The following is a 144179-nucleotide window of genomic DNA, read 5'->3' on the forward strand; positions in this document are numbered from 1 at the left end:
TGGAGAGCAGACACAACTGTTGGGTAGGGGAAAGGGAGAAGATAAACCCAGCACCCTTCTCTTTTGTTCTTCCCAGAGGAGCTCACAGTCCCTAGAAAATGAGCTTCTAGGGTCCTTCTAGGGTCTAATTATGATCCTCACCTATCTCTTGACTCAGCTAGCTGCATTCTAATTGATGAGCTTATCTCCATGCTGTATCCTCCAATATATCTGCACATATCTACAAAAGAACATTTTTTTAAACAAAAGTAACCTCTTTATACTTATGCTTAGGGACTCTTATGGCTCACTTTGGCTAAAAGCTGAGTTTCTAAAATTTGCTTTATATTAACAATCATATGAGGCCTTCTTTGGTGGTCCAGTGGCTAAGACTCTGAACTCCCAATACAGTGGCCCTGTGTTTGATCCCTGGTAGGAGAACTAGATCCTACATGCCACAACTAAAAAAAGATCCTGTGTGCCACAGCAAAGACTTAGCACAGCCAAATAAATAAATGTTTTTTTTTTAATCCATTAAAAAAAGAATCACTTGAGCCTCTTAATTTGACTGATATTTTATGAATTAAATTAACATACAGTATAATTAAAAACTTTCCTACTGGTTTGTAAATATATGAATTTTATGTAGCTCAATGCCTACATGTTGTGGTAGGCAGAATAGTAGACCCCCATACTTACAGACTGCATGAACCCTTATCTTTCCACAGGAGAATTTCAAGCTCTAGTTTCAGCCTCTCCCAATAACCTCAACTCTAGGCACACTTCCTCATATTTTCCATCCCATATAAGTGAGGTTGATGGATCTTGTACAGTAGAATCACATGGGATTAAGATTCATTGGAAAAGACTCTCATGCTGGGAAAGATGGAAGGCAAAAGGAGAAGAGTGTGGCAACAGATGAGATGGTTCAATAGCATCATTGATTCAATGGACATGAATTTGAGCAAACTCCAGGAGATAGTGAAGGACAGGGAAGTCTGGTGTGCTACAGTCCATGGGATCTCAAAGAGTCAGACACAACTTAGTAACTGAACAACAAGAATCCCAGTCTTACTGAATCTGAAACTCAGGAATCTTTATTTAAAATCAAGGTCCCAAGGACTCCAGTGTTAAAGAACTCAGTTGTGTAGGTGGTTGTCCTACTGGAGAGTAGAGCAAAGTACTGAGTGGTGGTGGTGTTTGTATGAGTTGTGCTAGAATTATCTTTGAAATTTTATCAGCACAAGCAAGTCTTCTGCTTTTTTTCTGTGCGTCAGTGGGAGTTGGGGGATGGGGGTGCATGGCTTAGGAAAGTTTCCCAGAAGATTCTGACATTCCCAGATTTTCTCTTTCTTCTCACTTGCCAGTCCCTGTTATCATGAAATTTTCCACCAAATTTATAAGCTTGGGCTGTATATCATTTCATCTATAAAGATGTCTCCATATCCACATTCAAGCAAGATTAACTGCTCTCATAACTGTACTCAGATACTTATTAGATAGTCATATACAAAATTTCCCACACTGAATTATAGTCAGTGATCTGTGTCTTTCTTGCTTGCAAGACTGAATTCCTCAAGAGAGGAAGCTTCTTTCTTTTTGTCATTTTCAGGGCTTATTCAATAAATATATGTTGAAGTAATTAAGAATTCTTGTTTTATGGACACAACAAACCAAATATCTCAGGTAAGAGTAGTAAGGAAGTCAGTGAGACCAGTTCTAGTATGGCAATTTTGACCCTCTCATCTCTAGAAAACTCTGTGTGGCCAGATGCAAAGCAGTTCTATTCCATGACTCCCTAAAATTTTTACTAAGAATATCAGTGTAGCAACCATCACATTATTTAAAGATGTCATTTTCCCATTGGGAAATTTTATGATGAATTCCAATGGTATTTTCCTTGAAATTCAAAACGAATATTAAGAGCCAAAGAAAGTTTGTTTACTCATATTAAATGCCCTCCCTCCCCTAGCAGAAATGTTGTACATTCTTACTCCTTGGAACTTCAAACTTAGGGAAGTGACATTCTTTGGCTGAGTATGAACAGAAATGATAGTGTAACTTCATAGCAGAAGCTCCAAGAGCCATGTTCTTCTTCCCTATAAGAACCATCAATGTTCTGCCTTAAGACTGCACCATCAAAGCACCATCAAAAAAAGTCTGGGATGAGACTGCAGCTGAACAGAAAAATAGACTTTGTTTTTATAAGTCACTCAACACAAGCTAATTTATCTTGACTGATGCAAGATTCCTGTGACACTAGACTCTTGAATTCTCCAAGCAAGTATGACAAAACCCCTAAATATGGAAAACTTAGTTACTGAGATTTCTATGGTGAGTGTGTTTTAAAACTATTTTTTAAACTTTCTGGGGAAGAGAGTGATGTTAAGGGCAGATAGAAATTGTGTGTATGTGTATGTAAGGGTTTGACTGCTATTGTTACTAGAGGACATCCTGGCATGTAATGTCTGGGACCTGCAGATGCCATACATTTTACAAAGCACAAGAATCTTGTTCAAGAATTGTCTGGCCCAAATGCCACCTGTTCTGCTAGCAAAACACTGGACCACACACACCACTGAGAAACATGCAGGTTAACCATACAAAAAAAAAAAGGAATGAAGGAAGGAAGGGGCATGTAGATCCAACAGTTATGGTCATAATGGATATATAAAGTACTGGGATTTGAATTTCTATTCAAATAAATTATTGAATATATCAGTTTGTCAAGAAGATTCTTAAGTTCTTGGCAAACCTTTGTTCAGAAAGCCATTGCATTTCTCTACAGCAATCAAAACAGCATGGTATTGGCACAAAAACAGACATGGATCAATGGAACAGAATACAGAACTCAGAAACAAATGCACACACTTACCATCAATTAATCTTAGACAAAGAAGACAAGAATACACAATAGAGAAAAGACAGTCTCTTCAGTAGGTGGTGTTGGGGAAAGTTAGACAGCCACATGTAAATCAGTGAACTTAGAACACACCATACACAAAAATTAACCCCAAATGACTTAGATATGACACCATAAAACTCTTCCAAGACCACAGAAGTGAAACATACTCTGACACATATCGTACCACTGTTTTCTTAGATCAGTCTCCCAAGGCAAGAGAAATAAAAATTAAAATAAACAAATGAGACCTAATCAAACTTATAAGTTTTTGCACAGCAAAGGAGATCATAAGCAAAATGAAAAGACAGCCTACAGAATGGGAAAAAATATTTGCAAATGTTGTGACCAACAAGAGCTTAATTTCCAAAATACACAAACAGTTCATACAGCTCAAGAACAACAAAAACAAACAACCCAATGGAAAAATAGGCAGATCTAAATAGGCATTTCTTCAAAGAAGAAAGACAAAATGCTCAACGTCACTAATTATTAGAGAAATGCAAATCAAAACTACAGTGAGGTACCACCTCACACAAGGCTGAATGGTCATCATTAAAACCTCTACAAATAACAAATGCTGGCGAGGATGTGGAGAAAAGGGAACTCTTTTATACTGTTGGTGAGAATGTAAGTTGATGCAGTCACTACAGAAAACAGAACAGAACAAACCAAACGCAGAATTTCAGATGATCGAGAAATCCCACTCCTGGGCGTATATACAAAGCTCTAATCCAAAAATATACATGCACTTCTACATTCATAGCAGCACTATTCACAATAGCCAAGACATGGAAACAACCTAAATACCCATCAACAGAGGAATACTTAGAGAAGAGGTGCTGTGATACACATACACAATGGAATATTACTCAGCCATAAAAAAGACATAATGCCATTTGCAGCAACATGGATGCAACTAGAGATGATCATACTAAGTGAAGTCAGAAAGGGACAAATACCATGTGATATCACTTACATGTGGACCCTAAAATACGACACAAACGAACCTGTCTGTGAAACAGAATCAAGTATATAAAGAACAGACTTGTGACTGCCAAAGGGGAGGGGGCTAGGGGATGGATGGAGTAGGAAGGTGGTGTTAGCAGATGTAAACTATTATGTGTGGAATGGCTGAAAAACAAGGTCCTGCCACATAGCACAGAGAACTATGTTCAGTATCCTATGATAAACCATAATGAAAAAGAATAAGAAAAAAAACAATGTATATACATTTATTATATAGGTATTGCTGAATCAGTTTGCTATACAGCAGAAATTAACAACACTGTAAATCAACTATACTTCAAATTGAAAAATCATTAACAGAAAAGAAAGCCATTGAATTTTGGTACATTCTCAAGTCAATTATTTAATCAAAGGGTAAAAATCTGAAGACTTTCTCAGACACATAGTATCTCCCTTTCTCAGAATTTTATTTTTTATTAATGTGGCTATATACTCACTAATTCTAAGTTTTTTCAGTTGAATGTTCTTCTTTCTCTTTAGAAAACACTCTTTTGCTACATCTGTTATACATATATAATTCCTCTCCCTTTCAATAATGCTATATATATATTTTTTTCTTTCATTGTGAGGCCATCCTCCACTTCATAATCAGTTTTTTGTTGCTGTGTTCTGACTTCTCTCTGTACCTTTTTTTTACTCTGGAAAGGATGTTTCCAAAGGGAATAAACTCAGTCTTCCAGAAGGGACTTGAGCATTGTCTTAGAAACTGATGGATCTTTTATAAGCTCATCTAGTAGATCAAACATCCTGTTACGTCTCTTGGGTGGTATCCGATATTGTAAACTCACATGCAAGTTGCTGTTTCCTGTTGCCTCCTGGCATCCTCTGGCTCACTGCTGAATGTCTTTCTCCTTTCCAGGTGACTCTTGCACTTTGCATGTGACATATACATTTCTCAGTTGTGCCAGGGCACCAGTCATGATTTTACTGGTCTTACTGCTTTTTAGCAGCACCTCCCGATTTAGTATCAACTGTGGATTTTATTGGAATGTTTCTGTGTGTGCTAAGTCACTCAGTCGTGTCCGACTCTTTGCAACCCTGTGGACTGCAGCCTGTCAGGCTCCTTTGTCCATGGGATATTTCAGGAAAGAATACTGGAGTGAGTTGCATTTCCTTCTCCAGGGGATATTCCTGACCCAGGGATCCAACATGCGTCTCTTCTGTCTCCTGCATTGGCAGGTTGGTTCTTTACTGCTAGGCCCCATGTTACTCACTTGGATGAGTTGGATTCTTTGCAACCCCATGGGCAGTAGCCTCCAGGGTCACCTGTCCCTGGAATTCTCCAGGCAAGAATACTGGAGTGGGTTGCCCTGCCCTCTGCCAAGGGATCTTCCCAACCCAGGGACCAAACCTAGGTCTCTTGCATTGCAGGCAGATTCTTCACTGTCTGAGCCACCAGGGAAGCCCCAAAGAAAAGGGCTCATCTGGGACCTGAACCTGGGACCTCTCGTTGCCTCAGGCAAGAATCGTACCCTGTAGACCAACCAGCCAGCTTCCCACAGGAAGAGGGAATGCTTCTACTACTTTCTATTTGTTTAATAGGTATCCTTTGAGCTTGCACCTTAAGGGCAGTATCTACCAAGAAGTCCAGACAGAGTGGTGGGATTCAAGTCACTTGAACACTAAAAAGTTGGGCAACTGAGAGCTTGTGTTGTCTTCAGTGATCTTTAGTATAAGGCCAGGCAGACTTACAGTAAATTATAGTATGATTTACCCGATATAAGAAGATGGATGACATAAAAAATGGGCTAGTCTTGAGACACAGAAAAAAGATCAAAGAACAGCATCATGACAAAATCTCAGAGCACTAAGTGAATTCAATGATCCAGTGACATATTTTTAAAGCCATCAAAAACATGTGAGTTGTAGTCTCTCTTCTCCTTCCCCTAAATCTGCATTGACTTTATATACAGCCTGAAACCACAAGGTGCATTCTGAATTCTTCATTCCATTTCTTTTCATCAAGCCTGAGAAAGCTGTGTGAATGTTAATATGGCCTGAATAAATCCTGTGATCACTGTAGCACCTTATGATGATGTGTTCCCAGGCTGCTATTTCATGGTTGATTATTACTTCTTTTTCTTTGCAATCCTTCATTAATTTCCATTCCTTATCATGGTGTTAATATTCCTGACTCTTTAAATTCATTTTAGAGTTCATGAGATACTCTATCAAATGTTTTTCTAAAACCCAAATGTATTACATCTCCCACATTGCATTCATCCACTAATCTTGTAATTCAATAAAAAAAGCAATCAGGTTTGTTTGGCATGATTTGTTCTTTGTAAACCCAGGCTGCTTATTGCTCAATGGTGCTTAAATGATAAGTAGTGCTCAATGCAAATTTCCTCATCTAACTTCTCATTTTAGCTCAGAAAAGCCTATAGTGTTTTTGTTCATGGATTTTTCTCCTAGCACAGAGGAAGTTCATAGGTCCTAAAAGACAGAGACCAGAAACAGTGTACTGATATTATTAGGGTTGCCACATTTTCTTTTTGTTTTTATATGATTTCTTTTTCCCATTTATTATCCCTACAATCCCTGATTAGATTTTCATTATATTATGTGAGTAACCCCTTCATTTCTATTTCCCTCTAACATCTTTTTAGGAAAAGTGTTCACTGGTAGAAGGAAGAGGACTATGAGAATAAAATTTATTTTAAACATTATCGTTAAGAATAAAGGGCAATGCCTCAGTTATATTTATGCAATATCTTTGTCTACATTAGTCATGTAATATAAGACACATACAGTTGTAATTTCTCTCAAGCTTAAATCTCACACATAATGGATAATAATCATTTCATTTTAACGGATTCTTTCCTTTGAGCCTAACTTAAGTACCTGCTATGGGTTTAACTGTGTCTTCCCCGAAAAAGATACCTGAAGTCCTAACTGCAACAGCTCAGAAAGTGACCTTATTTGGATGAGGTTGCTGCTGACCCAGGCTTGCCTTTCCTGTCAAGTCAAAGCAGGGGAGACGCCCAGGTTTGCAGGTAAGAGAGGACTTACGTGCAAGGCAGCCCAGTGAGGAGGCAGGAGAAAAGTATCAAAGCCACCTTCCCCAACACAAGGGGTCCTGGGTACTGAGAGGATAACAAATAAGAAAGCAGGATGGTTTGAGGCCCTACAGGGAAGCAAGAAGAGGTGATTGGAGGAAAGGTGTGTGGTTCTGCACAGGTGTAACTAAGCTAAGGCGTCTGCTGCTAGCGCATGCCTAGTTGTAGGGTCAGGGTCAGGCTTTAACAGAAGCAGTTTGATCTAGGGAGAGCTGACTCCAAGTTCCTAGGTAACAACTCGGGAACACATCTTATTGTTTAGGCCACATGCAGCTTGGAGAACATGCAAATTTAAAAATGAACCTTGATTGGTGAAGGAAGGTAGAATGGATTTAATCATGGTTTCAGGGTCTTTACAGAGGTAAGTAATAAGGTCGTCGGGGTTAGCCCTAACTCAATGTGATCAGTATCCTTCTGAAAAAGGAGAAAGCGAACACAGAGGTAGATTCAAAGGAAAGATTAAGAAAAATGGGAAAAAGAAGAACAGCTACAAGCCAAGGAAAGGGACCTGGAATAGACTGAGCCCTAGGTACCAATCCTGCAAAAACCCTTGATTTGGGACGTCTAGCCTCAGAACTTGAGACAATAGGTTTCTGCACTTTAAACCACCCTGTTGGTAATAAATACTTTGTTCAGGTGGCTCCAGTAAACTAGTACCCATCCTAAACTCATACTGTTTTGCTCTCATCATTATTCCTCTTAGAGTATACTCTTATAGAAGTTGGTAAAGACATCCAGTAACTGTTACTCATTGTTTTTATGCACATTACCATGTCAGCAGGCTTTAAAGACCCATTAGTTCAGTTCAGTTCAGTCGCTCAGCCATGTCCAACTATTTGCGACCCCATGAATCCCAGTACGCCAGTCCTCCCTGTCCATCACCAACTCCCGGAGTTCACTCAAACTCACGTCCATTGAGTCGGTGATGCCAACCAGCCATCTCATCCTCTGTCATCCCCTTCTCCTCCTGCCCCCAATCCCTCCCAGCATCAGTCTTTTCCAATGAGTCAACTCTTCACATGAGGTGGCCAAAGTACAAGACACATAGGAATCAAAATACTCTTGAAGGAAATGGAAGAACAAAAAGGACAATCTATATTCAGCAGTTTTCTCATTCTGAAGATGGATGATAATATTATTTTGGGGGACTTTGAGAAAGACGACACCAGTAGGCAATTTCACTCCTTAAGTTGCCAGTTACTTGAGGGTCTTACTTCTCATCCAGCATTCAGGGGCTTGATGGAACTGTATGATCTATGCCCATTTATAGGCAAGGAGTGAGGACGCAATCCAAGGGCAAACCCTTGCACTCTCCTGGACTCTGAATCTTGGGTAAAGTAATGCAGGAATGGAAAGACAGTTGGTAATCATGGATTTTAGCACTGGTGACCTGAATAGATTGATGATTATTTCTTGCTACTAGGAATGTACACATAAAACAGCAAGTGGGCATTTGATAATAAGGGCTGTTAATCAAGATGTTCAGCGTCAAGGAAGCCCAGAAGTTAATGAAATCAGTTGTCTGGTCTGCCTTGGTTTTCGTTAAATGTTCAGTATTCTTCTCCATGATGGGCCACACAGACTGCATGCAAGTCTATGAGTAATTGCATGCTTCATTTTATAGTAACAGGCGCTATTGACCTGAAACACTCATTATATTTTGGGCTTCCCCAGTGGCTCAGTGGTAAAGAATCTGCTTGCAGTGCAGGAGCTACAGGAGACACGGGTTTGATTCCTGGGTCGGGAAGAGCCTCCGGAGGAGGGTATAGCAACTCGCTCCAGTGTTCTCGCCTGGAGATTCCTGTGGACAGAGAACCTTGGTGGGGTTACAGTCCACAGAGTCGCAGAGTCGGATACCACTGAAGCGACTTAGCATGCATGCTTGCACACATTATATTTGAATAAAAGTAAACCTGCTGCTACTGTCACTAGAATTCTTAAGTTCACTTTTTTTTTATCATACTCCTTTTCCATAGAGTGTAGGCATTAAATAGGGGTTTATTTAAGCTTAATTGATACACCGTATTCAGTTCTCTAAGGATGCGTTGGATTCACATGGGTTAGTCTTATTTAGTTTGAGGTAAAGGATCACTTTTATAAACCTACTATATCTTCTATAGAGTCTTCCTGTGGGGAGGTATACCTAAATTGCATGTGGTAGAAAATGAGATGGTTGGATGGCACCACTGACACAATGGACATGAGTCTGAGCAAACTCCAGGAAACAGTGAAGGACAGGGAAGCCTGGTGTGCTTCAGTCCATGCAGTCACAAAGAGTCGGACAAGACTTAACCACTGAATAACCATAACGACAAAGGAGGAAACCAGCTGATTTTATGTGTGCATGTCTGTTCAGTTGAGTCTGACTCTTTGTGACCCCATGGGCTGTAGCCATGGGATTCTCCCAGCAAGAATACTGGAGCGGGGTGCCATTTCCTCCTCCAGGGATTGAACCTGTGTCTTCTGCGCTGGCAGGTGGATTCTTTAACACTGAGCCACCGGGGAAGCCCGACTGATTTGATAGCAATGTTTAATATCAATTTGTAGAAGATTCATAGTTGGTAATTTTGAGGGATTAAATCAATATATTTCCCAACAAAGAACAAATTGAAATGAATAACTCAAAATCTGTTCTAATGAATGAATATTCACTCAATGAATAAATCAGCAAGGCAAGCTCTTCAGGAAACAAAAATCAACAAACAAATTTGGAATGTTATCACATTTGGGCCTGATATTATATATCTGAGAAAAAATGAATAATAGAATCTTATCTCTTCAGATGCTGTCCTTTCAATAATAAACCAAAATTTACTCCATAAGTGAATGATTCTAAACAAGTCATCTTGTGATTAAGTACCATATTTCAGAGGATAAGATAAGAAAGGAATCTATGAGATTTGAAAAGTCACAGAAAAATATTCAATTTCCATTTTAATTTAGCAAGTTCTTAGTGTTTATACTAAAAATATTATGAAGGATGGTGGCATGGTGCCCAATGTATTGTTTTAGTCTGATTTTACATTAATAAAATACATTTTTATTAAATCTATCATGTTTCTGTTTGGGATTTTTTTCCTTAAAAATTGTTATCTGTAACTATTACTGTATTAAAGAGTTTAAGTGTAACTTTTGTATCTTTGTGTTTTTATGATGTTAATCAGATCTGTCCATTCAAACTAAAGAAACTTGAGCCCAACCTGTCAGTTCTGTTTGATGTGGTTTGTTTTAAAATGCTGGGCTGTTTTACTTGTTAATATAGAGATAAATTATTGAGTTATTTTCAAACACTTAGTAAACTCAGTATCTAAGTGAACTTTTTTTCCCTGAAATCATAGAGAATTTGTAGACATAGTATTTTTTATTGGAATATATTTATTTACAATGTTGTATTAGTTTCTGCTCTACAGCAAAGTGAATCAGCTAGGTGTATACATTTATCCCCTCTTCATTCCATCTTCTTTATCAATTCCTCTGTTGATGGACATTTAGGTTGCTTCCATGTCCTGGCTACTAGAAATAGTCTTTATACATACATTTTTTTAAATAATTAAACCACAGTATGAAATCAAGGCCAACATATTAATAAAAGAACTATAACATGTAAATTATTAGAAAGCATAAGATTGCATTTTTACATTTTTAACAAAGTATTTCCTATAGTTTTTAAAAATGTTTTAGGAATAAAATAACCTAAATGGATTGGAAATACTAGCGGTGATGATTGCACAACACTGTGAATGCAATTAATATCACTGAAGTGGATACTCAAAATGGTCAATTTTATGTTACATATATTTTACTATAACTTTTTTAAATGGGAAAAGTTAAAAGAATTTTTAAATTTTAAAATATTTTCTAAGTATTTCTTGAGAATTAGATAGCATTTTTCAGTTTAAACTGTAATACCACAGGTACTACCTTATTTTCTCCACATTTTTTTGATGCCATATTTTTCTTCTTTCAATTAAATTCACATAACATTTTCTACAGGACAAACAGTTTCATGGGCTGGTCATAAAATTTAAACACACATAAGATGTCATAGGCCCCTCTGAAACAATATGATAGTTTTTAAAAATTCAGATTTCTTTGAAAAAACGGTTGCTGTGATTTCAGTTCTACTTTATATATAATTTTTTTAATTGTGTTGTATTGATTTACTTTATTTTGTTTTTATTGGAGTCTAAGGCTTCTGTGGTGCCTCAGATGGTAAAGAATCAGCCTGCAATGCAGGAGACCCGAGTTTGATCCCTGGGTTGGAAAGATCCCCTGGAGAAGGGAATGGCTACTCACTCCAGTATTCATGCCTGAAGAATTCCATGGACAGAGGAACTTGGCAGGGGTGTCCATGGGGTCACAAAGAGTCAGACAGGACTAAGCGATTAACACTTTCATTTCTCATAGTTGCTTTACAGTGTTATGCTAGTTTCTATTGTACAGCAAAGCAAGCCAGCCATACCTATACAGATATCCCCTGCTTCTTGGCTTTCCTTTCTGTTTAGTCCACTGTTGAGCAATGAGTAGAGTTCCCTGTGCTATACAGTAGGTTCTCATTAGTTATCTATTTTATGCATAGTATTGTGTATGTTACAGTCTCAAGCTCCCAATTCATTCCACTCATTTGTTGCTTCTTCTGAATCACATGACTCCAAATCACATGACTTTTACCACGCTTTAAAAGTTTTCTGGGAGATTTATTACTTTCAGAAGTTATGTCTAACAGCATTAGTCATGGGGGCAGTGTTTACAACATTATGAAGAAGTTGACCTGTCTCTTTTGGAATCATTAAGCTGTATCCTTCTCCAGTGGAAAAACCAAAGTGATACTTCAATCATTTTGATTTCTAAATGCTTAAAGACTCAAAAAAAATTCATGTTTCGATATTGCTATTGTTTAAGTAGTACTTGACTTCTTTTTCAGATTTTCTATGAAGACTAATGAAAAATATTTTATGAAATACATTTTAAATAAACCTGTTTCAGCAAAATGTGAATCATTGTTACATATGTTTTTGTTATTTAAAGTTTAAATCAAGAAAGTAGCTAGGTTAAAAGATTACAGAAGAAAGAAGGGTTTATAAACTTGCCTGTGATCACCTGCCTTGTCTTAACACAAAGACTCTGGTTTTGTCGTTAGCCTCAGCTTCTCAGACAAAGCCAATGTCATGAAAGCTGTAACATGTGTCATGCATGTATGCTGGTTGGCACATGAGAGTCACTGAAATAATTTAGATAGCTCCTTTTTAGGAATTTCTTCCTGATATAGTTGAACAGATTTAGAGAAAAAAAATGCATTTAAAGAGATAGAACACAGTACCAGAAAAAGATTTATCAGGTGTCCTAGGACCTAAGGGCTTCCCTGGTCTCCACCTGCAATGCAAGAGATGCAGGAGAATCTGCTTCAACCCCTGGGTGGGGAAGATCCCCTGCAGGAGGAAATAACAACCCACTCCAGTATTCTTGCCTGGGAAACTCCACTGACTGAGGAGCCTGACAGGCTATAGTCCATGGGGTTGCAAAGAGTTGGACAGAACTGAAGCTACAGAATTCCAGTGTCGTGGCCATAAATTAAATGATTAAAATGATTCAAAAGCAAGTCAAACATGTAGATGATATTTATCAGTTTTACATATGCCACCTTCCAGAGTGATCACGATAGTGCAATATTTTCAGTTTCTGGGCTTTTATTTTAGACTTAAAATTTGAGCACATTTATTTGCTATAATCACATAAATTTCATAGAATGTTTTCTCAAGCTGTACGTGTAATTTTAATACACCCAAGTGAATTAAAATTTTCTTCTCCATAGAAACATGATTTTAGAATAGAACTAAATAAGAATATTGGAGTCTATATGCAAAAACAGAAAACAATCCTATTTTACATGGGTTTATAAACCATAGCTATTTTATATGTACTTTTAATAGAACATTCTAAAATCATCAATTTTTTTTTTTTTTTTTGCTATACAGGCATCCACTACCCTGTTCAAATTCTCCTTTTCTTAAACTATATTTTTCTATAAACTGGGTTTTTAAAATAAATACATTTTTCTAAAGTAATCTCACATTAAAGAAAAAAAAAAAAAACAGCTAAGTCCTACAAGTACTAGTTAAGTTCTGAATAAATTGAACCAAATTCCTCAGTATCATGTCCAACACTGGTGTCTTAGGAAAACTTAGTTTTTATGCAATTCTTATCACAATTGCTTAATATGTTCATTCGCCTTTTTTAACTTCCTTTTATTATTTTTAACCTTTTCTTTTTTCTTACAATTCTGTTTTTCCCCTTCCTCATATCAAACTGCAACTTATTTTCAAATTCAAGTTTTTCTCTTTTAAGATACCAAGAAACATTCAAGTGGTCTTCCTTTCTGTAATGTTTTGTCATTATAAGCTCTGAAAATGCTGCCTGATAAGGACATGCACTTTAGAAACATCTATGATCTGGCCAAAGGCTATACACCAGGTAAATAGATTTTCTTCCTTGTCAAATAAACATTAGTTGACTCATATTTTAGAATTGGCCTTTTGAGTAATAGATATATTCTACATATTATTCTTTCTTAAACAGTAATTACTTGTAAATGTTAAGATTGTACAGTAATAACTCATAATCTCACCAAAAGAAGTTTATATTAAAAAATATGATCTGGCTTGGGCAATCTAATTCATTCTGCTATGACTCTGTAATTATCACTTTTTAATTTTTCTTTCTCATTACATGTTTACACAAGAGGGGATTAAATAATCTAAAAGCTCTATGTGATTACCAGACACTTTAGTAGAGTAGGTGAACTTTAACCTAAGATGTCCTCATTATCTTTTATGAAGAGTATAGTGAGACTATCTCAATGGTAAAAAAAAAAAAACAATGATCTTTAGTAATTTCTAATCCTAGATCCATCAATAAAACATTTTTGTCCATATGTTGTCAATCAGTATTTTTAATACACCATGTCTTCTTCTGTGTAGTAAAGTGAATAACAGCCACCTTTTCCCCTCATATCCCTTATCTGCCCCTTGATCCCTGTGAATAACTTACCTGGCAAAAGGGATTTGAAAAAATGTGATTCAGTTAAAGATCTTGAGATAGGGAGATAACCCTGGGTTGTCTGGGTGGACCTTAAATGTAATCACAGGTGTCCTTACAAGAGATAGGCTGAGGGAGATTTGACTACAGCAGAGGAGAAAGAAGTGTCACCACAAAAGCAGAAACTGGAGTGACAAAGCCAGAAGACAGAAATGACAACAGGGTGGGGTTGTCCCCTGAATCTTTCTATAGCCCCATTAGACTCACTGTGGACTTCTGATCTCTAGAACGATAAGAGGATAAATCTGGGTTGCTTTGAGTAATTAAATTTGTGGCAATTTGTTATGACATCAACATGAAACTGATAAAATCTGTAAAAAAGGAGCTTCAAGTATATGACCTCCAAGATCTTTTTATAATTTGAGGAAACTGCTCTGCACTGTCAGCTGTGTGAATTTTTATTTTTATGCATTTTTATACACATAACTTAAGGGAAGTCACTTTTCATTACTTATTGGAGAGGTACCATTCTTTATTGTAATTAGCCCCTTGAGTATTGGCATCGAGAGGCAGCAAACATGAAGGAAGATATTTCTTTAGTTTCTTTTACCAAGAGGAAGGAAAATGTTACATTATTGATTTCTATGTTTGAACAGCCAATTCAATTAGAAATTCAAAACACAAGAATCTTGCAGAAATCAGCTGCCAGATTTATTAATCTATCTGAAAATAAAAATACAGCCAAATAAAAAGTAGAATAAGAACAGAACTTAAAAAAAAAACCCTTTAGATACATTTCCCAAAAGAGTTTATAATGCAATGTTTTGAACCCTTCTGTGTTGGAAATATACTTAATGTTGGCCAATTACTTATTCAGTGAGTTACTACCATAAACAGCAAAATATATAATTTGTCCTTAAATACTATATAATCAATACCAATTCTTCTTTGATTCTTTAAAATAGCTCATAGTCCGATTCTTTTTCACTATCAAACTAGAATTTTTAAAAGAATAAAAGAAAATGAGAGAAAAAAGAAAAAGTATCCTCAATATAATTTTCACTTGGATCATATTTTAAAGACCCACTTTCAATTTCTCCAAATGTGTCAATTCTCTTTCCAATAAAATTTTAGCTGAATATTTCAAGATCCATTTTTATTCTAAGTACTGTAAATGGCCACATGAGGATAGTGGGTGGGGGGGAATTCTGATTTTTAAGGCATATTTGTTAACCCAAAATGGGCCTAATGATATATAATGTAAATGTAGAACAACCATTGAAATCACGGGTTACATAGATATGTTGAAATTAGAATTTTTTTGGTAGGAATAAATGTGAGTAGTATAGGTTATGTTATGTGGGTTTCCCAATAACTGTTGAGTTTAGAGACATGAACTATGATCAATGTCACGTTGGAAAATGGGCAGCCAGCAGATCATCTTTCAACAATTTTTCCTGTGTTCATCATGAAAATCTTTTGTAAGTTGATTTTGGCTTTGTGTTTAGGACTTTTTTAAAAAAAAATTTTGGTATTGACTCTCTAAAATTTTTTTTCCTCTGAGATAGTGAACAAAATTTATGTTTTTTGCTTGAATCATTTTAGCAACCTAATCAGAGGTACTATAACACCACTTACTTATGGTTTTGTCAAGGTAAACAGAACATACCCTGCTTTCTCTGTTTCCTCCAAATGCAAAACGAAACCAAAACAAAAACCTTTGAAACTTTAAATCTTTAAGTCTTCTTTCAAACAATCCAATCACATTTACACAAGTGTCCAAAACAAGACGATGGATAATATCAGTGCCAGCACTCTGTCATACAGCAACTTCATCATATTCTTTAACAGTTTGTAAATAATTTTCCATTTCACCAAAAGTTTCCACAATTTCCCTTAGCAAGCTGAAGCTTACTCTTCATTTTGTCAATGTGCATAAAAGCTGCTTATAGCATAGCATGGCAGAAGCTATTTTTTAAGCAATAAATGGTTTGAGTCATCTATTTTGTCCTGAAATGCTATCTGTAGTTAACTGCATTGCTTATAAATGGTCATAGTAAATTCAGCATGAAAGAGAATATTACAGAAAAGACAGCAGCAGAAGCATTAGCATTATCTAATATTTATATATGTTATCAACATAACACAGCAGTAAAAGGTTTAAATGCATATCAATGGGTACCATGTCTAAAAATTACTATAGTACCTATTTAGTGTATTGGATATTTTTTTTAAGAAGTGCTTGCTGTATCTAGAACAGCATATTATGTGATTTAGTACAGTTAATTCTTATTGATTAAATAATGTTTTTATGTACTGAAGGAAGTGAATGGAGACAGATATTTTTTGCTTCATTGCGATCCCAGATTTAACATTTAAATGAAGATCTCAAAAGACCATGAAAAATATCATGTAACTGAAATGGGTTTCAAAATATTTAAAGGACAGTATTATTCGTATCTAAATAGCAAGGTGGCACCAAATACTTATACTGCTACTGGCCTGTGACTCAGTTTGGAGCCAGAGTCCAAAATTGTGCCCCTCATTTACAGTCATGGTGATACTCAGCTTCAGAGAGAATACCCATTGTATGGTTTTCCTCTGTGAGTCATACATAAAGCAAAACAAAACAAAAAAACAGTAAATGCAATCTCTAAATAACTTTTTACAAGAGGTGCAAAAACAGTCATTTCTAACAATTAAACTGCCTTTTACAGTAGTTTCTTTCTTTCTTTTTTTTTTTTTTTGTACACCTTGCAGAGACGCAGAAATGATAGGGAAAAATGCCCAAGGCAGATAGTCTCCAAGTGGATATTTACACAATGTGAATTAACTGTACCATAGATACCCAGAGGAAATGAACATTTTCTAGGTTGTTATGAAATCAAATCAACATGATATAGCTTCATCTTACTTAAAACTTGTAGGACCCCATCCCAAGCCTAAGTAAAAAGTAATACCCCAATCCCCCCTCCCATTCACCCATTATCTTCCTGTTACACAGAATAAATGTTTAGATTACCCCCACCCACCCTCAAATAAAGTGCGCAGTCCATTGCAGACCATCGAATAATGCAACAGGAAAGCCCCTTGTTGTGTATTATTATTTAAAAATAAAATACAAATGACAAAAATCAAATATTGAAGAGAATTCAGAAATTCTCTTCATCTTGCAAAAGAGCAGAAGCGTGAGGAGGCCCTTGACTGTCACTGTGTTAATACACGTAGCCTTCATTATAGGGGTGGGGGTTGCAGCAGCCCCCTTCCGGCATGTAGGCCATGCTCTCGTCAAAGTGGGACAGGGGCACCGTGTCCTCTTCATTGATGTGACGTTCCATGTCTGTCTTCAGCAGTGGGCGCTGATTATCCGGAAAGGCCATGGAGAAGAGGGCTTCTGGATCACACACAAATTTGTAGACATATCTCTCTCCAGCCACCTGAGGGAAACATGGAAGAAAAAGCCCATCCTTATGTGGGATGTCGGGATGGTACCTAAACTTAGAGCACTGAGCGTTTTGCAAGAGATACAAATATCCAATCATTATATTTTACACTGGAAGCTAACACAAGGTTGTTACGTCAATTACACCTCAATTAAAACACACACACAAAAAACACCACCTCATCTTCACCATTCCCAAATGGGGAATGCAGGGAGAGAAATGAACAAAACATGGTTTAATGCTCCAGAAAGGATGGATAACAAAAGAAAAGGCAATCGAGTATTAACAGATACATATAGGAAAAAAAAAAATTCCTCACTTTGTGGGATAAATTACAGTTCAAGCTAGGGAAATGCAAAATGCTGACCTTGAGTGATAATTACATTCATTTTAGATAAAACTAGAAACAAAGCAGTTTGTTGTTTTAATATAAATGTAAACTTACATTATTATTTGGGGAAAAAAAATCAATGATTTCATCCAGGCATCTCACATTAAATTATTTTCCCCTCTGTTTGAAAAGGTAATAGCTTTTGTACTTATAAAATAACAAGACCTTTAAAATGTAGTGTTTCCCTCTTAACATTATATTTCTGAAATTGTAGAAAAGCTAAACTTTCAAACCTTAAAAGAAAAAAAAATGCATTGTGTTTCTAATAAGACTAGACTGACTAGTGCTTCACTGATTCGCGGGGTGAACTATTCTTTTTCTTTCCTTTAATTTTTTTCTTTTGCACCGTATATTCTCATCTGAAAAAAGAAAGATGCATAGCCTTATTTAAATGAAGGATGGATCAACAGGGCAGTATTATCCTGGGTACATCACTTTTAAAAATGAAAGCAAGATGCCTTAGACAGACGTTAAGGAGGTGTATATAGTGTCAAATTGAATTAAGAGGTGTAAAAAAAGTGGAAGGAATTTAAAATATACAATACATAGGGAGGAAATGAGAAAAAGAAATGTGACAGCTGCCTGAAATAAAGGAGAAGTAGCCTAATTTGTAGGAAATGACACGTCCCAAACTTAAATTTTTAAGAGTAATGCTTCTCTAGGAAATTATAAACAATTGAGCAGAAAAAAATACAGCCCTCCCCCGCTGCCATTAATAGACAATGCTGAGCTTCTCAAAACCCCAGAGGGTTGGGGGTAGGGGGTGGGAGTGGATGAATACAGTTCTTTGTATTAAGTTTGATGCTAACTTTTTGTGTGTATGTTGAGTTCGGTAATTTTAGAAAGGTGAAAATTACTCAACACCTCTACTAGTTGCTTTGTACCATGCGGGAATAGTGAATTCATGGTTTATAAACTATCTGTGCATGTTTGTGGGAAAAAAACTACCAAAGAGCAAGCACTGTTGTTCTAGACTCAGATTTAGAATGTTTTTTGCCCTGGATTTTTTTTTTTTTTACCCTCTAAATGAAACCAATTTAGAGAATTCAAGAGAATTCAAATACTGTGAATATCCTTAGGCTTGAAAACAGCCAACACTTAGGTTTCGGACAAGTTTCTTAAACCGCTCTCAGTTCCCCCCCCCTTTTTCTTTTTTGATGAAATGGAAGCAGGGATGGCTTCTTGGAAAGCCTGTTGCAAGACTGAGATGAAGTTTCTAGCACAGGGCATGCAAACAGAGGAGTCTGGAATAAGTTTATTCACTTTAGCCCTTTATAAAAAGGAAATTAAGTTCATAAAGGTGAAATGGTGAAACTGCCATAAAAGTAAAAATAGGCCCTATCAAAAACAAAGCTCAACAATACTAAATCCCAGTTTTCACGTTCCTTTGTTCAAAGTATTTTGAGAAAAAAATGAAGTAATTGGCCAGCATATCTCAGAGCATTTAATAACTGGCTTTGTTTTGTTTGTGGCCACTGAGAAGGAGGCATTTGCTTTGCTTTAGACTACTGGAATGTATAACCTGTTGCTATTGGTTATAATTATAAATTATTTAATAAATCATTGTGGGGAATTAAAATGTATGATATGCAATCAGCATTATAAAATCTCTTAAGCACCCTGCCTTGATACACTGTTTTACTTTTTCTTTCAGTAAACATATTTAGAGCTACTACTCTATTTATTGGATTATGTTAAATGCCACAGAGTTTAGAACAAGGACTGATAAACAACCAAGGAAGATAATGAATCCTCTTATTAGTAATACAATTACAATATGGATGTTATACATTGAGTATATATAAATAGTAATGCTTAGGTAAAACATTAATTTTGCAAGAGAGATGAATCAGAATTAAACAAGGAGGTTATCTTTTGAACTGTGCTTTGAAAGGCTAGCTATTTAAATTATGTGTTAACTCTTAAAACTTCAAAAATAGTACAGTAATATTGGAGGAAAACTTGAAATTACAGATTAAGCCAAAAGAAATAATAATTTGATTATATCATTCAGAAATAACCAATACTTATATGTCTATAAATACTTTTATTTAGGCACTTCTAAATTTTGAAGTAAAAGCATATACATGTATCATCTATAATGTATAATAATCATTACTTCACCATTTCTTCCTTCATCGCTACTGAAATAATCAGGGTTTCTTTCATGTTTTGATATACTTTGGTTGTATTTTTTAATTTTTTCACTTAATATTCTTTGACATACACTACATATACAGAGTTTTAAGTTCATATACAAGCATCATCAGATAAACATTTTCCCCTACACATTAAAATATCTAATTCTACCTCATATGTTTTTTAAAGGACTGCACAGTTTTCCTCTGAATGATTACATTAGGACTTACTTATCCATTATGTTATCAGGGAGAAAATGAAGCAATGAGAAAGCCACAGGTGTATCAGAGGGTAGCAAGCAGACTGGCTCAACACGTGTAATGAGGAGTAAATATGTTATGTTTGCAAAAACTGTCAAAAGTCTTAATTGTCGTGCTAGTTATAAGTACACTTCAACTTGTGCATTTTCACCTTTAAACGACCTATTCTTCCTTATATCATATGTGATACCCCAAAAGGCCTGTTAAGTACACATTTTGCTATCCTTTATTGGCTGATAAATAGTTGCTAACAGTTTATCTTGGCAATTACAGCCTAATAGGGAAAATTTGAGGAGCCACAACATTTTTCTCTGTATTCCAACATCTATGCTATCATTTGATCATTTGAAAGCATCTTGCCTTATTATTTTCTTAATATAAGAGGTGTACAAATGGGATGTGTGATAACTGGATAAATAAATGGGAATATGGTAGTAATGATATCAGTAATAAGCATAAGTTTGAATACCTTTGAGAATATCTAAGACCAGACATAACATCCTGCAGATACCCTTTTAAACACTGTGTAAAAGTTGAGGTATGATTAGATATTTTGAGATACTTTTTAGCTTTCTGTGACTGCTCCCTTTAGTAAGGGGCTTACTAGTCAAGATATACAAGCTATATATGTCTTGGCTTCAAGGTGCAAGATTTATTCACAGATACCATCTGCTGAAGACTTTCACTGCACCAGGTACAAGGCAAGTGTCTCAAGTATATTATTTCATTTAACGCTCACAGCAGCTTCATGAGGAAAGAATATTGCTTCTTACTAGCAGAAGAATCTGTTCAAAAACAGTAATGTAACACGATGCTAACCTGCAAACCAAAGTCATGACTGCCTTTGTTACTGCTGTGTAACACTGCTCAGGGGGCCTGCAGAGGACCTACTGCACCAGTTTACTTGCTATGCCTGACTACGAAGACAGTGATGAAAACTGAAAGAATGGTATGTATCTGAAAAGGCTGGCTGTAAACGGGAGTGGTTGGTGAATGAAAGGAAAGAATTAAAAAAAGACTCCAGGACTGAGGTGGAGAAGACAGAGCAGATAGTAACTTTACAATTCGAGGGTGAGATTCAGGGAAACAGGAAGCAATTAAGAATCCAATTCAGCCTTATCTTTTAAGGTTCTTTGAAGTCCTAACTTACTGGCTGGCTAACCAGACAGCAGATTGCCTTTGGTCTAGAAAGCCCAAATGAAGCTATTTCCCCCTCTTCTTTTACCATTGTCATGGACCAACTGGTATAGTTTTTCTTGGCATAACATAAAACTATGCTATAGTCTGTAATATGTAACTATGTTCATGTCTCCACAAATGAACAAAGGACACATAATGAAACTATAATGTAACACTCACAATGTATAAAGGCTAAAACTCCGTTCACTGTCAAGACTAATAGATTGAATACACATGCAAGGCTGAAGGATGTTAATAATAACAAATACCCAAATGTTTTATCTTTATTTATTCATTACCTTCTTCAAAAATATTAGATTTTGTCCCAAGTGCAATTCATTTGTTTTATCTCACACTTTTTAAACAAGCTACCTTGAAATATTAAGACACACTCATTTGAAATAAAGCATATTTAATATCATTACGCCAACAAGATAAGATTAAATACTCATTTCAAATCAACTGTTTAAGATGTTAAACTGTCAAGTAATGAAATCAGCCAAGAAAAGATGTTTTTCAGAATGAGAACAAGAAATGCTCTGAATGTTTTAAGAATCAGAAAAAGAGGGGACAAGGAAACATTCAGCTAATATTCAAAATTGTATAATTGTGGAGAATGAGCAAAATGTCAACAACTTTTGGGGACATATATTGCCATATTAGTACCAAAGCAGGATTTTTTTTTACGAAACACAGCAAAGTGGGGACTTCGAGAAGATCTCCAATGTTGTATTACACATTTGCCTATAATGTTCATAAATTTATAAACAGAGGTCTTGTAATAGGAAAACCAACAGCTAAGCATACGTTAAAGTGAGCAAAAACCTTGCTTCAGCAATGTAATGATATGTGGCTTTCAAGTATGACATGCGAATGAATACAAAACATTTCAATAAATTTTAATGCTGTGTTAGCTGCTCACCTTTTGCATGATTCCTTTCTCATAATAATATCGGAGTGAACGGCTAAGTTTATCATAGTTCATAGCTGGCCTGTTTTTCTGAATGCCCCAACGCCTGGCCACCTGCCATTGAGACAGAATCACATTGTTGTGTTAAGTATTATCTTTATATTTCATAAAAATTAAGTTAATTCATTAATTACTTCCAAACCATCTAAAACATATCCAAATTGATGGCATACATACAGGAGGCAAAAGCTATCATGATCTGTATTTCCTGGGTCTTGGTTTGCTTTTTCAACCAGGCACTAAGTGATCATTCTGAAACATCACAATAGAATTCATTGTCACTATTGTTTTGGATACAAAATTAAATGGAAATAAGGGAATGTGTTTACAACAGGAATGAAAAGGCTGCAATTCACCAAAATGAGGCATATTTCCCATTTTGAGGTCCCCTTTCTGCTTTTTCCTTATTTCTTTTTCAGATTTTAAAAACTAAAGATCAAGAGCAACTTTATCTATAAATAAAGATCTCTTGGTAAAGGTGTTTTTGAGGTTATGATAAATCAAAGGAAAAAAGACACCCTGCTTGACACTGGCTAAAACACACTGGCTAGAAGACAAGTGGCATAGTGTGCACAAATTAGTAAGCTGAACTGTACATAATTTTTATTGCCTGAAGCAGCATCAGAAAATAAAAAAAGTACAGTCGATACTAAACTGGTGGAATTAAGCATTCATTTAAAGAACAGTGATTGGATGCTAAAAATAAGAAGGAAGCAAAAAAGGTCACCATGTATATGAGTCCACAAACAAAAATCTCTAAAGCAGAATATCCACTTGGTGGTTTCGTGAACAATCTCTGAGCTTTTTATAATACAGCTTTGGAAGCGCAACTTTTCTGGCAAAGACAAAGTTCTTCAACAGAGCTTTAGTAAAACTTCCTTCCTCAACGAATCGGTATCCCCTCCCTCCCCACTACCCTGCGCTAGCTGTAGAGGATCCAGGGCAGGGTGGCCTGCTTTTGTGACCCCAGTCAAAGTCACATCCTCATTGATTTCCACTTTTGCTTCATCTGAGCAAAAATTGCAGCTCCCGTGTATACCTTGGCAACCTGGAGAGAGCATTGTCTAATAGGGTTAGCATTCTCCTTCAAGTTCACAGGATTCCAAGTTGTTGTTGTGTGTCATATACCAAGATCTTACAGAATGCTTTGCAGAAATACTCTATTTTGTTAGCAATAACCTTTCTCTGTTTTTTTTTCTTTAAAAAACAATGATCTTTTCTATTTTCTCTCTCACTAATTTCTATTTCCTGAATGAAGATACAATGTAATTTAGTCACATACATCAGTTAAAAGCAAAATATGTGATGTCAAATCCCTATGACTATGTATCCCCAAATAGAAAGTCACAGTGATAGGCACACATTAATATTCCATTAATTAATGGATTAACTAACTAATGGATTCCATTAATATTAATCAATCCATTAATTTCATTAACTAAGATAAACTTAATTTTAATGTAAATGTTGGGAGCAATAGTGTGATGGGCAAGTGGCAATAATAAGTGAAAGAAATACTTTCTAAATAAAACATCTTTTAAACAGCTAACAATGGACATCAGTGAATCTTTAACAGACAGGACAACTGAAGAGCCCGCGAACCTGAAGGGGATGTGAAAATAAATTATCAGTATCTCCTTAAACTGAACAACAATTTCTGAATACTTTGGCATTTGTTAATAATTTTTTTCTAGACGCTCACCAGGATGTACCTAGAAAGCAGAATAACCTGCGACAAACTTAACAACAACAAACTTAACAATAACTTTCTCTCTCCCCAAAGGAAGTCTTTAGGGAGAAAAAGATGTCTTTTTTTAAATATCATAAGCAGAGTTTGACTTTTATGATGCCAGCTAATTCACAGCACTGTGGGTATCAGTAGACATATTAAAACAATCAAATTTATTTTTAGAGCTATTTCGATATCACATTTATCATAAAGTTGAAGAAAATGAGACATACCCATATGCCTAGGAGATGCAGACACGTTATGGGAGATAAAGAAATAAGATCTAGAAATCTGCTTTAACACTGTGCCTCTAGTTTACAATATTGGACCAAGCACTTAAAAACTGGATAAGAAGATACATCCCGTGTTGTGTTCCTATCATAATAAAATTGTTTTAAAAGACTGAAACTTAAAATGAACAGATAACATAAAAACTTCCAGGACAGATTAGACCATCCAACAACTAAGAAAGTCCATCCAGCCCTCACGAATGACCCATCACAATCACCACTACATCCAGCCAAAGGACCATTTTCAACATGGAGCGTGTACAATGATGACAATACTTTTAGTAACTTCTTTATAACATTCTTTCAAATGAAAACATTGGCTATCAATGAGGAGAGTGGAAAGACCTCTGTAGCACTATAGCAGTTACCCTTATTGTCAAATGAATTAAATAGGACAATGTTATTGTTCAATTATTAATATTATTCAATTTATTTTTAAAAATCATGCTTGAATATGCAACAGTAAACCTAGAAACCACAACCTGGGCCTGGCTATCAGACTTCTCGATAAGTCTTCCAGCTCAACAATCTTGAATATTACCAAGACTTCTACTTAGGTGGCATTAGTAGTAAAAAACCACCTGTGAATAAAGGAGATGTAAGAGACATGGGTTTGATCTCTGGGTCAGGAAGGTCCCCCAGAGGAGGAAATGGCAACCCACTCCAGTATTCTTGCCTGCAGAATCCCCATGGACAAGGTAGCCTGGTAGGCTATAGTTCATGGGGTTGCAAAGAGTCAGACACTCATGATTAATTCGAAAATAAGGTCCCATAATTTCAAATATCTCAAAGAGAGAGAAGGTAAAATTTATACGCTTGGTGAAGTTATCCTAAACACATGGAGCAGATGATCAGTGCAAGACTGAAGTCTCACTCGGTATCATTTTAAACTGCAAGATGGAATACACAGAAGTGGAACTTAAAGTAATTCCAACAAGGATGGTTTCACAGCCACCTTTCATGAGCTGCGCTGTCACAGACCCTCAAAGAACTGCTATGTGATTGAAAGAAGAGGGTGACCGGGGGCCACGGAGACTAAAGGAATTTCACAAACACTTCCCAAAGAAGAAATTTAAACATAAACAGCAGAGTCATTGCCTGATGGAAGCAATTGCAGCAGCAAGCAATGCAGCAATCAGAAATGGAATGTTTCATTTTGAACAAAAGGCCTTCGGAGACGTTCAGTGCTTACTTAGCTATTACCAGGGAGTTAGTTACTATTTGGAAATGGTCTGCCGACACTGAATTCCTCAGCTCTTTTTTTACTTTCAGAGTCTGCTTAGAAAAGGTATCTAAATGTTAGTTTGTCATAAGAACAGATATAATTGTATTCCTTCTAGGCTAAAAAAATTAAAAAGTCACAGAGATTATTCACAAGCTGATGTAACATAATGGTCCCCTCGTCAAGTCTCCTATGCTAGTTGTTCCGACACAATCAGCTTAAAAATCTACACATAATTTAATCACTTGCCTAAGAATTTTTACACTTCTAAGTGGATCAGTATGATGTAATTCAGTCATACCCCTATCCTAACAAATGAAAGTGGAAGTGAAGGCCATCCGACTCTTTGCAACCTCATGGACAATACAGTCCATGGAATTCTCCAGGCCAGAATATTGGAGTGAGTAGCCTTTCCCTTCTCCAGGGGATCTTCCTGACCCAGGAATCGAACTGTGGTCTCCTGCATTTAAGGCAGATTCTTTACCAACTGAGCTATCAGGGAAGCCCATGGTAACAATAAAAAAATTCTGTTTCTGCTCACTTTAATCACAGATGGACAGAAGTAACTGATATAAATCCCTGCTGGATATCCTTAAGGTCTAGTATGAACCAACTCTTGCAGTGATTATTAACATCTTTCATGAGACGAAGAGCTCATATTCTCATCATTACTTAACGGGCTTTCAAATTACTTTACGTTAAGTGATTCTAGCCTCAATCTTTACTGCTTCACATTTTTGTGGTTCTTTCACCTACATTATTTAAGTACATCTACATAAAAATGAATTTCCTTTGACAGCCAAATTAAGTTTTAGACACAATACAAAATTCAACTACCCAAACATTTAGCCCATCCTTGATAATGGATACTTACGGTTTTGAACCTGAGCCCTCTGTATGTGGGTAGGTATGTATGCATGTATCTGTGTATACTTGGTGTGGGGCTAAAGAAAATGCAAACATAACCTCTCATTGATAAAACCTGGAGTAGACTTAATTGTGCTCATCAGTTCTTCTCATTTCATACTTTGTTCAATCCATATTCAAATCAGATAATCCCTTAAATCTTTACAAGTATATCATCTTATCTTCTGGATATCAAATTAGGACATATTATCTGATTATAACTGAATACACAGACACACAGATAATGTAAGATGTATATAGGTCCATTAGCCTAGGTTGTAGATGTCAAATCTACATGAAACGAACTAATTTTTTTAAAAAAATAGATATCTCTGAATTTTGTTTTACTTTTCTGGGGTGTTTAGATACAACAGCCAATATGCGTCATAGCCATGTTAGCTTAAAGTCTCCCAATGCTTTCTCAGCTAATGTAAAGAGAGAAAGCATCTTTGCCCTTCAAACTTCCCTGCTGGCATAGTGGTTGAGAGTCTGCCTGCCAATGTGGGGCACCTGGGTTCGATTCCTGGTCCGGGAAGATTCTACCTGCTGAGGGACAGCTAAAGCCAGCGTGTCACAAACAACCACTGATCCTGTGCTTTAGAGACCCTGCTCCACAACAAGACAAGCTACCACATGAGAAGACTTGCACTGCTACCAAGACCCAGCACAGACAAAATTCTTTTAAAAGTGTATGGCAAAATCAACACAGTGTTATAAAGTAAAATAAAGTAAAATTAAAAAAAAAAAAGAGAGAGAAAGAAAAAAAACGTGTAAATAAATATAAAATGTCACCTTTCTCTTGAGGTCCAAATGCTATTTGGTAGGTTACATTGTAACAATAATAGTAGGCTTAAATTTAAAGCTACTCCCAGGAAGAATAAACATTGAACTGAGAAGTTTTATAGGAAAATACTCCATTTGTATGTACACAAGGGCAGGTTAGAAGGGGGTAAGACAACTGAACAGAGTGAAAGAAATTCCATTTACCCATAGTATATCCAGAGTCCTCTCATTTTGGCAATTTCTTAGGTATCATGGTGACATTTTAAACTTTATTCTTACCTTCCAATGGAGTGTACACTGCCCAGCTGATCTGAAACAGGTATCACCATTAATCAAAGGGAAACAATATTCCTATAGGTCTGTGTCTCCTAAGAGACACCTAAGGAGTGAGAATTTCCCACTGTGACCTTTGAGTGCCTTTATTCCCACAGCTGTGTCTCCCCTACAGCCCTCTTACACATGACTTAGTTCTCTAAATGTTTCTCTCCGACCCTCCTACCAAAAATCAAGATTGTCGAATTAATAACTTCTAAATCTCAAGAACAGTTCCTTTCTCCCTAAAACGAGTTGAACTTGATGCACATTCTTCTCTTTCTCAAAGACCATCCAACATGCCCAACTCAGATGCACCTTTAGAGAAGGCCCAGGCCCTGCCCTACAGAGTCAGATACAAATGAAGTGACTTAGCACGCCTGCACAGTAGAGTTCTTGTTGATTTTCTTCAACATCAATTCTATATGATGGTATTCAACTGGAACAAGCCTGGAACATGTTCATGTCTTATTTTACATGTATACCTGCTTTTTTTTTTTTTTTCCTTTGGACTACCTTTTCATTCAAAATGTTCCCTTAAAGTTTTAAAATTAAAAAATGAATTTTTGGTATATTAATCAAGTATATGTCTTTCTATTCTGACATAGCTGATTTCCCTAAATAGAACCTATGAAACTCACCTCTTCAGGCTCAATCAGTTTAAATTCCATGCCTCTCCCAGTCCAGGCAATAAAATGGGAATTTGAAGGGTCGTCTAGAAGAGCTACCAAAAACTGCCAGAGCTGAAGTGATCCCCGCCGCTGGTATGTGGGTCCTTCCCGATACATCCCTGGCTCTTGTTTTATGTCTCCTAAATTAAAAACATTTTAAGTTCCTATGATTAGCATTATTATGACATTAATATAAAATTTATATTAAAATAATCACTAAACATGATTAAACCACAACTAAAAGAGTTTCTATGAAATACCAAATAGGAAAAGGAGTACATCAAGGCTGTATATTGTCACCCTGCTTATTTAATTTATATGCAGAGTACATCATGAGAAACGCTGGGCTGGAAGAAGCACAAGCTAGAATCAAGATTGCTGGGAGAAATATCAATAACATCAGATATGCAGATGACACCACCCTTATGGCAGAAAGTGAAGAAGAACTAAAGAGCCTCTTGATGACAGTGAAAGAGGAGAGTGAAAAAGTTGGCTTAAAGCTCAACATTCCGAAAATGAAGATCATGGCATCTGGTCCCATCACTTCATGGGAAATAGATGGGGAAACAGCGTCAGACTTTATTTTGGGGGGCTCCAAAATCACTGCAGATGGTGACTGCAGCCATGAAAGTAAAAGACGCTTATTCCTTGGAAGGAAAGTTATGACCAACCTAGATAGCATATTGAAAAGCAGACACATTACTTTGCCGACTAAGGTCTGTCTAGTCAAGGCTATGGTTTTTCCAGTGGTTATGTATGGGTGTGAGAGTTGGACTGTGAAGAAAGCTGAGTGCCGAAGAATTGATGCTTTTGAACTGTGGTGTTGGAGAAGACTCTTAAGAGTCCCTTGGACTGCAAGGAGATCCAACCAGTCCATTCTGAAGGAGATCAACCCTGGGATTTCTTTGGAAGGAATGATGCTAAAGCTGAAACTCCAGTACTTTGGCCACCTCATGTGAAGAGTTGACTCACTGGAAAAGTCTCTGATGCTGGGAGGGATTGGGGGAAGGAGGAGAGGGGACAACAGACGATGAGATGGCTGGATGGCATCACTGACTCATGGACGTGAATTTGAGTGAACTCCGGGAGTTGGTGATGGACAGGGAGGCCTGGCATGCTGCAATTTACGGGGTCACAAAGAGTCGGACACGGCTGAGCGACTGAACTGAACTGAAATAGGGATTTAACAGTTAAATGGTTGAAAATAAACCAGGAATCTGCAAACTTACAGTTAACTACACATAGGTCAATATAAATGCACACAGGGCAAAATAAATGCACAGATGTCACTGACTTATAAAAAGGCTGTATCTTTTTTTTCTTCAGATACATTTTAAAAACGATAGTACCTAAACCTACTTCTTTACTTCACTGCTAATGCCATCTCTTACTACTCTAAGCAGGGCTTCCCTGGTGGCTCAGATGGTAAAGAATCTGCCTGCAATGTGGGAGATCCAGGTTCAGTTCCTGAGACAGGAAGATCCCCTGGAGAAGGGAATGGCTACCCACTCCAGTATTCTTGCCTAGTAAAGTCCATGGACAGAGAAGCCTGGCAGGCTATACAGTCCATGAAGTCGCAGAATCGGACATGACTGAGCAACTAACACACACACACACACACACACACACACACACACACACACACACACTACTCTAAGCAACAGTGGAGAGGGAGTAATCAATTTTAAGCTCCAGGCACTTTATTTATACAAATTAAAATTTGCAAACTACAATTTATAAATACCTAATTGATTTGCATGTGACAAACTATTGAAAATTTAAATGCAAATGTTTCAAAGCAAATTTAATAGCAGCTTAAACTCTGTGAGCTAAGTAAAACTCAGGAAAATATCATGGGTAATGCAAGGCATACTGGATTACCATCATGCCGTCTTTCTACACCTTCATATTGCCACCATGCTTTTCTCAGCTGGCAGCAAATGAAAATTCTCTCATTTTTCCTTATCTCTTGTTTACATTGCACTTATTGGAGTTTAGCTTGTTATTCTTTTTCTGAAACTCCAATTCAAAAATGCATATACACATAAAAACGAACACACCAGAGTTTTCTGTAAATCTGTATTTTTAAACAAGAAAGGATTGTTTGTGCTACATACAAACTGTTAAAGTCTATTAAATAGATTACAGCAATAAAGGTGTCAGTTTCCAATTCTTTGGTATAAATCTGGTCAGATATTTTGGTTTTACCAAAAGCAAACAAACGAACAAAAGAAAACACAAACACAACTCAGTTTCATGACTACTTATTATACACTTCCAGCTCCAGCAAACTGTCTCAAAAATATGTGGAACCAGTCACATTGGGAATTGAATGTCTAAGGCCCTATAAGCATATCACTATTAATGCATGAATTTCTCTCCTTCATGCAGAGGGAAATTGCTTAGAAACAATTTAGACAGAATATATTTAAGGTGGTATACTAACCCGAAGAGTGAATTATAGAACAGCCCAAATCACAAGCTTTTTAAAACTTTCCTTTGGTCAGAAGACAGAAATACACCTCTTGAAATTATGATAGAAAAAAAATACTTTAAAAAAATCAAAGTAAAATTTTTCACTCAATAGCTGCTAAAAATCATTATGCTATTTTGGTCTAAGCTATAGAATATGGAAGTGTCTCTTCATATTGTTCAGTGATAGTTTTATTTATCTTAGTTTTTCCTTCTGAGATTTAGAAATTTTCATGGGGGCGAATCAATAATTTTGCAGATGGAATGAAACACTGTCAAATGTTCTAACCTTTAGATTGCTTCTACCTATAAAACTGACTGATCATATTCGCCCTGCACAAGGAAAAAAAATAATTTGATTTTCTTTCTTCTCGTTCTCTGTTCCTTATAAAATGTAAGCCCAATACACTATTATGCCCAAAATATTTTCTTAGTATAAAGCTGAGAAGTATTTAAAAATCAAAGGGGAAAAATAATCAAGACAATTAGCTTTCCCAAACACAAGTGTGACTCTGTCTTTGTCCTGTTAGATTATACCCTGATCTTGTCTATATTTTGAACTGTTTTTCTTCCTTACATGCCCATACTAATTATCGTCATTTCTTAAAAAGTTAACTATGAAAGGAACTGATGAAGGTCATTCCAAAAAATAGACTTTCTGCTTTATTTCAAGAGGAAAAAACTAGATTTTAAGCATTCTGATACTCTGCTAATGGTGCTAAATACAATAACCCACATCAAACCTCTGAAACTCAAAGGTTAAAACTAACATTTATTATAGAATAAGACTGAAAAGGTGATCCATTTAACCCATGACCTTGGCATGAATTTAGCAGTTTAAAGGGAGGCTAAGAAAACAGATATTCCCAAGACTGGTCATTCTGTCTAATAAGTCTAAAAGTAGCAAAAGCATCAAGAACAAAGTAGCCTTCAAGCAACTAATTAGAGATAGAGGAGCAATCTGTGCATACCCTTTGCTGTTTAAATAATGACAATTAAAACTCCCAAGAGCTACCAAGTCATTACAGCCATGATCCTGAAAGTTTGTGCAATCAGCTAATCAGAAGGCCCCTGCTCATTTCCTGTTAAACAATCAAAGCAGGAAATATGGGACCACTCCGAAGAACCACTAAGTCAATCAACTGTTCGCTTTTTACCCAAGCCTCCTTCTAGATGCTGACTGTTGCGCTTTGTCAAGAGAAGAAGAGTCTCTCTAACTTGACACCCCATACCCCTTTCTAACATGTGGGGGTGATGTTTTCATTTTCATTGCCACAGCAAGTGATATTAAAAAGGTAGTGCTTTCCTAAATCCATTTGGAGCAATTACAAACTAATGTCGCATTAGTAATGAACATCTTCCAAAGGAAAAAAAAAAAAGAGGATGCACAATCACTAACTAAATGGGCAGCTATGTTGCTCCTGTGTTCCATAATGCATCTTTTCATGAACAATAAAAGGCAAGAGGCTACATTAGTCATCTGTGCGTCCACAGTAGCAAGCTTTCTGCTCCGCTTTGTTAATTACAGGATCAGCTTTCAATACATCTCAAACAACAAGCTGCATGTACTCAGTCGGGCAATGGAAAGGGCCCTCTCTTATTCTACATAAAGCTCAGCAAGAACGATACTCTGTCTTTAAAAATGGGATCTCTCATAGGACAAAAGAGAAAAGCTTCTTAATGGGAAAAGGAAAGGGAATTTATAAGAGGTAAAGTTTAGCGAGACTTGAGTGCACTGTAAGTGATGAGCATGAAAATCTTTAAGTAGCGATGTTGCCTGCTTTCAGGAGAGGCGAGGGTGATCTCTCCACAGCCTCTTACAGAAATCAAAACTTGATACACGACGAAAAACCCACCATCGAATTTCTCTGGGACGACACAGGTATCATCATAAAACTGCCTGGGGCCCTTTTCAAACATGCAGCCTGTGGAGGGGAAATGGGATACATTTATTCATAACAGAAATAAAACTCACAAACAATTCAAAATATAACCACAAATGCAAAAATGGAGGCAGAAAAGGACTTCTCCGCTTTTCCACTCTGTGACCTTGGACAGATTATTTAACCTCTGTGCCTCAGTTTCCTCATCTATAAAATGGGAATGATAATAAACCACCTATCTTATAGGGCTGTTGTAAGGATTGAATGGTTCAATATATGCAACTTTAGAACAGTGACTGGCACATGGTAATACATGAAAGTTAGCTATATATATTATTACTAACCCAATAATGCTCATGTAAACACTGGCAAACCTGCTATGTAAAACAGATTATCTTCTTTTTTGTTTTCTTTCAAGTTTCCTTATTCAAACAGATGAGAATTACTGACATTTATATTGCATTATGACCCTGATGAACTGAAACAAATACAGTTTACCCCCTCACTCCTTTACAGAAATATTTAGTTGCATTAACCTTCTCATGATTTCATCTTCAATAGACAAGTCAGATTTAAAAAAAAAAAAAAAGAATTTTCCTTTATTGCTAAATCCTTAGGAAAAATGCAAAATAAATTGATGGCTTTCTACAATCATTTTCTCCCCCAAATATCCTTGACTGTGGGACTTTCATTTAATTGCTATTATCTTTAATTACTAGGAAGAAATTTCACATAATTTAGTCACAGTTTTATTTCTCATAAGTATTGGTCTCTGTGGTAGGTACATAATATTCACAACAACAACAATTAAATTGCATTTGTGAAAAAGTTTGGTCTCATATATTCTGGATTTTCCATCTCATTTTACTATCCTTTAAACACAGCGGTTAACTTCTATTGATATCACTTATGCTAAACAAACAATGTTAGACTCAACCTAGAAGATGGATCCAAGTCATTTCACTGAAAACACAGACTGTTGACATCAAGGACTGTGCACATAATTCAGGAAATACTTTAAAGGTTAGTCTATCCCGATAAAAGAACTTTCATACATGATCTTGCAAATATCAGGCCCATTAGAACAACACTATCCCACCGCAGTTAGTATAACACATCCATGAGAAAAACACCTTTTCTAAGCCTCTTATGTGAGGCTTAACAATTACTTGTCCCAAAATGTAAAATCCAGGACATTTAAATGTGAATGTATTTAAATCAACGGCATTTTATCTCAACACAATGACTTAGCTCTCTCAAGCAAAACTGAAAATTCCTTGAAGATACATTTCGGCAGACAGCAGTAAGGTGGGTGATCTATAAAGCACATGTTCTATTTTAAAAGGATATGGTTGTTGGCAAAAAAGAACAGAGAAATTCATTTATCAGCTGTTTATATGCACATGACTCATGTTAACAAAATATAAGAGATCATGACCCGAAAAATCCTCCTTTTACTTCAAAAATTTTACAACAATGGTTTAGTGGGCCTAAGTGATTTTTCCCGTATGCCATGATAATGTGACAGCGTCCTGAGGATGGCTGATTATGTTGACAAGTATTTACAAGAATTTCAATAATGAAAAACTTAACTTCTGTTCTGCTGGGATGAGTCAGGAAGCCTTCTTGCCTCATATAAATGGAGTGGCAGCTAGGCACTTCTGAAAGAGGAAACAACATCGGTCAAAGAGAAGTCTGGAGCTGAAAACATGTTGTTATCAGTGGACAGAGTGCAGATAGGAAAGTAACAGAAACAGACACGAGTCTCCTGAGGGGAACTTGTCAACACATAGTTAACATTGCAGGTGGGGCCTGCATAAGAGACATAAAGGTTGAGAACCATGGTGAACAGTGATTCTCCTGAACAGGTGTGTGAATTCGAAGTTTTACCCACACCAGCCTGACTAAACTAAAGGTTGGCTATGCAACAGCACGTAAATGTGATGGAGTCCTCAAAACAAATAGCATCATGAGTTAAAAGACATTTCAGGATATGTATGGGATAAATTTGCTCACCCATTGGCAACCAAAGCAAAGATCAATAAAAGACTCGTTCCTAGTGTATTTCATGAACATTGGCTAGAAATCACGATGAAAAGACAAAATTGTTATGTCTCTTATAATTACTTCAGCCTAGTAAGATGACTGCTATTTTTTTTTCTTCAGACAAAAACAAGATTGACTTTTCATTTTGTTAAGCCCACAGGCCATATTCAAAGCCAGTGAGGCTATAAAAGAGAAATCCAACAGCAACAAATTCAACAGCAACAAATCCAACAGCAGAAATCCAACAGCAAACACCATTGCTATCTTAAGAGCGAGGCCTTACTTGTATGACCAACTTAATTCATTCCTGAGAAAATAAAATTTGGTTAATGGTTAAACTTGAGTCATAGTGATGGCTGTGTATCTAATGTGTTTTGCAGCTTAGATATGCAGAAAAGGAAAGAAATACAGATTTAAGAGACAAAAGATAAAAATTCAGGTCCTTCATTCACTACTAATAAAGCTATATGACTTTAGATGAGCCATTTTCTAAGTTTATATAAAACAGAGGACTGGGTCACATGTTATCTGAGTCTGCTCTTCTTTGACTCTGAATTTGGAAGCTCACTCACATAAACAGAGGTCAGTTCAGGGTGAAGACTGAAGGTTCAACCTCAAGACCCTCCACTTGCAAAAGTGCTGCTGAGACCTTAAACCTAATTTTGTATATGCCATTTCATTTACTTTTTCTTTCAGGTTCCACATTTTATAAGTTTTTAGGTAGCTAAAACCTGGGTCCAAATCTGAATATAACATATACAGTTTCCATAGAAATGCATAAACATGATTACGTTGATTCTATCTTCTGTATGAATTACTAAAGATTTTAAAGCAACATCTACAAAAATAAACATATACAAAAAAGGGGGGGCTTCCCTCGTGGCTCTGCCTGCAATGTGGGAGACCCAAGTTCTATCCCTGGGTTGGGAAGACCCCCTGGAGGAGGGCATGGCAACCCACTCCAGGATTCTTACTTGGAGAATCCCCATGGACAGAAGAGCCTGGCGGGCTACAGTCCATGGGGTCACAAATAGTCAGACATGACAGAGCAACTAAGCACATACAAAATTAGATGTTTAAAATATATGACAGGTTGCTATTTAATATAAGAATACAACTGTCCACCCCTTGTAGTAATTCTGAACAAGTAATAGCATTTAAGTGAATTGGAATATAAAGGCTCTTATCAGTCTATAAACTTTCATGCTATAATAGATAATGACTATTATTTAGCCCACATGTCATTCTTTTTAGGTCTGGAATGTTCCATTTGTAAAATCTATCTGATTTTCTAAAAATTTGCCTGGTGATAAATGTCAACCAAAATATGAGATATCATTTCACAGAAAAAAAGCATACATTATAAGATCTTAGTCAAAAACATCTTAATGGCGATCCCTAATAGCAATAACATTGAAAAGCATCTAGCAATCAATAGTTTACAAGCTGAAAATAGTGTCAAACTCATTTTCAAACATTTTATTGTGCTGTGCCTTCTTTAAAGTATTATGTAGTTTATAGTTCCAACCCTATAAAAGGCAAGGTTAAACCTTGTTTTCTGATATCAGTGCTTATAATAGAGTTGCAATGGAGCTGATCTTCTGGGTCACCAAATAATTAGCAATCCATTTTATCCCAACTTCTTAACCAATGGTACTTCAAATTAATGTTTAATGTTATTTTGATTTATTGCCAAGGCATAAGGTCCCTCATGCAGCTGGGCCTGGAAGGGACTGTGTTAATGACTCTGCCATCAGTTCAGCAGCTGCTTAGAGGCAAGCATTTTGTTGAACTGATGTTGACACCCTGCCACAAAATACTTTTACTGACTGCTGCACAGCTGGAGTGTGGCTGCAAAACAGCTGGCTGGCTCTGGAGGCAGCTAGAAAACATACAGGTTAAACTCTATTATATATAAGAGGGATTAAATGTAGCCCTTCCTCCCCAGAGGGGGAGAAAAGAAGTTCAAGCATTTCTGAGAAAGTTGAAAGGCCAGTTTATAAAAGTACTCCAATATCACACAAAATAAGCATATTCTGGAAAACTAGACATTGGACATCAAAGATAGGATTCAATGTGTAATTTCACTAACACTCAGGTATTTACCGAACTGGACAATTTATTGTTTTCTGCTGTGCTTTAATATTCTTCATAAATTCTCCTTATTAATATATGATGTTTAAAGTATACTAATTTAAAATTCACCATAAATTAATGATATAAAATACACCTGATGCCAGGCTTCCATTACATTTCCAAAGGCTCAACTTATAATCTAAGTTCTAAAAAAAAGCATCAAACAGCAATTTAGAAAAAAAATGTATCTGTAAGAATATATTTGCGTTTATGCCAGTTCTTATACTATTTATTACACCTCAGGGTAAATAAAATTAACATCTAGCTCTTGAAATTGAGACACTTGGCTGCAATGTCTAAATTCGGTCTGTCTTTAAATTCAGCATCCTTTATACAGAAAAGAGAAGCCTGAAAATATATGGTTAAGAGGAGTTTATTTCCCTAAAGTAACTAAAGTCATGTTATCCTAAAGTGATATCAGTTAATTTATGACCATCAGAGTGGGTCAGACTCTAATCAAATTGTAGAAACATTTCCAAAGTGATTATTCAATCAAATGACTAACATGGTTAATTAGGAGCCATAAACATTGCTCTGAAGTTCATCAAAGTAATGACTTGCCCAGAAAAATTACTGCTAATTAAATTGCCTGCTGCTTTCATTTCTACCTTATCTAATAAAAAATCCAACCAATGAAGTTTGGCATTACATTTTAACTTTTGCTAAATGCTCAACTCAGATCCAAACTAGCCAAGTGGCGACTTCAAAGGCAAATGTTTTGTAGCAGGGAATGGAGGCATTTCATACATATTCATTTATATTTATTCATGAAATAAAACTTCTATAATTCAGTGACAATCATAAGCTGCAGTTTAGCCTATGCACAAATGTTAAGACGACTGCATATTTACACTGTCTTGATATGCATCTATAATTATAATCTTAGGACCATTAGTATGGCAGTGATTACAAACATATACCTTGTCATCTAAGAGACCTGGTTTTGAAATCTCAGTTCTGATGTTTTGTGGGAGCAAAACATTTTGTTAGTTATTTAACATCTCTCTCAACCTCCACATCTGTAAAATGGGAGTCACAGTGATTTCCTTCAAAGATAAGACTATATGGAACAAGCCATGGGTAACATTAGGAGAAGGCAATGGCATCCCACTCTAGTACTCTTGCCTGGAAAATCCCACGGACGGACGGAGGAGCCTGGTGTGCTGCAGTCCATGGGGTCGCTGAGAGTTGGACATGACTCAGTGACTTCACTTTCACTTTTCACTTTCCCACACTGGAGGAGGAAACGGCAACCCACTCCAGTGTTCTTGCCTGGAGAATCCCAGGGATGGTGGAGCCTGGTGGGCTGCCATTTATGGGGTCGCACAGAGTCGGACACGACTGAAGCGACTTAGCAGCAGCAACATGGGTAACATTATGCCCAGTTTCTGAGAACACTAAGAATTTAATACAAGGTACTTATTATTAACAGAATCTATTTTTAAGTGACTCTCATAAGTATTTAAAGTATGGGAACCACAGTACTTACAACAAAAAGTAATTATGTATCAAAATTATTTTTGTATCTTAATTTTCTATTCTTATAGAAGGTATCTACTGAGATGGCTGACACTGCTTATTCATATGCTTACTCATAATACTCTTCATAAATATATTAACCTATGATATTTAAAATATTGATTTAAATTCATTATAAATTTATGATGTATAAGGTTTACGTGAGATGCTCCATTATATTTTCAAAATATTTGGAGGTACTTCTTTTAAGCTTCCTTTTTACAGTATTATACCCCAATATTTGTTGCTACATTTGGACTTTCATTTAAAAAATTTTAAATTCAGTCTGTAAATTGAATCATGTCTATTTAATTTAGGATAAATAATTTTTTTAAATTTTGAAACTTATGGATCAAAGAGCATGTCATAAAGACACAGCCAAATCAGCTTGCAGAAACTAAACTGCTTAAAATTTGTCACAGATGAGTTCATGGTGATGAAAGCTGATCTAATATGGTGCAAAAACTCAAAGCAGCAAAACACGGTTGTTATTTTAATGCCCTAAACACTGTGGGGGGGAAGTTAAGAGTAAACTAACACCCTAAACTACCTCATTTGATTAATCTTCCCCTTTATTAATACTGGCAAAATTTCCTTTAATAAAGATGCAAAGGTACGAAACTAAAAACTCTGTTTCTGTTTCTTGACTTGCACTTTACAGCTGTAGTGGGAAATATAATACTGATTTGGGAGGCTTTGCCGAAGACCTGCTCGCAAAGTGCAGTTGGCATTTGCCAGGCACTTTTCTGGTTTGCCTAAGTGCTACCCTGTAGTCCAGAATGAAGCTTCCTCTTCAGGGCATGGTTTGCCTAAAATTTCTAGGAGCTGAACAGGCCAGATCAGAGAGCAACTATCTGCCACATTTGTATGAGATATCCCTACAATGTGTTGAAACTGTTTGTTATCAAATAGTGTATGCATTGGAGAAGGAAATGGCAACCCACTCCAGTGTTCTTGCCTGGAGAATCCCTGGGATGGGCGAGCCTGGTGGGCTGCCATCTATGGGGTCACACAGAGTCGGACACGACTGAAGTGACTTAGCAGCAGCAGCAGCAGTGTACAAACCTGAAAACACTCCAGATTGCAAATTCTATTTAAGAGGAGAAAGCACCTTGCTTTCATTTGATGCTTGTGGTTAAATTCCTGAAAAAAATAATTGGTGTGATGACTTAATTAAGCATACAAATCTCAAAGAGAAAATGAAAAATCTCAGTAAAATAGGAATACATTGGATCTTGTATTTTAATGTGATTTTTACTTTCATATCAGTGTGCAATGCAAGGATGGATTGTTTACACAGTTAACTAACTCCTTGAGGAGGTGGTGTGAGAAAATCAAGTCCACCTAAATTTGTTTAATGTATAATGATGACAGTGGAAAATTTGGCACATTAAAAGCAAAGGGCCAAAATGAGTGTATTGACATACATCAGAAATTAACAGGTACTTGGTGAGAAATATGTTTGTGTGTGTGCGTATTTCAATGTAAACATAGGAGTTCAAATAAGTTTTGTAAAAACATTTACCAAAAAAATATTGAGTTGTACCAAGAACTAATGGCATCGATTTCATTCAAGAAACATGAGTATTATGACAGATCTTGCCTACGTTTTGTCTGTCTTAAATTTAATTTTTTTGTTTCTACTCATTTCCTGGCAAACTCACAGTTTAACATTTAAAATCCAAAGGTTTTCCAGGGTACGTAAATAACATAAACTTCGTAAGGATGTATTTAAAAGCAAAACTATTCACATACATACTAGTGTATCATCCTTTGACTCTGCATATCCACTTGCACATGAATAGATTTTTATAGGTGATCAAGAAACCATATTTTATGAAGTTCCCTGAAAAAGATGCTAATGTGAGAATTTTTTTTTTTACACCCATACAATCTTTCTATTATGGAACAAACCTGAAAATAATTAGTTCTAAAAATAAGGCCCAGTATCAGTATGTTTGAATTAAAGTGTGGCGAAATCAACTGTGATGGCTAGAAAGTCAAGTTTTATAAGAGGTATCTGTTGTCACTCACAAAATCTGTATGTGAATGTAACAACTTAGTCATTGAAACTCATGTGAAGAAGGCAGAAGAGCTGGAGTTTTACTTCATTCACTCTTAGATGGGAAATTTGTCATTAGGATTTTTAGTAAACTGTAAAAATAAATACTGTAAAATCAGCAGAGATATTTCTTTTGTCACAGTTCAGATGTATTGAATCTACTGATGACATAATTTGAGGACAGAAAGAGAACTATGTCAGTCTTTGTATGCCCAGAATAGTGTTTGCAAAGCTTTAAAAAAGAAAAAAAAAAGCATAAAGCAGTTATCTGCAGTCAGATGCTTTTAAAACTTAAAGGCTACATGATTTAAAAGAACTAAAGGACAGGGAAGCCTGGTATGCTGCAGTCCATGGGGTCGCAAAGAGTAGGACGTGATTGAGTGACTGAACAATAACAACATAATCTTAAATAACAGCATAGACTTTTACCACCAACTTCTCTTGGAAGCACCTGATTTTAGGGTGAAGACAATATCCTACACAAATAACAACCACGTTCAAACAGGATTGGCTTATTGTGATTTAGTTGGCTCACTGTTTTACAAGTTTTACAAGCCTGTGGAGCTTTCGTTGCTAAGAGTTGAAAATAAAGCTGAAATGATAGGAAATACAGTTACATAAAATAAGTACAATTTTAACTTTGACTATTTATAATATTATATATTACTGTACTCTGACAACTAGTAGAAGTTTAAAAGAAAAGATACCATTAGTTGCCCAAACAAGCCACAAAAAAGTTTCTGAGGTGAGGGAATTTTTTATGATGAGCTTCAATACTGAATTGTTCCCTTTCTGGAATCCACGTGATCTGAAACAAATACACCATGAATTGTCCTCTCACTTTCATTTCTCCTTGGATCATCACAATATTCAGATGATTTTGTCTATTTGCTTTGAACACAGGTAGTCCTAGTAATAAGTTGAGTAGGACTGTTTCACTATATTAGAAACACCCTAATACTACAGTATCTTACTGGCCATACACAACATGATTGTTTTAACATAAGAACATCTCTTCTGTCTTATCCTTTAGCACCAAAGTGTATTTGTAAATGTTACATATAACAGTGGCATTTCATTCAAGAACTAGCAACAATCTTTGAGGAAATCTCTAGAAGATAAAAATCATACCAATAGAAATCCTTATTATAATTGCCTGGACCCTTAATAGTTTAACGTTTTACAAGCATAGTCATATTGAATCCTTCAGTCAGTTCAGTTCAGTCGCTCAGTCGCTCAACTCTTTGCGGCCCCATGGACTGCTGCACAAAAACACAAAATGTATAGGGATCATTTGTCCCTTTCTATGAATGACGCAACTGAGGACAAAGGAGGTAACAAAATGACACCAGCAGTAAACAACTAACAGGGCCAGGGTTTCGTATAATGTTTCCAGTGTCATACAAAGTGGGTGGCTTTATTTTTTAACACTAAGAATAATAAAAACAAGTGAATGAAAACAGTGAGCTGTGAGCGCCCACACTGAGTGGAAGTGTTAGCAGAATGGAACATTTAAGGATACTTTTCTAAACTTCAGAGAACACTAAATCCATCACAGTGACACATGCATGTCATTGTGACATGCTCTGTTTTTAGTTTTGCCTTGCTCTGTTTTTCACATGTGCCTTTGAATGGCTGTCTTTGTAAAATTTCCAAGATGGTATTAGAAGCAATTCAATAGAAAATGCACACACAAGATAACAAAAATAATCAGCTATTTAATTTGACAAAAATTCCTTGAAAACATTTCCATTAAGTTACACACGTTAGGTAAAAAAATTTTATGAAATACAAAGTCTCCTTTTTCTCTAAACTATTAAGTAATTAAGTCCCTAAAGGATAGAGTATAAAAAATTCTATAACAATATTCTAAACCTAAAAATATGTACTCAGATACATACACTTGTAAAAAAATAATATTTATCTTCCCTCCCTTATTCACTTTTAGGAAGCACACACACAGGGAGAGATTCAAATGTACATCCTTCAACTGTCTCATTTAATTGCAAATCTTAAGTTGCACACATGAAGACAGTTGTATATTCATTTCACCCACTTGGAATAAGCATTTCTGGGCCTAAGCATCGTGGTCATTTTCTTGAAAAAGAAACTAAAAATCCCACCCTAAAAAAGTGCACTCCCCTCCCCATTCTAATTCCCTTTTTTCATGCTAGTACAGCTCACAAGCCAACTATCCCTCCCTTCCCCCTTTCCTGCCTGTAAAATCCAAGTTAGACAAACACTGTGTGGCTGAAATGACATATTTGAATGGAATTCAGACCCACCAGTTCCTGTTTATGTTTCTGATTTGAGAATGCTGTCTTCTCCGTTCACTATACATTATGAACACTGCACGGCCATAAATAGTGTCAGGTTACATGCAGGCAGGACCAATGAGCATTAATCATTACTTCCAGTCAACTGGCAAAAGCAGCAGCTGATGGAACACTACACCCTTCAGCTCTGTATAAATGGACATTCCAGAGAGTCAGAGTGTGTATGTGTGTGTGTGTCTGTATGTTTTTCCTTTCAGTCTCCATTTTATGAATGAAACTCCAGGCTCTATAGAGTCCATTCATGTAGGAGAAATGCTTACAGGGCTCTGCCTCTAGGGATCAATCAGTCATGGGTAAAACTGATATGACTGGTTTAAAACAGCCTTCAGCCTTCCATTACTGACTTAAAATGCAGTCCCTGTCCATTTGACCTGTGTTAATGCATAAAGAGTAAATCCAGACCATGGTCTCAATTCTCAAATCGAATCACTAGCCAATGCCACTTACTGTAGCTGTAGATTTAGAGCATATTGAAGTATTTCTTAGAAAAACTGACAGAGTGGACCAAATCTTGGATAGATTTGCTATTTTCACTCAGAACTGAAATAGGAAAACTCATACGAGATCTGATAAGCAAAAAAAGGCAATGTCAAGTTGTAAGGCCAATCCATGGCCTCTCTTATAATAACAAGCTCAATTAGGAAGACATCACCATGACTTTTCACATTTGAAGCACCTAAAACTCAGAGATTATGTGACCTACTAATCCACAAATTACTGGGTGAATAAAAGACAATTATCTTTGGATGTCAGAGAAACAGGTAAGAAAGATGTTACCATTTTCTGAACGATTCAGTAACTCATTCCTTTAAATTCCCAAGTGATTCTCCGATTCTTCAAGTGACAATTTTAATGTTAAGAGGAAAAAAAATCAGTTGCTTTGTTTCAGGAGAAAATGTGACCATAAGCAAACGATGCTCTGTCATGGAGTAGGGCCAAGGCTTGGCCTTTGGGAGTGTTAAATATCAGGTACAAAAAGCCAAAGTTCATGGAACCATAATCATCACTACACTGGAAATTACTAAACATGGTAATACTTAAAAATATCTAGAGTTTTTAGGAGGGAAAAAAGCTATTTATGAGCAATTATGGGAACAGTTTGTAAAGACTCAGTCCACTACCAAATACTGTCAAAACATATCATGGGTTTTACCAGCCATCTGTAACTTGGTCCTTGACCCTGAAGGGAAGAAAATACTTCTTTCTTCCAGTGACCTGAAGCCATCTTGCGAAATGATTGCAGTCAACAATCCCTGAATAGATCTTTAACTGATTTCTCAAGGAATCTTCACTATGCTTACAGAAGAAGAGAGAAGAAACACGAAAAATGCATGGTCTTTGGTTTTAAATGTGTGCACGATTTGCTAATATGATTTCATAATAATTTAATATTTCTCTTCTAATTTCTAATATCTACCAAATAAAAGGACAGAAAATAAAGTTACCAGCATATTTAACTTTGAACTAAAATTAGAATACTTAACATAGCCAGGAAGAGAGGTGATAAGGAAACCTACAACATGTCATCCACAGAAAATACAGAACAGAACAAGACTGCTGAAGAGTCAGTATATATTCAATTACTAATTCTTGAATAACATTCTTTTTTCAAGGCTTAAAAAAAACTTCAGTATCTAGAACTAGTTTTCATGGTGGTTCAAAGATAGGTAAGTAAAAATGATGAAGTAAAGCTGAATATTTACAAATGTCATATTTCATATTTTTAAAAATTAAAATTATAATTATCTGTCTTGAGGCCTTCCATTTTGGAAATGACAAAGCTTTATGGCAGTCCTGAACGTGTAAAATAAGTATCAGGAGCTCTTACTTCTATTTTCACTGTTCCATCGAAACCTAATTAGCATATTCAACAGTTTTCTTTTGCCTTCACTCCACTCCTTGTTATCTCTTGAATAATATTTTTGGTTGTTTACTTACATATGGATCAACTGTTCATTAAGCATGTAAGAATATTTGTCGTAACACATATACGAGGCCAATTTCCCTAAAATGTATATCTCCTCTTACAAAGTAAATAATAAAGAATCATTTAAAAATGAAAAAGATATCCTGATGACAGAATTCCTGAGATATTACTACAGTAGTAGTAGTCAGAGAAGCCAATGGTACCCCACTCCAGTACTCTTGCCTAGAAAATCCAATGGGTGGAGGAGCCTGGAAGGCTGCAGTCCATGGGGTTGCGAAGAGTCAGACACGACTGAGCAACTTCACTTTCACTTTTCACCTTCATGCATTGGAGAAGGAAATGGCAACCCACTCCAGTGTTCTTGCCTGGAGAATCCCAGGGACGGGGGAGCCTGGTGGGCTGCCATCTATGGGGTTGCACAGAGTCAGACACGACTGAAGCGACTTAGCAGCAGCAGCAGCAGTAGTGTAGTAGTAGTAACAATCATAATAGTAATAATTTAGAAATAAACTACTGAGTAAATTTAGCCTTCTGAATTGTCTGTTTTTAATTTTGAGCAAGTTGAACCAGCTGATGAGGCCCTGACAAATCATCTTCAACCCAAAATAAAGCACTATGTATACTCATATTTCTATGTAGCTGCAGAAAATAATTATCTTTTTCTTGCTCTACTAGCTATTGATTTCATCCCATAAATTTAAAATCATATTCTAAATTTTACAAGAAAAATTCCAAGAATGCTCACTAAGAGCAGTGTTAAGAATTACTTCACTAATTTCTTTGCTATTTAAGATGTGTACCCATCAACACAGCAAAACATAGAATAACATTTACAACATAAAAATTTTCTCTCACCATTTCAGAAACCCAAGACTATTTAACTCTGATGACTGCAGTGCCAGCTTGAGCCTATGTGAGTACCAGATATATTTGTCAGTTCTGACAGTTGAAAGTTAAACACATTTCTAGTTTTTAACATATTTAACATGAGCTAAATATTTTTATTTTATCATTTCTCTGCCTACATATAATTTTTCTACATGCTAAGAACATATAATTATTCTCTAAATTTGAAGGTTTGTCTACTGGCCTTCATTAAAGTCCTTAGATGATGAAGAAATCTATATGGAGAACGTAGAAAGGGTTGCTTGGATTTAAAAATGAAAGTGAGAAAAGGCCCATCTTACTTTCCCAAATGTAAGCTTTCTTTACATATTGCAGTTCTTCATAAGTTTTCTACTAAAAAAATAGATTGAGCTGACACCAGTTTGAAAATGACTCTTGTATTTTAAGCCATCAAGTGATCAAGTGTTTTTAACAAAGAGTGAAGTGCAATAAGAAAGAAGACTCAGACAAACTCAAAGTTTACATAATCAAAGAATTTTAGAGCTGGCTATGACACTGATTTGTTACTTTTCCTTCTAATTATCATTCATCCTTTTTCAGAAGAACTATTAGGAAAAGTCACTTATCTGACAATCTCAAATTTTGATAATGTTTATGGTGTATTTTTAAAAAGAAGTCAGAACACATTTTAATCCAAAATATCATTTGAGGTTTTATATTTTCCTGTCTTACAACAGTGAGTACCTAATAATCAGAATAAAATTTGAGGACTGTCTAACATGAAATGAATACCTTCAAATTAGAAAAAGCGTATCTTAGGTTTTAATGCAAATGCTTTCATTGCCCTGCATCATGTAGAGCTTTATAAAATCATATGCAAATATTCAGGCTACAATTAGAGAAAAGAATAAATAATACATCTAACAAATTATGAATTAAAGAATTTTACTTTGGACAATTATATAGAAAGACTGTGAACTGTACACTAAGAATAAGAAAACCATAGTTCTAGTTTTGGCTATTTCACAGAACTGTGCAACTGATGGCAAGTTAACTTGAATGAGCCTTGGACATTTTATCTCTACAGTGGAGTATAAAGAAGGAATTTCAATGAGGTGATCCCCAAGAGCTTTCATGAGCTTAAAGACTTATGATTCTATGAAACAGCTATTTGTGTCAATTTCCCAATTGAAAATAATGCTGCATTTGCCAACACATACATGTGACATGCCTCCAAACTGAAAGAAGGCCTCATCAGTACCAGAAAGAATGACCCTAAAAAACACAATGACCCTAAAAAACAATGACAAAATACAGAAACATTTTCTTTAGAAAACATGATCCCAGCTTTCCCCCCTACCCTTTAGAACTACTTCCTTCCCTCCTACAGCTATAAGCATGCACTTTCCCCCATTTTCTTATTTCAGAAACACTTCTTCATGTCTCTGAAAGTTCTTTCCCTTCTTCATTCCCAGCTCCTGGCTAAAACTGCTCCACCACATGGTGGGGAGGCAGCTTTTCAAATTAATTAAGGCAACAGAATAGGCCCTGAGTGTTAAAAACACTTTATTAATGTATCACCTCTTCAATCAACTACTGGGTTAAGATTTTTAAAACCACCCCCAAATGCAAAGTAACATAACAGCATTAAATAATGGGGCTGCAAGCACAGTGCAGGGAGGAACCTGAAATGGACCAAGTATCATATTCATTCTCCTCCCTCTCTAAGGCAGCCCTGGAAACAAAGGAATACAAAGCCAGGTTTGCAACAGATGAGACTATGTCCTTCTTTATTTACTGTTCTTTTTACTTATAGGACTGATGTGATTAACTTGGACACTTTTCTTCAACTCTAAATTGGTTGATACTTGACAATTTAATACTTACCCTATCTGATTAGAAAAGCTGTACTAAGCACAATTAAAAGACAAAGCACTTTATAGGCAAAGTAGGTACTGACTATAATATCACAGCATATATAGCCCTACAGTGTTTCTATACTGGGTCTTATTTTTGCCTGAGCCACACTTGACATGTATAATTTTTTTACTCAGTAGTCTCATTTCATTAAATAGTATTAGAAGTCTGACTTCTAATGACTGCATAATATTTGCTATTGATAGCCATAACTTACATTACCAATTACTCTATGATATTCCTCCACCACTAAATATTCATCATGGGTCTCCCCTTCCCTAAGATAACTTTCTGACAGTGAAAATACTTGATCAAAGTGTGTGAGCATTTTGTGCTGATATTTTCTTGAGTTAAACTCTAGTTTCATGTGTTCACCACTATCCTAAAAATACCCTTAGCTATCCAAAACCAAACCAAAAGACCAATCAATGAACACATAAATTCTAGCAAAATATGTTGTTGCGAATATCTAAACTATTTACCTCATTGGGCATTCAGAATCTGCAAAACCTCATTTGTGAGTATGAAAACGGGAAAACAGCCACAGTTTTACTTAAATAGAGCACTGTACCCATATGAAGCACACAGGGCTTATTCAATTCTTTTGAACTTGGCCACAGAGGCAAAAAAAGAAGAAATCAGATTGGATTCAGTAAAACCCAAGCAACCAACAAAAAAGCCTGTGTCCCTGCTTTGTGCAGCAATATTAGGCTAGAGAAACAGAGAAAGAAAACAATAATAATAGATAATTACATCTATTATTGTACTGGACTGTTGAGAACTTAATATTATAATCATGATCATATTGTACTGGTTCACCACACTGGCCCTAAACATCAATTGTTTTTTATCTTTTCAGAGTCCTCTGATCTAAGTTTTAAAAAATTTCTACTTGACTAACATAATATTTTGTAATTTTTAGCTTAAATACTCAGCAGTTGAAATTGCATTCCTGTAATTATAATTATGACTAATAGACCTTCCATTTCCCATGTCATAATTAATGTCAGGCTTTATTAGAGCATAATCATGTTGCCTTTTCACTTACAAAGCTTCTTTTATTTTCACAACATTTATGTTATATTGAATTAAGCAATGAAGAGTTCTAGAGGCCTTCTTAAAGGACAATCTGTGGATCATAGATGCTGAATAAAAGGATTATGAAATGTTTCTCGCATTGTCTTTAGATCACATAAAGTATTTTCTAATGTGCTATTTGTTCAACATCACTAAGTGAACTAAGCACTCAATGATTCCGTGATAAACACATTATATTTTCTAAAAAAAGATTAATAAATTGACAGCAAGGACGAAAGAACTCAAGACAATGAAACAAAATATCTGGAGATCATACTTGTGACAGCATGAAGGACATAGGCAGATGTGTCAACCTAATTGCAGCAAGTGGGTGGTCAGCATAACATTTTGAAATGCACAGGTTAATTTTTCATCAGCCCTGGTTACACAGTTACTACAGTTCTTTAGACCTCATCCATTCAGAATATGTAACTTTACTATTTAACTATTCAAGCAAAACTGAACTATATCTTATTGGCAATACTGAAATTAGAATTCAAAGGTACCATCCAACTTTAACAACTTGAAATATAATTTAGAGAGGAGAAGTAACATACATTAACAACTTCTTAAATATTCCACAAGTCATTGGCAAAGTATATGGTAACTTACAAAAAAGATGCCCTATGTACCTTTAAAATAGGATACTACACTCTTTATGGACCGAATGATCAAGTCCCCTAAAATTCATTGTGAAGCCTTAATGCTTAACATGACGGTATTTGGAGAGGACAGCTTTGAGAGGTAATTAGAATAAGACCAGGTCGTGAGGGTGGGGCCCTCATGGTGGAATTAGTATCATCATAAGTAGAGAAAGAGAGGATAGCTCTGTCTTTCTCTGTTACATGATGACACAGTGAGTAAGTAGCAATCTGCAAGCCAGGAAGAGAAGACTCATCAGGAAATGAATCTGCTGGCAGTTTTGATCTTGGACTTTCCAGCCTATAGAACTGTGAGAGTTAAATGTCTGCTGTTTAAGCTTTCCAATTGATGGTATCTGATTATAGCAGGCTGAGCTAAAGCATGGACTATCCTTTTTTGGTTATAAGTAACTGAATCTGTGCCTCTGAGGGCCAGACAGCAACTGACTTAGAACTCTATTACATATGGCCCAAAACTAAAGCAATTAAACCTCACAGTATCAGTTCTTTTTTTTTTTTCTCATTGGATTACTTAAATCTTTTTATTTGGTTCACATCTTCTTAAGAAAAGTTACACATTCTCAATACCATGTTATATATGATTTTATATATGATATAAATATAAGGAGAATGTTGTATTAATATAAATATATGCATATTTATATATAATAATATAAATACATGGAAAACCAAAGAATCAAGAAAATGATTCCAATTATAATCTTTCTGAAATATAAAATCATTTCTAGAAAACATGAAGAAATTTCTAAAAATGCTATGCCCTGCAGTTCCTTCTGAACCAATTATTTGGGTTAGTTTAAATGATTTTGGAGAAGGCAATGGCAACCCACTCCAGTACTCTTGCCTGGAGAATCCCAGTGACGGCAGAGCCTGGTGGGCTGCTGTCTATGGGATAGCACACAGTCGGACACGACTGAAGTGACTTAGCAGCAGCAGCAGCAGCCGTGGAGGGTTCTTAATTATGCACATAAATCATGGACAAATATAAAAGGCTCTAAACTATAACCACTATGGTACATTTTAGGATGGTCTTAAAATTACATGGTCTGGGACAAGCATTCAAATAAAGTCCTTCTCACCCTATGTTTAAATTTTTAGAACTATATGGGGATTTCCCTGGTGGTCCAATGGTTAAGACTTTGCCTTTCAGTGCAACGGGTACAGGTTTGATCCCTGGTTGGGGAACTAAGATCCCAGATGCCTAGCAGCCAAGAAACCAAAACATGAAACAAAAGCAATCTTGTAACAAATTCAAAAGAGATTTTAAAAATGGTCCATATCAAAAACATCTTTAAAAAGAAATCTAAAACTATGAATCAAACAAACATAAATAAATATGTTCTCTCCTCCTATTTGAAAATGTGATAACATAGCAACTTGGAAGGCCAGGTCAAACCTAGACTTTGGGGAAATTTCTAGGATGAGAATTGAAAGAGAAAATGGTATGGAGCCAGTTTTCAGTGTTCAGACCCCAGCCCACCCCATTTCCTGCCTCACTTCCTATATCCCTCAAGCCCTCACGGTTCCATACCACAGGAGCCTCACACACCAAACCTATGGGTACAACCAGGCTCCATCCTCATCCTCTCACAAACAGCTGCCCCTTGGCTACCTCCTTGGACTTCAGAGGTATACACAGGAGCAATGTGCTCTGCCTGGAAAACCAGGCCTGGGATGAACTTGCTCCAGTCCTGGAAGTAGACTCAGGGCTGACTGGGCAGGGAAGGCATGGGTCCTGGGTAGCTAGTGTACCGTCTAGAAGTAGAGTCCGAGTCTCTCAGCAGAAATTCCTCTTAGTTCCTTGAACTTGTTGTCCAATGAGAAAGGATAGCCAGAAGGAGGCTCTCAGTAGGGCTCCTTCTTGCTGACCTTTAAGATCAGTTTATAATAAAACAGGTAACTTTATACAAGTTAACTTAAGACAAGGAAGCAAGACCAGGAGATAGTTTTCCTTCATCAAGTAGAACTGATAGAAAAACTCAGCAGAGTTATGCCTAGAGAAGCAATTGTTCCTTCATAAAGAATATCCATAAAACTTTTATCCACATGAAAGGAAGTCACTTTGCTTTCCAATATTTTTAAGTCTACAACCATCTATTGATTATGCTTACAATAATGTTAGCAATTTTTTTGCCTGGTGCCATTCTTAGAAGCATTAGCTTTTATTTCACACTATTTTTCAAAGTTTCCAAGATTTCTAAAAGGCAGGTGTCTTGATTTTGAAAAATGTATTCATTTTGTAAAACAAATTCATTTTGTTTGAATGTAAGACAATTCATTTCGTAAGTGTATTTTGAGTGTGATTCATTTTGAATGTATTCAATTCATTTTGTAAAATAAAATGAACACAGATTAAGTAATTTTTCTGAGTTCTCAAGGTTGAATATTGGCAAAGTTTTTGGCAACATTGACAATAGACAAAAATGCTCTTTATTTCCAGGTAACCCAATTCTCTACCTTGACATACTTAGCAGGGCCTTTTTGGCTCAGTGAGATAACAGCTAAGCTCTATTATTGCTATTTTTGCTATTCTTTGTCCAATATGGAAGAATTCTTATTTATGAACCCTTGGAATCTTGCCATACCAATAAATAAAAAAGATAGTTAATAAGCAATAAGTTAGTATAGAATATTACTTTCTGTAAATATTGTCACACTGTAAATAATTGTAAATAATGCCACAGGAGCAAATGGAAAAAAAAGCCCAGAATTTAGAAAAGAACAACCTTGTTACTCTCCTGGCCTGAGATAGGAGAGCTTAATTTTACAAATTGTACTTTTCCTCAAACAAGTTTCATTTCTAGACATTATTTCAACCATCGACTCATGCCAAAATGGTTTGATGATCCAACGCTTCACATAAAGAGAAAGATTCAAAGAAGGAATAAATCAGAAAGTTTCCACCAAAAAATAGTCAGGAGCCACCTAACCTGCAGTCAACACTACCGAAAGCGATAAGCAAGTGAAAAGATATCATAAATGTAACTTAAAGCATAGGCCTACCTGAATCATATGCAAAATCTCTGGGCTCCTGTTTAATCATCAGAGGAGGGGGGAAGCTTTGGCTGGCTGCACCACCAACCATGGTGTTGTGTTCATACACTGGGTCGTGGTACTCCTGCTTAAAGCCTTGAGGTGGGAAGGGGATGTTTGGCTCAGACATCTGCCGTTGGTACATGGGACGTCCTTCCCTTGGCATTGTTGGCAAAGGAGGAAAGGAATTACAGGGTTCAGAAAGTTGGCGGCGAAATCTGGGAAATAAGAGAGCATATTTCAAATAAAAAGGTAACAAGAAATACCCTTTAAAAATACTGGCACAATTTTTAACCGCTTAGTTACTGAACGTGACACCAGCTGACTGACCCAAAGTGTAAATCTTCAATGAAGATGAGATTTCTCCTTCCTGGGTCAGTAGCAATATACTTTCCAATCATAATACACCTTGTGTTCCTCTTCTAATTAGTTCCATTCAGCACCATTTCAGTATATTACAAGAAGTTAAAGGTGTCCCTTAAGTAAGGCTAAGGAGAGCAATGTAGCATTTGCAAGAAATACATACCCTGACAGTTAAAATGCCCAGTGAGAAATCAACTTGAATGCTGACCAAATTTCCTTATGAAGTGAGTTCAAATAATTATAGACAAGGGAAAAAAAGCAAAACAGAGACTCTGGAAAGAATCTAATCTCAAACTGCATCCTCTTTCTTTCAATCGTTATCAAGCTAATCAACAAAGAATCAACCAAATAAAAACCTTCTTAATGGTTTTCCGTTTCTTATCATCAGCTACTGAGGAAAGAAGAAAGGAATGGCTTTCTTTTCAAATGGGTGGGACTCTTACATCTTCAACAATGTCCTAAAGAACACTGTATTCTAATGAGAAATTAAACTGGGCAATATTATAGAGAATGAAATCCAACCTAGTTTTTAGACCACTTCTTTACTGTCAAAACAGCAACACAGAACACACTGGCTTCCGAGAGCTTCAGACAAAATATCAGGTTGATAAAAATAAGCATAAAATATTACAGCAGCCCTCTGAAGATGGAAAGAACATGCATGCATCACGTAGCATTGCAACATGTCAGGATGTTAGGTCACGTGGAAGCTCTGAGGCCTTGTCAGAGGCTGACGGTGAGTTTCTACACTCCTTCCTTCTTGGTTATCTACTGTACTGACCGGCTCATCACATCTTCATTCAGTTCTGCGTGATTCATCCTAATACCATTGACCCACCACAAAGATGTGGATTAATTAAAGATTTTAAAGTGCTCTAAAATGCCCAGGAGTGCTTAAAAATAACCTATCTGACATTTCTATGAGCAAATGTATGCCTATTAATTCCCTTGCACCCTTCTAAAAGCATTCCTGTGACTTTAATTTGGAGAGTTAACATTTAATTTTGGTAACGTTAAATGAAAACAAGGGAAGAGCAAAAGAATGGCGGAGCGATTGCTTCAGTGTTTCTCAGAACACTCCACCCTGGGATTTAACTCTACCCTCACCAGCTGCCGGGAAAAGCACTGAAATTCCAACTACACCTGCAGAAAACCAACTCAGAAACTCAGATATCGCCAAACAGTTAGGCTGACGGGCACTGCATTCATTTCCCTTCTCTTGCTTATTTCATTAGCCAAAAAAAGAAACAGAAGTTATCATTAAGAACTGTCAAGGAGTGAATCAGAAAATTGTAAAATAAGAACTCTTGCTCACTTGGGAAGCCATACAAGGAAGTTAATAATACTTCTGCTAAAAGCTTTGTTTTAAAAAAAGTCAAGCCATTTGTTTGCAGAAGTCAACAAGATTCCAGTTGGTACTCACTGAGGACCATGTGTATATCAACACACATATGCTTCCTAAGAAACTACAAGTTTGTGGCGACATTCTTATGACTGATGTAAAGAGAAACGGACTCAGAAGCTTCTGGAAGAGAGTGCATGGGTAAGGAGAGCACGCTGATGAACTCTTGGGTATAGAAAAACAGTGTCTAAGTGGTGGGAAACAGAGAAAAAGAGACAGGACTCCTGCACAGTGGGTTCAGGGAAACGTGCCAAAGGGCTGGACTGAGGAGCAGAGAGAGGCTGAGGAGAGGAAGCGGGGTGCAGCCCAGTTGGCCATGAAGCGTTCCCTGAGAGAGGTTGGGTGCTGGGCTGGAGGGGGCTATTTGGGGACAGGATCTGTTCCCAGAGCAAATTTGCCATTTATAACTGAGGGACTGTCATTTGTTGGCGAGAGCTCTCCAAGAAATCCTCCTCAGAAACATACGGCTTCAGAGATTTTCCTGGGATGGGCCAGCTGGTACTGGCCTCCACGCTCCGCGGGGGACACTGGGAAAAGACCTGAGCTTCCCTCTCCTAGTTCCGGGCCGGCTGTTCACAGTCTCAAATATTTGACTTCAAGTAGAGAAACTCAAATGGATTTGGCTATGGCATCTCTAGTTAGGTCACCTAAAAACAGCCACACTGCTTGTTCAGCAGTCTCCTTCCGTAAGAGAGAACTTCAGAGAGCGCCAACCGTACCGCCTCTAATTCTGACCCTCGTCTGAGGGGTGAGAGGCTTGGTACCAAGAACTCTGGGAAGTCTCCAGAAGTAGACAAAACAAAACTTGCTTTTTTCTGCATCGTCCTCTCTATCCCCCCATCAGTCCTACACAATGTGCATCTGTTTAATGGCCCACCCGGCAATAAGATTTCTTTCATCTGTATTTACAAAACTGTTTACACAGATGCTCATACCATTACAATCTGAGAAAGTCTCAGGTCCACAGGGTGAGAAGCAAAAGATAATGGACAGCGTTTCATAACCAAAGCACAAGAGGACACAGGGATGGAAACCAAGGTAGAAACATTATTACTTGGTTTCATGCTGGAAAGAATGCTTTCATCTTATCCTTCCATATCAGAAGAGTGACTGAATTTGAGATTGAGTCCCATTAAATAGTCTATAAAAAGCAGATCTGAGGATTCCCTTATTTTCAGAAAGTTGCCAGTGGCCCATCTTTGGGTTTTCTTTGCTGATCTGGAGGATTCCTTTGGCTGAATTATTTTTAAAATGCTGTGTCAGAACCCCTTTGCACAGGCTTACTGTTAAATTTGGGGTTCTCTGGTGGCTCAGAAGGTAAAGAATCTGCCTGCAATGCAGGAGACCTGGGTTAGACCCCTCGGTTGGGAAGATCCCCTGGGAAAGGGAGTGGCAACCCACTCCAGTATTCTTGCCTGGAGAATTCCATGGACAGAGGAGCCTGGTGTGCTGCAGCCCATGGGGTCGCAAAGAGTCAAACAGAACTGAGCAACTGAACAACATCATACTAATCATGCTCTTGAGATTATGCCTGTTTTATCTGTTTGGTAGAAATACTACTATTTCATGGCATGTTACTATACATCTCTTTCCAATTCCACATTCAGGGTGGTCATATTGATAGCTTGGAATCTGCCATGGGGGCAATATTTACATCACAGACTCATCAAATGCTACAGATCAAAGTCTTTTGGGTTTTCTTCCATAGATCCTATTGTTAACCATTCACCAACACACCACTCGTTCAACATAAGTACAGGGTAGAAGAGGAAAAAAATAAATGCTATATACAACTGAACTGTGTTTTTAAGTTGTATTATTAAGGCCTCTAACGGTCCTTCAATATTTTATTTAAACACAAATTTTTACATCTCTAAGAGTTGAGAACTACCTGACATAGCATATTCTCTAGCTCTACGTTGTGTCTTGCCTTGTTCCTTTCTAAGTAATACTAATTCAGTCTCTATCACTTTAATGTTATATTCTCAGTGTTCAGGGTCATGCGTCTACTGACATTAAATATCCATCACTCGGAAAGCAGGGAAGAGAGTTCTATCATATAAGTTCTCTTCTGCAAAACTATGTACAGCTAAACCAGTCAGTCTAAGGTAAAGAACCTAATTCCATAAGCCATCTACTAAAATTAGTCTCCTAACTTTATTTTACAAGTACACACATATGCTCATAAAAATGGGATGATCTGATTTAAAGTTTAAGTGAAGCAATTTAATTCAAGCAAAGAGAAAGGGAAATGTTCAAATGTCAGTATATAGATTAATTTTCCATTTTAGCAACCAATTTAAATGTTTATAAAGGAATGTTTACAAATGACCTTCTCCACAAATTATTTATAGCTAAAGACAGAGCAAACTCTAAAAATATTTTGCACAGATGTGCAAAATTAATACACTCGCCTTGAATTTACTATAGGTTCTAGGAAGCAGTAAAAGGAATTTCTTCCAAGAATGCTAAAAACAGTTTTGCTTTGTTTTTTTTTTTTTTTTTTAATGGTACTTCCTGTTACCAAGGGATAAGGGGTAGGGAGGAATAAATTGGGAGATTGGGATTGACATATGCACACTACCATTGACAAAATAGATAACTAATAAGGATATATTTCATAGCACAGGAAACTCTACTCAATATTCTGTAGTAACCTATATGGGAAAAGAATCTAAAAAAGAGTAGATATACGTATAACTGATTCACTTTGCTGTATAGCAGAAACTAACACACACATTGTAAATCAACTATATTTCAATAAACTTTTTTTATAAGGTACTTGCACTTTACCTGTGATCCATGGGGTAGCTGCTGTCTTGGATGGGCTGCGATGGAGGGAGGTGAGCTGGGAAGGCGCGGTCAGGCTTTGAAGCATGAGCTGAGTTGGGAGATGCATGGTGCAGGGGGGACACTGGAGTGCTGGATGGTGTTGGGGGGTTGGAGGGCCTCATTCCCACTTGTGGCTTCTGATCATAGGCACTACCCAGGAGACAAGAGAAAAGAGAACGTGTGTTTCTTGGGAAAAACTAAAACTCCGTCCCCCCGCCCAACAGTTCAAGGAAAGAAAAAAATATTTCAGGCTAAAGTCCTAAGGAAGCTCAGAATGGTATGGCTTTTGGTTTTTGCAGTTTGAAAACATGTAATCATCAAAACAGCCACACACTTAAACAGAAAATAGGATAATGTATCACTTGGAAACAGCATAAATATAAAACATCTATTTTTAATACATATACAAACAACATAACATAAGGAAAATCTCTGTCAGCAAAAGCAGTGACAATATTTCCATCCATTGTTCGTTGTTTTTTTTGACCACACTGTGAGACATGCAGGCTCCTACGAGGGATCAAACTTATGCTCCCTGCACTGGAAGTGTGGAGTTTTAACCACGGAACTATCAGGGAAGTCCCTATTACCATCTGTTGTTACCATGTCTCCTTAAGCAAGCTTCATAGATCTTTTCTAGATCATTAAATATTTCTGATATTATAATTCTTCTACAATACAGAAGACTTTAGAATAAGAAGTTGTATCGGTTTAACGAGATGCAGATCATACCTGACTCACCTTTATTTGTTGTAGAATTCTAAGAAGCTGATGCTTTCACCTTATTTTCATTCTTTTAGTGTAAAATAAATGATGCCTGGCATTAACTTCCTCACATGAGATAATAAAGATTTATGAGGCAAATTAAAATGTCTCTGATATATTTAAACCTTCTTGGAGCATAAGAATAGGCACAAGATAATGTTCTTAAGAATAAAATCCTGTTATCACAGTCTAACTTCTAAACATAATTACAAAAGAATAAAATGAGTAAGCTTGTTTTTATACACATTATGAATTTAAGTTCCAGTCTTTAGCATGGTTCTCAGGGATATGATTTAACTGATTCTTCTAATCTAAAAATACTTTATTGAAAACAAATTATATTTAAGTTTCTGAACAAAAAAATATCTAGGTTAAAATACTCGGTTTCCTTTTAAGATAAAAAGCATTCGCCAGTATATTTTTTCTTTAAAAAAGAAACTTAAAAAAAATTGACTTATGTAATTTATCCTGTTGCTCCATCCATACAAAAGAATTACATCCACGCATGAAACTATAGAAGTAGAGGAGTATGGGCTCCATAAGTCTTTCTTCCTTTACAGCAAAGTCCACAAACTCACACTATTTGGTTCCACCTGTTTCCTTTACCAATATTTCTGAACGAGAATGTACTTCTGTTATAAAATGGTTCACCTGTCTCATTCCCATGTGAAAAATAAGGAATCATCTTCTGTCCTAGGATATTACTTTTTTCTCATAAAATGCTATACTGAGTTACACTGTTCATATAGAAATGGAAAAAAACAGAATTAATCCAATAAATCACTGCAGGAATTACTGGCCTTCAAGAAGAATCTCAAAATATACAGGTAATTCTACCATTAATTTATGAAAGTCAGATGTCGTTTTTTAAAAATATGTCTATAAAGCAGTAGTTCTTCTATAATCACACTTCTGATCAATGCTAAAATGCAATGACAATTCTATACCTATTTGGTTTATTAATTAAAAATTCTCCAATATGTTAAATAATTATTCTGTGGATACATAGTATTCATAAGGGGAAAATGCAAAAATTAAAAGTGTGATAAAATAAAACTCAGATTGATCAATACTGTTTTATCTGAACTCAGTATGCTTTTAATAGTAGGCTTCTATAAGAGATATATCTTATAAAAGCCTTGCAGTTCAACTGAACCACCGTCATCATTTCAGACTCTGGTGAACCATCTAGAAAAGAGGATGTAGAAGACAAGTTTGCAAGAACAAATAGTAATGAAATATCCAAGCACTGGTCAGGTACCATGAAACTGTACAAATCAAAGTTTTTTTAATCTTAAATATCTTAAAAAACAAACTAGTGAATGTAACAAAAAGGAAGAAGACTCACAGATGCAAAGAACAAGTGAATGCTTTCCAGTGGGTAGAGGGAAGCAGGAAGAGCAATATAGGGTAGGAGATTAAGAGGTACAAATTACTAGGAGTAAAATAATCTATAAGAACATACTGTACAACACTGGCAGGGTAGCCAGTATTTTATAATACCTATAAGTGGAGAATAACTTTAAATATTGTGAATCACTATATTGTACACCTCTAACCTTCAGCTATCCTTCAATTTAAAGAATGGAAAAAAAATAAAATTATTCTGCAGAAGGGAACAACAGAGGATAGGTAAAAAAAAATCATCTGAGGAAACAGAAGACTCCTCTGAATCATAATGCATTATGAACTTGAATCAACATAATTTATAAGACCGAAAATACTTGTAATCATTTTTATATGTTTCTAAACTAACTCCTTTAAAGGACTAAGTCTCTACTGTAATTGAGAGTAATAACATACAATATACAGAGCCAACTTTTTCCTTATGCAATTAGAGGCCAATATGAAAAGTAGCAGAATGCAATTTACTGTGAAGGGTTTTTAATGAACATACATGTTATCAAATTTTCCAACAGAGGAACAATGTACTTCTACTGCTCCACCCTTTATTATCATCAGAAGGAACAACTGGGTTTTAAACAGATAATAGCCTCTGCTAAGCCTTATAAAATTCTAACTTTACTACAACTGTCCGTGAATGCATCCTCGAGATCATCTGCAAAGCCTGTCAGATAACTAATGTACTGTTCAGACCTGCCAAATGCTTCACTGTTTTCCCCCTACAAACTCTAAAGTGCATAATGCATTCTTTCTAATGAGAACTGAACTTTCGGTACAAGCTCATGCCACCTAAGACCCTCTTTACAATCTCAGGATGCATCCCCTAACAGTTGTGGAAAAGCAGCTCATGATCTGGATAAAAATTACTGCTTTAAAATGATTCTAGAAGTATATGATCAGACAGTAAATGGTCCTTTTGAGTTCTGCTCAACACGTGACCTAATTAGTTCGTTACATGCTGAAGATGTAACTCTTATAAAATACGACTTGAGATTTTATATTATGGCAAATTTGTGTTTCAGTAAGAACCATCAGGTGCTCGCTATACACTCAATTACTTTACCTGACATTGTACAGGCACTTTTCTCCATAGCTGAATTTAAAGGGCTGTTCCTGACTGCAGGCAGAGCCGAGTTCTGAACATGGACTGTGGGGTTCTTTCTTGATTTTCAGTGGGAGGCCATGAAAAGCCACTAGAAAACAAAACAAAAATACCCACAAAAATGAAATCCTGTTAGGAATTAAGTACACAAACCTGTTCTATCCCTCTTGGTTAAAATGTCACTAACATTTCATATTAACTCTCATACATAAGAAAAATCACACTGGACAAATTTCATGCAAGAAAAGATTCTGGAGAATCTTATATACTCTCCATATATCATTGTTTGCTTTTATTGTAAAACAAAATGCATGCTTAAACTTTCTCATTACTTAAAGTGAAATGAACTACTTGTAACTGGCTTAGGTGACACTAACAAAATGAGAAGTTCAGTTTTCAGAAAATAAGCTTGAAAATATTTCAGCAAGTTTACCAAGCAGGAAAAAAACACACATACACACAACTGATTATTCAAGAATTAACTGAAAATAGGAGCATAATTTTAAGAATTAACTGAAAGGAAAATATTTCAAGTGTATTAATAGTAATGGTTTAATGGAATAAAAACTGAACTATGACGAAGAAACCCCAGCTGCCGTTCTTAGGGTAACTGATGATACTTTGGACAAAAGGATAAAAACTCCACATCTCTGTGGCCAGTGCTTATATATTAAACTACAGATAAAAGTACTTGTCTAACTACTTAAGAGAAGTGTGAAGATACATTGTGAGAAATTCATTAAAGTTATTTTTTGTATATTATGACCATAAAGCAATTATTCTATATGAAATGATAGCTTTTTCTTTTTCATATGACATTGTCATGTCATTACTGTTCAATATAATATAAAGATAATATCATAAAATATCCAGAAACATGTATATTTAAGTTGGAATCATATCTCTCAAACCAAAAAATAAAATAAAAATAAAAACAAAAATATATATTTTTGTTATTTTAAATGAAGCTGAAAAAATACACTAGAGATCCCCAGAATAACTGAAGTTTTAGTAAAAATGGCAAAATAAATTAAAAGATAAGAGGAAAAACAGACATGAGGATGAATTTTAGTTTCATACAATATACACAGGCATGAATAATCAAGGATAAGCCCAAGAAGGACACACTGTGGATAGTTATCCCAACTCTGTAAAACCTGAGATTAAAATACAAAATATTAAGTACTTATACTATAAACAAAGAGAAGAGAAACTCTGTGGTTTATGATGCCATTCAATCTTGATCATAACATCACAGCATTATAAACTTGTACTAGCTTGAACGTCATATAATTTTAGTATAAGAAATTGATATCAAGAACTATCAAGCTCCAAGAAAATAAATTTGTTAATATAAGCACATAATTTTGACTGAAATGTTCAGTGATATTAAAGAAACATCTGAAGCACTGTGGAAAACAAATTTGTCACCTAAATTAGTTGTCTAAGGAAAACTTAATAAATAATAATACAATTATTTCACTGAGTGATCTATTTCAAAGTATTTTTTCTAATTTAATGTGTGTCTAATATACCTACTCAGAGTAGAGAGTCAGAGGAACAGAAACAAAGGGAAAATTATGTATGTTTTCATATGCAAATGGTACATCTGTTCATTAACTTTACCAAGTTAGAAAGTTATAATTTATAAAATGCTAGGATGAAAGAGCCTTAACAACCTCAGGAATCACTTCATAACATGAGGACTTGCTTGGATTCTGATTTGAACAACTAAAAGAGACAACTTTCCAATGAGTAAGACATTTTAATGTGGACTAGGTAAGAAATTATTGTTAATTTTGTTGACTGTGATAATGAAATGGCAGTTGTTCCAAAAAAAAAAAAAAAGGTTTAAAGCTAAAGCTTCATAAAACATTTACAGATAAAAAAATAAGTCTTGGAATTTCATTAAAATAATCTAGAAAAAGATGTGTAGGGGAAGAATCAAATAGAAAAATGTAGATAAATGTTAAAAGCAGACTGATGGGTCAGTGGGAGTTCATTACATTATTCTCTTTACTTTTATCTAAATTCTAAATTTAGAAGATAAAATGTTTTTAAATTATCAAACAAAAACACAAAGGATTTAAAGTAGCATCCTTTAAGAAATTTTTTTCCCTCTGCATGTGTATGTGTGTGTGCATGCTACTTCTTAGAATGATACATACTACATAATGAAATCTTGTAGTATATTAATCACGCATTTGCTTCCTTCTTAACAAATAGTTTTCAACTCTTTATGACTTACTTGAACATGTACAACAAAATGTGTATACCTTAAGTTCAGCACTTTAGATTAAGTATTGGGTTTTATATTTTCCTAAGAAAAAACAGTACCAACAAAGGAATTCAAATCATACCTGAGAGATCAGAACTAATTTGTATGAATAAAATGGATACGATCTCAAAAGCTAATAAATTAGCAGTACAATGCAAAGTTGATCATATTTATCAAAATATCAGACATTACCAGAGACTACTATATTCAACATTACTATGTTTTAAAAGTCTTTGGGATCACGAGGTAGGAAAGGATTAGTGAACAGGATGCAAAGGCATTAACCATAAAAGAAAATAATCTATGAGTTAGGCATCATTGAAATTAAGAACTTCTCTTCCTCAAGACACTAAGCTACACACACCAAGAAATTACTTGCTATAGAAAGATCAAAGATATCATACTCAACCTAATAAAAATTGTTACAAAGAGAGAAAAGAAACAACTCAATTAAAATTGGGCAAAAGATTGAAACAGGCAGTTTGTAAAAGAAGATATCCAAATAGCAAAATAAATGAGCAACAAAATGAACATATATGAAAAGGTATTCATCTTTACTCATCAAGGAATTGCAAATAAAGTCACATCATACCGACTAGGATGGCTAAAGATTCGCATTGACATTGACATGAAGAAGACCTAAAGCAATAACTTTTAAATATATGCTACTGAGAGTATAAACTCACATGTACACACATACAAACACTCTGGAAAACTTTTTGGCAGTATCAACCAAGTCTTTATATAAACCTCCCCTATGATCTAGTAATGACTCTCTTAGGTGGATATCAAAGAGAAAGGACTGAATATGTTCACCAGAAGGACATATTCTTAGCAGCTTTACTCATACTATCAAAACTGGAAAAATTCCAAAGTTCATTAGCAGAAAAATGGATAAATAATGTGTGGCTTATTCATACAGTGAAATACTCTGCAAGAATAACAAGGAACACACTGGTGACACATAGAACATCTCTCAGATGGTAAGCTGAGTAAAAGAAGACAAGCACAAAAGAGTAGGTAGTAAAGGAATTTGAAGAACAGACCACCCTGATAGTGAAAGAATCTTCCGCTGGTGGATGGGAGTATTAACGATGGAGAGGGATCTAGTAATCTAATGTTGATGTTTAGTCACTAAGTCATGTCCGATTGCTTCTCAACCCCATGGAATATATCCTGCCTGGCCCCTGTGTCCGTGGAGTTTTCCAGGAAAGAATACTAGAGTGGGTTGCCATTCCCTTTTCCAGGGTTCTCTCCCACCTGGGAATTAAATCTGCATCTCCTGCACTAGCAGGTGGATGCTCTACAGAGCTGTAAATATTTTATATTTGCTGTGTGCAGTGATTACGAGTATATACATATGCAAAATTCACCAAGTTATACACTTACGATTTTTACATTGAGATAAATGTTTTGCTCCAGAAAAAGGTTTAAAAATATGAGAAACATCAAGCAACGCTCTACAAATTGAGATGTTTGAAAATGCCTGGCCTCCTGTTCCAGTAGAGACATCTGATAATGTGCTTCAACTTCACAGGATAAATAATTCCAGATGAATCAGAGGAGGGATGATAATTCTGGGGTACCATCAGGAAAGATTCCTAGCAGGACAGTAGCCTTCTATCAAAATGTCCATTACTATCAACCTAGAAGCAAAAAAGCATAACTCATCCTTGTAGATACATCATCTGGAGCTTTCAGGCTGGCCCCAAGAACTTCTTGGAGTGATCATAGAAGAAAGAACGTAAGGACACCCAACGTGTACTCAGAGGGAAGCTGATCCCTAAACAGAGGATCCCCAAAGGTGGCCAATCATCAAAGTACTCAGGGAAATTTTGGAAAAAACAAACAAACAGGGATTCTAATATTCCATATGTCATTAGTTCAACTGTGTCCCCTCCAAATTTTAACTTGAAGTCCTATCTCAGACATGACCTTATTTGGAAAACTAGTAAAGATAGGTCCTTAGAGTGGAATCTAATCTAGCATTACTGGTGTCCTCGTACAAACAGGGCATTAGGACAGAGAAACACAGTGAAAATACCATGCGAAATGAATGCAGAGTTTAGACTGATGCTTCTTCAAGCCAAGAATTGCCAAAATTGCCTGCAAACTGCCATAATCTAGGAAAGAGGCAAAGAACACTCTCTCTCTCATAGCCATCAGAACCCTGCAAACACTTTCATCTCAGACTCCTGGTTTCCAGAGTTGTGAGACAATAAATTTCCACTTTTTAAGCCACCTAGTTTATGATACTTTGTAATGGCAGCCCTGGGCTTCACTGGGAGCTCAGTGGAAACGAATCTCCCTGCCCAGCAGGAGATGCAGGTTGGACCCCTGGGTGGGGAAGATCCCCAGGAATAGGAAATGGCAACCCACTCCAGCATTCTTGCCTAGGAAATCCAATGGACAGAGGAGCCTGGTGGGCTACAGTCCATGGGGTCACAAAAGAATCAGACATGACTCAGTGATTAAACAACAACGAAAACGGTGACTCTAGCAAACTCATACACCGTTCCCAGGAACTCTGCTTCACTACAGCTGGTATACAGATCAGCATTATCTTTGAAAATTTCCTAGGTGATTCTCATAACCAGACAAATTTCAGATCCACAATGATCTTGGCAACACTTGGATCCAGTGTACGCTGCCCTGAAACAGGTCCAAGACTTGAAAAGATTTTTAAAAAAATGAAGTCAAACAATGTCTTCCTTTTTGTTAGATGCCAACACTCAGGGATTCTCACAGGTTCTCCAAGAGGTTTAGGGCTCCTGTACTCTCTCCGTGTGTGGGCCTCTTAAATCGCTGTGGGCTCTTGGAACCATGACTTTTTATTCTAATCATAAGCCAAATGCTAGGGTTTTTTTTTTTTTTTTTTTAATTGCTGCATTGAGGAGGAAAAAAGAAGCCAACCTGAGATCTTCAATCTTTTGCACAAGAACCAAAGCAACTTTATTTTCCTCATTTTCAGTCTTCTGCTTCCTGGAGATCTCAGATCTTAAAAATGACTTCTTTATTCTTCGGTAAGGGTAGTACAGAGATTACTTCCAGAGGGGAGACCGGGTTTGGGTATTTCACCGCAAGGCTGAGAGTCGGAGAGTCTGCGAACAGGCAGTTTTCCAGCTCATTGGCATGGGCACAAGTGGAAGCAGCACATTCATTTTGTGCAATTTGCTTTACCTTCCCACATGGAGTTGGTGCATGTAAAAGGCTGTTAAGTACTAAATTATTCCTTATCAAATCACCATCATCTGCAGTCATGATCAACACTAATTAAATTACTTTCGCTGAACATGGCTCCAGCCTGCTGCCGAGGCTGCTAGGTACATTTCATCTCGCTTACTGTACTGTCCTGCCTGTGTTGGCAACAGAGGGCTACAGGCATCATCATTGTTTGTAGTTTTAATTACAGTGAATCTTTCCTTCTTCAAGTGTATCACATCAACAGAGTTAACTCCCTCACTTCATTTACAAACCAGTGATGGCTCCCAATGTATCCCTGACTTCAGACAATTCATATCATTCATCTGCCGACTTCCTCAACCACATTTCCATGCAAACTTTTATGACCTGCAACTCCTCCGGACAATCAGATTTTTAGGAGGAGAAGCCAAGAGAACTCTCAAGAGATGCATCTTGCATTTTTGCTTTGATGGAGGCTTGACCTTTAAAACCACATCTTAAGGCTGACTTACAATGACTGAGTTCCTCTAATGGTTAAATTTAAGAGCTCCAAAATACCAAGACATTAAAAAATGCACTTCCAAAATAAACTTAACCACTTCTTAATTCACAAAGTTTACTTGGGGTTATGGTATTCATCGTAAAGTATTTGCTAGATTAGCAATTGTTTTCATTTTGGAACAATGTACTCTGAGGCATCATCTTGGCTTCCATTTTTTTTCCTGCCCACATTTTAGACTAGAGGCACACTCCTGTCATCATTCTCCTGGAGCACAGAATGTGGGGCCCTTGGCTCTCCAAATGCAACAATGCTGGCATACAACCAAGTCTTTGGTTCAGGGTGTTGTTTAGTCACAAAGTTGTGTCCGACCCTTTTGTGACCCCAGGGACTGTAAAGCCCACCAGGCTTCTCTGTCCATAGGATTTCCCAGACAAGAATACTCAAGTGGGTTGCTATTTCCTTCTCCAGGGGATTTTCCTGACTCCGGGACTGAACCTGAGTCTCCTGAATTGGCAGGTGGATTCTTTACCAATAAGCCATCATGGAGTCCCTTGGTTCAGGGTAGACATATGATAAGTCATATGTGAACATCTACAATATTGATGTAGAAAATGAATTTAACTATGTGCTCATAGAAGAATAATTTCCTAAACAATCATGACCCTGAAGTATTTTTTTTTTTTTTTGGTACTACTACACTGAAAACAGACCATGTTATGATTGACTGGTTCATGTTAGTTCAGACAATAAACAATGAAATCTATGAATTCAGTTTTTATTTATATTTCTATAGTGAACATTAAGTAAATTTAAGAAAGATAATATGCTTAACTTTGGTGTTAATCTTAATATATTGAACTCTCATTGAGTTTGGAACAGTGATAGAAAACACTCCTGCTGCTGCTGCTGCTGCTGCTGCTGCTGCTGCTGCTGCTGCTGCTGCTAAGTCACTTCAGTTGTGCCTGACTCTGTGCGACCCCATAGATGGCAGCCCAGAAGGCTCCCCTGTCCCTGGGATTCTCCAGGCAAGAACACTGGAGTGGGTTGCCATTTCCTTCTCCAATGCATGAAAGTGAAAAGTGAAAGTGAAGTCGCTCAGTTGTGTCTGACCCTTAGCAACCTCATAGACTGCAGCCTACCAGGCTCCTCCGTCCATGGGATTTTCCAGGCAAGAGTACTGGAGTGAGGTGCCATTGCCTTCTCTGAGAAAACACTCTTACAACACCTAAAAAAACTCAAATTTACACAGTATTATAAAGTTTTCAAAGAATCTTCAACAACTCTGGATTCTCATCATTCAAGACAAGAAGGACATTAGCATTCCAATTTTGAAAAAAAAAAAAATTTAAAGAGGCATAAAGAAGCTAAGCTTCATGCCTAACTAAAAGCCTAGGACTAATTTATTACAGGTAGGAATTAAAGCCTCGGGCTTTGGGCAGCAACTCTTGAACCCTTGACCATACAATTCAAATTTACTTTGTGTAGGCACACTTAAGATTTCCACCATGCATGAGAACCATTGTAACATTATATCAGTTGTTTCTTTATTCATATATTTCTTCATTAATTCATCCATTTACTGGCCTAGACATTATACCATTTGCTAAGGGACAGGACATGCGGTGCTACAGAAGAAGTTGAACAGTAAGTCCTACCATCAAGAGCTCATAGAAGTCCAATTAGAGCTTCACAATGTTGCTTTTTATTTTAAGAAAAGTTCTAATAAGTATATTAGCCAGTCTTCCAGTTTGATTAATGCATGTGTATGCAATGCATATTTCTATATACATAACCTTAATAATATATTCTTGGCACTTGCATCTCAATGAAAACAATTCTCAGAGCATTCATGCTTGCTTTTAGGCATTCTGCCTACTTTCAATTTATTGCTGGGACCAAAGGCATTTAAAAATTCACACCACTCATATTCCACTGAAGGAAAAATATTGCTATCCAACAACTGAAGCTTCCCTGTGACTCTGATAACCAAAATGTCACAAATGATGGGTCCCCTTCTCTATGTGGACAGTGAGCACAAATACAATGATAAGTTGTCTCAGCTGTGACCTTTCACTTTGCTTTCCTCCCAACTCTTATCATAGATGCAAGTGAAATACAGCAGTAATTTCTGTGAGTACAACACAATTACCCTGGGAAGAGAAACACATCACATTTTAAAATACTTATCTAAATAAAACTACATCTTTGAATCACATCTGTAGTTTTTGAATCAATATTAGCTGGGAGTTTAGAGCCTTGATGAGAATCTCTTGATTTTGATGGTGAGATTTCTGGGCTGCTCAAAAAAATCTCTTTTAGAATGATCTACTGAACAAATTTCTTGAGAGTCCCTCAGACAGCAGGAGATCAAACCAATCCATCTTAAAGTAAATCAACCCTGAGTATTCACTGGAAGGACTGATACTGAGGCTGAAGCTCTAATACTTTGGGCACCTGATGCGAAGAGCCAACTCATTGGAAAAGACCCTGATGCTGGGAAAGAGTGAAGGCAGAAGGAAAAGAGGGTGATATAGGATGAGATGGTTGGATGGCATCACCAATTCAATGGACTTGAACTTGGGCAAACTCCAGGAGATAGTGAAGGACAGGGAGCCCAGTGCGCTTAAGTGGCAGAGTTGGATACAACTTGGCGACTGAACAAAAAGAAAGAAACAGTATTCTAGAACAGGAGTTGGCAAATCACACAGCCCATGGGTCAATCCAGTTTCCCACCTGTTCTGGAATATAAAGTTTTATTGGAACACTTTTCCACCCATTCATTTATGTAGAGGCTAGGACTACATTGAGTAACAATGTGACAGAAACCCTTTGACCCACCAAATCTAAAATATTTACCATCTGATCCTTTACAGGAAAAAAAAAAAAGTTGCTGATCCCTATTCTAGATTATGGTCTGCAAAGAAAAAGAAAAAAGAAAATATAAAAGTGGATGGATGGCATAGTGACACCTCCTAGTGTTAGGGTATGCTAAGTTAGTTAACAAGGGACATTTGAGTTTGCTTTATTAACCCTGTGTTTACTCTGACTCTCCAAATCAGATAAACAGCCCTGTGTGGCCAATTTACAGGGATATACACAAACATGATGGTGAAAAAAATGACATATTATTGAGGCTCTAAAACACTAGAAATTCATGTGCTTTGAGGAATTTCAAAGCATTTACTTAGACCATGGTTATGTATAATGCAGAGAGTTTTCTATACTTGTTTACAAAATATAACTGAGAAAGTCAAAACAAATCATTCTGTGGACACTAAAGCACTTGTAAAAAAATTTCACTTGGTTATGGCAGTGAATTTTAAAAAAGTCTCTGTAAAAAGGGGAAAAAGTAAATGGTATACATAAATTAGGTTATTTAAGGCCAGGTACAAGTATGGCATGAAAAATGCATGTAGCCTTTTATATAAATATATATAGTTGGGAATACACTCACCAGATGAAAAGCATTCACTTTAAGTTAATATCACTCCAATTCCAAGTGATAAATGGGTGGCAATGACCTCAATTAGTACAGGGTTAAATTCCAGAAGCAAAGGCGAACATTTGTGTACAAATAAAGACAATAGTGTTACATGCTTAATAAATCCATCTTCCAAGACTTACAGAAAATCGGCAGGCACTTCGGCTGCATCTAAGCCTCTCATAGATTCTTTTCCAGTACATTTACCTCTTTCAAGCTCGCCCTACCCCCACTGCGGACACATACCACTCACACATACACACACTGACATCCATTACTAAAGGGCCTAATCTCAGCTATCAGCAGAGTGCCTTTATGGGGCCATTAAACCATTTCTCTTGTTTACAGTACCCGAAGAAAGATGTGAATTATGTCTGTGACAAAACAAGCGATAACATTTCTAAACCGCTATCAAAATGCAAACTGAAACACATTTTAAGAACAGAGACCCTGATTCCCGTTTTCCATTATTTTCCGTTATTTGCAGCATCTGGAAATAGATTCACCTATAATACTTCCGAGACAAAAATTTAGACCATAGCACAGCGAGTTGATGTGTATTTTTTCTGTTTTTAAAAAGGAATATTATCAGTGGGGTTAGACACCATATCTAGTTGGTCCTTTGATGTTATTGGCAGCACACAGAACTCTGGGCAGTAACAATCACAAAGGTGAACTAAGGGAGATTTTCACCCCTTGTTATGGATCCCAGAATTATTGAATTTAAAACATTATATGTGATCAAGTTTTAGGGACTGAGCTGATATTTCTACCAGAAACCTCTGTGCTAAAGGAATCATAAGTGAATGCCCAATGGGTATGACTTTTTTCCAAACAGCTGATTCATTGGAAAAGACCCTGATGCTGGGAAAGATTGAAGGCAAAAGGAGAAGAGGGTGGCAGAAGATGAGATGGTTAGACAGTATCATCGACTCAATGGATATGAATCTGAGCAAACTCTGGGAACCAGTAAAGGACAGGGAAACCTGGCTTGCTGCCGACAATGGAGTCACAAAGAGCTGGACACAACTTAGTGACTAAATAACAAAAATGGGTAAAAAGATAAAAAAAGAGGACCTACGTTTTTATTACAAAATACTTTTTTTTTTTTTGCTAAAAAACAGAATGCCAAAGCAATTACAACAGTAACATCAAAGATCACTGATCACAGATCACCATAACAAATATAGTAATTAAAAAACCATTGGAAATATTATGAAAATTACCAAAATGTAACAGACAAGAAGTGAGCAAATCACCTAGAAGCCTCGCTGTGCTAAGAGGAGCACACTGGAGGAAAACAGTCATTAACCTATCCCTATATTGCTACTGAAAGTAAATACTCAGTAGCTGCAAGGAACTTCCTGGGCAGTTTGGAAACCAGAACTGAATCTCAGAGAAGCCACACATTTCTTAGAAGGGGACAATAATCAGATTTTTTTTTTCCCTAAATACAAACTCCAAGCAGTTATAGGGACTACACACTCCACTGCAGGGATTCCTAAATGGTCCTGCCAGGGGGTGTACGTATCTGAACAAAAGAGAGGACAGAGTGTATAAAAGTCCCTGAAGCCATTCCACACACCTCAAGGCCCCATCCAGAATCAGGTGTGGTGTTTATAGACTGAATCCTCAGAAGCCAGGAATCCTGGGGGTCTGCCAAGTAAAGCCTTCTGACAAGGTTCCACAGCCTCACAAGACAGTTATTTCTTAGAAGTGCAGTTCATAATTCAACTCTCTCTACATCACAGTGTACCATCATGCCATTTTAACAGACAGAAGAGGATGGACAAAGATTCTTGATATGGGACCCATCCTCTCTTCTAAAATTAGTGGTGATACTGTGATGCAGTCAACTTTCTCTCACCTGAAGATCACTCATCTACCTAGCAGTACTAATGGTCTAAACCAGAGGGTTTCTATTTGATTCACATAGGAGCTTCCGATAATTTCAGTTAGTTGAGATCATTTAAAACTCAGCTTCAAAATCTCTTTCTGGTTTAAAAATCCAAAACTCTGGCTTCTCTAGAAAAAAAAGACTATACAATATCCAGCAACACTGATTCTACTTTCCAGCCTCAAAAGTTGACTGAGCTCATTATCAGCTTCCTCTTCAGCCAGAACCTGTGTTTTCCTCTTTGCCATAGTCCTCACTATAGCTCCCACTCCACACTCCATTATCTCCTGCACTAAATTCACTTCCCTCATTTCTACACTGGGCATGAGTGTTTTCTACACCTCACCAAACACATAACTAAGAAATCATTAGTGAGTGTGTTTCTACATGTGGATGTGCACGTGCTCAGACACGTACGCATTACCTCTAATCAGCAAAAATAATATAAAACTCATACCACGTTCAGGCTTAGGTACTCAAGTACCCTTCTCAGGCAATAAGGCATGGCAGCAAAGGCAGCAGGTACTTCAATCTGTCAGGTTTCAAAGTTTGCCACCACTTTGACTTACCAGTAGTAAAACTGAGCAAGCTTCTCTGAGCTTCACTTTACTCTCCTATAAAAAATGGGCATGATAACAGCAACTGACTCGTGGAGTTGCTGATAGGATTAAATAAATAGGACACAGTATGTGCAGTGTGTGTACTGCTACTGCTGCGAAGTCACTTCAGTCGTGTCCGACTCTGTGCGACCCCATAGACGGCAGCCCAGCAGGCTCCCCCGTCCCTGGGACTCTCCAGGCAAGAACACTGGAGTGGGTTGCCATTTCCTTCTCCAATGCAAAAGTGAAAAGTGAAAGTGAAAGCGCTTAGTCATGTCTGACTCTTAGCGACCCCATGGACTGCAGCCTACCAGGCTCCTCCGTCCATGGGATTTTCCAAGCAAGAGTACTGGAGTGAGGTGCCATTAAGTACTCAGTAATATCTGCTATTGGTATAGTTATTATTCAAACCCAGAATATTTAGGCACGACAGCTAAGAGAGCATGTAGATCATCCGGAAACATAGCAGCGGTGGCCATGAGCATGGAGTGGAACCTTGGCTTTGCTACTTACTAGTTGAAGGACTTCTGGTCAACCAGGGAGCTACTACAAGATTTGGTTTTTCCCTATGTAATATGAGGCTAATCGTAGACCTGCTACATGGAGTTTGTGTGAGAATTCAATGAGGTAATGCACAGGAGAATTTCGAATAGTACCCGGCAATGGTAGGCACTCAGGAAATGTTAGTTATTACCATTATGACTCCAACCACTTCCTTTCACAGAGGATAAACTGAAACTCAAGGAAGTAAAGTGACTAATGACAGGAGCAGGACTTCAGCCATCAGAGTGTTACTGCACTACTTTTTCTATTTCATCTTGTTTTCAATTTCACATTAAGTCAACCACTCACTAAGTGCAAAAATGTGTACATGGAGGAGAATCTGTGAGGAAGGTACCTTGAGAGAAGGAAAAAGCAAACAGCATGGCCTGGTAGAATGAGCACTGGATGAGGAAGCAAGTAATCTGGACCTAGTTCCCACCCCACTGCTAGCTAGCTGTGTGACTCCAGGCAGACTTTGCAACCTCTCTGAGCTTCAGTTCCTAATCTCCAAATGAAAGTATCAAACTAAGCAACCTTGTAGTTCTAAAATGTAACTCTGGATATAAGTAACTGTTCACTAATATCTAAGAAAAATCTAAAGATTTGATATAAGAATTCAGAGGGCATAAAATTCTGAGGCCACACAGCTCTAAGTACCTCAATAATAACTGAGGGCATTACTGCATTTTAGCAAACGGTGGTCACTGGAATTCATAATGGGCCTTAATCACTATAAAAAGCAAAATTGAGTGTAATCTACTATATTCAAAGGAGGGTACATAATGCACATTAGAAAGGTGAACATATGGTTAACATTTTAAAAAGCCTGATGCTTTAAAAGGCATTTCATGGACCACCTACTTTCCAGCTGATGATGGAAAGTAATGCTATTATTAATATATTGATAAAACAAAAAGCAGGATCAAAAGATAAAAAGTTATATTCCTAATTTAAAAGCATTACAAGCACCATTAATTGAAAATTAAAGACAAACAAGGCTCAGACAAACAGCGTTGATTCATTCCTCTAAATTTTAAAGCCTAATCCTAAGATAATAGTACTTGAGCAGTAGTAGTGCTAAATGAACCTCATCTTCATAGTCTAATTGCCAGGAGAAAGTGCCCTGGAAGGAAACTGGTTCTTCCATCTGGAAAAGGGTAAGAACAGGGAAAAGAAGGCCTCCTGTTAGAACAATCTAATCAGTTTTGCTTTCTGCATTGGCTTCAAATCAGACCTTCCTACCCCTACTGGTCCAGTAGATGGAAAGCAGCACGACACCATTTTTTTGGAAACAGATTCCATATAGTGAGCCCAAACAGAGAGTACTTCATATCCAGCTGGCAGGAATCAAACCTGAACAAGCTGCAGCTATTTGAGAAACAGATCTAATAAGTTGAAATGGCATTCTGAATCAAGATAGCCACCCAAACCTGCACCCCTCAAAAACCACCCTCCTTCATCAATTACCAAATTAAAACCTTTATAAATATGGAGGATACCTCTTGTGCAGAAATTGTTCCACTATGCTTTGATATGGTTACTCATTAAGCCCTATAAAATCACAAAAATAAATATTACTTCCCTACCTTGTAATTCTGTGATTTCTTTCAAATAATGGACCACACTTTTTTGGAAAAGGCTGAGCAGGATCTATTATTATTCCTAGCTGAGTTGGAAGATGCCCACACTACCTGGTGTTTCTCAGTCTAGCATGAAGAAGTCCTGAGGGTGGTCATGACAGATGGCCAGAATATCCAGACGCCTAGGGTGCTCTGTCCTCACTACGGTGCGATCATGAAGACAGGTCCTTCTCATAGGAGGGACAGAAAAGGGTGGGCTCTTTCCATCCTGCACTGCTGCCTCCTCCATCTCTCCAGAACAACCCCCAGAGTGCCAGCCCCTGCAGACTAGATCTCTAACAAGTGGTTCAAAATGGGCTTAATATATTCTTTGAAATCTACTGATTAAACAAAGGAAGCAGACAATAGACAATAGAAAAGAATGAAGGCAATGGCACCCCACCCCAGCACTCTTGCCTGGAGAATCCCATGGATGGAGGAGCCTGGTGGGCTACAGTCCATGGGGTCGCACAGAGTCAGACACAACTGAGCGACTTACATTAATTACTCTACAGACCATAGTAACATAAAAAAAAAAGTAAGATGGTATTTCATTGCCAAAGAAGACTGCCAATTACTAATATGCCTGTCATCAATTTAGAATAATAATTACTAAAAAGACCAGCAGTTTTCCATAATTTGTAAGTTTTACTCACTAAGAACATGTAGTCAAATAAATAAGCTTTTATGAAATTAAGTGTTGATATAACCACTTTTCTCCAGTATTTTTTTAAGCAATGAAATAAATAATTAGTGATGCAAAGATTTGCTTAAATGAATTTATTATCATAGTCTTCAAAACTAGGGCAGTATAATTCTAAATTTAGAATTCATCTCACATGTAATCGTATGAACTAGAAAAGTCTTTAAATAAGCCCAGAGTTATGAAAAGTGGTACACAATCTATAAAGTGAATATCCCCAAGAAGACAACTGAAATTCCAAACCTATATTTCACACCCACAAGTCTAAAAAATTATATCATAGCTCTGTTTCTTCAAATGTTTGGGCCTTACTTCTAATACTAACCTCCTGAAAAGAATCTTTCCATTTTGATTTGATGACCCTGTATTGCTTGAAAGATTCGATTTTGTTTCAAGTTAGCGAATCCTCACTTTTGATTCATAATTTCAACATACTTTTCCTCCAGGCTGTATGTGAAAACAGTCAGAGTCTATAATTTGCATGGTCTTAAATTGACCACTTCAGTACCAAAATGATACACCAGATAAGCAGGAGGCAAGACTCAAATGACTGAAGTACACCTGCAGTATTCTGATGTCACTCTCCTGAAAACATGATTGAGAACAATTCAGACATTATTTGCCATTTGGCTCCTTGTTCAAAACGACCCCATCGGCAGAAAAAGTTGAAAATATGGTCTGAATACCAGAGCTAGGAAAGTTTGCCCAAAAAAAGAAAGGCAGCTGGCTAGAGCCAAAAAAAAATTACCTTTCAGTAAATGCCAATAAAACTTACAGGCTGCCAAAATAACAAAGATAGAGTAATTACAAAGGCAACTTTGCAATTTTCCTGACAATAAACACCTTCTTAGGAAGAAATCATCTGTCAGTTGGCCTCAATGGTTATAGCTGTTAATACTAATGAGGGTAAATCCCACAGACACATTTTACTTAAACCAACCAGTATGTAGCTCAAAATTTTTATAACTTCTCCCCCAAAATAAATTTGGAGATTTTCTTTAAACTTGCTCTGTAATATTTAATTCAATGTATTCTAGAGCATTTTGCATAAGAAATGACCATTTTTACAGAAAAGCTCGCACTCAAACTATCTTGCCTACGGTGAAAATTATTTATGTAACTGCACCAGATTAAGAATGCTCCCCAAGAAAGGGAGATGCATGAGAGATAAAAGAAATACCAGGATTTGGGAGTCACATTTTTTAACCTCAAAATAATCTTTAGGAAGAAAACACTGTTTAATTATTATGTAGAAACCTTTAGAAAACTACATATTATTTTTCATACAGCAGATAATATTGTTGATCAAATTTCCTTATGTAAATCCATGAAGATTTTTCTTTAAAAATAAGAAGCATAGCTAAGTAGCAGTGTCTGTTTTCAAAACTGTGACAAGATCATCAGCATCTCTAGATGCCAATCAAGCCCTTTTTTCCATTTTTTAACAACAAATATCAACTTAAAATAATCTATAGCACAGAGACTTCCCTGGGGGTGCAGCAGATAAGAAGCCACCTGTCAATGCAGGGGACATGGGTCAGATCCCTGGTGTGGGCAAATTCCATATGCCTTGGAGCAACTAAAACCCACGGGCCACAACTACTGAACCCACATGCCCTAGAGCCTGTGCTCCACGACAGGAGAGGCCACTGCCATGAGAAGCCTGCACACCACAGTGAAGAGTAGCCCCCACCTGCCACCACTAGGGAAAAGCCCACTCAGCAACGAAGACTCGGCAGAGCAGAGATGAAAACTAAACAATTTTTAAAAGTGTGTAGCGTAAGAGTGATATCAAAACAATAACTGTAAAAGTCTCTACTGACACAGGCCCAGCCTTCATCAATATAATAAACAAACCAGTCAAAGGCTAGTAAAGAAAACCAACCAAGAAAGCCTTGGATAGGCTCACCCTAGGTCATGGAATAAATAATCAAGAGATACCACATAAAATACTGTATATGAGGAGCTGATTTTACTTTCAAATGTTGCAGGAAGCAAATGTAAAGGATCAGTATATACACATATCTCATTTCCACAAATAAAGAATATAATCCCAAGAAAACAGTTATTGGAATAGAGTTTCAGAATTATATTAGCATTTTATAAGTGATTTCGGTAATTTTTTTAACATACTCATTTTTTATAGATAACTTCCTTTGAATATGTTTTTCTTACAAAAATGTATTACATGATAGATTATAATTTTTTTTCCTAGAGGAACACATCTTTAATTTTTAATCAGTGTAACAGTTGGTAGTTATGAATCACAAATGAACCAAGTCAGTACACAATATTACATAAGGAGTTTAAGAGGTTACTCTTGTACACTTTCACAGTCTTCACAATGAACAGTTACTGAGAATGACTTTATCCATGGATATCAATTTCTTAAATCTGATTTTTATGCCCCACAACCCAATTTATTTTAAGACATATTTATATAAATTTACAATTAAATATGACTTAGTTGATATGATCTAGAGATATATAAGAAGCTTCCTTGGTGGCTCAGACAGTAAAGAGTCTGCTTGCAATGCAGGAGACTTGGGTTTGATCCCTGGGTTGGGAAGATACCCTGGAAATAGGAACCCACTCCAGTATTCTTGCCTGGAGAAATCCATGGACAGAGGCCATGGGGTCACAGACAGTTGGACACGACTGAGCAACTAACACATACAGGAATATACAATTGTTAGAATAGCTAAAATTATGAAATCAAGCATTATGCAACTATTTACACATGCTGAACACCTAAGACATTTCCTTAATTTTCATCTTCTTCACAGTATTCCAGAAGAGCTTCTTAAATGTGTTGAAAATTATCCCCCAATTTTTATTACACTTCATAGAGTTGTTGCTATAACTTCCCAGCTGCTAGCTCGAAGAATGTCTGTACCTTTATTTCCTACTCTAAAGCCTTTCTACTGCAGGACCCCACAAGTGCATCCTGGAGGCCACATTACAGGGGAAAACGCCATGAAATACGATTGTTCTGGTCCTTCAGGAAACCACCCCATCTGACAGAACCAAGATTTCTCACCAGCTACTAAATTTGGCTCCAGAGCCAATAATGTCATGGCAACTTTCCAATGTATATTTTTTTAGTTTGACTTGCTAACTGCAAATAAGGGGAAATTAGATTATCATCTTAAACATAACACATTGAGCATAACTGGACAGCAGTATAATACAGGTATTATTGGAAATAGAAAATCATAGCATGGAAGCAATAATATTTCAATATTAAAAATCCTTTTACATTTATTTTGGGCAAAGCATTCTGTGGTAACATCAAAGAAAAATGAAAGTGTTAGCTGCTCAGTCATGTCCGACTCTTTGCAACCCCATGGACTGTAGCCCACCAGGTTCCTTTGTCCATGGAATTCTCCAGACAATAATACTGGAGTGGGTAGTCATTCCCTTCTCCAGGGGATCGATCTCTCCAACTCAAGGATTGAACCTGGGTCTTCTGCACTGCAGGCAGATTCTTTACCATTAGAGGCACCAGGGAAGCACATCATTAAAATACATATCAAATCATACTAATCCTCGCACAATGTAAGTCTTTATGTTACAATATATAGATGCACGAACCAGTTAATAAATTATCCACTAGATTGAATTTTCCCATAAATTTCACTTAAATATTATCTACTAGTCCTTGTGGATTTTAACAATTAAAGATGTAAGATCCATATAAATGTATCTCCTTGCTTAAATGAGGTGGTATAGCTGAACAATCAACACATTCTAATGTTTAACTGCTTTCTTTGAAAACTGTCAAAACTATGTCTGGTGCTATGTCACCCTGAACCATCTCTTTAAAATTTGCCTTTTGAGACGCTTAGATGTTAACAGCAAGCCCATGTGAATATAAATGAATATTATAATGCTTGCTGCTGATCACAAATTATACAAGAATGATCATTTCTCTACCACTTAGTGATCAAAGAGGATGACAAACATTGACAACAAACAGCATGTTTTTTCAAGCCCCTGAACTATTTACCAACATAATACAATGTAAGAAACTCACAAGCAGAATGAACTTCTTTTTTAGATTTCCATTTTATGTTGTATTCTGAAATATAACCTCATTCTTTAGTACACAGAGCTCTGTCAATGCATCTGTTATAACTGCAGGTGTAAAGTGACGATAAGGTGTGTCTAATACTGTCACCAGCTAACACATTTGGCAGCTTATATTAGCACCAAAACACACAAAGAATTTATCTAGCCCTTTTTTGTAATGGATAGCTCTAAGAAACTACAAAAATATGCAGATCAAAGAGGACTCAGTACTCTTTCCATGTGTGCAAATAGAAAAGATGAGCTTTGGAAAAACACATGGACACCACCTGCAAAACAACTGTATGATCACAAACACAACAGGCCTGGTTTGCATTCTCCACCTCACCCCTTTGAAGTTAACAGGAGCCTTGTAAACTGAGGGTGTGCAGAGGATAAATATTAAGTCAGATAAAGCTTGATTCCCCTCTCCTGTTACAATGCTTGCATTTAAATTCTTAGCCACTGCACATTTCTTAGATTTACCACATTAGATTCCACTGATGGGATTAAAACAGTTCTGATAGAGGTGCATTACTTAGTATGTATGTTTTTAAAATATGGTTAATGACAGTGTACCTATCTGCTGAAACATATGTACAAAATATATATATTGTGCATGCCCCTTGGCCTTTTTCTTTCTACTTTCTCTTCCTCAATAATGTGACATCTAATTGCATGCTTAGAAATTTCCAAGTTGGCCTGTTTTTCCTTAGGAATAAACCCCAAATATACCTGATTGATTTTTGTTGTCTCACAAATGTTGCCTTACTTTGACCTTCAAACTCCGTCTCTCCTGCTATCCAATGACACTTAATCTCCAAATACAACTGCCTTTCTTCCCAAGGGATGGAGAATGTTCAAATTTCCTGCAGAGAAATTAACACCTGGCCTTAATCTAACCTAATGGGTCCTCCCATAATGACTGGGGAAATCATACACATCATGAAGAGCCAACTGGGGTGCTAGATGCACAGAAATATTGAAAATTAGGCACTAAGGAGGATTAAGTGCCTAATGACTTGGGCATCAACTTCTAGTCACCATGGCGAATTCTCTTGCCCCAGTAACCTTAGTCCAGGCACAAAGCTCTATCTGGAACAGTGTAGGAAAGTGGTTATGGGTGTAAACTTGAGAGTCAGATCTGTAACCTGGTCACTCTATGATGATAAACAAGCCACTTAACCCCTCTGTGCCTCAATTTTCCCACCTGAATAAAAGGAGATAATAGCTCACAGTACACAAGGTTGTTGTAAACATAGAATAATACATGAATACACATATAAAGTGCTTAGAAAAGTACCCAGCACACAAGGAGCACCGAGCAAGTATTCACTACACCCCGTGAAGGGTGGATAATCAGGTTCACTGCATTTCATGGGTCATTTTATTCTAAGGATCTGATTTCTAGTTCCAGGTCACGTTTCATTTTCTTCATGCAGGCATTCTTAACTATTCCAATTTACAATAATCTCTTACTTTTAAAAAAGCTATAGAATTTATGTAGCATTCTTTTCATTGTTAGTCATACAGGACTTTTCTTAATTTTATAATAATGATGTTAATTATGAATACCCTGTTTAGTTTTATTCTTGTTCCACACCTATAGCATCTTTGCCACTGAGAGCCTTTTTGTAAGCTCCAGGAAGCATTGGAGTGGAAGTATTGGGAGATTAAGTGACTTGCCCAGGTCACTCAGCTAAAAGTAGCAGATTGAGGTACTGAGCCTAACTAGTTAGGATCCCAGAACCTACAGTACACTCTTCGTGGCTATGTTAACTTCTCACTGTACTGTATCTTAACCATCCCAGACATCTTTCACCCTCTTCTTCCAAATTTCCTAGTATGTTTTTTTGAATTCAAGGATCACAGTTTTGTTTTGTTTTTTAACATACCTTGATGTGCACAAAAACTGTATTCCACATAAATAAAGACTTAAATATTTTTCTGTCTTTATCTTGGCACCATATCTGTGCAAATAATTCACACGATTTCTAAAATAGGATGACTCTTAACCACGGTTTAAAAATGGTTCCATCTACGTATCACACAGGGAACTATAGTCAATATCTTTAATAACCTATGATGGAAAATAATTCCAAAAATAATGTATGTGTGTATGTATAACTGAATCTCCTTACTGTGTCCCTGCAACATTATAAGTCAACTATACCTTAGTAAAATAATCTATTAAGAAAAAAAATGGTTTCATCTGTCCCACCACCTTTTTTTCCAATTATGAGTCATAAATACACTGTTTATCTTTCTTAGAAGAAATACTTCAAGCACTGGGCATAGACAACCTACCACACAAACGAGAGAAAGTACGGGACCTTTCACAGTTTTGTAGGATAACAATGCTACATCTGTAGTGCTCCCTCCTTCTGGGTTGGTAATGGAAAAAAGGGTGAGATCTTTACTTTTTAAAGAACAATCTATTCATGGTCTCTATCTAGGATAAGTATATTACCAGCAGGTGGTAGGCAGCGGGAATGACGAAACAAACCAAATTTCTTCACCACTAGATCAACCAAATGCAGTCATTTTAATTATTTTTAACTATATAATTAGTCCTACGATTCTGAAACTGTCACTGGTAGCTTAAGAAATCCTCTGGCCTCAAAAGAATATAGACACTGATAATGTCTTCCTTCTACACAGATAGTGAGTTATCAAATACTAACCCGTATACCAAAACCTTGATATAAGATACCTCATTTAATTATTACATCAATCCATTTACTTTCCCCTTTACATACAAGGCTTAAAAAAGGTAACTGGCCCAAGATCCCAAATGTGGTAAACTGTGCAACTTCCTCAGTGATCAATGCAAATAAATAGAGGAAAATAACAAAATGGGAAAGACTAGAGATCTCTTCAAGAAAATTAGAGATACCAAGGGAACATTTCATGCAAAGATGGGCTCGATAAAGGACAAAAATGGTATGGACCTAATAGAAGCAGAAGATATTAAGAAGAGGTGGCAAGAATACACAGAAGAACTGTACAAAAAAGATCTTCATGACCCAGATAATCACAATGGTGTGATCACTCACCTAGAGCCAGACATCCTGGAATGTGAAGTCAAGTGGGCCTTAGAAAGCATCACTACAAACAAAGCTAGTGGAGGTGATGGAATTCCAGTTGAGTTGTTTCAAATTCTGAAAGATGATGCTGTGAAAGTGCTGCACTCAATGTGCCAGCAAATTTGAAAAACTCATCAGTGGCCACAGGACTGGAAAAGGTCAGTTTTCATTCCAATTCCAAAGACAGGCAATGCCAAAGAATGCTCAGACTACCGCACAATTGTACTCATCTCACACGCTAGTAAAGTAATGCTCAAAATTCTCCAAGCCAGGCTTCAGCAATACGTGAACCGTGAACTCCCTGATATTCAAGCTGGTTTTAGAAAAGGCAGAGGAACCAGAGATCAAATTGCCAACATCTGCTGGATCATGGAAAAAGCAAGAGAGTTCCAGAAAAACATCTATCTCTGCATTATTGACTATCCAAAGCCTTTGAATGTGTGGATCACAAGAAACTGTGGAAAATTCTGAGATGGGAATACCAGAACACCTGACCTGCCTCTTGAGAAACCTGTATGCAGGTCAGGAAGCAACAGTTAGAACTGGACATGGAACAACAGACTAGTTCCAAATAGGAAAAGGTGTACATCAAGGCTGTATATTGTCACCCTGCTTATTTAACTTCTATGCAGAGTACATCATGAGAAACGCTGGACTGGAAGAAACACAAGCTGGAATCAAGATTGCCGGGAGAAATATCAATAACCTCAGATATGCAGATGACACCACCCTTATGGCAGAAAGTGAAGAGGAACTAAAAAGCCTCTTGATTAAAGTGAAAGTGGAGAGTGAAAAAGGTGGCTTAAAGCTCAATATTCAGAAAACGAAAACGAAGATCATGGCATCTGGTCCCATCACTTCATGGGAAATAGATGGGGAAACAGTGGAAACAGTGGCAGACTATTTTTTGGGGCTCCAAAATCACTGCAGATGGTGATTGCAGCGATGAAATTAAAAGATGCTTACTCTTTGGAAGGAAAGTTATGACCAACCTAGATAGCATATTCATAAGCAGAGACATTACTTTGCCAACAAAGGTCTGTCTAGTCAAGGCTATGTTTTTTCCAGTAGTCATGTATGGATGTGAGAGTTGGACTGTGAAGGAAGCTGAGTGACGAAGAATTGATGCTTTTGAACTGTGGTATTGGAGAAGACTCTTGAGAGTCCCTTGGACAGCAAGGAGGTCCAACCAGTCCATCCTAAAGGAGATCAGTCCTTGGTATTCATTGGAAGGACTGATGTTGAAGCTGAAACTCCAATACTTTGGCCACCTCATGCAAAGAGTTGACTCATTGATAAAAAAAAACCCTGATGCTGGGAGGGACTGGGGGCAGGAGAAGGGGACGACAGAGAATGAGATGGCTGAATGGCAGCACCGACTCTATGGAAATGAGTTTGGGTAAATTCTGGGAGTTGGTGATGGACAGGGAGGCCTGACATGTTGCAATTCATGGGGTCGCAAGGAGTCGGACATGACTGAGCGACTGAACTGAACTGTGCAACTGAAGATTTGAACCTAGACATTTGGGCTTCAAAGTCATTGTGTCACCTTGTGAAATTACATCTACTGTTTAAGATGTTTACTTTACTTAGTGCTTGAAAATCATTTTATGTTAATAATTTCAGGTTTGGTTTTTTTTTTAATACGGCTAGAATCTACTTTTCTTAAATTTAGCACGCAGAGCCCAATTGCTGGGTCAAACACTACTGAACTGGTAGAAGTTCAGTCATTCCCTAGCTAATTCATTCATTCTATTTTATAAGGAGGACCTTAGGTTATTCACAACTTAAGCAACCAATTAACTTTTAAATGTGCTTCCCCAGGCCTTATCTAAATCCGATATGGCTTTCACTGCAAGCAGTGTGTTACAGCAAAGGTCCTGGGGGTTAATTTTTATTATTTAAATAAGAGATGATCATAAAATTAGCACCCTTCTAATATAGTTCTCATCTTGATTATTGCTATTTAACTGGTGAAATATTTTCTTCAGGCTGAGTGAACACTATAATTATTATTGCTTTGCATTGTAAAGGTTGCATCTTAATTGAAAAATCAACACTTTTTTTCCCTTTCAATAATACATCAACTTCAAAAACAACAAAAACATTGAAATGCAGGCAGTTTTCCTAGACCCACAGATTAGGGTGTCCTTGATCAACCAGAGTGCATAACCCATAATCTTAAACATAAGATGTTAACTGATCCTATAACTGGGCCTTTTTTTCAAGTAGCAAATGTTTCCCGCTCAACCTTCTGTTTATGAACCCTTATGGTCAAAATGACAATAGGTTTGTACAAATACTTCCAAGTGTCTCCTGACAGCATCCCTGTGGATATACGCTGAACTATTAGTGTAACCCATACTAAAAGACCAAATTGCTCTTATACAAATTTACAGTATGTTTCAATAAACAGTTAAGTAAGGAGGTATAGATATAATTTCTGAATATGGCAAAGACAAAACACACAATACATAAAGGTAAGTTATTCAAAATGAGTACATTCATGAAATATTGCAATGATTTTGAGCAAATTTCGGGAGATAGTGAAGGACAGGGAAGCCCAGTGTGCCGCAGTCTGTGGATTCACAAAGAATCGGACATGACTTAGCAAATGAACAATAATATGAATTGTGTGTTTCGTATATTTCATATATAGTTGTGTGTATATAGAATAAAACCATACCTAGGGCTTTCTCTGTGTTAGTCATATTATAATCATTCTGTAGGTGTCCTCAGGGTATTAGATCTAGGATCTCCTCCCACTTGTGAATACCAAAATCCTAATACCCAAGTCCCTTATATAAAAGGGCACAGTAGTTTATCACTCACTGATTATTACTTACATATTTTATGTAAAAATACACAAGTTATCCTAAAATTCAAGTTACCCTAGGGGATGAGAACCTTATTATCCAGGTTTTATTTTGCATTGCTTATACAAAGCACACACCAAATAAACAGAGATCTGAAACCAAGCATCCTAGGTCCAATTCCTTGCTCTTATGTAGTACACTGCACTTGGTTCGTTGAAAGGATTCTATATTTATATTACGTGGGGTAATACATATACCATGTATATGTATTTAGTGTCTTCAGCATTAATACTATAAAAGAGCTGAATAAATATTTAAAAAAAGTTGTACCAGACAAAATGCCAAATGTAGTGTTCAATTAATTTCAGGACAATATTGGAACATTTTTCTGGCCAAATTACACAATGTCCAAAGAGATATAGTGTTCCAAATCAAAATTTAAAAATTCTCTTTGGAGCGCTTTATTATTTTGTTAATCAAACATCCAGGATTCCGGAAGCTGCAGGCTTATGTAGACACAGGACTTAACCACACTTCTACAATTCAAAGTATGAGGGTGATTTTCATAGGGTAATAAGGAACTGAAAGGGCTGTCTATTCCACCTTTGTTTTCCATATATGATTTATTTTGGATATTAAGTTATAAATTAGAAGACATCCATACACAATAAGAAACTTTTAGATGTTTTCCATATTTCCTTTAACTTATTATATAAACAAATTTATGTATGTATATATTCATATTACCAAAATACTTATATGTTTTTAATTCACTTGCCCAGTGGTATCATTTCAATGAATGATGGGTTATTGCAATTTGTCTTATGGGTATAAGAGAAAACACTACAAGATAAATTTTGGCTCTGCCATTCACGATTGAGACTCACGTGAGACTCACGTGAGACTCACGAAGAGACTGGGAATTTCATTAAACCTGCATGAAGTTGTCTGCTCTGCCTAAGTCCCAGGGCTTTTGCGAGGTACAAATGAGATGTGGGTGTGAAAATAACCTATGAATTCTAAATTGCTAAACAAATAGAGATTAGTATTATCACTAATATTGCTTTTAAATTTCATTCTTTAGCATCTAGCATAATGCCTGACTGTATGAATATTTGTTGGCTACACTTATTTTTCATTATGGAGAAAAAAAGCAATGGTAGGAATTCAACCAAGAGAAAAGGCTCAAGATGCCAAATCTTAAGATTTTTAAGCTATTATCCATTTAATAACAATTAATAGGAAAATAAGAGGTTTTTTTCTGATATCACAATTACAGCATTTGAACCTTTTTTTATTTCTGCATGTGCATTTATTGAAAATTTACCTTAGAGGTTTAGAAGACATCATAATACCAGTTCTGACAAATACAGGTTTTATACATTTAGAGAGAAAGAGAGAAAGAATTACTGATTAGAATTTGGGAAAAAAAGTAAGAAAAATCAGAAAAATATTATAGATAAAATCCAGATAGACATTTTTATATGTGGATCTTATGTGTACATCAGACACACTTCATAAACTCTAATAACTGCCTCTCAATACACGTAAGAAGATAGGGCTATACTTTCCACAAGCACATTCTTCAAACCTTCTGAAATTGCCATTTAAAAGCTAAGGGCCTAAATTTCCACTTTGATCAATGAAACAGGTTTATCACTAGATGGGATGACTGAAGTTTATTGATTAGCTGATAACCTTCTAATGCACCAGCCTTTAATCTGACATAAAACTGTGAATGAAAGTAGAGCTTTCAGAAAGAAAAACAAGGTTTGGTTGCCCAAGAAGGAAACAAGAATGTGGGGCTACTGAAGAAGGCAAAAACATCCTGAAAGATGGAGCAGTAACATCCAGTTACTTGGCTTTCCCTGCAGTCCTGTGAGCAGAGATAACTGAGTCATCACCTGATGCTATAGCCCCAGTGCCAAGGACTGAAGAATCAAATGAAATCAACATAATAGGCTGTTGTGTCCATAAACTCAGAGAAAAACAAGCTCAAACAGCAGTAAAAGCTCAAAAAAGCTCAAACTTCTTTGCATGACCACTATTTCAAAGGAAAAAGCTCACACTACTGAAGGGTTTACTTCAATGTTATCCATACATCTTGTTAGGAAAGAGCCACTTTTAACCAAGTCCAGTGGCCTTTGGAGGATTTGACAGAACTGCTGGCAGCTCTGTGTCTGGAAGACAATCTAAGAAGAGTATATCATGCTTTAGGATTAAATGTCAGTGTTAAAAAGTTCAGAGGGAAAAGTGGACAAAGCAGGGTGGGGGGGAGTCTATATTTTTTTTTTGATCAAAACATTTCCAGAATTTTATAGTGGTTTATAGATTCTTGATTATACTTATTTAATGTGAAAAGCCTAAGTAATAGTAAGCTAAAAGGAGAAGGAAATGGCACCCCACTCCAGTACTCTTGCCTGGAGAATCCCATAGACAGAGGAGCCTGGTGGGCTGCAGTCCATGGGGTCGCAAAGAGTCAGACACGACTGAGCGACTAAACCACCACCACCACAGACACACTAAAATTAGTGCAGATACACAAAAGACTGGTATAGAGATATTGTAATTAAATTCATTCTTCCATCCAACAAATAAATATTTGTGCTAATAAGTCTGCAGAACTTAAAAGTACCTTCTTTAATAAGAAAACGGTTGAGAAAAAAATATTTTCTACTCCAATGTTACAGAGAATTCAATAAAGAAAAATTCTCCAATAAGTGAAAGTGCCTGGGTTCGTATAATTTTTACTTGCTGTCTTCCCACTTTGGCACAAGTATGAGCATACACTTTCTTTTTAAAACCAGAGACAGCCCAGTAACATTTTTTTTCAGTTTTTCATCTTTAAAATAAGACTGCTAATATCACTAACCCACAAGCTGCAGCTTTGGGATCTTCATGAACATTTAGTACTATTTTGGCAATTCCATCAACACTACTACTGTGGCTAGTACTATTTCTTCTAACTCTGCAGCTGCTAACTACAACTACTGTCTTAATTACCCAAGCCATTCTTCCCCATCCACCCTCCCCCAATAAGGAAAACATGCCAGGTCTGAAACATTTCTGAAGTCAAAACCTGCACATAAACATGAAAATATATTGTCATAAATCTCTCAAATGCTAGATAAGTAAGATAAAATATTTGAGGAAGAGGAAAAAAAAAAAATCACTGTAACCTTGATAAGAACTGGTATAGTTCCCAAATACCAAGCCCTCCCACCATGCTTTCCGGCTATTACCTCACATCAGCTCACAGAATATCTTTCTTGGGGCAAATCCCTATAAAAAAGGTTCTCTTTGTCTCCCTCAGCTTATCACACCTTGATAAGGAGAATTTGCAAACAATATTGATGTTCCCTATGAAGAACATTCATTGTTTGCGATGTACATTTTTTCCAAGATTAATAACAGTTTTGAAATCTTTATCAGTGGGCTAAGTTTGGGCTCTCGGGGAAGGGAGATCTCCACAGAGAGGGCAGAATGAGGGTGTCTGACCTCTCGAATCTCAATCATGTACCTTGGTTACCAGATTATTTCACATCCTAGATTTCTCTCTGTATAAAATGGGAACAATACCAAGTTACTTAAGATTATTTGTGCTAAATAAAGATTACTGAGAAATGTATTGTGAGATATGAGTCTTAAGTAATATTTATCAGAGCGCTCTTATCTGATAACTGAGACTTAGTTCTAATGTTACTTAAGTGGAAACAGCTTTCCATTATCCCTCAAAGAAAAATGAAACACAGGAAAATAAAAGCAGATATTTGTACAAGATTTTAAACAATGCAAGCTACCTCTGAATGAATGTTTTCAAAAAGAGTCTAAGCACCCAAGAAGCTAGTCATTCAGTTCAATATTCAGTGAATACCCACAACATGTGAATTATACAAGGATGAGTAGGACATGATCCATTCTCTACAAGCCAATTGAAATCATGTTTAAATTGAGATGTATACAAAGCATCTATGGGCACACGGAAGTCATCAATTCTAAGATAATTAAGGAATAAAGGACAAATGAACTGAATCTTAGAGAATGAGTATGATCTCAAAAAGTCAAGGTTAATACATTGTATACGGTAATATACAATGTATATTATTAACATGAGGGTACACAAACTTTAAAAAGCCATAAAAATATCTTCTTTTAGTCAACCATCACAGGAATTCAGGTTTAAGAATAAAGAGGTGTGAACACAGAGTCATCCCCTGGGAAATCCATGGCTACCACTTTAAGCAGAGTGCTTTTTGTGGAAATAAAGTTTGAAAAAACACCCAAGGATATTTTCTTCAGAACAGACACAATGATTGTGCATACACACTGACCCCTGATACAATTGCACATCCCTCAACATGAGATGAGTGAGACTTTATATTAGTACACTTGGTAAGAACAAAAGCGTCATGAGAGTAGAGGTAATTTTTTTCTGGTTTTCCCACCACTGTTATCACCAATGTCTGGATCAAAGCATGGTATATAATAGGCTTAAAACACATTTGTTGAATGAATAAATCTTTGGTGCCTTACAAATTTACTTAATGGGCTTCCCAGGTGGCTCATCGGTAAAGATTCCACCTGCCAATGCAGGAGACACATATTCAATCCCTGGGTTGGGAAGATCTCCTAGAGGGGGAAATGGCAACCTACTCCACTATTCTTGCCTGAAGAATCTCATGGACAGAGGAGCCTGGCGGGCTACAGGCCATGGGGTCACAAGAGTGTGGACGCAACTGAGCACAAGCACGAAATCTATTGAGCTCAGTTTTAATATAAAACTATATAGACATGTGTACCAATAACTAAGTTAAAATCTCATAAGAAAAATTAAAATGTTTACCACTAAGATTTATTATTCATATTTCAATTCATAAAAATGAATATAATGGATACAGCTCACATTTGTAAGCATATACAAGCACTCCAATTTTGCAAACAGAAATATGAATATAATATTTTCCTATACACATCAAGGAAACAATCACAGTTCAAAACCTATTCCACAGGATCTGATAATTATGCTTAACATGACCGTAAATCCAACAAACAGGAGTAACTGAAACAAACCTTGGAGAAGGCAATGGCCACCCACTCCAGTACTCTTGCCTGGAAAATCCCATGGACGGAGGAGCCTGGTAGGCTGCAGTCCATGGAGTCGCTAAGAGACAGACATGACTGAGCAACTTCACTTTCACTTTTCCCTTTCATGCACTGGAGAAGGAAATAGCAACCCACTCCAGTGTTCTTGCCTGGAGTATCCCAGGGATTGCGGAGCCTGGTGGGCTGCCATCTATGGGATCACACAGAGTCGGACACGACTGAAGCGACTTAGCAGCAGCAGCAGCAACAAACCTAAATGGTTTAACAATGTAGCGTCTACAGTAAAATGAACTTTTGGCTAAAACTTAGATTTAAATAAGCTTTAAAGACGGCATACAAAACCATTCCACAAGTAGTTTTTCTTAAAGTTTAATCAGACATTATATAAGTAGGATTTTTAACTTAGCCATTCCTGACAAATTCTCAATAAATACATTCTTGAGTTAACAACAGCCTCAGCTAATGCCAAATCACAGTAATACTTGTTGGGGCACAATTCATTAGATTTAAAAAAGCAACTACATTAAATCAACCACTTTTACTTAGTGAAACACAGCACAAACTCTCATTAGGAGAAAATTCAATAACAAACAGAAGCAAATATGCCCTATGCATATTAAGCAGACATTTAACATTATAAAAGGGAAAAAATGGAAAAAGAATGATATAAATAAAACTCCATAAAAACACTAAACATACAATTATAACAGAAAGATTCACATGGACTAGTTTGGCTCAGATTCTCTCTTCGTGTCTCCTTTACATCTGATTACATAAAATTTACATACAAAATTTGGTGGCTCAAAAATGTACTTACTTTCATCATCATTTTGGCTTTATTTGTAAATACTAATCAATGTTTTTTTTGCTTTTTTATTCATCACTATACATAAGTGTCTTGCATATATTAAAAATACTAGAAAAAAAGAACATAATCTTAGTTCTACAAATAATTTTCCACCTTCATCCCTTACCTAAATTTTCCAATAGATACGGTTTGGCTCTTAGACTAATAAGTCCAGTTACTGCATAACCGTATACTTATTTAATATTGAGTAAAGTTCAACCAAAGAAGGCACAGATCACTTTTCTCAAAATAATTTTTTACTAATTATAGGCAGGGTGACTGGAAAGTATTTGTTGACATAGTCCCTTTGAGCGTGTTTCTGAAGTTAATTTCTAGGATACTTTGTTATGCTGAAGGCCAAATTAAAGAATAAATAAAATCGGAAACAAAAGGCAAATATCTTGGCTTGTGATATATAATTTTAGCTGTCAGCTATAAAAACCCCAATTTTTTTTGGAGGGGGGTTGTTTTGCTTTGTATTTTGGTTTTCATTTTGGCTTTCATTTTGGCATTGAGTCTCAACTATCTGTCTTACGAAGAATAAACTGGTGAAACCAAAAACTATTAAAAATATCTATCCACTAGAGTATATTTTAATAAAACTGATGCAACTTTTTACTTGTAAGTCCATAGTCATCTACTATAATTTCTATTTATACATTTCCCCATTACTTATGCTTTTCCTAAAGTTCATTTTTTAATGCAAGTAAGCATTTACCATATTTAGATGTTACTTTCCTTTTTTCTCCCTTGAGTGTAGAAAAAAATGTCACAGAATCATAATGTGGCATGAGTCTGAGAGATTATTTCTTTGTCATTTTATGTTTAAGTAAATAAAGGTTTAAAAAAAATAGGGCCAAGGTGTATAATTTAGATATAATTTAGATTTTATTTCTTCTCTTGAATTCAGTGGATTTCTGGTGGGTTATCTACAATGAAAATTATTGCAAGATGCAGCTTATTTTCCATTGGGTTTCTATTTTGATTTGAAAAATATGTTCCTTATGAAACAGTCATAGAGAAGGAAATGGCAACCTTCTCCAGTATTCTTGCCTGGACAATTCCAAGGACAGAAGAGTCTGATGGGCTACAGTCCATGGGGTTGCAAAGAGTTGGAAATGACCAAGTGACTAAATACACTGAGTGCATGAAACAATCAACAAACTAAAAATTGTTTTTGCTGAAAATGTGGCTGCTGGACTCCAAAATGACATACATAGGGTAGATGTGCACTACGAATGTCAGAGTGAGCTCTCTGGTAAGAAACTTTAATGGAGGTGCTTGGAACAGGACAGGGCCCCCAGTGTTTGTTTTTTCCTAACCAGATTGGGAAGATTCCAAGTTTACTAGGTAGCCTTCTAATTGAATTGATTCTAGGATGACAGGGATGAACAATCAGCAATGACTCTCTTACAGCTAAAGGTAAGAGAAAATAAGTAGAAAATAGTCTTTGGAAATAGAAAATACAAATAACTCAAGCAAAAATGAAGAAACCACTTCAATAATATCATTTTTATATGGACTTAATTGCCTAGTATTTTCAGTAATAATATGATAAAATATTACTTGTTAACATTTTCAGAAACTATATCTATTACATAATGAATTGTGTTCACCTTACAATTTAATTGCAAAAAAAAAATGATGTTGCTGCCTTTATTTTACAAATAAGTAAAGGACAGAATAAAAAATTGTCTAACCTTATTTCCATAGAAGGCCTGTATCAGAATCACCTAACAGCTCATTAGAAATTCCAGGGCTCAGTTCCAGACTTAAAAGGTCAAACTCTCACAGGACTGGGACCATGATGCTGTATTGAACAAGCTTCCCAAGTAATTCATGTTTATACTCAAATGAGAATAAGATTACTGTACTCATATAAAATTATATAACATGACTTTCAGGAAAATAACTTAAAATTTACCCCAAATAATCATCTATCTGAACAGGGCAAAAGGAAAAAATATAAAGTTGATAAATCAATAAGTTGCAGTACAATTACATCACTTAGTATGTGAGCTAACTACAAAGGGAAAAAAAAATGGTTGCCTCTACAGAAGAGGAGTGCGAAAACGGGGAATGATCTGACTTGTGCTTTTTCTCCTCCTCTATCAATATACTGCTTTGATAAAATATTTAAACTGTTAAAATAAAAAAAGCAAAAGACATAAAACAAAGCAACAAACAGACCAAGAACAGCCAAACCCACAACAAAAAGCACACACAAAGCGAACAGCCTTCCAGAGCTGGAGACGGCCGAGATCTTAGGCGCACAGATGATCTTAGATGAAAAAGCAGGAGACACTTCACCCTTCAAATGGATAGTTTGAGCCTGATGACAGCAACATACTCAAATTTTCCTCAGAAAATGTTTAAAAAGAAGACAAGACACAGTTGCAAAATCATGCACTCCAATCCCAGAAATGGAATTCCTCTGGGAGTGCGTGTTCTTGCTGTTCAGTGGCTCAGGCATGTTCACCTCTTTGGGACCCCATGGATGTAGCCTGCCAGACTCCTCTCCTGTCCATGGGATTCTCCAGGCAAGAATACTGGAGTGGGCTGCCATTTCCTCCTCCAGGGGATCTTCCCAACCCAGAGTATAAAACCCTTGTCTCCTACAACAGCAGGCGGGTTCTTACCACTGAGCCACCAGGAAGCCTGAACGTGTACGCACCTCTGGTGAAAAAGAGAAATGAAAGACAAAACCGTCCTGTCAAATCACATCCAAAAAATGATTGGGTAAGAAAGGTTTCAGAAATCGTCACAAAAAAGTAAACTTTATAAAGTACTCACTGTCTACGTAGAAAGGAACAGAATGCAGGAAGGTAGCTTAGCAGAAAAGAAAATTAAGAAACACAAACCATAAATGGAACTTTCCAATCTAGGAAATACATGTTAATATGAAAGGAATTATTCAGTTAGGGTCTGCATAGACCTGTCTAACTTCAGCTTTTTTCAGAAGCAGATTTATACAAGAATCTGTTAAGGTATTTTTATCTCTACTTCACTGCAAAAGGGATCCAAAGTGCTATTCTTAAAAAAAAAAATTCTAAGAAAATGAAGTGCAGCTATGAATTTAATTTACATACACAAAGTATCACCCATACAATAATAACTTTAAACAGTTAAGTCCCCACACACTGGTTTGTCTTTATTTTCTGAATGGGTCACTAGTACTACTGTGTTACAAATTTCAGTTAAAGTAAAGAAAACTGCAACTTTTTATATTTACTTTCATAAATAAACCAGAGAAGAATCTAGGCAATATTATTCCTTTAATGACATCCTTCTAATTGACTTGCATTCCAATGTTTTTTCTTGGATATAAAGGAAAGAAGTATAGTTACAAGGAATTGTGCTACTGGGAATTGTGCCTAATCCTGGCTATACCCATGGGAATGTTCTGGAAGAACGTAAAATGTAAATGTGAACATCATCTATTGTGTGAATCACTGTAGAAGAAGCACAAAAAGAACTAATGTCATCAAATGGAAACAAGCTAGTTAGAAAAATAATAGCACAACTTTGTAAAGGAAGAAAATGAGGGGTGGTAGATTTCAAAGGATTAGCTATATAAAAATATTTTATTTAAAATATAAGGTTATCAATGTATTGTATTTAAAACACATGATTTACAAAAATTCAAGGTGTACACAAACTTGTATCTGCTTTGGAAACATAAGGTTGATCTATATTCTAAATACCCTTTCAATTCTCTTTTCTAAAGAGTATAATTCCACTTCATCTGGATGAAAGCATATCCTATAGTTACTCTGTTTTTGTCAGCAATGTCTGAATTCTGGACTCATTTCTAAGAAACAATTTGTTCAAGCCACGTAATTGTTTTTCTTAGCATCCATTCATTTCCTAGGATGGGCTTGTAGGTGGTTTTTTGTTTGTTTTCACTTGTTTTCATGTCTATATATGATTCGAAAGTCAGCATCTTTGAAAGGTTACCAGACTATAGCATGACATCATTAAAATTCCAGGTTTCTGAGTGAAATGCTTTATAAACAAAAATAAGGAACCTTCAGGAAAATTTTTAGAAAAATACCCAAGTGTTACAGTTTAATTTCATTTTTCAGATTTTTTGAATGCTCTGGTCACTACTCTTCTATATATGTTTATATGTGTTACAGTCAAACGTATGTTCTATAATACAAAGTTGGGCAGAAATTTGCCATTCATTCATCTAGCCTACATTTACCAAACAGCTAAAGCAATAAAAGCAAAAACAGAAGCATTTTATTTGATTGAGGTATGTAAGGAAATCTGATTATTCACAATGGAAAAAAATAGCCCCATAGAATTAATAGATGGGCCACACAGAGAGGATGTAGCTTCTTTCTGCTCCTAGAGATAGGGTCCCTCTGCTCCACTAATCTCCAGACAGACAAGTATCAAACAATTATAAAGGGCATTTAGAAGACAATATAGCCTTTCAGTTCCAATATTTGATAAACTTCTCCACCCAGAAATCTTCTTTAGAATCTAATCCATATGCCTTATTCCTCTTTTAAAATGATATCCCTCTTATTCCATCCTCAGTAAAGACTGAAATTAGCAGGTCACCATCATCAGAACAATAGTCCTTTATTTCAATGAAGCTTGAATAAATTGCACTTCTACTTTCTTTTTTAGTGGACTCTTTCAGATTTATTTTTACTCGTGTTTATAGGTTTCCCTTTATAATGACGTTCTTTATTCAGAAGTCCCAGAGCCATATTTGTTAAACTGTAAATATTCACTAATTGAAGGAAAATTTCAGCATTCTGAAAATGCCTGGATACACATTCATGGTTTCGGCATGTTTTCCAGATGAAAGCTATATATATTCTTTAAGGCATGATCATATGTTTATACCTTAAGAAAGGAATTGGGACTTTGAAAATACTTGAATGAAAATAAGCACTAAGACGCTGATCATGGTTATGACAATTTTACTTCCTGTGCTTCTAAAACAGGCCAGGCATACGAAATATGACATGCTCCTAATCCTCAAGAAGTTCACAGTCTTACTGACGTGTATCTAAGATATAATAATAAATGAAACATACAAGATGTCATGAGTCTTAACTCTGCAGGCTAAGGATGCAAAGAAAGGTCAAGAAAGATCTCAGTATGATGAAGTCTCCACTGAATCTGAAGCTGGAGATGCCACAGACTGCAAAGAAAGATCTTAAAAATTTTAAACAAAATGAACATGTGCAAAGGTAAAGAGGCATAAAAGGGCTCACTCTTTGAGGGAACTGAAAAATTAGAAAGCTTCAAGTTTAGAGAATGGGGAGGGACAGGGTACTGGGAAAGCAACAGTTAAATCCGAAAAGGTAGCCAAGGCCCAGGACATGGAATAATGTTCTGTACAGCTAAATTAGAATTTTGTGCTGAAAGAAGTTCAAAGAAAATTAACAAAGTCAGATGGCTGTGCATCAGTATCACTGCAGAGAGCAGAATGGAAGGAAATCTGAAGGCAAGGACCCCCATAGAAAGGCTGACTCACAAGTTCAGTGGAGGCAGAATATGGGTGTGAATTAAGGTAGCGAAAGAGAAATGGAAATGAGACCATGAAATTAAGATACTCCTGAGAGGAGAGGTAGAATTAACAACTTGGTAACCAAAGGGAGTGATGATAAAGAACTGGGAGGGACTGAAGATAAATTAAAGGTTTTCCGCTTGGATTGGTGATGTCATCAACTTAGGCAACAGAAGTTGAAGAGAGATGCTGGGCAGAAAAAAATGGAAGATTTCACTGTTGGCCTTAGTGAATGTGAACTCGCAGTGAAGCCTCACAGTGAAAACAGGGGGTGTTGCGTAAACGGTGTTTCATGCTGATGCTCAGCTGAGGGTGGAAGGGATGAGTCCAGAGGTGCTGCGTAGTTCTAATTTGCACAAGGACCCCAGTGGGGGATCAGGGGCAGATATTCAATAGACAGAAGCAGACTGGAGACCAACCCTACAATAAGCATTGTAGGAGACCTATTTCAACAGAACCGTGCTGACCACTACAGTAGCCGATAGCCACGTGTTCACATAAATTTAAAATCACAGAAATTAAATAAATTAAATATTAACTTCTTCAGACTCATTAGCCACATTTCAAGTGCTCAGTAACGAATCTGGTGGGTGGTTACTATACTGAATGGTATAGATATAGACCCTTGGTCTATGGAACTGTGCAGGCACGGCATATGAAAAAGAAGAGGAAAGGCTTGCAGACAAAACCCTGGGCAAGAGAGAGAAGGTAGATACGTGATGTGAGGAGTGAAAAGTGAAGTCGCTCAGTAGTGTCCAACTTTTAGCGACCCCATGGATTGCAGTCCACCAGGCTCCTCCTTTCATGGGATTTTCCAGGCAAGAGTGCTGGAGTGGGGTGCCATTGCCTTCTCCGAGGAGTAATCAGAGGAGTAAAAAGAGAAAGAAAAATAATCATACGCTGTGAACCAAGAGAACTGAGTTCAAGAAGATGAATTAACCAAGAATATGAAAAACTTAGAGAGGGCAAAAAAGGTGTAAAGAGTTATCTTTAGGCATTTGTGAAAGGTGAAAGGTTAGTCGCTCAGTTCTATCTGACTCTTTACGACCCCCATGGACTGTAGCCCACCAGACTCCTCTGTCCATGGAATTCTCCAGGCAAGAATACTGGAGTGGGTTGCCATTCCCTTCTCCAGGGGATCTTCCTGACCCAGGGATTGAACCTGGGTCTCCTGTATTGCAGGCAGATTCTTTACAGTTTGAACCACCAGGGAGCAGAGTATTAAAATTACCAATTTTTTCAGATGTAAAGTGACTCCATGAGACTAACTCTCCCTCTCAGATGACAGGTAGAGTATTTAGAAAGAACTCTGGTTCCTAACAGGAAAGGACATGCAGAAATGTGACTATTCTCTTCCTACACTTTATCAAAGAAAGGGAAGCCTTGCCAAGCTGTTATCCTTAGCCATCATCTTTCTGGGAATTTCTGAGTCTGTAACAAAGGTCTGTATCTTAGCTGAACAGATTTCTGGAAATCCTATGTTTAATAACTATGTTCAGACACTAAACAGTACATAACATTATTTTCTCAGATTAGAAGTTAAATTGATAGAATAGCAGGTATCAGGGGCTGGGGGCAGGTAAGTAGGGAGTTAATTTTTAGTAAGTACAGTAGAGAGTTTCAGTAGAAATCATGAGAAAGTTCAGATGAATAGTGTTCATGTTTGCACAACAGTGTGACTGCCCCCAAGTGTTACTCACTCAGTTGTGTTCACTTCTTTGCAGCCCCATGGACTGCAGCCCACCAGGCTCCTCTGTCCATGGGATTCTCCAGGCAAGAGTACTGGAGTGGGTTGCCATGCCCTTCTCCAGGGGAATCTTCCTGACCCAGGGACTGAACCCACATTTCCCACAATGCAGGCAGATTCTTTACCATCTGAGCCACCAGGGAAGCCCCACACTGCACACTTAAAAATGGTTCAAAAGGAAAATTTTCTGGCATACATATATTTCACCACAAATGAAAAAGAACTTTAATGGTGCTGAACTAAACTATGTAAACTGGGAGAGAATCTGGAAGAAACCTCTTACAACCCTTGACACCTGGGAAACAGAAGATTTCAAACATAAAAGTTGAAAACACTGCACACAAACATCTGTTACTCAAAGAAACGTAGGTATTTGTATTAGATTTATGATATTAGGTGTGAAAATACGAGTTTGATAAGTTATAAGGTATTAAGCATCTGTTGTTGCTCTTGCTACTGCCTCCTGTGAAACTGTCAATGGTCTGGAAAAATGAAACAAGTTAGAGCTTTAAATGGTGCTAAAAGAACAAAAATGACACTTTTGTGGCAGTCGAGCAGTTAAGACTTCCTGTTTCCAATGCAACGGATATGGGTTCAATCCCTGGTCAGGGAGCTAAAATCCCACATGAGGCACAGCACAGCCAAAAACGATAAAAAAATAAAAAGTAAAATAAATAAAACTAAGGCAGGGTACGCCATGTTCATTTAAAAAAATTTTTTAATAAAAAATTAATAAGAGAACAAAATGTATTAGATCAGTTTTAAAATCAGAATGGCATTTATACCCTTTTCTTTACTATTCATATCTCAGGCCAATAGCTGCAGTTTGCTAATAGAGGCAAACCATAAATATCAGAAGTAAACTCTGAGGCAACCATGTTTATACAGGCAAAATGCTCATTGGGCTATTAGAGGGGTAGAACCCCTGAATCACTTCTCTTGTATCCTCTGAAAGGCCCTGGAGTGAGGCTCAGGGAAAGAAACACCGAAGGGATTCTAAGGGAAGCCAATGGCAACTTTCATTTGTGTCATTGTGTCCAGGAAGCAAATAATGAAGATAAAAATGAAATCCAAGCAAGTGAATATTCATTAATGTAAAATAATACAGTAAGCCAAAGAATGCTTGTTCCAAGATTTTTAAGTCATACAACAAATCTCGTCAGGATTTTAACTACTGACTGTCTCCCATCAGTATTCCGACTTTTCCTGGTGGACCCACTGAAAAGCTGAAAGTAAACACCTGAGCATTCATGGTTCGCACCCTGCTTCTCCTCCAAGGATATTAACCAAATAGGGAACAGGATCCTCTTTTAAGCCCAGCCAGTTTTCCCAAGCTCTGTTCAGATCACAGAGGAATTCTGCTGTCTCAACCGGACAAATACAGTTACCTCATGATTGTAAGCTGAAAAGGCACAGACACAGAACCAAGAACAGACACTGGAAGAGGAGACCAAGCCCAGAGAAAGAATAAGAGGAGGAAACAAAGACAAATTCAAGAGATGAGTCACACGGTACTTACAACTTTCAGCCTGGTAGTCTGGCACAAACTGCTCATCATTGTCAGGTACCTGAGCTGAAGGGGGAAAAAAAAAAAAATGAAAAAAGAAATTAAGAGAGAAACTGCCAAAGTGTAAAGAATGTCAAGTAAAATCTCTCATGGGAGATTTTTTTTTAGGTTGAGACCAAACCTACGATTATTTGCCAGTGAGTTCCTATTTCAAATGGTATTGACAGCAAAATTCAAGAAGGGAAATAGAAGCAATCATCAATGTCAACCAGAAAACACATATATCAGAAAGAAAATGGTGGCAGTTGTAGTTCCTCGGCATTTTACTTGCCACATGGAAATAAAAGAAACATGAAAATAAAAGCAGCTATAGGAATTCTATTAGCTGCAGTGTTTTTGGCAAGAATGGAGTAAGAAGTATTTTAATTCGCCTACTGCCGATGTTTAAGCAGCCCATTTAAATTTATCACAGAATTCTTTCAAACGATGTGTAGTTATTACACAAACCCCTCTGCCTTTTAGAAATGTCTGTTTTCGATGTGTTTGGCCTACTGCTAGACTACCATAATTAACATTTGCCCGAAATTTGGCCAAAAGATGTGATGAAGTTTTTTACATGAAAGACAGTCATTGATTTTGGTCATATGGAATAAAATATTATATCTCAGTGATTATGGTCACAATCATAAAAATAATAATTAATAAAAATAAACCTCATATTTTCATTCACAATATTTTCCAGGTGACCACTCAAGACTAACAAAAAGAATATCACTATTTCATCAGTCATAATGTCAAATGACTTCCCTGTCTTTAGTAAAGGAATAAAACGATGAATAGCAAGAACTTAATGTGTTCAGCAATCAAAACAGAAGTATATTTTTTACTTCTAGAATATTTTTATCACAGTTAATTCAGGCATCAAAATAACCTATTCCAAATTGACATATCACAAAAACAAGTTTCCATATACACACAAAAATATGCACAATTACACACATACAAACTACATAAAAGTGGGGTCACTTTTAATTTGGCAAAAATATAATGAGTTACCATCCTAATTAACTTTAGGTATAATCTGATTGGCTAGTATTATTTCACTAATATTACCTAATCCTGAAACTTATCTAATCAAGTCATATTAAAACAGATGTAATTTTTTTAAAGTATCTATTCTGTATGAGGAATTCTTATGAAAATAATCAGTCTTTGTTGAAAAAGTTTGGGGTTGGTAATAGAGTTAAGAAAAAATCCATATAAAGAGAAATTCGATATTTAAAAAGTTCTATATAAGAAAGAAACACAACATACACACAATTTAAATGTCTAGTGTGTCAGCTTATTTAATAGGATTTAAAAAAACATTTGTTGAAAAAAATTTGTTATATATCAAGAGCAGAATAAATGATAATCTTGCAAATTGCCAAAATATATGCAGCAGGACATTCAACTATTTTCTAACAACTTTCTTCTGTTTACCAATACTTGAGTTTATTACAGATAAATTACGTTCCTTGCCACTAAAGGAAATGAGACAAGTTAATAACTTTTTTTCCAAATTAGAACTGATGCCTATTTCACCAGTTGGTACTGGAGGAAAAGGTTTATTTGCTTCAGGTTCCACTAACATCTGATACCAAGGTTAACCAAATCAAGCAACTTTCAAATCATTTTTCTGTGCTCTGCTGTGTAAACTGTGCAACAGTGTTAGAACTCCATTTTAGTCATCAGTTTAACAGTGATAATACATATTTTTCATGAAGACTAAATGAAATAGTCTAAACACAATGCCAGTCACAATACCAGATACTCAAAAAATGTTACATATTTTCTTCTTTCCAAAACTCCACCACCCACCATTTTTTTCCTTTCATACACAAGTACTACTAAAATTACTACAACGCAAGTTTAGTATTTTCACTTCTAATGAATTAGATTGGAGATGGAAAAAAAATCACAGCTAAAATTTGTACATTAGTATTCTCTTAGTTATAATCATTTTTTGACATTGCAGTAAGCCTCATTTTTCTCAAAGACTCACAAATTATGTGGACAAATGTCCTTTAAAGTGTTTTCACCAAAAAAAGTACAAAAATGTTTTAAATATTTATTTAATAAATGACAGCGGGCAGACAGAATCAAATCCTATACACTTTTTCTATCGTATCTACACGTTTTGGTTTTTGCTCTAAATTAATAGCTAAACAGAGATAACCATTGAGATGGAAAGTTATCAACCACAGCCATTACTATGCTTTTAAAAAGCCAACATTTACAAGAATCTAATAAAAACGTAATACCCCTTTACAGGAATAGTTAAAAATAGCAAGTGAGTAACAAATATATTTGTAACAGAATATGCTGGTATGAATGTCCTAAAGGCCAGACTTTTTTTTTTTTTCTACTTTCATAAGACAAATTTGCAACTCCATGATATATATCACTACAAGAAAGGTATAAAAATAACTGATGGGTAAGTAGTATATGTTGGCATATGTGTGGGGTGCGGGTGAGGGGAAGGTTGTTGACAGTGGAGGGGGGCAGAGGCAAAACTTTGGGAAGAGAAGAAATCAGAAGTTATACCTCACAGAGACAGAAAATAGCTACATACTAACAATTTTGTAAAAAGAATAAGAATTGCTATTTCTAGTCTAACTCCTTAACATACTGAATAAATACTTCACACTTGTGCCTGAACATATTACAGAATTTTAACAAAAAACATATGACTCACATTTTCACAGAAGCTAATCTTAAGAAACTGAATAGACCAAATGAAGCAGCATGCCACTTAAATAGACAAAGGCTTCAGTCTATCTCTAACTTCAAGTTAGAGTCAAAGGAAAGCAGTTAACGAAAAACACAAGTTGGATCTGGGCAAGGAAAATATGACAAAGTATTGCCACACTCATATTATACATTTCCTTTTTTGCCTCCATTCACGAAAATGCTATGAAGTAGCAAACTACAGCTGCCTGAAAATTTGTGGCAAGCCATACCCACTCCAAAGAGGAAAATTAACAATAGAGGCCAAACTAAATGTATATATATATGTATATATGTGTGTGTGTGTGTGTGTATATATATATATATATAGTTATTTTACTACTATCTATTATAAACTATGCTTGGAATAATCACCTTTGGGGAATGAAAATGTTTTCCCACACTGTAATTAAAGAGGAAGGGGAAGAATAAGAAAGGGGAAGAGAAAGTATATACCAAAAGACCAATAAAAGGCTTTCAAGAAGATGAAGCATGTGGATTTTATTGGTAATAGCTGGAGCGCTTCTGTCAGTTCATTGCACATTAATAGACAAGCTGCCATCAAGTCTCAGGACTTCGGCTTTAAAAGCGTAGTATGTGCACTCTCAGCTATTTGCTTTACCCAGATTATCATCGAAAGTTGTTTTTTTCCTCCCCCCGCTCTCCTTGTCTTTCTTATTACATTGCAATATATATTATGAGAAAGAAAATCATGAAAATATTAACGACAATCTTGATGTCACAGAATCATTAATCCTTATTTTGAATTTTAATATATACTTTCTTAACTAACATTGCCTAGGCAGGGGGGTGAGATGGAGAGCAGACAATTTTTAAACAGTTTGTCTCTCTTTTGTGCTTGCTTTTAATGTTCAAATAAAGCAGTAATCATTACTTAAGAAAAGGTGAATGTTGAAATATTTTCCAAGTTTGGCTGCAGACAAGCAAAAACCGTCTTATTCTTACAAACTAGGCGCCTGTTGGGTTTTCTTTTAAAGCTAGGGGAAAAGTGGAAAACTTACAAATGACACAAATGTCAAGTTGAAAAGGGGTTAATATTTAATTAAAACCAGTTCTATCCACTGTAACAATGACCTGGAGCCAAACAAGGCGGAAGATGTATGAGTCATTCTTTCTGCCCGTGAATGAGACAGCTGATCTCCTCGGCAATTCCTCCAGACAAGCAGGCAGAACTGGAGTTCTGCCTCCATTCACAAAAACACAGTCCAGCATGAGCCATGTGGCTCAACCGCAATCTTTTCATGTCACACCCTTCCAGAGAGTTAAGGCTAGTCAACTTGAACTTGCAATATAAACACACCAATTTTACTGCTCTATCTCAAATACAGTTCAGATCCATTAATGAATATGTTTAAATAAATGACAAAATGAAATCCATATATACATTTACATATATTTAATCCATCCTGCTTTATAGGGTAACTTGTCACAGAAATTTGAATGTATAAAACTAAGAAGATGGAAAGACAGATGGATGGATGGATGGATGGATGGATGGATGGATGAAGGAAGAATGGAAGCAAAGAGAAAGGGGAAAAAATGACAAAGCATTAAAGAAATGCCTTTTTTTTCTTGCTTATTCTTCAAATGCTCTTTTTATTTTAAGATTATAATAGTCTATTGCTTAACTTCATAGCATTTCCCTCTCACAGGGTAAGAAACAAGTTTCTCTGAAGAAATTTAAATTTTCTTTTAAATAAAACAACAAGAAAATCAACCTTCACACAGTTGTATTTTGCTTAATCCTACAATGAAGCTTCAGGCCATGGAATGAAATAATCATGAAACCTCTAAGCCAGGTTTTACACCACATCCGCTTTTAACATTAAAATGACTGTACCAATGCATAAGCATTAATTAATGCAGAAGTATAAATATATTTAAACAGCACAAAAAAGGGGCTATTCCTCCATGGCAGAAAATTCTTTAATATTGATAGTCATGCTTTCTGTATGCTCAAAGAGAAAGAAAACAGTAACTTTCAGTTGTTTTTAGCCTCGAATCAACTTCAGTTTCCTAACTTTAACTTATATAGAGGTTTGAAAACTTAAGCGTAGCTCAGAGCTGTTGCTGTTAGCAAAACATTTTCTGTAAGGTACTGAGAGCTGACTTCTATTATTATTGTTATTATTATTATTTTAATTACGATGTTGCACACCAGTCAAAGGGAATAAAGTTTTCCTATGAAATTTAAGAAAGTACAATTTTCTGTAACTGAATTAGCTTAGTAATTTCATTAGCATATATTAAGACCTTCTGGAAAAACTCTATCTAGGCTATACGAAATCCAAATTTTATTTTTAACCAATATTTCTATTTTGCAAATAGATTCTAGATGAAATGCATTTATATATTGTCAATAAATGCTGATAAATAGAATGTGTTTATTCCAACTGGTATCCCTTAATCAGGTCCAAACAAGAAGTCTTTGTTTCATAGTTTAGAGTATTTCATGGTACGAGAAAAAGATGGGCAGTAGCTCCCTCTTGCCCCCTCACAGTGACTCTTGCTCAACACTAAGAAATAGTATGGACTTCTGTAATTTAATGTCTAATTCTCAATTCCTCTTTTTTTTTTAAACCACACAAAATAATGAAGTTTTTAAGCCTTTTCTCCTAACTGTATCACATGGAGGGAAAAAAAATCTATGAGTACATATTCAATTTATGTTCAATTTCAAAAAGAAAGTCTAATTTTTGAAAAATAAAAATGAATGCATTGAAATAGCTTTGTATTGTGGGTGACACTATGCATACTGAGTAACAACATATCATTTAAGGAAATTCATGATAAATGATTTTGAATATAAATTTAGTATCAACCACTAAAGTTGAGGAGATACAATGATATCTCTGCTTTTCAGCAAACCTGATTATTAATGGAAGGTCACAGAAGACAAAAGGAAAAAGCTTATCTGCACAAGGGCATGAGGTAATAATAACCTTTAGTGTAGAAAAGTTATTTTTAGAGATACAACTTCGACTCAAGTGTCATGGCAGCATGAAATTTAACTTACATCACAACTGAAAAACATCTGCCCTGATAGGAGCCAGTCATTGTTGACATTTATCCTTAAAACTACTGACGAAAGGAAACCTCACGGACATCTAAACCAACATCAAAAATAACACTCAAAAGTTGCTATAAATTTATATCAGCTACATATGAAATGTATCATTTCGCTCTAAGTTGTGTTAGCAGGTAAGCTTTAATGAGTAACTTTTAAAAATGTGAGCCTCTTAACTCACTTCTACATCCTTCTATTTCTGTCCTCCACATACAAAAGGTTCCATTTTAATGATGAATTACTAGGATATCTTTCCTTAAAGCACCACTAAAAAAGTATGTTACCAAGATGTTATTAGAATGGACATTTGAACTCATTATTTCATGGATCAAATAATTGGAATTGCCTTTCTGTCAATGGCAATCTAATTCAAAAGTCAAAGAATCAATAAAGTATTGTACATGGAAAATGACAACATAAGAAAGTGGCTTTGGCAAAATTTTAAATAAGCACATTCTCCATTTTTTAACTGCTACTGTGGCCACTGAAGACATTACCTTTACAATTTTCTTCAGAATGAGATGTGATTAAAGTGTGGCATATATGTTAAAAAAAAAACACAAACCTTGAAATTGCAATGTTAGTACTTCAAAAGTGATACTAATATAAAGTTATATTCTTCAAAAACATATTGTTGATCCCTGTTCAGAAATTACGTTGGGGGTTGGGGGGGAATGGAAGTATATTTTTTGGAGAACACTTTAGTGAACCGAAAAGAATGGTTCCAACCTCACCCTCATACAAATCTTGCTTTATCTACCCCAAATTTTTCCTTGGACATACAACACATTTCATAATGTATAATAATTTACTTATGATTAATTCATGGTGTACTTTGGGTCTACTTTATAAAAAGTCTTATAGGAAACAAAACAAATTAAACCTGAGATAATGTATTGTTTCCCAAGTATTCAGGGACTCTGATTATTTTTTAAAAAATTTCTGTGACACATCGGAACTAACTTGACTTTCCTGTCTAATAAATTTTTAGACCTGTTTAACTTTCCAATGGGATTCTTACTCAGGGGAGAAACTTGGTTAATTGCTAATGATCTCTTTTTTAAAGGGTCAAGATGCCTTAAATTCTATGGTATCCTTCTTAGAGATAAAACATTATGAAAAGAAAGAAGTAAACGGTTCACAGTCTGACAGCTTGGCAATGTTTGATTTCTGGATGTCCAGAAGGACATAAATGAACAGATCTAGCTAGCAACGAATAAACTAATGTAACTTTGAGATCTCAGCTAATGTTGATCAAGATGTAGAATAAGTTAAAATGCTAATGCAAATATCATAATTATGTAAAATTGCTAAAAATAAAAATAAATGTGCAGCTCATTAACAAGTAATAAAAAGAAAAATTCACCTTTCTTCTTACTATTAGATTTTTTAAAAATCAAGTTACTGTTAATGCTTATATCATCATAGAATTAAATTATTCTAAAATACAGTCTTATTCATGGTTTGTAAAAGGAGCCCACCTGGTTATTCAATAAAACACTCCAGGGATTAATCCCTGAACTTATTTAAGCTTATAAATTCTTTTCCAAGTAAAAGTCCATGTTCTTTCAAATACATCAATCACTTTCTAGGTTTATTTTATAGAAAACTAAATCTTCAGATCCAATTTATAGGTCAGGTTAATTATCACAGGTAAGAATATTCAGCGCCGAGTTTTAAAATAAACTCAGATAAATTACCAAATCACTTATCTGAGTAACAAAGAAACAAAACAAGTCAAAAGTGAAACACTGCACTGAAAGTGATTAAAAATGGTAAGAGTCTGTCACAGTTCCACATTTTTAAATTCCAGGAACAGAGTTGCTATGCACATTCAAAATCTGCCAGCAAGTGCACTGATTTGGAATCAGTGAGACTCAAACATCTTAAGAACCAACAAACCTTTTAGAACAATTAAAATAGATATTAGAAGGTATTTTGGAAAAGCGAATAAATTCCCTCATAAATGTAATGTTCTGACAACCTTCAACTCTGCAAAACTTAACAGACTAAAGTTCATGCACGAGCCTCTGTGCAGATTTTTGTTGAGAAAGTTATGTTTGAATGTATGGTTTATGTTGCAATAATAAGTAATCTATTGCAGTAAGTTTCATTTACAGAGACAAGCAAAATGACCTTTAAATATGACTAAAACTTTCATTAACATACAAGTGCAATCACTCTTTCAAAGGGCTTCTGGAAAAGCTATTATTTAACTTAAAAGCTTCATAAAGATTGTAGGAGCTCTTTGGAAAAACTAGGATATCAGCAACACAAAGAAACTTATTTTACATGCTAACAGCAATTTGATCAACTACAAGCAAGACCACCCGAAAAAACACAGCAGTCTGCCTCAAAGTAGCAACAGCAATGCTCAATTCCATTTCAAAGACCCTCTCTCTTCTTTGAACCATCTTTAAAAAAATCTGTTCCAAAAATTGCATGTTTCCCATATAATGTAAAGATAGAAATAACACAACTATATTCAATGCTTAAATATCTATAATTTTCTCTTCGTGTTTCCCACAAGACACATAATATAATAAAACTATTATTTCACATTTAGCATAACAAATCCAAAGGAAAAATTTCAAATTATAGACACCAACAAAAGTCCCTCAACATTAGACATATCTCAAGTTGCACAAAGCTGTACTGAAGCAGTATCTCCTTGTTCCTATAAAATAAAGTTACAATAAAAGATACAATAGATGGCAACACAAAATGTTATCAAAAAGCAATCAAAATTAAAAGCAATGCCTTTAAATGTCTCCTTGCTACTTAAATAAATCCTAATACAAGCAATAAAATGGCAAAAGTCAATTTCAACAAACATCACATCATAGTAACACACAGAAAACATTTTAAAAATCTTCCAATCCCCCGAAGGTTTATTTTAAAGCCATAGATATCCTTAGCATTGGATACACACCTAACGTTCTGTGTTGCGAGCAAGGTGGAAAGAAGACACTTGCACTTAAATCTTGAAGCATCCCGTCCCGATGAACCCAGTGAAACTAATTTCTGCCATCAGAAAAGTCCTCCACCAGAACACCAAATAATGATATGCGCTGCTCTAAAGGAAACAGCAAGCCGGGTTCTGGCTCTAGGAGGTCTCTCGAGGTACAATAATATAAACCTGATCAATTGCAATTAAAATCTGAACAGAGGCTTAGAACTTGAAGTCTTGGTGCATTAGTTCTTGCCAAAAGCAGATGTGATTGTGAGCTGGAAGCAATTTCTCCTGGTAATTTGTGATGACACTGGGTAGTGCAGTCCCAGATTCCCCAAAGACAAACTCATCAGAGGCTCTAATATATGCATGACACATGAGGTGGCTCTTTTAGAGCTCAATTAATTGGGCTGAACATTAAGACAGCAAGTTCAGGACTTTTTTTTTTTTTTTAATCTTTCCCTTCTAGAGTTGCTTTTCCCCTCCTTTGAAAGCAATTTTTTGCCTTACCTTCTGCAAGCCATGTTTCCTGTAATTGACTTAGATCTTGAAAGAGTTCTAAAAAACAAGTCAAAGACATAAACAAAAGATTTGAAAACCTTTTAGGCGACATTAAATAGAAATGTTTGTCATGACATTAGTCCTATAGATCAATTTAATTTGGGGAGGGGCATCAATAAAGAAATGAGGGTTCATAACATAATTATACCAATAATCCTGCCCATTTTGATGCCTACTAAGCAATGCTTCTCAGTATCTTTTTTACCCCCTTTTAACACACAGCTTAATAAATAAGCCTAGAGACCTCAAACAACACACTTACAGTAGAAGTCAAAAAAGGTTGAGATAAAGGTGTGCCTATCCTCAGAAACTTTTTTTAAACATATTCAATTCTTGCTAAAATAGTGGTAGAGGAAAAATCAGAAAGACTAAATAACACTTTATTTCTGTCTTCCAAATCTTCTATCAAAGATTTAACAGTACATGGTATAATTCTCAAAGTACTATATGTTTTGAGGTTCATTGCTTCAAAACTCAAAGGGACAACTATTAAATACAAGATTTTAGAGGAAAATTTCTACACTAATAGGTTTACAAAAGTAAAGAGATAACTCCCTGGCACCTGCTTATTATCAAGTCCGAAATTGTGTATTCTGTCACTGGGGAGGGAGAGGTATGTGTAACTTATTCCTATTTATATGAAGATTTGAAGAAGTTCGAGAATTCAATTTACCTAATCTAAATGGCAAACTGAACCTTGATAATTAAATCTAAGTTTATTATGAATGCCCCCATATGGCTGGAATAATTGATAACATATTGACCCCTATCAACAGTTCATAGAAAGAATCTTCAACTTAATTTCCTAAATATGTATTACAATTATTAATTAGGCCTTAATTATGATTCACTGACCACTTAAAAGGCCTATAAACAAGATATTATGACCACACCATACGGTCATCAAAACCATCTCTGAAAAGTTTGGTAACAGTATATGGTTTAGTGTAAGGAGATGGGAAACCAAACAGTCACTTATATTGCTCAACTTCTAATGCAGGAGAAGAGAGTAATTAAGCTGTCTAATTTGTTCCTCTGTGTTGGATATTTTCAAATTGTTACTTTAGTGTATGGGATTACTTATATGCCATATGGACAAACATATTTAAACACAAAATGGTTAAAAGAAGGATGTCACTTTTAAGTTATTTCCTTCTTTCATTAGTTTGTGACAGGGCCATAAAACAGCAAACTGTCACATCACATTAATTGCTCCAAATACAAGTTTTGCTTAAATGCAATCATTTGAAAGTTTATTATTCTTAATGTAAGACTGAATGCTTCTCTTCTTTATGAGGGTGGGAAGTACAGGTAAAGAGGGGGAATTCAGCTCTAAATCAAACCTCACCTTCTGAATCATGAGCCAGATCTCTGTTAATGAATTTTCTTTTCCTGACATTTGTTGGTTTCTCGTTACAATTTCTCCCACGCTGATTCTACAAAGGGAAAGATAAAATTCTTTTAAAAGAATGTAAACTTCAGATGTCAAACACACACACACACACACATACACACACACACACAGGCATACATAAGTCTACTGGATGCTCTCCTTAAACAGAAAAATAAAAGTCCATGGTATCAATCCCAATATCCATTTTCTGTATTCATTTGACAGTGAAAGCGTATGCTGAGAATTCAACAGCCAGGGAGAGTTGCTTCCCTGTGCGATCTGAATACACTGTGTATCAGTCATAGATTCATGTATCAAAACAACATTAAGCAATTACACTTAAAGTCGTTTTTAGGCTAGATCGAAGCTAGATTAAAACACAGTTGAAGTTTATTCTCTCAGATAATCCCCTAAAAAAAGAACAAAAAGAGAGTGATGAAATGAAAAATATAAGAGAGACAATGAGAAAGAAGAAAAGAAAAAAAAAGGAAACAAAACCCATGTAAACAAAAAAGTGTCAGCATTTGTCTCAACTTCATTCTTTTCAATGTGGCAGACAAACCCAGCCAAAAACTTTGAGTGCAGCAGCTGCTGCTGCCCTCCTTCTCCTCTTCCACTCATCTTGAGCACTTTAAACAGAAAAAAAAAAAGGGGGGGTCTTAAAAACAAAACTATGCCTTATCCAAATCACTGAAAGGTAAGCTCATTTTGAAGACTGGGCTTCTAGAAGCAGAGTCGCCCTACAGTGGCAACAAAGCAGATAAAGTATCTGCAGTCCCAACCCCCTTGCTCCCCCCTCTTCTCACTCGCCCTCCTCCCCCCACCCCCTCCGTCGGAGTCAAGTTTATAAACAGCAACTTTCGAACTGATCACTCACATTGGTGACCATGTAAGGCACTTGCTGGTCATAAAATCCATCCATTCTGCTGCTCTTCGCAAATCTCAGCTCAGTGTTTTATATTTTAAGCATTTAGCTGGAGATTTCCTCGGGATCTGGACTTCTATCAACCTAGAGGGGAACAAGATGGCTTTTAGGCTTAAAAAAAAAAATCATGAATGAAGCTCTTGAATTTGCATAGCTAATTATCCTCCGACAGTCCCATTCACAAAAATAACCCTCCCTACACAGCCTCCTTCACCTGGATCCAAAGAGAGCCAAGAGAGTTCACAATTTACATATTTTCCTTAGTAGCAAAAATTCGAACAAGAGTCGATGTATTTATTTTCACTCTCGATGTTTCCCTGCGCGGTCGGTGTACCCCGGGCAGCTCTGATTCGCAAACGTGTGCAAAACTAGCAATGGCGATCAGCGAGACTTGCTTTGCACCTAACGGGACTAAAGAGACGGAGACACCTCTTTCGTAAGGATAGTTTTTGCAACCCACAACCATGCAATTATCTGGAGAGACATAAAAAGTTGTAGGAAAGACCCACCTGAAAGCCACGCTAGGCGAACGGCTGCAAAAAATTCCCTCCAATTTTAATAAAAACATTAATTATTGCCCAGCACTTCCCCCTTGGAAGCCGAAAGCGCCTCTGACAGAGCTCAATTCGGTGGTTTTTCCTCTACTTCTCCTCCAGGGGCCTCCAATCCAAACTGATGGATCGCTGCCTCCCATTGGCTCCACGTCTCTTTCACAAGATCAGATTTCGGGCTGTCAATCAGGAGGCTCGCTGCCCCTTCTGGTGAATCTCCCGCGCCCCTCTGCCCAAGCTGGTGCTGTGCCTGCCGGCGCTGTGACCGCAGCCTGGAAACTCCACAGAGCAAATCGGCTGCCGTCCTAACCCGCTGCTTATTGTTAAGGCGCCTGGGGACACTGAAGCCATGTGTATCGAGTCACCAGTTGTCCTAACTGGTGTGTTTGGTCCACTATCCGGCTGAAGCACTTTCCTAAAGCACTTTCGTTCGCGTCAGATATACATTCTGAAACGCGATCTTCCAAGACCATGCGTCCTTAGTCTCCTACCTCACCTCCCTCGAGATCTCCAGTCCCTCCACTTTGAACCTGATAAGGAACCCACCTGGCAATACAGCCTCGTTCCTACTAAGCTTTTGGCCCAAGTCCTCTTCCCGTTTTTCAACGCCCATCATCACCGTTACGGTGTATCAAAAACATTTTTTTAAAAACGTCATCCTCAAGTCAGTCTTTCATGAGACAGTAAGATCTGTGGGGAAAGCCCTTGGGAGAAGCAGAGGAATTGCTTTTTAGAAGGGGTTGCTTTGGGAGAGGGAACTGAGAGAACTACAGAGCTATCTAAGTGAGGAAAAGTATAAAATAAAAACGTGTCCCACGTGTGCACTGCAACTAGGTGTTTCGAGTCCCCGGTGCAAGTGGGGAGGGGCAGGGATGGGTTGAGGTGGCTCGGATATCCTAGGGACTCGCACGTTTCCTGAGCTTTTGTTATGTATACACGGAGGCGGAGGGTGTCACTTACTGTACTTGACGCTTTCACTTCCTCTCTAGTTTTTAAACTGCTAGAGCCAGGAATTGGTGGCGAGGGGAGAAGGGGAGTCGGGTTTCAAGGACAATGACTAGGACGTTAAAAAGGGAGGGCTGCAATTCTGAAACCACTTGCCTGACCCTCCAACTGGGCTGAGCTGTAAAGAGTCACTTAAGAAAGCCTCGGCCCAACCCGGGCTGAGAGGCCTCGGAATGGCACCGGGGACTCAGCGGTGTTAAAATTCATTTGTGATCCTGGTGGCGACCAGAGCTAAAGACCAAAGGAAGTTTTCGGCAGCTGTTCAGCCTGTTGGGAGACGTGCTACAATTCTCAATTTCTAATCGAAAGTTTTTCCTTAAATGGAACATTATGGAGCCATATTAAACTGCAGTATGAGCGAACAAGACTCAATTTCGGACCCATGGAAGTGTCAATTTTTTTTATTAATAATAATATTAAAAACCTTAATACTGGGGAGACACAATAACTGTGGACAGCAAGGGCACACACCGTGAGTTCTTTAAAAGCAGTAAATCAGAGTTAGCCGGTCCTAAGGCGCGCACCTAAGAGTATTTTAAGCAGGAACCGCACATTTACCCCGGCCGGGGACAGGTTTGGGCGCAGCCTGGCTTCAAGGCCGGCACGGTGAGGCTCTCGGGTACTTTCCGAGAGTGCAATCAGGCGGCAAGCGTACCCCGCCGCCCAACACTCCCGGGATAGCCCAGCCGCTCTAACCTGGGCAACAGTTTCCAAAGACCTTCTCGGCGGCTGGAGCCGGACGGGTAACCAGGGTAACAGGAGGGGGCGGAGCTTCGGGCTCAGGCCCCGCGAGGTTCTCTCCGCAGCCAATAACGTACCGTCTGTTCCCAGCCCATTGTTGTTTATTGCTGACCCCGCAGCGCTCCGCTAGGAGATTGGCCTCTTCGGAGAAGGAGGCGGAGCCTCTCCCTCCCTTGCACCCACCTTTCAGCTCCATTCACAAAATTCCGGCCTGTCTTGGTCACGTGGTGGGGGCGGGGAGCGGTAGGGGAAATGACACAACAAAGGCCCAAGTTTTCCAAACCACAGAACTTTTTTCTGCCTCGCTACCTCCTCCAAGCCCCATCAACCAGCAAATATTTGAAGATGAAGAAAAGTAGGCTTGGGTCTGGGAGCATAAAGGGCGGGGGTGGAGGTGGGGGTGGGGGCGGGAGTTAGAAATGAAAGGAAGACGGGGTTAATTCCAGGGTACACTGCGTATGAGAAGAGCTGCAAAAGAGGAAAGGAAGAGAATTTAAAGAGAGGTGCGAGAAAGCGTTAAAGACAAACTAGGAACTTTTGCTTGCTGCTGCAAGTCACTGCTCTTAGACTAACAAACAGTAAAATGGATTTCAGTTTTTTCACAACGTTCTGTAATGTTCATTTCTACCTTAGACGCATCCCATAGTTTATTAATTTTTTTAAAGCTTCCTTTACGAGCACTGCAGGTTTTCACTGGCTGACAGTCTTAGTTTCCATTTCCCAAAACTTCACTCTTTCATAGGCACCCCAAAGCACTGCCGCTTCTCCCCACCTAGGCTGGATTGACAAACAGAATCGGAGACTTAGTCCTCGGATTTGATTACGTATTGCAGGGGCTCCATATTCCCTCTATGGATTCTTTAAACGAACTCAGCTTTTAACTGTGTGATCTTAACAGCAATTGAATATGATGATACATATTCAAGCCAGTCTACAGCTCAGTTTTGTTGAAAGAGCACACAGTTTTGAGATAAATCTTTCTGTATAGCAAATGGACTATCAGACTATTCTCCCTCCTCTCTCTTTCTCTCCTGTCCTTTTTCTCTGTGTCCTTTTTGTGCCGTGGTACTTAGTGAGACACTAGCTTGTAGTTTGATTACTGTTTATCTTCTATGCTTGGCACTGGGAAAAACCAGTAGACCCAGTGGCTGAAGACATTGAAAGGGCTAAAAATTCGTTTTTCAGAAAACATTATCATTGTGGAAGATGTCTACAGAGGCAACTGTTCTATTCACAGAGAAACGTCCAAAGTTGCACAAAGTTTCCACTACTTTTAAAAGTGAGTCTTTAAAAATCAGTTTAGTAAATGCCAGTTCTTCTTGAATGGAAAATTTCATTTTGGCAGGATTTCAGGCATAGAATGGCAGAGCAGAGGCCAAGAGGCTTTGACATTTATTTACTTCTATTTTGAAATTCCATTTGGGTTTTAAAATTAAAACTCTTGAGAGAAAGCCCATTTCTCTCCCTCCTCCCCCCATAAAAATCCATTTCTGAGGTTGGAAAGTTTTTAACATGCATATAAAGCTATTTAAATCTTTATAGTTCCTCTGCTGTTGTTTAATAAAATAACAATCACTATTATTCTGGACTTAATTTATTATAGCATTATACTGAAAATGCATAAATAGAGCACATTTCTAAAAGCAGAAAGAGAAACTAAGGGTACTGATTGATTCAATGGGTTAATATAGTTGAAATTAAGTAAAATTTTGTTCAAATTGGGTTGATTATTAAGTAAAACAGTAACCTATATAATTCTTTAAATACTTTTTATAGTAAATTGCTAATGGCCTAATTTGCACAGAGCTACATCAAATAAATAAGAAAGATAGACTGTTAAAATAGTCTTACCTATTTTAGCCTCCAAGTGGAGATAGGAATGAACAAGTGAACATAAAACTCAGAAACATATACCAGAATGGTGAAACACAGTGGCTATAGTGGACTCCCTGTGGGAAGAGAAGCAGCGATTTGAGAGAAGGGTAGACCCTAGGAAGCAGGTAAAGGTGTCAATAAAATTGACACTGTATACAAGGTGTTAGCTTCCACTCTAACCTGCCATTCTCAACAAGGAAATATCTCCAAACTCCTCAAATAGAGAAAATGTAAACATTATTTCTAAAAAAAATTCTTAACTGCATACAGTTTTCATTTACAAAAAGAAAATTTTTAAATCTTTATTCAAGAAGAAAAATGTCTAATGTCCAGTGATGTTACTGTTGGGATTAGGACACTCGTATTTATTTCTGGTTGGAATGTAACTTTCTGAACCCTTTTTAAAGTAAATTTGCGGTATCTACTAGACCCTAAAATGTACAATATCTATTAGACCTTAATTAGACCCAGTAATCCTGATTTAAGAAATCTATAAAAATTAAAGCAATGTGCAAAAGGACATTTACTGAAGTATTATGTGTAGAGGGGGGAATGTAGAAGCAACTTCAATACCCACCAATAAGGACATGGTTTTTAAACAGTATGATCATTTCTTACTTTAGCATCCAATTATGGAGGTAATAGAGCTGTTAAAAAGTATGCTGTGCTCTTGGTTCTCAAACTTGAGATTACATAAGAAATACCTTGTTAAAAATTCATATTCCTGGATGGATCCATAGAGTTTCTACTTCAGTAGACCTGAACTGAAGCCCAGCAAGCACATCACATGAAAATTCTGTTCAAGGAATTTTGTTGTAGTTAGCTTCTGAATCATTCTGGGGAAACCCCGGGTTGTACCTCTACCAGAAGTCCAAAGGGAGACCTGCGATGTTTACTAGTTTGGACATGTTTCACTTGACCCACAAAATGTTGACACACTTGGAAAATTCCGTGTCAACACGTAAAGTTTGTATTTCCACTATTGCTTGGCAAATCAGAGGATATGATAACACTGAGACCAAATTCCCACATAGCAACCGTCAACTGGAGCTGAATCCCACTTCCCCCTTGTGCACAGGAGCATGGGTATCAGTTTTGCTGCTGTCCACACCCTCTTCCCTAATTCTTGTTTTTCTTATTTATGTTACATACCTGATCCCTGCAAGTATTGGCCTGTGTAAATCCTGCTTCACATGTGACATGCTGTTGTCGTTTAGTCGCTCAGCAGTGTCTGACTCTTTGTGACCCCATGGACTGCAGCAAGCCAGGCTTTCCTGTCCTTCACCATCTCCCGGAGCTTGCTCAAACTCAACGTTCATTGAGGTGTGATGCCACCCAACCATCTCATCCTGTGCTGTCCCCTTCTCCTCGTGCCTTCAACCTCTCCCAGAGTAAGGGTCTTTTCTAAGGAGTCAGCTCTTCAGGGTCAGTCCTTCCAATGAATATTCAGGACTGATTTCCTTTAGGATTGACTGCTTTGATCTCCTTGCAGTCCAGAGGACTCTCAAGAGTCTTCTCCAACACCACAGTTCAAAAGCATCAATTCTTTGTCATATGTGATATAGCATATTAAAACATAAAAGCAAGGGACAGATACAGAATATCATATATTCTGTTTTGTTCTAAAAGAAAAATAACATAAAGATGCCTATATATACATATATGAGACATATGTGTTTATATACTTACACACCAGTGTTACTCAACATTTTTTATTACCCCACAAAGAGCCTTTGTGGACATTTTTTATTCCTAATTTCCTTCCTATTAAATTTTGATATTATGGATACACTGTTTATCTGTTTATATCCTGTAGTCCTTTGTAAGATCACAAATTAGTATAATACTAGCATCCATCCTTCCAAGAACCAATTTTCAACACTTGGGGCAATATCAACCCCACTGCGAATGTATAATGTATAATGTATATACCTATATTTTTCTCTTTCTATAAGTATTGAATTACCCAGAAATACTGATTTTTATCATCTAAAAGAATACACACCCTATCTCTTACTATTAGTTACATGTACGTACAGGAAGTCTGATTAGAGTTGTGACATAAAAGATCATTACATTTTTCTTTTAGCAAGTGGAATGGTTTAATACAAAATGCACATATCATGGTCATTTTTAGTCCATTTAAGGGATGAACACATTAGCAGTTTATAGTTAGTTTTGTAAGAACCACAGAACTTTTCATATAGAATAACAATATATCTAGATAGTCATGAATCTTAACTTTGAGTGACTTGTAAATTTTGGAATAAATAATGAACAAAGAGCAAAACATAAATCTTTTACCTTTCTTTGGAAAGAGGACCACTGGCATTTCCTCTAGATTTGAAAGCATGGCACTGATAACTTTAAACAGTAAAACGTCAGCAGAGGTCACCAGTCTCTATCTTCATAGTTGTTTTCTGGACCATGGTGGGAGATGCAGGTGTGGTGGAGGTGCTTTCCTCAAATATAAAAGACAAGTTAGGGAAAAAGGGATTCTCAAGGTCCATTTTAGAAATGGAATTTTATTCTTCTGGGACACAACTTGATTTAGAACAATCTAATACCAACAAAGGTCCGTCTAGTCAAGGCTATGGTTTTCCTGTGGTCATGTATGGATGTGAGAGTTGGACTGTGAAGAAAGCTGAGTGCCGAAGAATTGATGCTTTTGAACTGTGGTGTTGGAGAAGACTCTTGAGAGTCCCTTGGACTGCAAGGAGATCCAACCAGTCCATTCTAAAGGAGATCAGTTCTGGGTGTTCATTGGAAGGACTGATGCTAAAGCTGAAACTCCAGTACTTTGGCCACCTCATGTGAAGAGTTGACTCATTGGAAAAGACCCTGATGCTGGGAGGGATTGGGGCAGGAGGAGAAGGGGACAACAGAAGATGAGGTGGCTGGATGGCATCACCAACTTGATGGACATGTGTTTGAGTGAACTCTGGAAGTTAGTGATGGACAGGGAGGCCTGGCATGCTGCAATTCATGGGGTTGCAAAGAGTCGGACATGACTGAGCGACTGAACTGAACTGAATGACTAACAAGTTAATCATTTTATTATCGATGTATTACACCTTGGGAGGGCTCTTTCAAGACAGACTTTCCAAAGCACTTCCTGGAAGTATAGCTTGTTTATATCTCTTCCTGGAAGTATAGCTTGTTTTTTACTCCGAGGTAGAATTAGGAGCATTCCTTCCTGTGGCCTCTCAGTGCTGGCATTTTTTGATAGCTCTAAATTCTGTGTAAATGTTAACTGCCATCCTTCATTCAATAAACTCCTTAGTACTGTGACTACAATTGCGTTCTCAGCTACTGGCATATAGAAAGTGTTTTAGGATGAATGAACCAGTGAGTGGACACCATGCTACTGAATTACCTTATTCTACAAATATAAATGCATTTCAGATATTCCGTAAGCAGTGTTGTAGGCAGTGACTGTTCTGAAAACAAACCAAAATTTACTGGATAGTTGAAACGGACTGACTACTTGCGTACAAATGGCTTTTAGATAAAAATTCTTAAAATTATCATCAAAAAGAAAATTAAAAGATGCACTGAGCTAAATATATTTCTCCTATGTATTGGTTTCTTTCATTTTTGACACAGATAAACATTCTTTGTGATTTCTAAGTATCCGATATGTGACCAACAGCAAAGTATCTGAATTATATAATTCAGAATCATAACCTGTACCACTGTGACCTTTCTTTCATTTTTAAGCACATTAAATGAAGGGTTTGTACTTGAGGCTCTTGAGATCCCTTATGAAAGAAGTCCCCTAAGTTTATTATTTTTAGTCAATGACTGTGTTAAATAAAATCACTCACAGGAAAATAAAAAGTGGTGTAGTGAAAGAGGATTTGGCATCAGACAGTCATGGACATGAATGGTGGCTCCAAAGGCCAAATTGCTTCATCTCTCTGAGTCTCAGTTGCCACATCTATGTAATGGATATAAAACCTATCTTCCAAAATTGCTGTGAGGAAGAAATGAGCTAATGTATTTAAATTGCCTCTCAGAGTTGGTACTCATAGAAGTTGCCTTTCTTGTCCTGTTTGTTAGAGCTTCTCTCTGACATCAAACAATAGATCCCGCCTCTCTGGGTCAGTCCTCCTTGGCCTGAGGTCACAGATCTATCACTATGACCTTCCGGCTGACTTTTAGAATGGCCCTTAATACAAGGGACTGGTCCGCCTGGCTTCCTGCCCATGTTTTAAAATAATTTTCCAGCTTCCCATCTGCTTGGGAGCAACTCCTGGTCTCTGATATTTTTCCTGCTCCAACCAGGGACTGACACCTCAGATTCCTTTCCCTAGCCTCTTGTGATCAGCCAACTTGATGCCTGACACGACATGCTAATTACCTGCAATTCGGATCTCCTCACTGAGTTCAAAAACTCTAGCCTGGGAGTTGAAGGAGACAGAAAATGTTGCCTGACAACAGTGGGATTAGTCTCAAAAAAGTAAAGCGGAAAAGTGGTCCAAAACAGAGCAATTTCTGAAAAGGGGCAAAAGAACAGCTTCAAGGCCATCACTTCCTTAAAACCTAGAAAAACCGTCCCAGAATGAGGGTCACCAATGATCCTTAAGTCAGCTTCTTGGTATTTGAAGAACAATGTGTCTTTGAACTTTGTAATAGTGATTTCACTTCTCTGTGATCTTCCCAAGAGTTCTCTTTTATATTTAAAATGTTCCTTTTGTCCCGAATTTCTTCTCAAGTTTAAAAATAGCCCTTTGACTACAGGCATTTCATGTGAGCACATCAAAGAAAGCTGCAAATCTTCTTTGTATCTGTAAGACACACTCTAAATACAACTTGGGTTTTTATTCTTGGTTCATTTTTATGTTCTAAATTGAAATTACTACCTGTTTCTCTGGTGTCAAATAATATCAGTGCCCATAGGTTTATCAAATGTATTTTGGAGCAACATAGTCTACCCTAAAAAATAAGTTTTTTTTATGATGAGAGCCTTACGTTTGTTAGGAAAGATTTGTATCTGCTGCTCTAGATATTATTTGAGTCCATAAAGGAAGGCATTATCAGAAAGACATTCAGAAAGCAGGTATATATATGAATGAGAATTTAAAATAATTTTGCATTTAGAGTTGAGACAAAGATATTCTTTCTTCTACATATACACATTCTGACACCTACTCCTGATAACTCAGAATTCTTAAAATAATAAGTGTTATCAGTTAAAACAGAGGAAAAGGCCATGACATTCATTATAAATAGCTCTTGTTACTTGACTCATTCGTGACATAAATGTGAGATATCAATGCTTGGATTCTGGGTAACTCAACCTTACAGCTCAAACAGGCATCAGTAGTGCATCAATTTTGGTATCAACGCCATTGCTACTCTTCTTATTTTTCTAGCTTATTGAGAGCTTATCAATTCTCACTTAAGCTTCCCATATCTGACCATTGATCAAGAACACTCTAGGTCATTGTCTCTCAAATCATCTGCACTGAAAGATCTGCATTAGTTATCTATCACACAGTTACAAACTATCCCAAATTTAGTGGCTTAAGTTAATCCACATTTATTATCTCACAGTTTCTGAGTCAGGAATCTGGGAGGAAACTTGCTGAGTGTTTCTGGCTCAGGGTCCCTCTTGAGATTCAAGCTGCAGACCTGTGGAGCTAGGAAATTTGCATCTAAGTCCACTCATATGGTGGCTGGCCATCTCAGTTCCTTGGGACTATTGGCCACATAGCTCAGATTTTCACCATGTGTTCCTCTCCCCAGAGCTGCTGATGACATGGCTTCCCAGTGCAAATAATCCAAGAGAGGTAGCTCAAGATGGAAATCTGTCTTTTACAATCTAATCTTGAAAGTGACTAACCAACAGTTCTGCCACAGGCTAATACAGACTAATAGCTCGTGAGAGAGGGATGATACAGAAGGTGGAAGAATAACAGGAGGGTGGGATCATTGGAGACCATCTTAGCGGGTGACTATAAGAACTTCTCTCTTTTCAGATGTCCAGTCCATCACAGACTGAATCCATTTATTTGCCATTCAAATTTATGCCACAATTAGACGCAAGGCTCCAGGAGACAGGAATTCCTCTTACTCATGGTTGTATTCCTGTCACCTAGCTGTGGAATGACTCTTAAGGGAATTACTAAACACATCCTATTGTTAAAGATGCTAAAACAAAGCATATGGACTGAATATCTGTGTTCGCCCCTTCCAAAAGAAAAAAAATATTGTATGTTGAAACTCTAACCCCTAATCTGATGCTGCATGTGCGCATGCTAAATTGCTCAGTCGTGTCCAACTCTTTGAGACCTCATGGACAGTAGCCTGTCAGGCTCCTTTGTCCATGGTGATGCTCCAGGCAAGAAGGCTGGAGTGGGTTGCCATACCCTCCTCCAGGGGATCTTCCCCTCCAGCGATCAACCCGCGTCTCTTGAGTCTCCTGCATTGGCAGGCAGATTCTTTACCACTAGCGCCACCTGGGAAGCCCCATCTGATGGTTATCAGGACGTAATTAGGATTAGATGATTCCTGAGGGTGAGCTTAGTGGCCTTGTAAAAAAAAGTAAGAAGGGCAAGAAAGAGGGATTCTCTCTCATTCTGTCTCTCCCCTACCCCTTCCCACTTTCTTTACAATAAGTGCCCTACAGACGAATATTCAAGTTGCGAAATTTCAAAGATGGAAATGTGCATCTGGTTCCACCAGGGAACCAGAACCTGTGCCATCAATGTCAGGCAGAATGACAGTGTAGTTTGCCCTGTGTCCTGTTGCTGACAATCCTTCAGCTTTTTCATTTCCCACCTCCTCTTCTGCTCATCAGTAACTCTTCTTGACTGTTAATGGCAGCCCCTGCATGTCAACTGTTGTACTATACTACTGTACTTCTCAAGGTACTGTAAGATTAAAAATGTTTTATTTGGTATGTGAAAAGTATTATAAACCTATGATAGTACATTTCTACATAGCTGACTGTGTTAACTGGGTACGTAGGCTAACTTTGTTGGGCTTAAGAACAAATCGGACTTACAAATGCACTTTTGGAATGAAGCTTGTGTGTGGGTAGGGGACTTATGGTACTTCACTCGAGCGCACAGTGAGAAGCCAGGTTGGCACCCACATCTTGTATTTCCAGTCTTCGCAATGGTGAGACAGTGAGTCTCCATTGTTAAGCCAGTCTGTGGTATTTTGTTGTGGCAGCCTGAGCAAGCTAAGACCCAGAGGAAATTGAGAAGTGCAAATTACAACACCATTTAGGGATTTAACACTTCAGGATTGGGATATGCTTAGTAATAACTAAACTAAATCCCTCATGCTGAAGTGGAAACTTATTTCCTCTTGTTAAATTCTCTATTTAGCAAATGGAGAAGTGCAGCTGCTACCAGCAGGTCTCAGCACTCATCATCACAGTGTGCCAGGCGCTGTGTTATATGAGGAAGACACAAATAACACAGCACCCCCGCCAGACGGAAAGCATAAGCTGGAAGTAGAGAGAGCACAGTAAAACAGCCTTTTAGAAGGGCCCTCCATGACTCACTCTGTGTTTCCCCTACCTCATCTCTCCAGCATATTCATCTGCTTTACTCATCACAGCATTTAGCTTGTCTAAGATGTTCCCACTTGTTTACATATATGCCCAAGTTTTTATTTGTTTCCTGATTCCTCCTTCCCCACTCCAAGACGCAAGCTCCAGGAAAGCAGTATGGACTGTTTTTTTTTAATATTTATTTATTTAGCTACATCAGGTCTTAGTTGTGGTCAGTGGGCTTAGTAGTTTCCTGGAGTAGGGCGGGTTCTGGTGTTCTTGTTCATCATTTTATGTACAAGCCTGCCTGGAAATGAACTTGGCCCACACTGAGCCTTCACCAGATACACACTGAATAAATAGTTGACTAGAGGCATGCTCAAGGCAAGATGAGATCTATTATGCTTTCCTATAAATTCTCTCTAATATTGTCCATAACAAGGCCTAAAATTCTACTTCCTTTATTTATGCTTTCACTTAAGTTCTGACCTTTCAGCATTCTGATCACTGATTTCTATCCTCTATGAATCTGAGTAAACTCCAGGAGTTGGTGAAGGACAGGGAGGCCTGGCATGCTGCAGTCCATGGGGTCTCAAAGGGTCGGACATGACTGAGTAACTGAACTGAACTGGTACTAAGTCCTCTTAGCTTTTTAAGCTGTAAAGCCAGAATACAAGCACAATATAGATATGGACAACTGAATCACTTTGCTTTACAGTAGAAATTAACACAACATTGTAAATCAACTATACTTCAAGAAAAGTTTAAAAATAATAATAATAAACTACTTTTTAGTTTTCAGAACATCTTCAAACCAATATCACCTATCCACCCTCAAACAAAAAAAAAAAACTGGATCTCCATTAAATTAATGAGACCTAGTAAAATAATTTGTTTGACTTTACTCCTAGGCTTTGTGAAATTGACCTCAGCTACCTTTTACTGTATCTGCTTTTTAAAAATGATTTCAGTATGTAGTTTAGAAATAAAGACTGATATTTGCATGAAAAGGATGATTTTTATTTCTTGTTTTGTTTTAGTTGGGAAGAGATAATGACATATCATTGCCTGATGAATATGAAGGATGTTAAATAATAGGCAGATAACTATTGGGGAAAGTTATTTCCACAAATAAACTTAAGAGTGTTTGACTGTGAACTTTATTTATAATGAGAAGCATCATAGCACAGTAGTTAAGAACATGGCTAAATTTGACTTCTGTGGATCCTGAACATCTTTGCTTTCATGGGCTCCTTCCTCCTTTAAATATTATTAATAAAATATATAATTATATTGTTATATTTTAAGATTGTGTTGGCATAAGAAATCATTATTATATATTCAGAATTACTGCATTATTGTTGGGTTGTTTTTGTTTAGTTGTTAAGCCATGTCCGACTCTTTTCAACTCCATAGACTACAGCCCACCAGGCTTGTGTCCATGGGATTTCCCAGGCAAGAATACTATAGTGGGTTGCCATTTCCTTTTCCAGGGGATCTTTCTGACCCAGGGATCAAACCTGGGTCTCTTGCTTGACAGGCAGATTCTTTACACTGAGTCACCTGGGAAACCATTAATTATATGTATTATATTTTGATATTATACTTACTATACTTATTATTATTAAATTCATTTTTATTTCCATTTTTTATTTTAAAAGGAACTCAGATTAAAGCATGTTTATGATTTCTAAAATACAGCAGGCCCTTGGCATTGTGTCTATGTGCCTAATAGAGAAATCAGCTCACTCAGGAACATGAGATCTTGAGCCAGATTGACTTGTTGCAAATCCTAGCTTCTCTAATTAGCATCTGTGTGACCTTGGGCAAGTTATTTTACTTTTCTGTGCCTTTATCTGTTCTTTTGAAAAATTGGGATAATTAGATACCTCCACCACAGAGTTGATAAAAGGATAAAAGGAATTATCTCTTATCTAGATCAATGCTTGGCACATTCATTTTCTAGCAGATTATACCATTTTATTTTATCATCTTAAAAATAACTGATATTACAGTTGAAGTTCTTCTGAATGGAAATAGGCTTCTACTTACCTAGGAAGCCAAATAATAATATGTTGGGACTTCCCTGATGGCCCAGTGGCTAAGACTCCACACTCTCAATGCAGAGGACCTGGGTTCAATCCCTGGTCAGAGAACTAGATCCCACATGCTTCAACTAGGAGTTCACATGCCACAACTAAGGCCTGGTACAGACAAATAAATAAATAAACATTAGGAAAAAAGGAAATAGGTTGCATTCAACATAGAGAAGGGAGAAGAGGTGGACACTGAGAAAGATAAATTCCTGCGGCTATGCCTGTTGATTCCAACCTTGCTTCTGCCATTTAACAGCTGTGTGATCCCAGGCAGGTTGCTTAATCTCTCTAAGCCCTGTTACTACATTGTTGAAATATAACATCCAGTTTATAAGGTTTTTGTTATTATAGTTTAAATGACCAATTTTTAATACTTATAATAGCAGCTATATACTATCAAAGATTATTTTTATTTAACTTTCTACCAGCTGTTTTGCACTTTATTTCTCCCTTATTACAGCCACCTTTCCTTGGAATCCAGAATGTTGGCCTCAACTCCAATGGAGTGACAGCTGTAGCTATAGATAGGGAAACCATAACGGCCTCTGCTTCATCCTCTGATCCAAACTGTTTAAGGAACTATGAAACTAAGGAAATCCTACAGTATAAATATAATTTTATCATTAAAAACATTCTTTCTCTCCATTGTCTCATTAATCTCCACAAGCACAAATCCCTTCTTAATTTGTATTATCAATTTAGCCATGACTAAAATAATAAAATGTTGGGGTGTAGGCAATGAGAAGTATTAAGGGTAACTTGTAACAACATTTGCTGTCTATATTGTTGGTTCTAAAGAAGAATCTCTGATAAAAGATCATTACTAAGAACAACTGAAATGATGTTTAAATGCAAATCAATCAATCTTTTCAGGGCAAAATAAAATTTAGGGACAAAAATACAAGTTAATGTCTATTTAAGTATATGGATCCTTGTTAAATGCTGAGCCCCTTGTCTAGGACAGGACTACTTGGAGGCATTATAAGTCTCTCCTATTACCTTCTATTCTCCCACACTTTCAAGAATGAAAAGGGTAGGAGAGATATGTATATTTGTGCTTCCCTGGTGGTTCAGATGTTAAAGAATCCACCTGCAATCCGGTAGTCATGGGTTCAATCCCTGGATCAGGAAGATCCTCTGGAGGAGAGCTTGGCAACCCACTCCAGTATTCTCTCCTGGAGAATCCCCAATGACAGAGGTGCCTAGCTGGCTGCAGTCTATGGGGTCGCAAAGAGTCGGACATGACTGAGCAACTAAGCATGCATACATTTCCCTTATATTCTCCTAAAGTTTTAAGAATGAAAAGGGTAACATACATATGTATATTTGGTATTCATAATCTCATTCTAATGGTTGACTTATGTTCAGCGTAATTCTATAACTCAATGAAGTGGCGTATCTTTAATGCAAGAATAATAAAGAAGGATAATGGCATTTCCTTTTTGCTAAAGTGAATAACATATATAGAATTTAGGAAATGACTGCTATAATTGTCAGGAGTTAGTTATAAGCTATTATGAAAGATTTTTTTTCCAACTGATATCATAGTTCAGTTCAGTTCAATTGTTCAGTCATGTCTGACTCCTTGTGACCCCATGGACAGCAGCACACCAGGCTTCCTTTCCCAGAGCGTGCTCAAACTCTTGTCCATCAAGTCAGTGATACCATCCAACCATCTCATTCCCTGTTATCACCTTCTTCTCCTGCCTTCAATCTTTCCAAGAATCAGGGTCTTTTCTAATGAGTCAGTTCTTTACATCAATATTGGAGTATACTGAAGTACTGGAGATTCAACTTCAGCATCAGTCCTTAAAATGAATATTCAGGAATGATTTCCTTTAGGATTGACTGGCTTGATCTCCTTGCAGTCCAAGGGACTCTCAAGAGTCTTCTCCAACACCACAGTTCGAAAGCATCAATTTTACAGTGCTCAGCTTTGATTATGGTCCAACTCTCACATCCATACATGACTACTGGAAAAACCATAGTTTTGAGTAGATAGACCTTTGTTGGCAAAGTAATGTCTCTACTTTTTAATATGCTGGGCTTCCCTTATGGCTCAACTGGTAAAGAATCCACCTGCAATGTGGGAGACCTGGGTTTTGATCCCTGGGTTGGGAAGATCCCCTGGAGAAGGGAAAGGTTACCCACTCCAATATTTTGGCCTGGAGAATTCCATGGACTGTATGGTTCAGGGGGTCACAAGAGTCGTACGTGACTGAACAACTTTCACTTTTAATATGCTATCTAGGTTTGTCATAGCTTTTCTTCCAAGGAGCAAGTGTCTTTTAATTTCATGGCTACGATCACCACCGGCAGTTACTGTGGAGCCCAAGAAAATAAAGTCTGTCACTGTTTCCATTGTTTCCCCAACTATTTGCCATGAAGTGTAGGGACTGGATGCCATGATCTGTTTTTTGAATGTGGAATTTTAAGCCAGCTCTTTCACTTTCATCAAGAAGCTTTTTAGTTCATCTTCACTTTCTGCCGTAAGGGTGATGTCATCTGCATATCTAAGATTATTGATTCCAGTGTGTGCTTCATCCAGCTTGGCATTTCGCATATGTACTCTGCATATAAGTTAAATAAGCAAGGTAACAATAGACAGTCTTGACGTACTCCTTTCCCAACTTGAGAGAGAATAAGACACAGAGTAGAAGGACATGCACTCATCTTCTCCTGCAAGAACTCCAAAATTGCAACTCACTCCTGAACAACCATCCACAGGAGAATATTGGATCCCCCCAAGGAAAGATACCCCACGTCCAAGAACAAAGGAGAAGTCCCAACAAGATGGTAGGACAGGCGAAATCACATCTAGAATCAAACCCCATATGCACCAGAGATGCTTGGAGGGCTCAAACGAAACCATGTGCACACCAGGACACAGAGACCCCACAAAGACTGAGCCAGACCTGCTGTAGAGTGTTTGAGTGTCTCCTATGGAGGCACTGGTCAGCAGCGGCCTGACACAGGGACAGGGCCTCTGGCTGCAGCTGAGCTGTGAGTCACAGTGTGTGAGCCCCGCCTTAGAGCCCACCCCGCAGATGACCCACAAACTAGACAGCAATTATACCAAGGAAGTTCTTGCACTGTTACACAAATTCTAGAACCCACAACAGATTTCCCAACCTGGGGATCCAGCGAAGGGACTGAGAACCCCAAGGGAATTTGACTCCTGAGGCCAGTGGGATTTGATTACAGAACTTCCCCAGGACTGGGGAAACAGGACTCTTTGAGGGCACAAATAAAACCTTGGGTACACCAGGACCCAGGAGAAAGGATCAGTGACCCCACGAGAGACTGCACTAGACTTGCCTGTGAGTGTCCAGGAATCTTGGGCAGAGGTGTGGGTTGACAATGGCCTGCTGCAAGGTCGGGGTACTGAATACAACACTGCTGGCATAAGCCCTTGTGAAGGAGGTCACCATTATCCCTACCATAGTTTGGCTTCAGGCCAAACAACAGGGAAGGAACACAGCCCTGCTCATCAACAGAAAATTGGAATAAAGATTTACTGACTACACCCCCACCCATCAGAACAAGACCCAGATTCCCCCAGGCCAGTGCCTCCCGTCAGGAAGCTTCCACAAGCCTCTTATCCTTATCCATCAGAGGGCAGACAGAATGAAAACTGGAATCACAGAAAACTAACCAAACTGATCACAAGGATCACAGCCTTGTCTAACTCAATGAAGCTATGAGCCATGCCACGTAGGGCCACCCAAGACAGATGGGTCATGGTGGAGAGTTCTGATAAAACGTGGTCTACTGGAGAAGGAATGGCAAACCACTTCAGTATTCTTGCCTTGAGAACCCCATGAACAGTATGAAAAGGCAAAAAGATGTCATATATACATAATTCTTAAGTCTAGAGAGGAAAAAGTTGAGAATTTTAAATAAGGGTTTGAAAATATGGGTAATTTACAGTAAGTATGTGTGTATAGGAGCTTCCCAGGTGGCTCAGTGGTAAAGAATCCTCCTGCCAATGTAGGAACCATAAGAGACACAGGTTTGATTTCTGGGTCAGGAAGATCCCCTGGAGAAGAGAATGGCAACCCATTTTAGTTCTGCCTGGAAAATCCCATGAACAGAGGAGCCTTGCAGGATACAGTCCATGGAGTCACAAAGAGTCAAACACAACTGAGTGTACACACACATACACACATGTGTGTGTGTGTATATATATATATATATTTTTTTTTGTTTGTTTTGTTTTGTTTTTAATATGGGATGAGGGACTTCCCTGGTGGCTAAGACTCTGAGCTCTTAATGCAGGGGGCCTGGTTTGATCCCTGGCCAGGTAACTAGATCCCACATTCTGCAACTAAGAGTTTACATGGTGCAACTTAAGATTCTATGTCTCTCAACTAAGACCTGGCATAGCCAAATAACTAAGTAAATATTAAAAAATAAAATAAATATGGGGGTAAATATTTATGTCATATTTGTCTAATCACACGAATTTTTACAATTTGAGTGCTTAGCTTATCTTCTGTGGGTTAAAGAAACTAAAGATTTCTTTGCTGTTTAGATGTAAAAATTTCATAGACACTTCACAAGGCAGACTGCATTCCTCCCCCCTCCTGTATTACCTACTTCATGTCAGTTATTCTTATTCTTTTTCTTTAAGAAGTAGACACAAACTTTATTTGCTAAATATTCTTGTACTTTGGTAAATATAAAGGACAGCCAGAATGCTTCACCGACAGAATTAACCCATCCGACTTTCTTTTCATTCAATGGAAGATAAATGGCTTAACTTTCTTTCCATCCAATGGAAGATAAATGTTTAAGTATATAGTTGCTATACAACAATATAGTTGCTACACAACATTTTCAGGGGTGTTGCCATGGAAATTTTCACCAATTCTATTGATGTTGCATGTTAACTGAAGTCTGCATTGATTGTTCTTTTTTCCTTCTAGACTTCTGTCTTGGTTCTAACACATGAATAGGGCTCCAGAATGTCTTAATGGGAGGACTTTAGATGACAATCAGTCAACAGTCTCTTCTGACTGAGAGGAAGGGCAGTGGAACATGCAGTGCTTTTGCCTCACAAGCATAATGTTCTTATATGGATTGTATTTAGGGTGAATTGGGACATCAATCTTCAAGTCAAATAGAAAGACAAGAAAAGGAAGGCCATTGTCAATATTACATTAATTTAAGTGTCTTTGGTAGGTATCAATTTTTCAAAAAAAAAAAAAAAAGACTTGCTGGCTACCTGTTAAGGTAGTATAAGTGATAAATGCATGCAGGGTTCTTCTGAATAAAACTGATGTTGACTTAAAAAACTGTACATCATGAGAATTGCGAGTTAAACTTTATTTGGGGCAAAATGAGGACTGCAGTCTGGGAGACAACGCTTCAGATAGCTCTGAGAAACTGTTCTGAAGAGCCAGGGTGCAAGGTCAGTATATATGTGATTTTCGGGAGAAGGAATACATGCAATCAAGCACATATTTTTCCAGAAGGTTTCTACCAGTCTCATGAAGCTTTCTGTTTTAGTCACAAGGAACAGTCATTACAATGAAAGATTTTAGTGCCATTCTAGATATGGGGAGATGTAAAAATTGGGCTCATTAATTTGGCTCCTGAATATATCTAACTATCTGAAGACCTGTCCTGCTAGTTTCTTGCCCCTCCCCCGCATCCCTGAGCACAGAGTGCCTCATTGCTGCTCTCCACCCTGAACTCCTTCAGGGAATGTTAAAGGTCAGCACCTGCAGCAGCACATGATTTAATCCTTGCAGAGGTAGATGGCAAGTGCCAGTTTGTAGCTGACTCTATGTCTTTAAAAAAAATTCATTATGCTCTAGATTTAACATTGCCTCCTCCATAACTTTTGGATTTCAAATTATGTCTCTGCTTCACCTAGCTATAAAATGGAACCAATAGTTTTTCTTTTCTGCCCTAAAATCCTGTGTACCTGAGTATTCAGAGTTTCAAATGAATGCCTTTGATTTTAGTCTCATTGAAGTATTGCAAATAGCCCTTTGATAAAGGCTAATGTGCAAAAAAAAAAAAAGTATCCCCATTCTGAGTGTATTATTATCGAACTGAGTTCCAACAACCATTCTAGATCTTTCCATTCAAAAGAATGCTGGAGCCCTGATATTTCGGCTCTCTATTAGTGGTAGGCACATGACATAACAGATGCCTCTAGAAAAGGGCATCTCTAGAAGAAAATAGTAAATAAAGCAAACATACAAGCCTTATATTTAGTGAATTAAATATAATATATAGACTAAAGGATGTTGTTTATTTCAAAGATAATTGCTATCACCTGAAACACTTTTAGATCTCATCCTTTGTAGCTGGCATCAATGCCTGCAACATATTCTTGTTGAATAATTTTAATATAGGGGAGTCTTAGATTGTGGATTTTCTTTGAAACAACTTATATCTTTTGGAGGGCATCTTGTGATTAAAACAAAGTTGATAATGTTGCTTTTCTTCTAACACTGCTGTGAGTTTCAGTTCAGTTCAGTTCAGTCGCTCAGTCATGTCCGACTCTTTGCGACCCCATGAATCACAGCACGCCAGGTCTCCCTGTCCATCACCATCTCCCGGAGTTCACTCAGACTCACGTCTGTCAAGTCCGTGATGCCATCCAACCATCTCATCCTCTGTTGTCCCCTTCTCCTCCTGCCCCCAATCCCTCCCAGCATCAGAGTCTTTTCCAATGAGTCAATTCTTCTCATGAGGTGGCCAAAGTACTGGAGTTTCAGCTTTAGCATCATTCTTTCCAAAGAAATCCTGGGGCTGATCTCCTTCAGAATGGACTGGTTGGATCTCCTTGCAGTCCAAGGGACTCTCAAGAGTCTTCTCCAACACCACAGTTCAAAAGCATCAATACATACCAGTAGTGAGATTCACTTTGTTGTGTAACTCAGATGGACTCTGAAGATATAAGAAAACGAAATTCTAAAAGTATTAGCTGATGAGAGAATCTTTGTAGTGACTCCTTTAACTGTCAACGTTAATACATGAGTGACAGTCAAGATGGCAGTTCTTTGCATATTTGGCTAAAGGCTAGGGAAATAAAGTATTTGGAAAAAATAATCAGTGTAATAGCAAATTCAAGCTGGCTGAAGCTTTGGAGTATCTCATTATGATCTTTTTAACCTAGAGACAATACTTTTGAGAAAAGAGTTAAGCAATTTAACCAAGTACACAGATGTCAAATTAGAAACTAGGACTAGAATTAGGATGCTTGACACACAGTACAGTTTTTTTTCCCACCACTGCTTCATGAATGGTGACAAGTTCACTGGGCTGTCTCTCAAAATAACTAAGCTTTGTAGAGGCAAATCTCTTGAATGCATAGTAATGTACAAAGATAAGGACTAAAGAATGCTGTATTTTTTTATGTTAGGCTTCACCCCTTGGGTTTGTAAAAACAAATTTGAAAGCTCTAAATTTTTCTGTGAGTTGAAAAGTCCTAGAAACAGAAATAGACTCACAGAATAGAGAATGAAGTTATGGTTGTCAGGGGTGAAGGATGTGAGTAGGGGATAATTAGGGAGTTTGGGATGGATAGGTACACACTGCTATATTTAAAACGGATAGCCAACAAGGACCTATGGTATAGCACATGGAACTCTGCTCAATGTTGTGTGGTAGCCTGGATAGGAGGGAAGTTTGGGGAAGAATGGATACGTGTTTATGTATGACTGAGACCCTTTGCTCTCCACCTGAAACTATCACAATATCATTAATAGGCTATATTCCAGTACAAAATAAAAAGCTTAATTAAAAAAGCAGGAAAAAGTACTAAAGGTACTAAAATATAAAGTTTTAAAATTTCATCTATTGTCTCAATTTGCCATGGTGTTTATATGTACATAAATATAGAATGCTGTTCTAAGTAAACAAAAATTAACATTTTAAATTATCATTAATTTTATCATTCCTCTCTATATTGTGTAAGACATGCTTTAAGTACAAATATTAAAGCACTGCCTTCTCTGTAAGTCATATCTAGAATTGCTGAAATTATACACTTTTATTCCATAAAAAAGGTCTTAGAAAGTTTTACCTATGATGATACGTTCTAACAACCATAACACTACGTTTACTCTCTTGGAACATATATGTGTCTTTGATATATATAGTTTGAACTTTGCCTTTCAATGTTTGTAACAGAGGAAAGTAATTCTAATTTAATTATTTGAAGTTATGTTATAGTTAATTTTCAAAGGAATTTTTATTTCTCAATACTTGCTGTCATAATTTTGAGTTTCTAAAACGCACAAGCAAGAAATGTGACATTATCTTTCTTGTCATTAAATCTAATTGAATCTGACTCCAAGCCTCTTCTTGTTTGGTTGATAAGAAATCCAAATTCAATGATTTTGGCAACATCCATCTGTCTTTCTAGGACCACACAGAAATCCACAAGTTCTACAGAAAAACTGGATAATGGGAGAAGGTCTCAGTTCTTTAGTCAAGCATGATTTTAATGATATGCTTAATATCCCTCACATTTTTTCAAAAAAAATCATATTTTAATTTAATTTTTTACTCAATTACTAAAACAAAATGGTTCTCCCATTTATCCCTGGTAATCACTTCTCTTCTTTGTACCTATAAACTTAGTTTTATAGATATATTTTTAATGTATACACACACACACACCTACCTATACAGTATTTGTCTTTCTCTGACTTATTTCAGTTAGTATAAGGCCCTTGAGTTCCATCCATATTGTTGCAAATAGCATGATTTCATTTTATTTTATGGATTAGTAATATTACATTGTGTGTGTGTGTGTCTTCTTTATTCATTCATCCATTGATAGACATGTAAGTTTTTTCCATATCTGAGCTTTGTAAATAATACTTCAGTGAACATGAGCATCTATATATCTTTCAGGAGTAGGGTTTTTGTTTTCTTTAAATAAATGCCAGCAGTGCAACTGCTAAATCATACAGCAGTTCTACTTCTAATTTTTTTAGAAGCTTCCACACTGTTTTTCCATAGTGGCTGTGCCAGTTTACATTTCCACCAACAATGCACATGGTTCTCTTTTTCTCACATCCTCGCCAACAATATTTATCCATAGCAATGAAAACAAAACACACAAATTGATATTTCAATAAATTATCCTATCACACATTCTGCCTTCAATGTACATTGTATTTTGATCATTACAAATACTGATAAATAAAAATAATGGCTAAGCACAGCTGTCTATTACTCCAGTATCCTATCATCAGAAGGGACCTGGAAGCTCATGACAGTACCAATTCCTTATTTTATAGGAATGAAAATAAGATCCAGAGCGAGACATCCTCATTCTTACCATCATGTACTATGGTAAAGTTAGTGTTAACTCCCAATCCGGGAACTTTGTTTTAGAGAAATTCAAACACTTTACCTTATGAGTAGGGATAAATGATTCCAATGAAAACCAAAGAATTTCTTAAAACACCAACATTGCCAAACATGACTATAGTTTCAGAGCAATTTGCACATATGTCTTGGCTGATACAAACCTTAGTTGAAGTCAATCAATAAACAGTAAATGCATAGAAATGGACAATTCATTTCATTACAAATTGTTTCAGATTAGAACATTCTTCCTGCCTCTCCACTCCACCTTACAAGACAGCAGAAAATCAAAATGTTTAGGCAGGAATAAATGATTTTTTATTTATGATGTAATGATGTAATGACAGTTTAGGGACCCACTTGCTTATGAAATCTGTCTTACCTGATCTCTAACTGGCAACTGGACGCAAATAACATACCTGAGGGGTTGCTCTTTTCAGAATTCCTAAAGAGAATGAGAATAGAAATTATTTAACAGTTTGTGGGAGAAAAATTCAGCATTGTTAGGCCTATTTTGACATGGAAATTCTAATAAAACTGGGCCAGTGGGTTTTGGGTTAGATAGTCAACCCAAACAAATATAAAATAACTGAGTTAGAGAGATTTCAGTATTGAATCTTTAAATTTGCTACAGTAACATCATTTATACAACTTTTTACCTTTAATTTTCATATCCAAGGTCTTCAGTATGAGTGTAGAACAATAGTTTCTAGTTGCATATTAATTTCCAAAGGGAAAAAACAGTTAACTAAGGAAAAGGCAGAGAAACAAAAGATCAAATTGCCAACATCCATTGGATCATGGAAAAAGCAAGAAAGTTACAGAAAAACATCTATTTCTGCTTTATTGACTATGCCAAAGCCTTTGACTGTGTGGATCACAATAAACTGTGGAAAATTCTGAAAGAGATGGGAATACCAGATCACCTGACCTGCCTCTTGAGAAACCTACATGCAGGTCAGGAAGCAACAGTTAGAACTGAACATGGAACAACAGGCAGGTTCCAAATAGGAAAAGGAGTACGTGAAGGCAGTATGCTGTCACCCTGCTTATTTAACTTCTATGCAGAGTACATCATGAAAAACGCTGGGCTGGAAGAAGCACAAGCTGGAATCGAGATTGCTGGGAGAAATATCAATAATCTCAGATATGCAGATGACATTACCCTTATGGCAGAAAGTGAAGAGGAACTAAAAAGCCTCTTGATGAAAGCAAAAGAGGAGAGTGAAAAAGTTGTCTTAAAGCTCAACATTCAGAAAATGAAGATCATGGCATCTGGTCCCATCACTTCATGGGAAATAGATGGGGAAACAGTGGAAACAGTGTCAGACTTATTTTTTGGGCTCCAAAATCACTGCAGATGGTGATTGCAGCCATGAAATTAAAAGATGCTTACTCCTTGGAAGAAAGCATATTCAAAAGCAGAGACATTACTTTGTCAGCAAAGGTCCATCTAGTCAAGGCTATGGCTTTTCCAGTAGTCATGTATGGATGTGAGAGTTGAACTGCGAAGAAGGCTGAGCACCAAAGAATTAAAGCTTTTGAACTGTGGTGTTGGAGAAGACTCTTGAGAGTCCCTTGGACTGCAAGGAGATCCAACCATTCTAAAGGAGATCAGTCCTGGGTGTTCATTGGAAGGACTGATGCTAAAGCTGAAAGTCCAGTACTTTGGCCACCTCATGGGAAGAGTTGACTCATTGGAGAAGACTTTGATGCTGGGAGGGATTGAGGGCAGGAGAAGGGGACGACAGATGAAAAAATGGCTGGATGGCATCACCGACTCGATGGACATGAGTTTGAGTGAACTCTGGGAGTTAGTGATGGACAGGGAGGCCTGGCGTGCTGCAACTCATGGGGTTGCAAAGAGTCGGACATGACTGAGCGACTGAACTGAACTGAACTGAATCCCCAGATTATCATTAATTTGAGATGTCGAAAACTGTCTCATTCAGTACATAAAGGAATTGAAAGGAATTTCCGTATTACTGACCATCTTAGTATTATTAATAAAAAATTTAACTAAATGCATATTGATAGATAATACTAAGTATCATGGCAAAGTAGTGGGATTTTTTAAATAAAATTGCATAACATATAATATATTATTTAGACAATAGGGGATCACTAGTAATCACTCAGGGTGGCAAAGATTTAGTAAAAAGTAATAAATGCTGAATATTTTGTTTAATGACATCATTTTTACAAGGAAGTCCATTTCAATGTGTAAAAGATTCTGCAGTATATCTATATCAATATGATCCATGATGTTTCCCTTTTAAGGAAGTGTTGACTGAAACTGATTTGGGGTAACATGTATCAGAATCAACCAGAGTAAATCCTGAAAATTCAGATCTTAACCAATTTTCTCATGAATTTAATTTTTGTCCACTAAAAATTGTACCTTTTAATTGTTCTATTTGATGCAAACAGAAAACACAAGTCCTTCAATATGTTTGAGTGATTTTGTTTTATTAAGCTCTTTATTTTGTATTGGAGTATGGCTGATTAATAATGTTTTGATCATTTCAGATGGACAGCAAAGGGACACAACCATATGTATACATGTATCCATTCTGCCTCAAACTCCTCTCCCATCCAGGCTGCCACATAACATTGAGCAGAGTTCCCTGTGCTATACAGTAGGTCCTTGGTGGTTATCCATTTTAGATATAGTGGTGTGATATTTTAAAACATAGCTTTACTCATTTAAATTGCTAACGTTTAAATGAATTCGCTATAATTTTTCATAGAGTAGAAATATTACCAAATAAACAATAATAAGTATGGACCAGTCATTAAATATTTTGTCAAGTATGGAGACAAAACCTAGTACATATATACATATTTCCAGTTTAATAATGGAGACAGAGAAATTAAACTTTCACATTGGTTAATTTTCATTTATTTTCTTACATGTTGAACTTGTTACAAGGAGCATAATAGTATCTTTCGAAATAAACCTTTTTGACATACATTCATATTTCAGATATTAAATATAAATGGAAACATAATAAAAATTACTTCCTTTGGCCAATGGAATGTAGGCAGAAATGATAGTGTGAGAATTTAGAAAAAAGCAAAAAACAGTATGCCCTGGATAGCTGCTGCCCCTTTAGCTTGGATATCAGAAAAAAAAAAAAAAACACATGAATAAAACCTGAACCCAGTCATCAGTCTGTAGCTAAGCCCAGCTGAACTGTAGCTTATTCCAGAAATCAGCATACTTCAGCTGAAAAGCTCTGGATGTCAGTCTCCTTAACATGAGGATCGATGTTTCTTGCTTGTCAATGGAACTCTGATGATTATACAGGATTGTTGAAGCAAGAGAATAAGTTTATACAGGAAACTTCTACAAATGTGAAATATAAATATGCTAATATATAAGTGTTCAGTTCAGTTCAGTTGCTCAGTCATGTCCAACTCTTTGTGACCCCATGGTCTGTAGCATGCCCGGTTTCCCTGTCTATCACCAACTCCCAGAGATTGCTCAGATTCATACCCATTGAATTGGTGATGCCATCTAACCATCTCATTCTCTGTCACCCCCTTTTTCTCCTGCCTTCATTCTTTCCCAACATCAGGGTCTTTTCAAATGAGTCAGTTCATTGCATCAGGTGGTCAAAGTACTGGAGTTTCAGCTTCAGCATCAGTCTTTCCAATGAATATTCAGGACTGATTTCCTTTAGGATTGATTGTTTTGATCTCCTTGCAATGCAAGGGACTCTCAAGAGTCTTCTCCAACACCACAGTTCAAAAGCAACAATTCTTCGGTGCTCAACTTCTTTACAGTCCAACTCTCACATCCATACATGACTATTGGAAAAACCATAGCTTTGACTAGAAGGAAATTTGTTGGCAGAGTAATGTCTCTGCTTTTTAATATGTTGTCTAGGTTAGTCATCGGAGAAGGCAATGGCAACCCACTCCAATACTCTTGCCTGGAAATCCCATGGACGGAGAAGCCTGGTAGGCTGCAGTCCATGGCGTCGCTAAGAGTCAGACACGACTGAGCAACTTCACTTTCACTTTTCACTTTTCACTTTCATGCATTGGAGAAGGAAATGACAACCCACTCCAGTGTTCTTGCCTAGATAATTCCAGGGACTGGGGAGCCTGGTAGGCTGCATTCCATGGGGTCGCACAGAGTCGGACACGACTGAAGCGACTTAGCAGCAGGTTAGTCATAGCTTTACTTCCAAGGAACAAGCTTCTTTTAATTTCCTGGCTGCATTCATTGACTGCAGTGATTCTGTAGCCCAAGAAAATAAAGTCTGTCACTGTTTCCATTGTTGTCCAACCTTTTTCCCATGAAATGATGGGACCGGATGCCATGATCTTTTTTTCTTTGAATGTCAAGTTTTAAGTCAGCTTTTTCACTCTCCTCTTTCACTTTCATCAAGAGGCTGTTTAGTTTCTCTTCACTTTCTGCCATAAGGGTAGAATCGTCTGCATATCTGAGGTTATTTGATATTTCTCCCACAACCTTGATTCCAGCTCGTGCTTCATCCAGCTTGGCATTTCGCATGATGTACTCTGCATATAAGTTAAATTGTCAGGGTGACAATATACAGCCTTGACATACTCCTTTCCTGATTTGGAACCAATCTGTTGTTCCCTGTTCAATTCTAACTGTTGCTTCTTGACCTGCATATAGATTTCTCAGGAGGCAGGTAAGATGGTCTGGTATTCCCATCTCTTGAAGAATTTTCCAGTTTGTTGTGATCTGCACAGTCAAAGGCTTTGGTGTAATCAATAAAGCAGAAATAGATTTTTTTTTTTAATTCTCTTGCTTTTTTTATGATCCAGTGGATGTTGGCAGTTTGACCTCTGGTTCCTCTGGTTTTTTAAAATCCAGATTGAACATGCGGAAGTTCATGGTTCACGTATTGTTGAAGCTTGACATGGAAAATTTTGAGCATTACTTCGCTAGTGTGTGAGATGAGTGCAATTGTGCAGCAGTTTGAACATTCTTTGGCATTGCTCTTCTTTGGGATTGGAATGAAAACTGACCTTTTCCAGTCCTGTGGCCACTGCTGAGTTTTCCAAATTTGCTGGCATATTTTTTTTTCTGGTTGTATCTTTTATTTATTTATTTATTTTTACTTTACAATATTGTATTGGTTTTGCCATACATCAACATGAATCTGCCACGAGTGTACATGTGTTCCCCATCCTGAACCCCCTCTCCCACCTCCCTCCCTGTACCATCCCTAGCTGGCATATTGAGTGCGTTACTTTCACAGTATCATATTTTAGGATTTGAAATAGTTCAACTCGAATTCCATCGCCTCCACTAGCTTTGTTCATAGTGATGCTTCCTAAGGCTCACTTGACTTTGCATTCCAGGATGTCTGGCTCTAGGTGAGTGATCACACCATCATGGTTATCTGGGTTGTGAAGATCTTTTTTGTATAGCTCTTCTGTGTATGCTTGCCATCTCTTCTTAATCTCTTCTGCTTCTGTTAGGTCCATACCATTTCTGTACTTTATTGTGCCTATCTTTGCATGAAATGTTCCCTTGGTAGCTCTAATTTTTTTTAAGAGATCTCTAGTCTTTCTCATTCTATTGTTTCCTCTATTTCTTTGCATTGATCACTGAGGAAAGCTTGCTTTCTCCAGCGGACAAAACGTTGTCCGCTGGAGAAAGGAATGGCAAACCACTTCAGTACTCTTGCCTCAAGAACCTCATGAACAGTATGAAAAGGCAAAAAATATAAGTGTACATATATTCAGATGAAATTAACATATAATATGTTTGAACAGAGAATTAGTCCAACACACTTTTGGACACAGTAGCATCCTTAATAGTATGACTTGGGCAAGTCATTGTGTTATTTGCATTCCCCACTGTAGTTCTAGTGTTGGATGGGTTAGTTTTTAAAGTTCATATATAGTCAATAAAGCAAGGACACCTTGGTATTCGAAGAACAATTAAAAATGCCAAAGATAAATATTTCATAATTTAAATGTCTCTAGAAAACTATAATTTAAATTTACAGGTTGCTATCATTAATTCATCAGTGGTTCCTTTGAAACAACCATCCTGAGTCCAAAAGCTTATGCCAAGTACAACATGAGATGAATAGAACGGAAGATGGTGTGTTATTTTTGTCTGTAAGAATGAAAAATCTAATAGGGGGACATAATAGAAAACAAGGAAAAACTAAGTGTTTTAAGAATGTTACTGACTTTAAGACAGCAATCTCTTGCAGCTGAAAAGATTAGGAAAAGCTCTTGGGAGGAAGTGGCATTCACACTGGATCTTCAAAGAGATGATTTCAATGGGAAGAAATTTAAATTCAATTGTTGACTGATGGAAGGGCATTGAAATGGGGCAAAACTAGTTATGTGAAATGTTGATTTTTTTTTTCCTTCAGGAGAATATACTAGGTCAGGGATAGGGTAGATACATGGCTGAAAAGAGGTAGGGGCCATATTTTGACGATTTCCATTTCTATGTTCAGAAGCTTAGACTTTATAATATAGAAGATGGCTAACAACCAAAAGTTTTGAAGATGCATGGTGAGTGCTAGAAAGTTCCAGCTAGTTATAAGTAGGAAGAAAAGAGCTGAGGAAGACTCAAGGGGGAGCTGGAAGCAGTTTTCAATGCCCCTGAGCTAAAGTGAGTTGGGGAGAGGGCAGACATTTCATTTTTATTTTTTTCCTACAGTGTTATTGAGATATAATTGTCTACAGCCCTGTGTAAGTTTAAGGGGTACAGCGTAGTGGTCTAACTTACGTACATCACAAAATGGTTACCACAGTAAATTTAGTAAACATCCATCATTTTATGTAGATAAAATAATAAATAAATATTAAAAAATTTCCTTGTCATAAGAACTCCAAGAATTTACTCTCTTGAAAACTTTCATATATAACATACAGCAGTGTTAATTATCTTTGTTATGTTGTACATTACATCCCCAGTACTTATTTATCTTATAACTGAGAGTTGGTACCTTCCTTCCTCCAATTCCCCTTCCCCACAACCCTGCTACTGCTGCTAAGTTGCTTCAGTCATGGCTGACTCTGTGCGACCCCATAGATGGCAGCCCACCAGGCTCCACCATCCCTGGGATTCTCCAGGCAAGAACACTGGAGTGGGTTGCCATTTCCTTCTCCATTACCCACAACCCTAGCCTTTGGTAAATATAAATCTGATCACTTTTTCTATGTGTTTGTTTTTGAAGTGCAATTGACCTACAACACTGTTAGTTCCTAGTGCATACTATACTGATTTGATATTTCTATACTTGCAAAATGATCTCCATGATAAATGTAGTAATCATATGTCACTATACAATGATATTGCAAAATTAATGACTATATTTCCAACATTGTACATTTCATACCTATTACTTATTTGTTTTATAACTGGAAGTTTGTACCTGTTAATTTGCTCAAATGTATGCCTCCTCCCCCAGCCTCGCTCACACCTGGCAACCACCTATTTGTTCTCTATATTAAAAAGCAGAGACACTACTTTGTCAACAATGGTCCATGTAGTCAAGGCTATGGTTTTTCCAGTAGTCATGTATGAATGTGAGAGTTGGACTATAAAGAAAGCTGAGTGCCGAAGAATTGATGCTTTGAACTGTGGTGTCGGAGAAGACTCTTGAGAGTCCCTTGGACTGCAAGGAGATCCAGCCAGTCCATCCTAAAGGAGATCAGTCCTGGGTGTTCATTGGAAGGACTGATGTTGAAGCTGAAACTCCAGTACTTTGGCCACCTGATGAGAAGAGCTGACTCATTGGAAAAGACCCTGATGCTGGGAAAGATTGAAGGCAGGAGGAGAAGGGGACGACAGAGGATGAGATGGTTGGATGGCATCACTGACTCAATGGACATGGGTTTGGGTGGACTCTGGGAGCTGATAATGGAAGGGGGGGTGTCTGCTGTGCTGCGGTTAATGGGGTCACAAAGAGTCGGACACGACTGAGTGACTGAACTAAACTGAACTGATTAGCCATGCAAGATATTAATCTCCAAAATATACAAACAACAAACAACCCAATCAAAAAAATGGCAAAAGATCAAAATAAACATTTCTCCAAAGAGGACATACAGGTAATCAAAAACACATGAGAAGATGTCCCACATCACTGCTTAGTAGAAAAATGCAAATCAAAACTGAACTGAGGTATTACTGAAAACTGAAACTGAATGCAAATCAAAACTGAACTGGTATTACCTCATACCAGTCAGAATGACCACCATCAAAAGTATACAAAGAATAATTGGTGGAAATGGTGTGGAGCAAAGAAAACCTTCCAACACTATTTCTGGGAATGTAATTTGGTACAACCACTATTGAGAAAAGTATGAAGGTTACTATATTTTTTTTTGAAGGTTACTTTAAAAACTAATAAAAACCTACCATAGTATCCCGCAATCCTGTTAATGGACAATATCTGGAGGAAATCATAATTCAAAAAGATATATGCACCCCAATGCTCATTGAAGCACTATTTACAATAGTTAGGACATGGAAGCAAGCTCAATGTCCATCAAGAGAACATTGGATAAAGATCTGCTACATATATACAAGGGACTATTACTCAATCATAAAAAGAACCTAATTTGAATCAGTTGTAGTTAAGTGGATGAACCTAGAACCTAGAGATTGTCATACTAAGTGAAATAAGTCTGACAGAGAAAGAAAAATACTATGTACCACTTATATGTGGAATCTAATTTAAAAAATAATGAACTTACATCACTTCATGGCAAATAGATGGGGAAACGGTGGAAACAGTCGCTGACTTTATTTTTGGGGGCTCTAAAATCACTGCAGATGGTGAGTGCAGCCATGAAATTAAAAGACACTCCTTGGAAGGGAAGTTATGACCAACCTGGATAGCATATTAAAAAGCAGAGACATTACTTTGTCAACAAAGGTCTGTCTAGTCAAGGCTATGGTTTTTCCAGTAGTCATGTATGGATGTGAGAGTTGGACTATAAAGAAAGCAGAGTGCAGAAGAATTGATGCTTTTGAACTGTGGTGTTGGAGAAAACTCTTGAGAGTCCCTTGGACTGCAAGGAGATCCAACCAGTCCATTCTAAAGGAGATCAGTCCTGGGTGTTCATTGGAAGGACTGATGTTGAAGTTGAACCTCTAATATTTTGGCCACTTCAGGCAAAGTGCTGACTCATTTTAAAAGACCCTGATGTTGGGAAAGATTGAAGGCAGGAAGAGAAGGGGACAACAGAGGGTGAGATGGTTAGATGGCATCATCAACTCAATGGACATGAGTTTGAGTAAACTCTGGGAGTTGGTGATGGACAGGGAGGCCTGGTGTGCTGCGACTCATGGGGTTGCAAAGAGTTGGACACGACTGAGCAACTGAACTGAACTGAACTGAACTTATTTACAAACAAAAATAGACTCATAGATTCTGAAAACAAACTAATGATTTCCAAAGGGGTTTGAGATTAACATATGCACACTACTCTCTCTCTCTCTCTCTCTCTATATATATATATATCTATATATATCCTTTTTCTTATATATAACATGTAAAAAAAAGGACCTACTGTATAGCACAGGAAACTCTACTCAATATTCTATAATAACCTATAAAGGAAAATAATCTGAAAAAGAATGAATATATGTATAACTGAATCACTTTGTCTTGTACCTAAATCTAACACAAGTTTGTAAATCAACTACACTACAATAAAACACTAAAAAAAGAATAAAAGATACATGTGCTTCAATGTTCATAGCAGCAAAACAGCACCATTTACAAAAGCCAAGATATGGAGAGGGCCTCCCAGGTGGC

At 36.9% G+C, this 144179-nt stretch overlaps 1 protein-coding gene across 2 annotated transcripts; it reads right to left on the minus strand.

Annotated features, from left to right (window-relative positions):
* Nucleotides 1-14693: 14693 nt before the first annotated feature.
* On the minus strand, nt 14694-112164 carry ETV1 (ETS variant transcription factor 1). 2 transcript variants are annotated; one of them, XM_069586638.1, is made up of 14 exons: nt 111793-112164; nt 111498-111694; nt 111236-111367; nt 110314-110401; nt 108915-108962; nt 99607-99660; nt 60044-60173; nt 56773-56961; nt 52185-52432; nt 34247-34315; nt 32628-32696; nt 28270-28439; nt 22339-22440; nt 14694-17441 (listed from the first exon to the last, which is right to left on the minus strand). In XM_069586638.1, the coding sequence occupies exons 3-14, from the start codon at nt 111278-111280 to the stop codon at nt 17220-17222; spliced, it is 1434 nt and encodes a 477-aa protein (XP_069442739.1). In that variant the 5' UTR covers nt 111281-111367; nt 111498-111694; nt 111793-112164; the 3' UTR covers nt 14694-17219. The 2 variants fall into 2 exon arrangements, with proteins under 2 accessions (XP_069442739.1, XP_069442741.1); XM_069586640.1 differs by lacking the exon at nt 111498-111694 and having other exon boundaries at nt 111793-112072.
* Between the last annotated feature and the right edge of the window lie 32015 nt (nt 112165-144179).

The sequence above is a fragment of the Ovis canadensis genome, chromosome 4 (assembly GCF_042477335.2).
Source record: "Ovis canadensis isolate MfBH-ARS-UI-01 breed Bighorn chromosome 4, ARS-UI_OviCan_v2, whole genome shotgun sequence".
NCBI classification, from domain to species: Eukaryota; Metazoa; Chordata; class Mammalia; order Artiodactyla; family Bovidae; genus Ovis; species Ovis canadensis.

Excerpts from the sequence above, each read along its gene's own strand:
- ETV1 (XM_069586638.1), bottom strand. The coding sequence starts at position 111,280 with ATGGATGGATTTTATGACCAGCAAGTGCCTTACATGGTCACCAAT. Across the intron at positions 52,433-56,772 it reads AGCTACCCCATGGATCACAG|ATTTCGCCGCCAACTTTCTG; the intron begins GTAAAGTGCAAG and ends CTTATTTCCCAG. Across the intron at positions 32,697-34,246 it reads TCATCCCAGCAGAACAGAAG|GCTGCATGTTTGAAAAGGGC; the intron begins TTAAGTTTTTCA and ends TCCCCTCCACAG.